This window comes from Poecilia mexicana, unplaced genomic scaffold (assembly GCF_051168715.1).
Source record: "Poecilia mexicana isolate PSO_F unplaced genomic scaffold, ASM5116871v1 scaffold_8, whole genome shotgun sequence".
Lineage (NCBI taxonomy): Eukaryota > Metazoa > Chordata > Actinopteri > Cyprinodontiformes > Poeciliidae > Poecilia > Poecilia mexicana.
Window position 1 is genome coordinate 4,199,027 of NW_028263377.1, and position 142,946 is coordinate 4,341,972.

The 142,946-nt window shown below is 38.9% G+C and overlaps 10 protein-coding genes and 1 pseudogene across 10 annotated transcripts; 3 read left to right on the forward strand and 8 right to left on the reverse strand.

Moving 5' to 3' along the window:
* The first annotated feature begins 23,712 nt into the window (after positions 1-23,712).
* LOC106903224 (syntaxin-binding protein 4) lies at positions 23,713-62,756 on the forward strand. Its single transcript, XM_088008046.1, has 21 exons — positions 23,713-23,752; positions 25,642-25,715; positions 32,844-32,939; positions 35,253-35,322; positions 35,419-35,493; positions 38,824-38,903; positions 40,120-40,240; positions 41,750-41,891; positions 47,767-47,873; positions 48,092-48,233; positions 48,587-48,659; positions 52,720-52,808; positions 54,925-55,021; positions 56,656-56,783; positions 57,679-57,771; positions 59,127-59,192; positions 59,347-59,541; positions 60,779-60,895; positions 61,304-61,353; positions 61,451-61,578; positions 61,902-62,756. The coding sequence occupies exons 2-21, from the start codon at positions 25,649-25,651 to the stop codon at positions 61,940-61,942; spliced, it is 1,977 nt and encodes a 658-aa protein (XP_087864172.1). The 5' UTR covers positions 23,713-23,752; positions 25,642-25,648; the 3' UTR covers positions 61,943-62,756.
* A 3,627-nt stretch (positions 62,757-66,383) lies between these two features.
* On the reverse strand, positions 66,384-70,497 carry LOC106903226 (lymphocyte antigen 75-like). The gene is made up of 4 exons (XM_014966869.2): positions 70,331-70,497; positions 69,118-69,429; positions 67,520-67,776; positions 66,384-67,443 (listed from the first exon to the last, which is right to left on the reverse strand). Exons 2-4 carry the CDS (start codon positions 69,410-69,412, stop codon positions 67,237-67,239), a joined length of 759 nt encoding a protein of 252 aa, XP_014822355.2. The 5' UTR covers positions 69,413-69,429; positions 70,331-70,497; the 3' UTR covers positions 66,384-67,236.
* Positions 70,498-70,839: 342 nt separating this feature from the next.
* On the reverse strand, positions 70,840-77,446 carry LOC106903227 (secretory phospholipase A2 receptor-like). Its single transcript, XM_088008047.1, has 4 exons — positions 76,901-77,446; positions 72,929-73,254; positions 71,675-71,931; positions 70,840-71,595 (listed from the first exon to the last, which is right to left on the reverse strand). Exons 1-3 carry the CDS (start codon positions 76,957-76,959, stop codon positions 71,705-71,707), a joined length of 612 nt encoding a protein of 203 aa, XP_087864173.1. The 5' UTR covers positions 76,960-77,446; the 3' UTR covers positions 70,840-71,595; positions 71,675-71,704.
* Positions 73,324-75,022, forward strand: LOC148157897 (uncharacterized; annotated as a pseudogene).
* An 862-nt stretch (positions 77,447-78,308) lies between the features above and the next one.
* On the forward strand, positions 78,309-80,770 carry LOC106913346 (complement C1q-like protein 2). Its single transcript, XM_088007912.1, is given in 5 exon segments — positions 78,309-78,420; positions 78,516-78,557; positions 79,336-79,419; positions 80,253-80,384; positions 80,490-80,770. Coding segments are annotated over 5 exon segments (615 nt in total). The 5' UTR covers positions 78,309-78,344.
* Positions 80,771-82,284: 1,514 nt separating this feature from the next.
* LOC106909726 (secretory phospholipase A2 receptor-like) lies at positions 82,285-86,557 on the reverse strand. The gene is made up of 4 exons (XM_014976164.2): positions 86,474-86,557; positions 85,383-85,724; positions 83,457-83,713; positions 82,285-83,375 (listed from the first exon to the last, which is right to left on the reverse strand). Exons 2-4 carry the CDS (start codon positions 85,714-85,716, stop codon positions 83,190-83,192), a joined length of 777 nt encoding a protein of 258 aa, XP_014831650.2. The 5' UTR covers positions 85,717-85,724; positions 86,474-86,557; the 3' UTR covers positions 82,285-83,189.
* A 2,799-nt stretch (positions 86,558-89,356) lies between these two features.
* Positions 89,357-93,396, reverse strand: LOC148157898 (uncharacterized). The gene is made up of 4 exons (XM_088008048.1): positions 93,380-93,396; positions 92,195-92,500; positions 91,334-91,575; positions 89,357-91,249 (listed from the first exon to the last, which is right to left on the reverse strand). Exons 2-4 carry the CDS (start codon positions 92,469-92,471, stop codon positions 91,010-91,012), a joined length of 759 nt encoding a protein of 252 aa, XP_087864174.1. The 5' UTR covers positions 92,472-92,500; positions 93,380-93,396; the 3' UTR covers positions 89,357-91,009.
* A 5,975-nt stretch (positions 93,397-99,371) lies between these two features.
* On the reverse strand, positions 99,372-104,004 carry LOC148157899 (C-type mannose receptor 2-like). Its single transcript, XM_088008049.1, has 3 exons — positions 102,869-104,004; positions 101,696-101,946; positions 99,372-99,684 (listed from the first exon to the last, which is right to left on the reverse strand). The coding sequence occupies exons 1-3, from the start codon at positions 103,185-103,187 to the stop codon at positions 99,490-99,492; spliced, it is 765 nt and encodes a 254-aa protein (XP_087864175.1). The 5' UTR covers positions 103,188-104,004; the 3' UTR covers positions 99,372-99,489.
* Positions 104,005-107,297: 3,293 nt separating this feature from the next.
* Positions 107,298-110,389, reverse strand: LOC106909724 (secretory phospholipase A2 receptor-like). The gene is made up of 3 exons (XM_088008050.1): positions 109,050-110,389; positions 108,146-108,402; positions 107,298-108,061 (listed from the first exon to the last, which is right to left on the reverse strand). The coding sequence occupies exons 1-3, from the start codon at positions 109,345-109,347 to the stop codon at positions 107,867-107,869; spliced, it is 750 nt and encodes a 249-aa protein (XP_087864176.1). The 5' UTR covers positions 109,348-110,389; the 3' UTR covers positions 107,298-107,866.
* Positions 110,390-111,072: 683 nt separating this feature from the next.
* coa3b (cytochrome C oxidase assembly factor 3b) lies at positions 111,073-112,811 on the reverse strand. The gene is made up of 2 exons (XM_014976165.2): positions 112,602-112,811; positions 111,073-111,332 (listed from the first exon to the last, which is right to left on the reverse strand). Exons 1-2 carry the CDS (start codon positions 112,768-112,770, stop codon positions 111,226-111,228), a joined length of 276 nt encoding a protein of 91 aa, XP_014831651.1. The 5' UTR covers positions 112,771-112,811; the 3' UTR covers positions 111,073-111,225.
* A 675-nt stretch (positions 112,812-113,486) lies between these two features.
* On the reverse strand, positions 113,487-120,239 carry nags (N-acetylglutamate synthase). Its single transcript, XM_088008052.1, has 8 exons — positions 119,764-120,239; positions 118,067-118,347; positions 116,711-116,924; positions 116,446-116,626; positions 115,855-115,896; positions 115,555-115,684; positions 114,593-114,775; positions 113,487-114,266 (listed from the first exon to the last, which is right to left on the reverse strand). Exons 1-8 carry the CDS (start codon positions 120,142-120,144, stop codon positions 114,083-114,085), a joined length of 1,596 nt encoding a protein of 531 aa, XP_087864178.1. The 5' UTR covers positions 120,145-120,239; the 3' UTR covers positions 113,487-114,082.
* Positions 120,240-142,946: the final 22,707 nt, after the last annotated feature.

Genomic DNA, 142,946 nt, shown 5'->3' on the forward strand with positions numbered 1-142,946 from the left:
TCAGAAAATGAATTGTAATCTTTGCAATATTCTTTTAGTCACTATTTTCACGGGGGATGTGAAGGGGTTTAGGAGCATGTTGCTGTCACAATTCCACTGATAAGCTGGAAATATGTCAAAAAGATTTGCACAGGACATACAATCCCCCATGCTTTCAAAAAGAAAATGCCTTTTAGATAAGTTCTATCAACCTGAGCTGTTCTTAATGTTGTGAAATAGTGTAGACCTTTGAGCTAACGCTGTCTGTCCAAATTTCACTTTACACATGTGGGCTGATTAGTCTGTGCCCTTGAAAACCTGTCCAGATGCTTCCAGATGGCATCTCTGTAATGCTACAGGCGGCTCTGGAACACAGACGATTTGGCAGCACTTCCAGGGTGTGTCCGAACAGAATTGGTGCATTACTGTGGAAGAGTTTCTGGTTATTTTAGGATTTGCAGAAACTCATCCATCCCAGCCATCATCCCAAGACAAAAAAAAAAATTCGTGTTTTCGAACTCTGTTGTCATTTTTAGTTAAGTAAGACAAAATGAACTGCCACAACAATACTGGGCTAAAATACATAAATATACATAGTAGAGCCTGCTGAGTGAAAACGTTTTGAAATGATGCAGATTCATGAACCATGATCATGTAACAGGCAGACTATAGCATAAGTTAAATACTAACAATACTTTATGTACATTAAAACAAACATTTACAGTGAATTTCTGTCATCAGTATTAATCATACAGACAATTTTAAATCCATGTAGTTAGTAGCACCAAGAAATATAATGAACACACTATTACCAGAGGTGGGGCCAGGTGTTGATTTTAAACACACCTTATCCAACATGAGAGTCATCATACCTGACCTGTTTCTGATCCGACCATGTTTTCTTTTTCAATGAGAATGAGTAATAAAACATGGTATATAATTTAGATGTATTTCATGCAGTTCGGCTCACAGACAAGTTACATCAATGACATCAAAAATGGATAAAATGCGACACGGTCGTTCAGGCTGAAGACGTTCTAAAGAATCGGATTCATATCCAATCTAGTCTGGGGAGAAAAGATCATAATTGGGCTGCTCAGACTGTTGTGAAGAAAAAAATTGGTTATATGAGCAAAAAACAAGAAAAAAAGAAACGGATTTGGGTCACATTTGGTTGAAGTGTGAATGTAGCCTAAGAATATGTGACAAGACTTGAAAAGTAATATTTGCAGACAATGATCCAACCTGACTGAGCATGAGTTGTTCTGCAAAGAAAATCAAGTAAAATCTTTGTCTGTAGATTAATAGAGCTGGTGGAGTTTATGGTTGCAATGTCAACTGATAAGATAGTTTTTTGTTCTGATGAAAAAGTGTCATTTTACCTACAGCTACAACCTATCTGTTTAGTGTGGTACCTATGTGGTACAATCTGTATCTTTGACCCCAAAGAAAGGAATAAATACAGAAAAAATTACAAAAAGTGTAATAGAAGTTTTTTTTTTGTCGTTCTTTTCGTCGTGAGGGTTCCAGCCACTCAGAGAAGGCAGCATTTGGTCTCCTTTTTGTAGGAAGAACGGGCTGTTTCTGTTTTCCCAGACTGGACAGTGATTTCAGCACGATGCGCGTGTCTCTACAGACCGAGCTGGGCTCCGCTGGCTGCGTGCACATTACTGAGAGCTGTCAGAACTGTCGAGCTGAGGTCAGTCAGCAGGAAGAAGCCACACGTGTGGGCCCTGTCCCCGTTACCAAACAGAGCAGTGGTCGTCGCATTGATTTGAAGGGGAATGAGTGCTGACACATCCTGTCCGCGCGGAGAGACACGCGGCTCCCGCTCTGCCTCACAGCGCGAGGCCAGCTGAGAAGCGCGCGGACTGATGCGTCTCTGGGGCCGGGGCGCTTCATTTCCGCTCTGAGACCTGCCCTGTAGCAGCCGCCGCAGCATCTGGACCACAGCTGGACATGTCTCTGCTGAAACAGCGGGGGAGAGAGCTCGAGCGCTTCGACGGACTGTCGCTCATCTACTGGTACGTGAGAACAAGTAGCCGCGTTCGCTCTGAGAGATAAATTCATTCTGAAATGATTTCATCAAATAAAAAGCAGCACACATTCAGAGTTATGTGGCTTTGCTAGAAAACGACCTAATCATGTCAGAAAAAAGTTGTCACGACTTATCTTGCCTCATTAGCTTTGTGTGTTTTTTTATTTTTTATTTTTTATTGGAGTACACGTCTTCATAGTCAAATTTAACTTTAACAATAGTTTTTAACGATGCGTCACAGTACGCAAAAGAGGGACGCACGTGCTGGTTCAGCGACCAAGCAGGGGCCTCCAAAGCGATTTCAAATGGTGGCCATTTGGGGGCTACTGACCTTTTTGGTAATGCACAACAGAAAAGTGAGGTTATAGCTGAATTTTGTGAGTTGGATTTTTCAGTGCAGAAGGGGAGAATTTATCTGTCAAAAATGACAGTTAAATAACTTCAATACCCTCTTTGGTGGTGCCAAACACCAAAGAGAATTGAATTGATTTTTTCCCCCTAATGTGGACAAATACGATAGCCTAAGCAAATTTGTGGTGTCTGTCCCTTCCAAAACAAATATCACAAAATCCATAAAAGCCAGAACAATAATGACTTTGATAACAAAGAGAATCCTCAGTGTACAGTACATTCTGCCTGTCTGGCTACATGGCCAGCCCAGAATTGTATTTTGGGGCTCATTTCCAGCTAAGCCCATTGCAATGAGTTTAACGTATTTGTAGCGGCTAAAATCCTGTATTTTAGGCTACTGGTTGCTGTTGTTCCTGGTAGGCGTTGGTTTTACGTGTGCTCAATGAAGATTCATTTTGCCGATCTTGAATTTGACTTATAATCATAAAGTCATTTATTTTACGTACAGTTCCATTGTCTTGCCATTTCCATTTAGAACCACATAAATCCGACATAAATTAAAACCAAGTACAGTAGAAAACCGTTTGCCCTTTCTCATTAGCAACACCTGAACAGAATCACACTTCAGAATCAGAACTCAAAATGAAATACGCCCCCTGGTGGCGATAAACACAGGAAAAAATAAATAGCTTTTACAGTATTAACAAGCAATCAGGGACAAAATAAAAACAGACATGTGATGCCACCACAGTTACATACATGACTCAGTTAGTATTAAAATCTGACAATATTGATAGATTTTTATTGATGTATTTAACAGTTGGTTGTGTGAACTCAGGGGCGTGGTGACCCCCAAACCAGCAGGTGGCCCTAAGCAGTCGAAGTTCTTTCTCATGTGAAACATGAAAAAATTGTGTAGCATAAGAGTGTATGTTGTGTTTGTTATGATGTAAAGCACTTTGAAATGCCTTGCTGCTGAAATATACTATACAAATAAAATTTGATTGACTGATTGATGTTCCACAAATCCTAGAGTCAGTTTTAAATTTGTATAGAGTAATTCATTCAGGGTTTGATAATTGTAAGTGTTAGATTTGTATCTAGATCTCCTTAAAAACTGTAACCCCCCCTCCCCCTCCCAAAAAAACAAAAACAAAATAAAAACCCCCCAGCTCATTTATGAAGCGTTCACAAGCTGTGAATCAGATGCAAACTTCAGATTCAGCCGAGGATGTAATTCTGAATTCGAGAGCTTTGTGCTCAAAATAATCTGCCAGATTATGTTTAAAGAAGAAAACAAAGATAAAAACATGCATTTCAGCTTCAGTCTTACTATAACTTTGAAGGTAAAAGTAGCACTATTACGACTTTTATTTACTGATACTGAATTTCCAGCTTCTTGGTAAACATATCTACCATTTTTTTATATTTACTTATTCTATTGTCTTTTTATAATTACTCTGAGATTTAAAAACTATATGTGATGCAGTAGTTTAAAATCTGAAAGGAAATGGATTAGGATATTTTGGTTTATTCATGCATCCAAACGAATACAATTTGTAGACATCAAGTTTTATAGAGCAAAAATGGTTCATTTTGGTGTGTTTAATAGAAACTTTTCCAGGGTTTGACCTGTCAAATATGATCTATGGCTGCTTAATAGATGGACCATTAGCTAAAAATAGATTTAAAATTAGGATCAACAACAGACCTTGCATGTCAGTAGAGGTAAACAAACAAAAATGAAACTCTAAATTTTAGATTCAGCAGCATTTCCAATTTACAATTGAAAATGGGACCAGTGGATACGTTAGACTAATGAAAACCAACTTGAGGCTTGTTACATCTGAAGGCCACATCACATTTCATGCAATCAGATGAGAGACATTTCCAAATAAAGTCAGTTAAATCAAATCAAATGTGATTGATGGTGGAGGTAGGGCAGATCGGAGAGCTCGGTTTGTGCTTGTGTTTTGTCCCGCGGGGCGTCCGTCAGCTGAATGTAGGTGCTGAGTGGACAGTTGAAGCTGGGTCAGCCAGGGGTGCTTAAAGGCGAGCTGGAGGGACGGGACAACATTGCTGAGCGACCCCCATCCCCATGCGACTCCCCCGTCATCTTCCAGCGTTCTCTCCGCCCTGCTAACAGAAGCCGACGCTAACGCCACACTCATGATTCTCTCCTCCAAGAAGTTACCTGAGCTCTGGGACTACTTTCTGATTTATGTCACAGGCGCCCTAGAGTTTAATCCTGATTGCAAAGACATAGACCTGGGACTGTTTCCTCTAAGGATGAATCCCACCATAAAACCATGGTAGGTGTGATCAGAGAAAAAGTAATCTTCAAGCTGTTGTTGTGATGGGTGTTCCTGCTTGTGTCTATGTTAAGTCTGACCTTAGATGATTTATAGCATGGTATAATAATGTTAGCTATCAGCAATGATGTCATGAAGAGGAGTTGTGTATGTAAGGTGAGTGTGCATGGTTTTCAAAACTGAAACGTGACTTGCTTTGTGAGGAAGGTCATGGAAGAGACTAGTCAGATAATTGGTAGAAGGGAAATTATGCCATATGTTGTTCACATGCAACATTCAATATGTTGTATTTCTGTGTACAATATTTCAGACTCGTTTCATCCCATTTCAGTAGATCCTTACAGTCATTAAGGCCCTGATTTCACATGGTGAAAATGTTTTGTTGTGTTTGTACTGTACATTTACACAAAAATAGTGAATGTTTTCTCTGACAACAGCACAATTTGAGAACAGATTCCAAGACGTATGTGTACATAGTAAGCACCTTTTCTGATCTGTTTCCTATAAGCAATATTATTTCACATAGCTTTTTAGCTTAAATATGTTAAGAAAAGCAATAAAATGTAGTTGTGATTGAAATTGGTTTTGCAAAAACCTACCGCAAGGTTTTTGTGATGTGCAAATTTGTTCTTGTCAATGTAAATTGAGCCTTTCCACTGATCATCCTGAAGACTTTTTTTTTCTTTCAGCTTAAATAGTGTTCACAGTGTTAAGTTCAGTTGATTGGACTTGATTTGGAAAGGCACACACCTGTCTATATTAGGTCTTACAACTGACAGTGTAGGTCAGAGGTCAAACACTAAGCATGAAATCTAAGGAATTATTTGTAGAGCTCAGAAACAGGATTGTCTTGAGGTACTAATCTGTTGAAAGGTCCAACATGATTGTTGGGCCTTTCAACAATCATTCATGCAGATTGTGAACCAAATCTGCATGAATGGTTTTGTTTTAGAGAGGGAAAAATCTCTATAAGACTCAAAACTGTCTCCATGTTTATGTTGGAATCAGGTGAATAGCATTTTTATATTTAAAAAAAGAACGGCAATAATTGTGTGAGTCAGAACCCCACACACAGATTTATGCTTGAATAATGCAATAAAAAAGAGGACTTGTTCATCGTGACAAATTCATCTTTAATTTTTTACAACATTGTTCAAATCACATTAAGATTACATAAGTTAATTATTTGGACTGTTGAAAATAGTTTTTCAGTTCTGTCCTTGGGTTCATCTTGACTATGAATTTAACCGTAGGCTGTGACAGTGGTGGCAGGTGGGACTTAATGCATGTTGACACATTATTTACTTGAATCCTGTCCTGTGTAATTTAGGCCTCTGGTGGCAACTAACATCACTTTAGTCCTGCTGTGACAGAGGAAAGCAACATGCTCTCATTAAGTCACCTGGCCTTAGCATCTTACACCTCTTTGACTGGGACCCACTATTTATTTGTGTTTTATTTAAGCAGGAACATGTTCCAAATGCAGGAGATGCACATCACCCTCAGTCTGCAGAGGGAAAATTAGTTAATCAGAGAAACAGGCAACAATCCTGGTTGCCACTACAGCAGCTTGGTATGCAGCCCAGCTAAATGCTTTGCCTGGGACTGGAGTATGCCCCCTTCCAAAGCATTCTGTAATCAGTATTTACCATGACAAGGGTCTGAAATTTACATTGTATAAATGGTGAGAATCTCAGAAATCTGAGATAAAGCTCAAAACTTCAGTCTTTTTTTATCTTGCAAATTTTCAGTTTTGTCAGAAATGTTTATTCTAAAATTTTTTTGGTAGAAATTTACTCCTTATTTTGCTATCTACAATGACCCTAATACGCCATCGTAAAAATTCACTGTGGGTATTGTGCATCGAAGGTGGGGCCAAGTCAGTATTTCAAAATTGCACCTCTGTACTGCACAGTTCAGTTAAACTTAGCTGCAAGACTAGTCATACTTTAAACTATAATTTTCCAGAAATTCCAGAAAGTCTCTTTCCTGAGTTCTGGTACAGAACCCACTTTCTGATACAGACCCCTGCTCACTACCAGCCTGGGAAAGCAGTTGAGGAAGTCAGGCTTTTCCTCTGCCTGGCTTTTCTGGGCAGAGGAAAGCCATAACAAGAAGGTGGCTCAACCCTGAACTTCCCACCCATACCCCAGTGGATGGATGTATTGCAGAAAATATTTTTGATGGAAAGAATGATGTTTATTCTAATACTGAAAAACTATGAATTTAAAGAAAAATCAAGCAAGTGGATAACATATAGCATTTGTAAAGATTTGGTATCCATGTTTTCGAGACCAATACATGAACATGTACAAGATTCTTATGGATTGGTCTCTACTGCCACCTAGCTTGGCAGTCCCCAAAAATATGAAAATGTTTGGCACCATCTACCCCACATCTCCAGCAAGTATCCCCAGTTCCCTGATATCTACCGCTAACGCCAGGTACCTTACTTCAGAAAAATAAATTAACAAATACTTAGCACATAGATAACAACTGTAGCAAATGAATTCCTAAAAAAACAACAACAAAAAAAACCTTAAGAAGAATAATTCTGGTTAAAATGCACCACAATTCATTCTCACCAGGCATTCAAAAATTAACATTAAAAATTACAGTTCCAGGGCTTCTCCATAACATCCACTCACATTTTCTAAGTCCAAGTATCCCTGGAGCAGTCAGGCCTTCACAAAACTCAAGGAACTCAAGAAACTGTTCACCTCTGCACCTGTCCTCCATTCACCAGATCCTTCTTGTTGCTTCATCGTGGAAGTTGACACATCTGACTCTGGTGTCTATGCCATCCTAAATCTAAAGGTAATAATAAGATTCACCCATGTGAGCTGAAAGCTTGTTTATGGCTGAACAGAACTTTGACATGGAGAATTGGGAACTCTTGTTGGTCAAACTGGCTAAGGAACCTTTAATTGTATGGACTAACCACAACAAAAGCAAGCCAAGTTTACTTGTATAACAAACTCCAACAGTGAGGCAGTTCAAATTACTTAGTGCAAAGAACATCTAATATATTCATTCTGTCAAGAGATTAAATCCCAGGTAGGTCAGGTTGGCATGATTTTCTCTCTTCTACAGACCCAGGACTAAAAATACTAGATATGACACCCACTTCAGAATTCACAATAGACCTGAAGAGGGCCAGGCCCAGGCCAAAGAGGATTTCATCCTATATCAGTCAGTTTGACTGGCAGTTACCAATCTCAAATTGGAAAGTTGGATTAAGGAGGCCTACTGACAGCACCTGATTCCAGGACTGTGCCAACAATCTCCTCTGTCTTGAAGCACCTAGTAACAGAGATACTCACATTTTACCATAGTTCATGTCATTCAGGAGTGATCAATACTCTATCAGTTGTCCAGGCCCATTTCTGGTGGAAGATCCTTCACTGAGACGCCAAGGAATTCATCTCACCATGATGCATATGCTGTCAAGCTAAATCCTCCGATCGACCACAGACTTACTCCTGTGACCATCCCATGCTGCCCTTAGTCCTACTTATCCATGGATTTCCTCTCTGATCTACCCTCTTCCAGTAGCTAGACTCTGTTATTCAACATTGTTAACTGTTTCTAAAAGATGACTCATTTGGTCCGACACATCAAATTTCTCTGCTCTAAAGAACTGGGAGAGATCCTTTTTCAAGAGATTTCTTCCCATTGTATCTGGCAGGAGCTCACAGTTCATTTCCCATTTCTGGAGGGAGTTCTGCAAACTTCTTGGATCCAAGTGAGTCTCTCTGGATTTCATCCACAAGCTTATGGACCGACCAAATGACTCAACAAGGAGGTCGAGACCAATCTGATTTGTAAACAGGACCCCACTAAATAGTTGCAGAACTTACTCTGGGTATAGCTTGTCCTCAGTTCTCTTCCCACCAGTGCCACAAGTCAGTCGCTAATTCTTCATAATTTATCAGAATCATTCCCCAGTTTTCTCCTTTCAAGAAAGATCAGCTAAAGTACCATTTATCCACGCAGCTGCACTAAGATGCCAAAGGGTATGGCAATGAACCCATAGGGCTTTTGTTAAGACTTCTGCTGTCTGTTCTGGAGTTTCCACCATCAAACCAGGAAGGGCAGAGAGTATGGTTGTCTAGAAAGGATCTTCCTCATCATGTTAACTCCCGCAAGCTGGCCCCCTCTCTTCATTGGTCCTTTTCCCATCTCTAAGGCAGTTAATCTTGGATCAGTTTGCCTATGTCTTCCTAGGACTCTGGAGGTATGTCCCACCTTCTATTTGTCTCTGATCAAACCTGTTTCCACGACATGTCTTATGCAGTTCTCCAGATACCCTCCACCTGCCTGGTACATCACCAGTAGCGTTTTCTACTCTTATCAGGCGCCTCCTCCAGTCCAGAAAATGCAGCATTCTTGGGTTCCTGCCCAGCACATCATGGATAAATCTCTGATTTTTCAGTTTCATCATGACCATCCTCAGCAACTGGGCAGATACAGGAAGAGTCAGAGCAAACTCTATTTGCTGAGGAGGCTGAGGCCTTTTGAAGTGCAGGGGCGCTGCTGAAGAACTTCTTTGACTCTTCCATAGACCCCAGATTGTTTGAATGATGGAAGACCTCTTTCTATTTTATTTGGGTACCCCTTCTCTAGCTTGTTACCCAGATCTCCCACTGACTCTGCAGGCTGCTTTCATCATGTCTTCTTTACAGGGGCATGGTATTTAAATAAAGAATTAAGAGCATTTCTTTATTTTTGTCTCTCCTACATTCACTGTACTGTGTAGGCATCAAAACTTCAAACCTAAAAACGTCCCTGCTTTTCTCAACCCTTAATGGTTCACATGCTTTTATTTTAATTTGAGCTCTTCCCGTTGTCAGTGTTTTCTCCCCCTGCACTTGTGTTCATTTATTTATTTATTTATTTGCAGACACTTGACAAGACAATCGGAATGTGGCCCATCCTTCCTTGTCAGAAAAAGTCAATATGCAGTAATGAAATTCCAGTTGCCCCATTATCGCCCACTCTCTTCTCCATTCCCTCTGGTGACTATCGATTTGTGAAGGACTTCACAAATCGATAATCTGAATCTCTACCGATTTTCTCTTCACAGAAGATGTGGATTGTGAGGCATGTTGCTGACTGATTTTCTCTCAAGGGAAGTATTCTTGTTGCTGATGTTTTGTTTGTCCTCCTTAGTAGCCTTGATATTTCCTTACAAAGCTGACTGCTGTGTTAGGTCTGTGTAGGATTCAGAGTTATCCTACTCTTATTCGTTTATTAATCTTAAATCAGCACTTGTAGTTCAGGTTCAAAATTATTCTGCTTTTTGGACACAAAAAAAGAATGTAATCTTGTTTGAGTTGCATATTAAAAAAGAAACTTGACAGCAAAGTGATGATGAACAAAACGCTTGATAGTGAGCAAAACGTTTTCCTCTAGAGGTCAGCCTTGCAGCAGAAAAAACTCAGACAAGGATCAGTTTTTTTTTTCTTACTCTTTGTATTGTGCTGGATTCTGAAAAACACGCATGAACGAACCAGATTTAAAACTTTGTGTGTGCAGTTGCACGCGCCCATGTGTGTCACTTTATGATTGGGTCTGAGCCTGTTTGATTTCTCCGTGTGGATTGGGTAATCCCGTAATCTGATAATGACACACTGTGCAGATTTAGTGATTAAAGTTGGGAGGCAAATGGTTGTTGCTATGGCTTCCAAATAAAGGAAGATGTGAGTAAATCTGTGTGTGTATGAGGACAATGTGTTTGCAGTTTTAGGGAAATGAGGGAAGTGAAATGTGAAATGTGTGTGATTTATCAGACTGATTTTTTTAACCACTAAGACATAGTTAGAAAATGTTTACATCTTGTATTGTAGATTATAGCACACAGTGCATTAGCAGTCAGACTGCTTCTTTGCAGGGTTTGATGCAATGCTTTTATTGTAATAATGATGCAATTATTTATTTCAAGCAATTATTTATTTCTTCAGGCTAACTGTTGCTGATGTAAGTGTTGGAAATAAATCAATCTGTCATATTTTTACATGTTGCAATGGAACAGGTCACTTTGGTATAAGTAGGGGTCAGCTGCATCAGCTGCCCCACTGCTATCTGGAAACTTATACACATTGTGAATTTAAGAGTCTTTCTAAAATTAAAAAAAAAAAAAAAATTGCCACATCGTTTAAAAAAATTATCGTACATACATACACACGGGATTAGTTTCAGGTTTCATCCAAATGAACTCACTTATCTGCCCCTTAATGTTGTTTTAAACATGCCAAACCATTAGAGGGCAGTGTGGCGCAAAGCTAAGGCCTATGTCTGCCAATCAACCACAACTTCCTGTTAGGAATTAAACATGGTGCCAGTAGGTTAATTTGTGTCGACATATATACTTTTAAGTAATGTGTCAGATTATAAAGTTATTAAAACACAAGACTGTTGATTGAGAATCATGTCAGTGACAGTAGGTAGATATATTAGCACATTATTTGTCGCAGACCCTAATCTGTTTTCTCATGTAGACACACAAACATAAACACTGAGTTTTCTCAAATATCCATTTTGGCCAGTTTTTATGATTTATTTATTTATTATTTATTTTTTTTTGTAATATTATATTTGATATTTGTGTGGATGAAAGGTTAAAACCCATAAACATATTTTTTTTCCCTGAGATATCTGGCCATGTATGAATTAGGCATAGGACATTCCTTATCTTACACATTGTAAAATGAGCATTATCTAATCCTCATATAATTTGCTTTCATTAGTTATTATCGAGCAAAATTGGTTTCATAACTACCTAATTAAAATTTTCATTTGTAAAATGACATTTAAGCAGTTATTTTGATATATTTTAATTTTCTCTTGTTTTTCGTTTAGGAAAATTATGTCTGTGTGATCTCAAGCTAATATTTTTCAGCTTCATTCATAGAATTTATGAATACATTAATTTGTGAACATGTTTGGCAATCATTCTGTACCCACAGTTCAAACAGAAAGGTATTGGTAATGGTATTCATGGTCTCAAAAATAGCATCGTTCTTGCAGGTTTTTAAAACCAGATTTCAGTCTTTTTTTCTCTCATCCTCTGTATATTTAATTTTAAAGCCAAGGATTTCCACAACTGTATGAATTGAAAACATCCCTTCATATATTACATTACAAGAGGGATATCTTGCTGTCTCAAGATGAGAAGAAGGAAAACTATTAAGGTGCCCTGGAGAAAATTAGCTGAATAAAAAATACAGTCCAATTTAAGCAGTCACGTTGCAAATATATGCCAATAACCTTCAGCCTTCTGCATTTTGATTCAGGTTCAAAGCAGCCTGCGGTTTTTGAAAGCATCCTGCAAATATGCTTTGAAGAGCTGCTAAGCCTCTCTAGGTATTAGATAAAAAAAATGCAGGATTTCATATGTTATGTAATCCTGCAACTGATCAAAGAAAATACAAGTCATCCAAATCAAAATGTTCAATGAATGCCTTTTTAGGTGGATTAGCCCAAACACTGGAAAACATGCAAACAACTGACGCATGAATATGCAAGAGAAGCAAATGAATGTAGCGCTTTAGGTCCAAAGATGGTGAGTCACAAAAACAGACTGCAGCTTTTCTGTAAGACACAAAACTCCAGCTATCTGTACACTGAATAGGACACGTTTCCACTGTGAGAGCAGCAAGCTCAGGTTCAGGTTTCCACGTCAGTGACCAACCACACAGCTCAGCCACTGACACCCATGACAAACAACAACAGATTTCCCATAATACTAAATGCAGATGTGCCAATTCTGCACAAGATGGCAGCATACACCATCGACCTTTCCCAAACCCAGGTCTAATCCGCATTAACCTTCTAATGAACTGTTATCACTAAATTACTGAAAGTTGTGTTCCTCTTTGATTCTTAAACAAACATTTCTTTGTATTTCTGTCTAAAACTCACAGTTGGTGGTTTCCTGTCAGAGGAGGAAGCTGCATGATCAGCATCAGAAGTGAGAGAACAATAAGGGAAATTCTGCTGCAGTCTAGAATCACATGGTGAGGGGCTCTTGTTGTTGTGGGCAGGCGGGTTGAAAGGGAGGACTGGGCAACTTCTACACAGAGCTAATCAGACATGAGATGCTGTCCAAATGGGAGATTTGTTGGTAAGGGAAAATAAATATTCAGATTTATAGTGACAAAAGCACAATTGGAATCAATTGGAGTAATAAAAAAAAAACACAGTGTGTTCCAGCAAAAACAACTGAGGATTACTAGTGCTGCAGATGATCCTCAGCAATAAGTTATTTACTCTGAAAAATTGATTTGATTTGGATGTAATTTGATCCTCATGCAGAGCTGCAGTCGGTGTGTTTGTGGTTCTGTGGTATCCCTAGAACAGAGGTGTCCAAACATTTTGTCATAAGGAACAAACTCGTCAAGTTGAAAGCATTTGGAGGCCACATTTTTTTAACATACAGTATATGTATTTTCATAATATTTTTAAAGAAAACTTTTTGTGCCTTTTTTAAATCAACAAAATAGTCAGACTTTTTTTTTAATAGAAAATGTATCTGTAATTGTAGACGCAAAACATAAAAAAAGTCTTGCATTTTGGGTCGATTGTTTTCTTTTATGAAAAGTGAGATTTGCTTTGTGAGAAAAAGCAGGTTGATGTTTGTGGTTCTAGTTATGCCAGAATTAAGACGGATGCAAAAATATTAAGAAAATGGAATCTACCTAATATTTTTTAAGATTTTATTTATCTGTATTAAAAAAAGAAAGAAAAGAAAAAAATACCACAAAAGATGAAAAGTGTCCGTCTGCATCAACTGAGTCGGATGAGTGCTGCTCATTATTCCCTGGTTAATGTCTTGAGCAGGAACATGTAAAGTGGTAAATCTACCACCCCGTGTAGTATTAGTCTCTGATTCTTTTAGATGAGATTGTTTTTGCACTTTCTTTGTTTGAATTTTCCTCTTTTTAATCACATTTATGTTTTAAATCTTTTATAATCTAGAATATTTATAGACTGCTCTGATTTTGGGTGACCAGATCAACGGTACCGGCGGTATTTCTTTTTTGGACAGCAACTTTCCAGCTGCTTTTGATTAGAATCTGTAGAATCTAAATGACTTTCTGCAGCTGTACTGAGATTTATGGCATCTTCCAGGTTTTATGTGTGTGTCAATGCATGAATGTAGGAGTCAGAGTTCTTCTAGTTATTTAGCTGTGAGGACTTCACAGTTGTTGTGTAAATGTTGCATTTCTGATGATGAAATTGGGCTGTAAAGTCTGTCACTCTGCTGAACTCAAACACACACAGACACTCAGTCAATCAAGTTAAATTACTCTGTACCTTAGGTTTAGTATCCAATCAATGGCAGTGTTGCAGGCTTCCTTGGATTTACTCTCCAACTTTATTGGAGAACTGAACATACAAGAAAGGAAACAAATTGTATTTAGAATTGGCTTTTTTGAGCTTTACATCATGTTATAATATTGTTCCCTCATCAGAAACATACATGGAGTGTTTCTTTGATTCTTTCATGCATGTTTGAGAAATCCTCTAATATCAAGTGGCAACCATTCATGATACAAAATGCCTTGGTGGACCTAGCCCCAAGCTTCCGAGCTCCAGCTTCACAGAGCAGACCTCTCTGCAACTCCCTCACTCAGCTTCTTCAGACTATCCATCCATCCATTTTCTTACACCCTTGTCCCTTGTGAGGGGTGCTGGTGCCTGTCTTCAACGAGGGATTTCAGGTGAGAGGTGGGGTCACCTTGGACAGGACGCCAGTCTGTCGCAGGGCGACACAGAGACAGACAGGACAAACAGCCATGCACACATCCTAACAGTCATGTTTTTGGACTGTGGGAGGAAGCCGGAGTACCCGGAGAGAACCCACACATGCATGGAGTACATACAAACTCCATGCAGAAAGACCTGGGGCCGGGAATCGAACCCAGGACCTTCTTGCTACAGTGCTACCAACTGCTCCACTGTGCTGCGTCCTTCAGACTAGCCAGCAGCAAATAGCAAACACCTGGTAGAACTTTGTTCCCAGTGCAGCGCTGTTAAAAACACTGTTAAAGGGTTAACAGAGGAGCCATGTTGTAACGACTTTCTGAGTTTCAGAAAGAGCTGGAGAAATGTTTACAACCCAAAAACAACTGAAGGTAACATAGTTACTTGATTGTGCTACAAAATAACAGTATACGCCTGGAAAATACAGAACACTGCTTCTGTAAAAATGTGAATGGCAAAAAGGATCAACGGCGCCCCCTGCGGTGCAGCCTCTGAACCAGTTTCACATACTAGTTAGAAAACTGGAGAGAGACACTTGAAGTCTGCTGTTCTGGCTGGTTCCTGTTAAAGTCTAAGTCTTTCAACCCAGAATCTGTTACTGGAGCCAGTGAAAGGCCTCTTGGTTAAGCAGCAGCTGGGTTTCCTCCAACGCTGTGTAATCCCAACAACTGGGCAACTTTAAGAAACTCTGGCTCTACATTGGGAGATCTTTAAAATTTTCCCCTATTTACACATCAGGCACAACCTTAACATCCCCACCTAATATTAAATAGGACAGTTTTTCATCTTCATAAAGCCACAAATTAAAACCACGGTTATAGTTGAGAGAAAACAGTGTTTTTTTTTTTTACTTAGTCTGGGAATAGTCAAAGTTTGAATGACCTGAGCTAAGAGTTCTGTTTACAGAGTACCTTTTTAGGATGTATGATTGATTGTAAAAAAAACACAGTAAAAAATCTGCTGACCAGCTAATGTATTTAAATAAATATAATAACAAATGCAGGTTTAGCAATAAAAAAAAGAAATAGTTCTATGAAATTTCCATAAAAGAATGACTCCAAAACAACCAGTAACTTTTATTTAGCTGGATTGAGGGCAAAATGGCTTTTGCCAATCAATCAATCAATCAATCAATCAATCAATCAATCAATCAATCAATCAATCAATCAATCAATCAATCAATCAATCAATCAATCAATCAATCAATCATATTTGTATAGTACACTTCAGCAACAAGACATTTCAAAATGCTTTATATCATAAAAACACAATAATAAAAAGTCATAAAAGCATCATACAGTCACCAATTGAGAAACCAGAAACAAACATTATATTTTATCAAATGGCATAATTCACGATTAATATTCCATTTATTATTGTTCAAAGCAACTCTAAATAGCTGGGTTTTAGTCTAGATTTAAAGGAACTCAGTGTTCAGCGTCTTTGCACTTTAAGTACATAAAGTTGATCCGTATGGTTCACATTAATACATTATGAAAAAGCTGTTCATCTCTGATACCTCCAGGCTCTCATTCTACTAAACTCCGCAGAACTTTCTAGAACCTTTCATTTATTTCTTTGCTTTACCTTCCAACTTTAACATTTGTTGAGTCTTAAAGCCAGAAATGTGAGAAATGTTGCGCTCTATTTCTCCTGCATGTGTTCCTCAGTTTTAGGAACACAATGTTTTAATTTGAGATTTGAGTTTAATGGTTCTCCAGCAACAATAAAGGCAGCTCTAAAAGCATGCGTTAAGTAGATTTTACTGTGTGCAGTGGTGGGGGGCAGACCAGAGGGATGGAGGGGGGGGGGCTGTAACAGATGTATGTTCCTGAAGCCAAGGCACTTTACAGAACTACATCTGCCTCTGGAAACCAAAAATAACCCAAAGAACAGAATTAAAATAGATGGTAAAACGTGCGTGGTAGCATAATCTGTTCCCGCTGTTTGGAGCATTTGAGTGGCCCTCTTACGGTGGCCTATATTTAGCATGTCTGCATGTCTTATGGATTTAGGTGCATTATCCTTTTGCCATAAGCTCATCTTCTCTTCATCAATTGGCAGTCTTCGTGTCTGCTTGGCAGCTGTGGCGCAGCGTTTACGGGGGGAATGCACAGGGACAATGACAGCAGCCAGTGTGTGATGACCGGGCGTTCTCGCAGACAGCAGCGACATGTTCCAAAGGCTCAAAGTGCCTCTCGGCTTCGCCAGGTACGCTTTGAACGGCTTTACCATCAGTTGGGTTGAGCAGAATCTGCAGGGACTTCTTAAGCTTAAAATGAACTACAGTCATAAATCCAGTATTTGTGTCAAGTGTTTGGGTTATCTACATGTTGGTACAATGAATATACAACATTTGAGCCTTGATATAGAATTTTGAACCATTGTGAGTTTCAGAAAATCTGCAGTAAATTCAAGCTAGAGTACCTACATTTTTGTTTTTAGAATCTGCTGTAGTTGTTTTTTTGTATTGTTTTACTGCTATGAAAAAAAAAAGTTTAAATGTTGAAAGGCCTTTGATATAATGTGAAAAAAATGCCCATGATTAGTGGATGTGAATCTCTGGTCAGGACTTGCTCAACATTAAGTGTGTTTCTCAGCATGTGATTGGTTGGGTATGCTACAGTCTTTATGTAAGAACATTTGATCCATTTTTGGTACAGTAAAAACATCTACATTAAAGAAACATTACGTTTCCATCTGCAGCTTAAATTATTTTTATTTTTTTCATGAGGGGTAATCTGTTGCTTTTCTTTGGGTTCATATCTTATGACTTATGGCTTGCTGTATTTTCTTTTCTCAAGATCCGAAACAGTCGTATGGAATTATTGTATAGGATTATAATGAATTAAAGGGATTGAAGTGAAAAACAGATACATGTTGACTCAGCAGGCCTGAATAAAAAATGACATTTAGCTGGAGTTTAGCAACGCGGCGCAGATGTTTGCTGAATAGCAAATGGGAATTCTCTTTAATGGATATATGTTGTGGATTAGTTTGCAGTTTCTAAATGGAGATCGGGGCACTTATGCATTCATGCGTTTAAAGGCATCTAAGCACATCTTTCTGTGGTCTGCTTCAACAGGCAGCCAGAGCCTGCTGGAGGAATAAGCTAACTTTCTGCCAGCAGGTGGTCCCCAAGATAATTTGACTTCTCACACAGAAAATAAGATCCCAATTCCCCGACAAGTTTATAAAAACATGGGCAGAATATAAAGAATTTCTTGGACATTTTAGTGTAACTACCTCTCCCGACCCCACCCCAAGAGACAAGGGTGTAAAGAAAATGGATGGATGGATGGATTTTAGTGTAACTAATTATTTTAGGTTAAAACAAAACCTATTTAGCATTTGACAGATTTCCTATTTGTAATCCTTCTTGTTTTCGTTCTACCTGTTCATGTTTCACTGGCCTCATAGTTCTTGAACATCAATAGTTAAAATCTATCTTTTAGTCTGAATGTAGCAGTAAATAACAAAACATAGAATTTTGTTCACTAATACCCTGTTTCTTTACACTTCAACTCCCATCTTAAAAACGTAAAGAGATTTGTCAAGTAGATTTAGCAACCTCACGTTCAATCATGAAAAGGTGTTGATCTATGTACCAGCATAAATTTTAACTTCTAGAATAAAATTAGCACAAACACCCTTAAAATGAATCAAAAATATGAATCCTCCACAGAACGAACTGTACAGGACAAAAGATGTTTCAAATGGCTTTGACAGTTAACTGCACTAACCAACACAATGTTGTCTGACTGACAAATCAAATTAAAATGACTATTGGGAAAGTCAACCTGAACATTATTTTTTCAGTCAAAGGGATTTAAAAATTCAGTGTTGTTGAACCAGTTAACAATGAAACATGTGCATTATGTGCATTAGGTGCATTAGGTGCATTAGGCTATGTGTCGTATTGTATGATCAAGCCTGTACAGAGTGGAGCTGCAGTATCTTTTATAAACTATATGTTTTTACATATTGTCAAAACTGTCACTATGTCATGACAGTATGACATATGAGACAAATAAGAAAAATTGGAGCTCTTCTGCCTCCTCCTTGTGGTCCTACAGCTATCTGCAGAAATGCACCGTTCAAGGTCAGAAACAACCAATCAGAGCCAGGAGGAGGGTCTTAGCGCTGTCAGTCAACCTCCTGTATGCTCTGTTCAATGTGCTAAATGCAGAGAAACAACTTACCATTACAACTTTTTATCCACCATCCTCAGTGGAAATGCTAACTTTAGCATTCATGACAGGCTAGGCAATTAACAAACACCTGGTGAAACTGAGCTGAGCTCATTATAGGAGTGAATTCTCAGTGCAACACTGGTAAACATGGATAAAAGGGTAAACAGAGGAGTGATGTGATAACTTACTGAATGCAGAGCTTCAGAAAGAGCAGCAGCTTCTTAAAGAGACCAATTTCAAGGTGTTAACTTACTAAGTCAAATTTCTTTTAAATCATGTGTGATACAGGATTTTATAACATCTGAAGATAAGATGTTATCTTCACACTATGTTATCTTAGTAAGTGCCTGGAAAAAAGTGAGTTTAGAAGAAGTGAGAGCCTGCTGAAATCCTGCTTAGAATCCCCCAAAACAACCTCATTCCAGCTCTACAGTTTCTTTTCTGCCAGATGTTTTGCTAACATGAAATTCTGAATGACTCCAGAAAGATTTTCTGTTTGTCAGCTTAAGTTTTATAATCATATTTAGCTTGATGTTTCCGTTGGACTTATTTTATACCGCAGTTCCAAACAAGGACTAAAATGTGAGGAATTTTGCCCGGTAGTGGAAAATGTGACAGATAATCCACCCGCACAATCACTTCAAGCCTCAATGCCCCGCTTTGTTGGAATTTTTTTTTTTCGGTGACTTTAGTTATGTAAGAGATTAAACGTGTGGGAGAAGGTGGAGATGTTTTGAGCGGGCAGTCTGTCTTAGTGGAATTAGAGGCTGGCTGTGCGCAGACAGGGAGCATCATGTGGCTGGAGGCTGAGGGCTGAGGAAGCTGCTGCCGACCCGCGTCCGACTCAAACCACCGGGGCTCCATGTAATGATGCCCACCTTCTCGGTCATGTATAAAGGAGCTGTGATCATTAGCAGGTAAGAACCAGCGGGTTGCCGCTGAAAGCCTCCCGAGCTTCGCGGGGCGGCGGGTTTCACCGAGGAGCGCTCGGCTTTACTGTCGGTGGAGGAGCGAGCGGAGACCGGAGCTGATGGAAGTTGGGCTCTGGATGTGGGAGCAGTCTGGAAAAGTGGGAAAGATGCTTTTTGCCGTTTTAGTGAGAGAGTCCTCCCCTGCTGGGGAACATGCTGATTCACAGGTGTCTGTGTTCTGGTAACCATTAACTTTCTATGCTGAACCTGAAGCTGTGTGGATTTCCTTCACGTGGAATAACAGCCTTTGTAAACTGTGATTGACTAGGAGTCACTCCAACTCTGCTTCTTTTTCCAAATGTGGGGCTGTTCTTCCAATTAGACTAAGTTCAATATCACTTACTGAAAATGTACATTTTTCTTATTTCCGTTTTAAAGTTACTAGCCAGATGTTTTTTAAAATCAATCAAACTAATTTTAGTTTCTGTTTTTCACATTTAGGAAATTATATTGGCTAGTTTTTCCTTTTTTGTTTTATGTTGTGTAATAAATTGTGTTCACAATCTTGTAAATGCTTTCTATATGTCTTTGGTGACATCACATTAGGCACATTTATAGAAACTTTTCCCCACACTTTCTGACACCACAGATTATCTGCCTGCAAATTCCATAAATCTTGATTTTAATTACAACTTTTCCTAAGCTAGTGAAGTAACAAAAAGATGTGAAAAATAATTGTAACATTTTAGTCCCACCCTCTTAAATCTCTGAGCTGGTTCACCCGAACTCAACCTGTGCCACAGGATTTAATAGCCTTTGGATTTAATAGCTATCACTTTCCTGCAATTCTGCTCAATCTTCTTTCAGTCCTTCGTCTGGCCTTTCTCCCATTCAGCTGGATTTCTCTGGTAGATGTTTAAATGCACCAGTCAGTGACCAGAAGGAGAACGATAACATCAATTTTATGAGCTGTATATATTGAATTAACATTAATTGCCGCCTGTTAAGACTTGGCACTTCTATCTTGGCAGTGGGGAATGTTTGTTTGCAATGAGAAATTGTTGATTAGCTAATGTAGCTAACGTATACGGTTAGCTTCATAACATCAGACTGGCACATAACATGCATTAGCGACTGGATAAAATCATATCCAATTCATTTGACCTTCAATAGAGTCCACAACTCCAGGAAGCAATCACATCTCAGCAGCTGAGGGTCCAGATCTTCTGGACGAAGCGAAGCGTAGAGCAACGATCTGGTTAATCTCAATGAGGTCTGTCTCTCATTTGTACAAAAACATTTGTGTTCTATCCTTCACAATGTGTACATATTGTGTTTTGGAGATTTTAAGCATCAGGAAAATGTTCACTTCAAATATTGAATCATTAGCTTAGTTTAGGACATTTTGTTTTCTGATGTAAATATATGAATGTACATGTGTTTATGTCAGTTGATTTGTGTGGATTGTGTCCGGCGGAAACATCTACTGTTGTGATACACCGTCCAACAGTCTAAATATTTTATTGAAATGCTAATTCATAACATTTAGAACATATTAGCCAATATTTATTTGACCCAAGCAGGCCTTTACAAGATGAATATTGCACACTCTGATATTAGGAAGACCATATATTTGTAATATATTGTGCAGCCTTAGTGAACGTATTCTACCTCTGAACAAACCTAAATCCAATTCTTTTTCATCTATATGTTGTCAGATGTGACATTTTTAATGTCTGAAGGACTTTGGACTGATTCAAGACTTTTGTGATGTTGAACTTGTGGCAGTGTTCGTCGCCAAAGAAGTGTTGGACTCACATTACGTAATGTAATCCTTCTACATCATGTAACTGGATGGAAAAGACAAATCCAGTTTTTAAACCCAGCCAAAACAGAAAGTTTAAAAAAGAATTAGGAGAAAATCTTGGCTCTTCCTTGTGTTTACAAATCTGTCGCCAAACCGTCCCGATTAAACCGGGTAAAAATAATCTTCTCAAATCCAGATCCAGAACTTCTCCTGGGGTTAAAGACGACGTCTTTCTTCTTATGGCAACTTGTAAGATAAGTGAATTCATCCACTCTGCCTTTTTCGAACCGTTAGCTCCAGTAAACATGTTGTGCTTACAGCAATTTGCAAGTCTGAACATTTCATATTGTCAAGAAAGTTTTTCTTCAGACAGAGGGATTTTCAGTTTTGACTCTACTGTGGCTGGTTGTAATTGGCCTCAGTCTTTTTGTTATTCTAATGGTATTTATAAAACCAATAAGGATGCAAATAACGAGGGAATGAAAATGAATCCACCAAATAATTCAAGTCAATGAGTTCAGCTGTTTTTCAACTTTCACAAGTTTAACAAAGTGCTGGGATTCTTAAAGACATTGAGTGTTTGGGGCAAAGTACTTCAAAATATTTCCCTTGTAGTTAATGTGTGTGTTTGGGCATTTCTGATATTATATCTGTGATCCTGTATCAAATTAAAATAGGAAATCTAGTACCAATAATTTGCATTATCTCCACCAAACTGGTGTGTGCCTTACACAGAATCAAGCACACCCCATCCCTTTCAGTAGCAGCCAAATCTAAAAATGAACCCTGCTTATCTGTGCTAACATGGTGAGCTGTCTTCATACAAAGACCTAGGCATTGTTTGTAATTTGTTTAAATGTTAAGTTAAATCTAATTAACAGCCTGGTGAAAGAAACTGGTGAAATGGCTAAAACCAGCTCTTGGTTATTCAGGGTGTTTAATGTTTATCTCATCTGTTGTTTATGAACCTCCTCATGCTGCACTGCTGATGAGATTCATATAGAAGGAAAGAAACGTGACTGAGCTGAGTTTTTCCTGCGTCTCTTGAGGAAGCAAACCTTTTCACGTTTTGGTACAAGTTGAAGTGACTTGAGAGAGGAAGAACTCGACACTGTGTGCATCCTGAGTGAACAAGGTCTTGGTTAGGAAGAGCAAACACTTTGCAAGATTTTATAAAGTTACTCTGTCATCGGAAACTTTTGCATCTAGAGGCGGTCGAGTTAAAGATGAGGTAGGAAGTGGGGGTTGTGTTGAAGAGAGTTGCTTAATCAATCAGATATCTACAACTGAATAGTACCATCCTTTCATGTCACATTGAATCAAACCCAATCACATCGCACGGTTTACCTCAAAATAAGTGCGTTTGCCTGAATTATGATAGAGGGGTGAATCCCCTGTAGTGTTATCATCGCAGTCTGTGTGAACGTATTTGCCTTCTTTCTGACTTTTGTATCATTTTGCATGATTGTCACACTTCAGTCAGAACATCCAACCAGTTAAATGTGAGTCAAAAGCAACACAAGTAAACACAAAATGCAGTTTTTAAATTAAGTCTTTATTATTAAGAAGAAGATTCAAACCTGCTTTGCCCTGTGTGGGAAAGTGACCGCCCTCTAATCCTGATAACAGGTTGGGCCTCCATTACAGCAGCAGCTGAAGTAGAGGAATTCTGGTCGACTCAAACACATCGGAAGGTTCCTGAGCGAACATTTTACTGACACATTACAGCATCTCAATGACATGCAGGTCAGGACTTTGACTAAGTCATTCCAAAGTCTTTTTGTTTTTCTTCAGCCAATCAGAGGTGGACTTGTTGGTGTGTTTTGGATCATTTTCCTGCTGCAGAAGCCAAGTTGGTTTCAGTTTGAGAACCACCAACAGACGGCCGGACGGTCTCCTTCAGGATGTTTTGGTTGACAGCAGAATTCATGGCTCCGTTTGTCACAGCCAGTCTTCCAGGTCCTGAAGCAGCTTGTAACAAGGTGGCCTTTAGCAGCTGGATTTACAGTGGAGATGAAAGTCGAGGCAGTCAGGTGGAAACAGCAATGGTTTACTCTTCACACACAGCATCAAGAACAAAACCACAGGTGCAATTGCAGCCTTAAACAGTCCCAGCTGTGAAGGACCAAACCACCTTTAATTCACAGGTTATCTCTAATATACCAATTTCCATCTACTTGAATAAAATCACTTTTACCAAATACAAACATTTCTATTTACTTTTTATAAATATTTTATGTTTTATCCTTACACCATAAGCATCATTATCAAAAATCACAAAAACAATCCCCCCCCCACACTTTTCCATGGCCTCTCCCGGAACCTATAAATGGTGTCTGGATCCCTGGGGAAGTATTTGTCCAAACACCGAGAACAGTACACAGGAAAGACAGGTGAGTAGGTCTTCTTAGCACCTTCAACCTTAACAGATTATGCACAAACATTTGGTCAAGGAGCTACTGGTTTACCACCAGTTACTCCTTACTCTGAGTAACAATTATCCTCCCTTCACAGGTAAACACCTCATTTCCCAATGAGGAGCAGCTGGACCGAGTTTACAACAAACGGCTACAGGCTAAATACTAAAAATACTCAATAAATACAGTTAAAACCTCTTGTGTGCAAATTGTTATTGATGTGCAAATCTATTCTTAAAGTGCAGAACTAAGTACAGTGCTTGTTAAAGTGCAAAAACTGCTCTTTAAGTGTTATACAGTGACTTAAGTAAAAATAAAAAATAGTTTGAGTGATGCATTACTGGAACTACTTTTACTTAAGTAAATGAAGATCTCAATTATACAGCTAAATGATCCCAGACCATCACACTGCCACCGCCATGCTTTACTGTTGATGTGATGTTTTTCTGACATGGGGTGTTTAACGCCAGATGTAACGAGACACACACCTTCCAAAGAGCTAAACTTTTTTATCAAACTATCGACCAATCAGTCAAGTTTATCTCTGTAGCACTTTTCAGCAACAAGGCAGTTTAAAGTGCATTACAACACAAAAAAATACAAATTTGTACAACATACAGTCAACAATTGTCAAGTTCCATCATTACACATCAAAATGTTTAACATGTCATAATATTTCAAAAGCAACTTTAAACAGCTGGGTTTTTCTTCTTGCTTTAAAGGAGTTCAATGTTTCAGCTGTTTTTCAGTTTTCTGGGAGTTTGTTCCAGATTTGTGGTGCATAGAAGCTGAATGCTGCTTCTCCATGTTTGGTTCTTGTCCTGGATGCAGATCAGAACCAGAAGACCTGAGAGGTCTGGAAAGTTGATATAACAGCAGCATGTCTTTAATCTATTGTGGTGCTAAGCCTTTCAGTGATTTATAAACTAACAGTATTTTGAAGCCTATTTCTCCCAGTGGAAGGACTGTAGGACTGGGTGATCTCTACCTTCCTGGTTTTGGTCAGAACACCAGCAGCAGCATTCTGGATCAGCTGCAGCTGGAGGATTGATTTGTTAGGCAGACCTGTGAAGATGCTGTTTAAGTAATCAATGTGACTAAAGATAATCCACAGAATGTTTTTCCCAGAAGTCTTGGGAATCATCAAGAGGTTCTGGAAAAACTGAGATGAGTGTTAATGTTCCTTTTGCTCAGCAGTGGCTTTCCCCTTTGAGCTCTGCCATGAGGGCCACCTGTGCCTCTTTCTTATGGTGGAGGTGTGACCTCTGACCTCAACTGAGGCACACAGTTCTCCAGTTGTTGTTGTTGTGGGGTCTTGTGGTGACCTTTTGGATGAGTTGGGGTCAACTTGGTCAGCTGTCCACTTCTAAAGCTTCTCCATGGTTCCATGTTTTCTCCATTTATCTGATGTCTTGATTGAGACTGTGAACTCTCTAGCTCTGTATGAGTGTTTCATTTTATTCAGGTGTGATAAACCAGTCAAATTTTAACAAGGGGGCAATCGTTTTTTCACACAGGACCATGTAGGTTTTGATTGTTTTCTCAATAATAAAAACCTTCATTTAAAAACTGCATTTTGAGTTTACTTGTGTTTCTCTGATTAATATTTTAAAGGAAATCAGTAAAAGCTCACACTCTGTTTCACACTCTGCATGCACTAAAATGGATCGGACCGCTGGCAGTGTACTGAGATGAGCACAGACAACGAGTTTAACGAGTTGATCTAATTCTCTGTTCAGTTACTTTAAACACCCATTCACCAAGAACTGCTGCTCTGTCTGCAGGTATTCCTGTTTTTGCTTCAATGCGTTTCACTTTATTCACCTGTTCTCTGTTGTTGTTCCCCCGTCCTCCGTCTCTTCCAGGACTCTAATGGGTCCATATGGAGTCGACAGAGCTGTTCATTCCATGGAGTTCACAGACTGTGAAAATGGCCTAGGTAAGTTACCTTTTTTTTCCTGTCTTCAGCAACCAAAAACACATTGCTGTGGCTCTATATCTGTATCCTCTTCTGCTCTGGCTCTTTAGCGTCAGAGTTCTCAAAATAAACCTGCAGCATCACTCAGTGCTTCCCTTCCTCTGTGTGGTTTATGATGGGCTGCATCTCAGCCTGTCACAGACTTCAGTCTGCTCTGGCTTCAGACAGCAGGAGGATGCATCTTTCCAGTCAAATAAATGTCTATGCTGCGAAAGTGACATCACCAACAATACGTATATGTACATTTTCATACAAAGTCCAGAATATATATCATCCTGGTTAAAACTCCTTTCTCTTTATGTCTGGACTGTTTCTGTCATTGTCAGCGATTGGCTGATGCTGCATCCAAATGAATCCTGAAATAAGAAAACAAATCCTACTTTTAAAGAGATTTTCTGTGCAGGGAAGCACCTCTGCTGTTATTGGTGTGTTTGTCTGTTTGGGGGGGGGGAGTGGGTCATGTGGCAAAGCCCTAACCCACTTAACTCAGATGGGTTAAGAATGCAGGAGCCGCTCTTCTTTTTATCCTCACTTTACTTTCTCATCCTCATGTTTGTGCCTTTATACGAACAACAAATCACAGTCATAAGTGCAGAAAAACACAGTGGCAAAGGTTCGCAGTAGAGATTTGTTGAAACGTCACGCTTCAGTGGGTTTGTACTTAGACTTGTAAGTGTGGTTACATTAGAACCGTTAGTGGGAGATGTGGAAATACTGGAAACTAGGATTCACATAACATCATCACTGGTTAATGTGTTAGCATTGTCTTACTCCTGACTGCGTAATGAGTAATAACTACATTATTTAGATGTTTACAGCGCTGTTAGTTTGTCGTGTTGTAGTCAGAACATAATTAAAGATACACCAGTATATGTATTTGTAGAGAATAAACTGGACTTTGTTGAAACTGCACAAGTTTAACTTGCTTTTATTACAAATGCAACAATCGATTTGGTCGTTTTATGATCTGCAGTATTTTTTCTAAAGTTTGATGAATAGAAAGACCAATTTTAACCTGTTTGGATGTGACTCCTACGTTTATCATGACATTTTGTGGTACTATTGTGATAACAATAAGAACTATTTATTAAATCTTTTTTTAGGCTGACACAGCAAACACAAATACTGCTGTTGAAATACATGCCCATGTGCAGGACACCAGTCACATACAGAAGGGTGATTTGTACCAGTTAACGGCAAACAGAAGTAACTGCTTTTTATCATGCTTTTAAATGTATTGATATTTGTTGATACTCTCATTGAACAAACATTGGTGAAAATAGTGAAACTAACAATTCCAGCAAAATGGGCACTTTTTTTTTTTTGGCGGGGGGTATGGGGGGGGTGAGTGTTAAACATCATGAATCAAGATTTATTGTGACGATGAATCAAAACTTATAACAAATATATCACAAAAAAAAAAGATGATTGATGCGATAAATGTCCATCCCTAAACACCATACAGACAACAGTTAGCATGTTGTTAGCGCTTATCCATGCTACCTAGCCTGAGCATTCACAGCAGGCTCTGACGTGGTGAACTAGCTGTTGCGTAGCAGAGAGCAAAGCGGGCTGGGGGAAGTGCAGCGCACACGAATGATTGACAGCACTAACACCCTCCCCCGGCTCTGATTGGTTGTTTGTGATGGAGGGGTGTGTTTCCGTCACAGGATCACAGGGAGAAGGAAGAGGAGCTTGATTTCTTTTCACCGATTATCTGTCCCATGCTATACTGCCAGTTACAGTTTTAACAAACATGTGAAAAACATAATGTTTACAAACATTACATTCAGCAAATTTTAAAGAGTTATTGGGTTTAGCACCAAATATTAACACTCAGTGCTGCCTACATGAATAGCCTCCGAGTGTGTTGGACTGGAATACGTCTGGAGTCGACAACCCATGCAGAAGGTAGATTCTAACTCTAACTCTGATTCCTCCTGGAGGCTGCCAGCTTTTCCAAATCCAGCAGGTTAAATTAGTGTCAGAAGCTCAAAAGAATAAAGCAGAGGAACCTCCCTGTCATCTGCTCAGTCTTCCAGCTATCTGCTGAAACCGGTGCTGCCTCCTCGCTGCCTGATTGAACTGTAGACATGTGGCAGGAGACTCAGCCGCCTTCTAATTTATGTCTCACATCTAGGAGTTTTCCTCTGACTTTTTTCAAGCACCTTACTGATATTACAAGTAGCTGAGTTTGAGACTTCATCACTCTCTTTGCCATCCACCATCCGGAGCTGAATAATGTGAGCATTTTCAGGAATCCGCTGCATCACCAGCTGCATCTGCAGTTTAACTTCAGAAATCGATTTTATTGGATTGTTGAGCCCAACTGATCAGTCATCATCTGGACGAGATATGAGGAAGAAGTAATTTTATTATCTCACACAGGTGTTGGATTTTTTTTCTTTCTTTTTACAGCAATTTAATATTTAAAAAGGAAAGTCTAAAAGCATCTGTCAAACTTGAGTGCAACATATTTGTACACCCAGCGAGCAGCGGGGAACATTTGTGCTCGAGCACTGAAGTCATGTAACAGGAAATCCAGTATCCAATTCAGAAAACATGGAGTTAAACTGTAGGAACAGAAAAACAAGCTCTTGATGAAACTCACCCAGGTTCAATAGACGCAAGTTATTCTTTCCAAGCTCTGAGTGAGGAAATGTTTTGTCCTTGGGTAACAAACATTCCCTTCATCCCTTTTTTTAGCATTTGGAAGATGTGAGCGTAGAGGAGAAGGGAGGCGCTGCTTCACATGTACCAGAATGATGTTTTTCTTATCTTGCGATAGGCGAGTGCAGGGTGGGAGTCAGAGTGGGAGAGAGGCTGTTTTCCTCTGAGAGGAGAACAAAAGGAGGGAGGACAGCGACATGGAAGTGCATCGCCCCCATTTTTTAACTTTTTTTTTTTTCCAACAGGCGGTAATTAACTGGTGCCCCTTCGCTCCAGACCCAATTAGTGTTGCCACTCTGTCGCTGTGGCGACAGAACAGCAGCAGCCTGGAGCTGCAGAAGTTTAATGTATCGCATTCGCTGGAAGTATGGCGATGGGAAATGTAAGTGGAAGAGTTTAGAGTGGGAGATGCAGACGCTTAAAGCCTGCACTGATCAGGGAGCAGAGATACGCCGGCTCCAACTGCTCCCACACTATCACTTCATTTCCTACGTCTTTGTTCTCTTGTATCTCTTAGTTATCTGCATGTTGAACTGTCGGGCCTGTTTCATCTTACATTACATAAAATGAAATGCTATTCGTAGCAGTCCCTCAACCCCCAGCTCTTGATCAACATTCAGCTCAGCCTCGACGGGTGATTTTCAGTTTCCTTTTAGTTTTCTCTTTAATCCGTATGACCATGATCACAATGAAACCTAAAACGTATACAAACATTAACAAGGTTCCCCCAAAAGACTAGCTAGGCCTGGTGGTAGGTGTGATTGGGACATCTACCAGTTGCCCCACTGTGTTTCTGTGTTAAAAAAAGGCTTAAAATTGAGAAATTTGAAAACTAAAACATCAACAACGAAGAAAATATAGCAGTGCACCAATTAAAACTAACATTTATATAAACCTAGCTTATATAAACCCATCCTTGCTATGGGTTAAGCTGTAACTGATGTATTAAAATAAACAACGTTTAGTGTGGTGGGAGGTCAAGTAAAGCCTGGTGGTCCGCCAGGCTTATAATACACTGTGGGAAACTACATATCATTTATGATTGAGCTGAACATTGTCCCTCTTAAAATAGTTACATATATGTATAATTTTGTTTTTCTGATTTAGTTATAAAGAAAAACATCAATAACAAAACACTCAATATTGTGTTTTTACTCATTTTATTTTGAAATGGAAAAACAAAACAATGACCCATATACTGATCTATACGGCCGTATAAGTCTAATGATTGCTGTCGTAAACATTCCTCATTGTCAAGAGTTGTTGGTTCACCCTTTTTTTTTTTTTTTTTAAATGTTGACCATTGTCTGATTGCTTTAGTTTAAATGTTCCACCTCAGTCTTCTGAAGGCGTTGAGTTCTGTCCCTCAGCTCTAATGTGTTCCTCCTGAGTGCGTCGCTCTGCGTTGTGGTAGACGTTGGGCTTGGTGGAGGAATAACTAATTGAACCCTCAGGTTGAACAAGACAAAAGTCCAACAAGGACAGGCTTACACAGGCTGCCTTTGTACTTAACTTACACATGGAAATTCACGTCTTTACCATCAGCTCACAAGGTCAGTCAGTTCCAGGAACAAAACGGAGAAGACTTCCTTAGCAGTGTTGCCTTCAGACGTAATAAGACTCTTTCCTTCAATGAGCTGAGTAGAGGGAGGGAAAAAGACAGAGATTTTTAGTAGAGATTTTATTTTTCCAAAGTACCAGAAAACAAAACATGACCCTTCACTCGTCCCTCACTCTTAGCCCTGAACCCAAATTTATGTTTAAAAAAACCATTAAAAATCAAAGATTCTGAAACATTTGTAAATCCCCTGACAAATAAAAATATAAAAAATAAATGGCTTGTATTTCTGATTAGAATATGTTGTTGCAAGTACACAAAGGGGAAATGCAATGTAAGGGTATTCAGACCTATTTTGTAGTATATAAGTGAATAAAGTTTTTGTTAGGATCCTGTGTTGTTTTGAAGTTTATTATTCTGTGTTTAGTCTTTGTCTTTAATTGGCTCAGTCTTATTTCTGTTTTACTGTAGTTCAGTCTTTCTTCGTGATTCTAATTTATTATGTTTGCTTCTTGTCTCCAGTGATTCCCTTTTACTCTAGTTTTATATTTCTTTGTTATTTTTCAGTGTTAGATTTATTTTTTTTAGTTATTCTTTAGTGTTAGATTTATTTTCTGGTTCTCTGTGTTCTCTCCCTCGCCCCCATGTGCCAATTTCTCTCTCTCTCCCCTCACCTGTAATCAGTCCAGGTTAATTGTTCCACATTCTCTCTCCCAGTACTTATACATCTTTTCTCCTTACACTCCTTGTTGGTTCCTCCTGTTACATCCCGTTATATCCTGTTGTTTCCCCATCAGAAGGCTGCCATCCTTTTTCCTTGGATTTATGATTGTTGTTCTGCTCTGACTCCCCTGGTGATTTTTTAATTTTTTTTAAATTTTTTTATTTTTTTGGGCTCATAGATTTTTCATTAAATCTTCAACACTACTCATCATCTCAGCCTGCTGCATTTGGGTCCACCAACAAACACATCATGACAGTTTTGGTATATTTAACTCGTTACTCTACTCAGAGTACATATGAAGACTAGTATACCAACTAAAGTCTGGAACTTCCTGTTTTCTATGATACTGCTGTAGTATTTTTTTGTTAGTATGTTGAAGATAGTAGATATTGAAAAGCATTCAAATATATAATTTTTCCATACCATTTTTCTTCTTCCTTAATCAATTTGATTAAGAAGATTGTTATTGTAAGGATGCACCGATTGCAGTTTTCTGGCCGATCGCTGATTATCAATCTTTAAAAAGCCTGACCTGCTGTTTCTGATTTTAGCTGATAACTATTTTTTGTCTGAAATGTTGCTAAATATAGCAAGAAAGTCGCTGAATTGGTAACAGTGAGATTAACTGCAGACATGACCCGGTGGGTCAGTCAAGCGTCTAACAGCAGAGCTAAAGAAGACAGTAGCTGATTTTTAGACTTTTGCTGAGGTAGATATCAGTGCATAAGATTGGCTTCACATTGGCCAATCACCAAACTCCCAAAATTAAAGAAATAGGCGTAGATAAATCGGTGCATCCCTAATCTTAATGCAAATATCTGGGGGTGGAAACTGTTCGACTGGGAATCAAAATCGCAACTTTTTAAAAAGTTTTCTTGTTTGGTTCCCTTTCAAACTGTTCTGTGTTAAACAAACCAAACCCTTTGATAAACCCGTTTATTATGGCGGGACTGCACTGAAGGAAATTATAGAAAAATGTTGGTTACATATTGTAACCCCAGATTCTATAAGTATAGGCGCAGCCCTATACAAAATAGAACCTAAAGGATTTGGAAAGAAAACGTCAATGTTGAAGGAAAACTCTTAGCAGTGTCCAGTAATGTTGATCAACTCAGAGTAGAACATGACTTTTGTTTGAATTGTAGATAAAGGTGCTCTGGTCAGAGGAGACCAAAAATGATGAGCAAACTTCTCTGTTGGGTGGAGAATAAAACTGAATATCACCCTGACAACAGCAGGATGAAACATATCAGCATCGTCATTCTTTAGATTTACTTTTATTCAGGTAATGTTAAGCTGAGCAGAGTTCACAGGAAGATAGATGCTGTAGATCAAAATCCAAAAAAAGAAAACCTGCTGGAGGTTTCAAAAAGAACAGACGTTCACCTTCTTACAGGATAATGACTGTAAGCTCACAGCCAGAGCCACAACGGACGGTTTGTATCAGAAGGTTTTCAGGTGTTTCACGTTCTGGAATCTCCGCCGGCTTGAGGTTGCTGCTCTGTGTTGTCAGAAAGTTTTCTATCCAACACAAACAGCATCTGCCAGCCAGAAAATTCCCTGACTCTGCATGGTGACAAGTGTCGTTCGTCCAGTTTACCTTCTCAGCCATGCTACAAAAACTGTGTTTTTTTTGTTCTCATCTAAACACAAGCAGATCTCTTAAGCTATGCAAAAGCATGGGGCTACGCTCCGGTGATGGAAGAGGAATAATGACCTCACAGCTGACTCATGTGACTTTCCCATTGTTTCCTGTCAGCAGGATACCTTAAAACTGTGGCAGCTGCTGACCGGTGACCTTCTGTTTCTTCCCTGGAGCTCACAATATTGCAAATCCCATCTGTACACAATTATTCATCGTTTCATTCATTATTCATTTATGCACCCATATTAACATTGCTCATACTTGGAGTTACCAGTCAAATATTGCGGCGCAGCCAAACAGCAGCCCCTAGCTGTGTTAAATGGAGAGAAATGAATCCTATTGAGTTCTTAGTTACGTAACTAAGGAGCTGCTCGCCTTAACGTTTGAATTTGCGTTACATTTAGCCTGTCTGGATCAGCTTGCAAAAAAAAGAGAAAAAGCTAAAGCCGCAGGAGCTTTTCTTAGAGGAGATTTTTCTACTTCTCTGCCCAGGAATCAAAGTGATTGGCGGAGTGAAGGAGCTAACGGGAGAGGAGTTTGGAGTCTACGTCAAGCGGATTTTACCTGGTGGCCTTGCTGCAGCTGATGGTGAGTGGAGTCACTGCAGCCTGAAGCGCTCTCAGTGGTGATGCAAGGTGACTCCGTATTATAACTGATGAATATGAATTTGAAGTTAAGGAGAGGACACTTTGCAGAGTAAGAAAAGTCAGTGGTGCATTGGTTAAAACGAACATTTACATTCATTTCATGTGTGAAGACATTGACAAGCTGAGCAACAACATGTGAACAAATAGAGAGATTGTGCTAAACTAACAAATGCGACTTATAAAAACAAACTTCCTTGTCAGGCTGAAGTCTTTGTTTATAGGATTCTTCCCCATTCCATCTTTTGGACAGGCCTCATCCAGTCACTATGGCAACCACTGAGCACCCAGATGAACTCAGCACCTGTAACATCACATTTATCAGATTATTAGAACACTATTCAGTTTTCTTACTTCTTGAGTTCCTTTGTGGTTTCTTGACTACTTCCACACACTTCAACATATTTCAACAATTCATATATCAAAAAAATCAGTTTCTTCTCAAGCTTGAATATTTCTGGTAATTTCAGCTATTATAGTTTTTGAAATATTTAACTTTTTTTTGTCTCATTGAAATACATGAAAGACCCTTCCTCCATTGGGCTCCATGTAAAATATTTTCAGCGACTCTTGGTTCAAAGGGTCATTTTAAAATTCCTTCCTCTCCTAAATGGCAGCATGGAGAGGCATGAGCCCAATCAGATTTTTAGGTCAATGAGTCGTGGCTCTCACAGGTCAAGAATTTTTTGGATACCAGTTACCGCTTTTAAATGATAGGAGTCTGTTCAAGATGACATGTTAGTCAGTGGAACTCTGCTCATTTCCCTCAAACATTCTCATGTCTATTTCACATGGAACAACATTTCCCATCTCTAACCCTATCCCACATCCATAAAATATATCCTATAATAAATGTTTCATACTTTTCTAGATTTGATTTCTAGGGGTCTTTCACCTGTTTTAATGTGGCTCAATATGGAGCCTGGAAAAACTGTAAACTGGACAGATGAATGGATTGTTTAAGGAAAATAATTTGACTTTCTGAATAGATTAGTATTGGTAATAGTCATGTTGATACTCTGGGTAAAATTTGAATGCATCAATGAACATCATTCAAACTATGGGTAACAGTAAATAAGTTTCTGTAGCTTCTTTGCATAGGCAATGGGAACATCTCAAAAGCTAAACCATTTAGCTTTTTAAAGCGGTGCCATTTAAAATGAACCGCTTCTCATTTCCTCATACATTAAAACAATTGATTGTTTCTGTTTTTCTCGCGGAATGTTTCCTCATTTTATATCCATGTTGTGAATAAGAAAAAGCACGAGTAACGGGAACGTAGGCAGTGGTCAGAGTTGTCAGGATGAATACCTCCGGAGTGATGGAACCGGTACTTTTGGAGATTCTCTTGTGAGTGCAACATGAATAAAACACAACACAGCATTGTCACGACCTACTTTCTCTGCAATAAATGATAGATACCAGGCCCAGATTTGCAAGTAAAACTGTAGTACCATGTCATGTTTTTGTGAGAATTACCTCATACATATACAATACAATGAAGGTGCTATTTGAGAATAAAGACAAACATCAGTCCCTCTCAAGGTTTTTCCACATGATTATTTCATTAATATTTGAGGCTATAATCCAACACCTGTGTATCTGCAGCCCCTGATGTTTGCTTGTTGCTTGTGTTAGATGGCATGCTGTCGTTATGTTTCTCTTTACAGTTCAAAAAGGTTTCTAGTGTTATGACTCATATTATGTATAGAATCATCTGAAAGGAACAGAGTTTAGATATCATGGAACCATGACTTCAGACTTAAATTTGTTAGTTTATGCGTGACATTATTTTTTGTAATCGATGTAAAATGTTTAAAACTCTGCTGGACAGAGCAGCATAGTTTTATTTCTGAAATATAGCCTGTGTTTCATTTATAAAATCATTGTTTAATTATATTCCACTTAATCTGGGATTGGGTTGTGGGGGCAGCAGCCTCCTCTGTCTGAGACTCGACTGTCAGGCAGACCCTCCTCAGGCAGACGCTCAGGAGGGGTACATCACGGTCGGACTGTGGGGGGTTGTCCCCTCAGACAGTCAGTTCCCGAAATGACACACAAAAATAAACCTCATAAAATCGCACACAGGGTTAGTGCGACTCTGTTGGACTGCACTCAGAGTAAAAACCTCAAATGACCCCATCTCTTAAAACCGCAGTAGGGTTAAAAACAAAAAAATAAATCCCTTGAGTTGAACTGATCATCCACCTGATTAACCCAGTATTAACATCAATGTTGGGCTGTCCACCGTTTACAGGAAACCTGTTGCCGGGAGACCAGATCCTGGAAGTAAACGGGGACAGTCTAGTTGGAGTCACAAGTGAAAGGTAAGGTTTTACACCTCCTGCTGGCTGTAAACTCCTGATACTGAAACAGTGATATTATTCAAACATTGACTTCACGTTTTCATGTCTGCCTCTCAGAGCTGTGGACATCCTGAGAACAGCATCTGCCACAAATCACATGCGCCTTCTTATAGCCAGAGATGAAGAAGCAAAGTAAGCAAATCAAAATGTGTCACTGTTGAGTTAGTCGCCTGCAGGTTTGAACTGAACCCAAATCCATTCCTTGTTTTATTTGTGGCATGAAACCAGGTTAGATTAAATAAAAATATTTAGTAATAATGTACATTTATCACTAAACGGGTTTGGTTTGGGCAAATGTTTTTCACATTAGAATGATAGGACTTTGAAGATGTTAATCAATGTTCACAAACTAGTTTAGAGCTAATTGTTGTCAATAAACCTGTAAAATTAAAGTGTAGACCATTTATCATATTGTTAATCAGTTATTATGGTAAATTTCTTGTCACAATAAAACTTCTGATTTATTGTTGTCATGATAAATTCCAATTAATGTTCAAAACCCTCCAAAGTGTCTTCATTGTTGGGATTTTTAGCTTTATGATTTCCTCCACTGTTTGTTCAATGAGATTTGCAGTAATCAGAAAACACCTGATGGAACTGTGCATCATTATATGAGCTGCTCCTCAGTGCAACGGTAAAAAAAACGTTGTTAAATGGTCAATGGAGGAGCGATGTTATGATGACTTCCTGAAGGCGGAGTTTCTTAAAGAAACAGAGGCCCAATTTTAAGGCATTAAATTACAAAGTCAAATTTCTGTTAAGTCATATTTGATACATATAGCTTTTTTTTTTAACGAAAACTGAATGTAAAATAATTATGTGCTATAAAATGGCACTATCAACCTGGAAAACACTGAATTTTGCCGTTTTAGATCAGTACAAACAGCAATGCAAAAAAAAGAGAAAAAAACGGATTTCAGCAAAAAATCTGAATTGAACATCAAGACGTCGCCCTTTTTGTCTGAATGAAACTGTCTGACAATTTTTGCAGTTTCCTCCCTTCTGTTAGCCACTGCCTGCTAGCTAGAGGGTAAACATACAGAAGCACCTGAACCACATTTATAATGCAGGCGTAACATTAGCGAGTAAGGAGGAGGGTAGTATTAGTGCAGAACCGGCTTTCTAATCTGACTGCAACCAGTTTGGGTAAAAACAAGGTCAGCCCCAGCTGTCAGCATCACAGGCGTTGCCCTTCCTTCAAATCCACCGCACGCAATCTGATCCAGAACTGTGTGCTGAAAAAGCTGTGCTGGAGATCCACGTTTTCTACAAAAGCCATTACCAGCCTTGGTATTTGCTGCTTGTATGTCTTTAATGGAGAAGGGTGGGATGGTTAGAGAGGAGCCATGTAAGCGGAGACCCAGAGGAAATATGGAGTGAAGATGCAGAGAGTTAAAAATCAGATGGTGGCTCCCAAAAATAGTTAATTTCCCCCTCAGTGCAGTGAGGCAGCCTTACACTCCTGCTTTGTCCCCCATGCAGAAGAGTAACAGGGGGAGGGCTTGACCTAAGGCAGTGCTCCTGATGAGATGAGCTTCGTGTGTTAATCTGTGCTCTGTGCTTTAACTATCCTGCCATGCAGAGACAGGATAGACAGTCAGGAGGTGGGATTACGACTGTCTTACTAGCCGTACCTCTGTCCACTTTTCCCCCTTAGACTCAGTTTGCTCTACACTAGACCTCTTCCGACTTTGCGGGGCCGTTACTCTGGTGGGATACGCGGAATGCAGAAGACTATTAGGGGAAACAAAAGGATCAGACACTGTGAGGAAGATCAGGACAATCAGCTTAGAGGAAAAGAAGCACAAATAGATGTCTGGGTTTAAATGACAATAGGTTTAGTGAGGAGACGCAGGTACAGGAACGGAACTGAGGGATTTCTCCCACACTTCAAGTTTTTGAGAAACGATGATGTGTTTTCTGAGAGCTGAGTGTACCTGAGCGTCTGCATCGTCTTCAGAGTTCTAGCATTTCACAGCCGTCATGCACATGAACAGCACTCTGGGGTTTGACCATGTCCTCCATCTGACTGAAAGTTCTGCCCTTCTCTGAAGGTCAAGGTATTATTAGTCCTGCATGGCAGATGAGCTAACCCCCACGGTTACAAACACTAAATATCATTGAAGCTCAGATCCTAAATAATCCTGTCACAATGTTGAGAAGTACAAATGATTCTTTAGGTTAATGAGCCGTAATTCTTGCAGTTAATTCACAGATCATTCATCAATGTGGAGGAAACATACTTACCATATCACTTCTACTACCTAATACTGGCCCTGCTTCAATTCAGTGTTTTATTTTAAACCATTAGCTTGAACTGTTTGGACTTGCAAATTAACTAGCAAATGTAAATTTTATTGCTTGTTTGCTTGTTTGGTGGGAGGTGTGGCACATTGTGACTGAACTCATGGTTTGCTGAAGAAAGTTCTGAACATGCCTGAATTACTTAAACCTGGGAGATAAAAGCTGCGTTTCCATTACGACTGTGCACAAAACTCAAGTATTTGGAAAAAACCCCCCCCACAATTTCACAATTCTGTTTCCATTAAATAAGAAACAAAATTAAAAGCATACTTGAGTATGTTTGTTCACACGATATGTAATTAAAAACCCACTTCCTGTCATCTTCTGCTTCCTGGTTTGCATCAACATCCTGTTGTTCATCATGTGTGATGGGAAAAAAAAGTGTTTCCGTTGAAGTTTTGTAAAGTAAACCAATTTTGAGATGGCAAATGAAACCTCATTCTCTTTCTATCACTAAATCTTTTGATCAAAAAAATATTTGTTTTGTCAAAATTGGTGTGTTTATATTAAGCAATTTCTTTCAAAATGTCAAATTGCTCAATTATACGGTCAATAGAAATGTAGCTACTGTCATTTTCCTGAGCCTGGTTGGAATGGATCAATCCAGGATGAACTGATCGCATTATGGCAAGACTGACTTTATCTCTTATCCTGGATTTGTGAATTGTGCTTCTGTGAAACAGCTCTCTGATCTAATACTCAAACAATAAACCAAGAAGGTAAACGCAGAGAGGATGAAGACGAGATATAAGTAAATAATACAACATGAAACTAAAATTCCATACACTTATGTATCGCTGTACCACGAGATCTCACTGAACCACAGACAGATGGGTGTCCAGCTCCAGTCCTTAAGGGTCAGTGTCCTGACACTTTTTGATGTATCTTTGCTCCACCAGAGCTGATTCAAATTGACCAACTATCAACTCTGCATATAAAGGTGTGCAGACGTTCTGTTTATGAACCATCATTTGATTAGTTCTTTCTGTTGAAACAACTAAAACATTGGTGATGTTGGCCCTGGAGGACTAGCTTTGGACACCACTGTCCTGCCAAATACCTTATCCTGAAAGAAATTCCCTCATTGTTCTTGTAGTTGTCTTACATTCTTCTCCCTCCAATGTTCTTGACTTCATTCTTTTCCTTTTATTTCTCAAGGAGAGAATTTGCTGAGCTGCTGGAGAAATATGGATCCAACGGTAGTACCGGATCAACCCGCAACTCTCCCATTCAGCAAGGTAGGCTGATCACTATATGGCCCTCTGCATCTTCAGCAAACACACAAAAACGTGAGAAACCAAGCAGTGTAAGTTCATTATATATATCTTCTACCACTCTCTTAAAGAGTCCTCTACATTTGGGAAAGGAGTAAAGGTCCCCACATCTTCAGGCATGCTTCATTCAGCAGAGCTCTGATCGTGTTCAATGCCAGATCCATGTGCGCCAAGATCAGTTTTTATGACTGCGAGCGTGTCCTCTGTGTCTCACAGTAAAAAGTATTGCAGAAAACGGTGTTCACATCAGACTGTTTTGGATGCAACATCTAGCTGTTAATGCTGAGAATGAGCGAATCAGTCTCAAGGAAGTGTAATGTGTTAGTCCTTTCAGACTGTGCGAAATGAAGGACTTAGTCACAAGAAAAGTAAGCAATCGGTATGTTGGACTGTGACATCTTAACCATCTGCGGACAGTGTGGATGTGTATTCTGTTTGTGTGAGTGGCTAATTGAATACACACAGTACTCCTGAGTAGGTGGGAGCCTTAAGCCTAAGGCTGGGTGCAGTTAGTTGAACTTAAAATATGGCATAGAAAGAATTTATGTGAAAATGTGAAATAATTTAGTCAGCTGGTAAAGATTTCCTAAACAATTTTGCCATGGTGAACATCTGTCTCCAGGTTTAAACAAAAAGTTTGAATCTGGAGACATTGTGTACCTGAATGGTTCTGGGAGAGTTTGGCACATTATTGATCTGGAGTGAAGCTCAAAGTATCTAGAGCCTGTTGGAGATATTATTGTACTGTAGTGCTTGCACAGGCTGTTGGACCAACTGGAAACAGTGACACTGTACGTAGCTATACAAAAATCTGTTTTTTGTTCAAACCTCTGTGAAAGTCCTGCATGTACAACCTCCACAGAAACATTTCTTTGATTGAAAGTGCATGAAAGAAGCATGGTGGAAAAGTCAACTCTGAAGGATGCTTTGGTTGGTCAGCATGTTGGGTATTATTCTGTGCTTAGCATCAATCAGGCCTAAGAAATCAGAGACAGTGTGGTACATTCACGTGGAGAAGCACTGCAATGATCTGTGGCTGTGGCAAAATGATAAGAGTTTACAGCTTAAGTATCTTGGAAGATCCATTCCTTGCAAAACTCATTAATATACAACTCCTGCCTGAAGTCCCTGTTGTTGTTCCTCTTGGTGTGAAACACACTCGTTTGCTCTTTTTGTAAAGGAGGTCGCCTCTTGGACAGCACATCGTCCGGTTCCTCATCTCGATCTCAGAGCCCGTTGTTGCTGAGCCCTGCAAACTCTCAGAACATATACAATGGTGGGCCCATGATGCGCTCCCTCAGGTGAGACTGATTCTTTTTCTCCATTTCTGGACCAACATCAATCCAAACTACACACTGCTGGCAGTGCTGAGTTCATATGGATGTTCAGATTGAATGTTTTTTTTTTTCTTGCTTTTCTGCTGTTGGTATAAAAGACCTCTTATTTTGAAATAAGCCTCTTAAAATAGGTTTTTCTGAGTTTTGATTATATTTTCAAATTTTTATGTGTGAAATTGTATGAATGTTTATAGATTTCGCTACATCTGGTATATTTACATTGCAATAATATGCAGTTTAGGTTCCTGCAAAGGTTTATTTCAGACCTTTATAAAAACAAAATAAAAATAATGCTTGAGATAGCATGATCCATCCAAAGAAATGGAGAAAGGAGGTGGAAGGAAACTGCATGATTAGTATCTCTGTGTCAAGAATAGCCAAATCTAAAGTCAGACCGGATTGGGAGAGGACTGAGGAGTCTTTGGCAGTGAATGCTCTGTGATACTGATAAAATATAGATCTACTGTATTTAAGGTGAAGATCAGGGATGAGAGCCATGTAAGCATCGAGTTTGATAGATGCAATAAGTCACGTCTCTGAAAAATGCTGAACGCTGCCACAAAATGCCTGATTAAAAGGTCTTTAGAAAAACGAGGCTCAGACAATTTGAGAATGGCAGAAAAGTTGTAAGTTGATGTGATGTGTTGATAGACTTCAGGGGAAGATAAAACAATAGACAGAACGTTAATACACTGCCTCTGAAGGATTTATGAGCACAGCCTCAGTGAAACGTTTGAGTGCATGGCCATGTAAGCTATACCTGATTAGGGAAGGGAGGAAGAAGCAATGGAAAAGCTTGTGAGCAGACTAGAATTATGAAAAAGAGAGGGATGAGTCATGAATGGCTACGTCTTACCTAGAGATATACCCATTCACTCTTGCTAATGCCAGAATGGGCATTAGCCAGTGAGGTGGCTGGGAGCAGAGAGGTGTGGAAGTGAGAGGAGGTGTTGATGTGGCAGTGCCGGCAGTAACACACTCTTACATTGGAACTGAGTCAGTGGTTATAGAGCGCTGGAGAGTGTCCATGGAGGCAACAAGGGTAGAGGAGAGGGGATGAACATGGGTGGAAGGAAGGAAGACCGATGACATGTAGAGGGGACGGCAGCCCTGAAGGTGGAGGTCAGAGTTGCGGCAGATGATGTGGGATGATGGCTTTGAGCTGGAGGCGATGAAGGCCTAGGTGAGGCAGGAGTATGGGTGGAGGAGGGACAGGCTGAAGCGGAGATGATGGAGAAGGAGACGGTGAGGAATTCGCCTCACTGTACGGCAGCAGAGCAGCAAGTGAGGCAACATGTGATGAACCAAGGCTGGATCTCTGAGCTATTCCTTGGATCTAAATTTCATACTCACTTAGGAGCAAATGGGATCATTAAATTTGTTTTACTCCAGGTGCCATAAAAGTTTGGAATTTATGTAACTCAAAGCAGTTTTCATTGTTGTAAAGTGTTGTAATGTGTCTTATGTTCCCAGTCACCCAGGTGAAGGAGTGATCCAGCTCATTACTGTGGCCCGGTCCAGCAGTTTAGGGATTACGATTGGAGGAGGCTCCAACAGGCCCGACGGCCCTGCTGTGTTCATCCAGGAAGTGCTGTCTGGGGGAGACTGTCACAGGGTGAGACATGGAAATGACTGCCGCAAATACATCAACACTGATCTCCACATGAAATAAAAATAAACAGAAAAACGTATATTTTGTTGTGATTTCAGAAAAGTGAAACTTATATTGATTCATTACAAAAAGAGTGAAACATTCAATGTTTTCTGCTAATGGCCATCTCTGCCTTATGGCTTCAGACAATATGTCATCATACATGTTTAGCAGCACATACACAATTCTGAAACTGCAAAGAATACTGTGTTTTAAAATTATTTGTCTTCTCTAAAAAAAAAACAATAGAAACAACATCAAGTGTTTTCTACAGTTATTCTGTTCTTTTCAATAACTGCCTTATCCTTACATTTAAACTTTGATAAGAATTATACCAAGACTAATAACAGAGACAGAGCAGTAGGGGTAGACGTTTATTGTATCGCTTATATTTATTGTGATGAATTTCTTCTCATAATAAGAATTTTAGATTTATCGCTGTCACGATAAATTCCAATTAAAAATATGTGAAAATATTACTATTTTCTTGTTAAATGAGAGCCTTAATAAATATCAAAACATTTGAAAATATGATAAAATCCAATTACTGTGTGCCGCTTAGTGACAAATCACACTTCCTTATGTGACCAGTGTCCTAAAGAAGACAAACTTGTGTGTGTGGAGCTATGATTGTCTTGCCATGCAGTCACAGCTACGGAGTTACCAAAAAAAATTATAAATGGTACTAGATAATATTGTGATAAAAATTTTAGTCCATATCACCCACCCCTATAGAACAGAACTTCTCTCAAATGACATCGCTAGCAGTTAGCTTCCTGTGATAGCTTCTCATGGTTGGAGCTTACTTTACTTTGGTTTAGTTCCCTAGTTTTGGTCACAGTCAAAACTTTGCTTCTACAAACTGACATCTTGCTACTTGAGGAAACTGATACATTGAGCAAGATATGCCAACTCTATGCATTGAGCCTTGACTTTGGAACCATGACAGCAGCTGGGTGAAGCAGGACTGAGATGGATGCGTCGCAGCCATGAGGGACCTTTTTCTGTGCAAAGATTGTTTTTTTTTTCCACCATTGCAGATGGAAGAGACACTCAGGGAGTACAGAAGAGGGAAGATGGAGTGCAGGTGCAGACCTCTGCAGCTATTGTCTCAGATTAGTGTAAACTCTGCTGAGCAACGCCCCGGTCAAAGACTGCTGATTCTGACCCTCCACTCTGGCCAAACCCATCACTCATCTAGCCTGAGATCACAGAGCTTCTTCACTATGAATAGTGATTTGTACTAATAATGTACCAGTAAGTGTTACTGAACCATAGCCACATTCACAAAAGAAAATACTTGAAATGTGTGTAATTTATCCCTAAAGCCCTGGTAGGCTCCGCCCACACAGAAATCAAATCAGGTGTTTTGTCATTTGTCCTTTGAGTTAAGTTTTCAGTAAGATAAAATGATTTTTTTTTCACTCAAGAGTTTCTAAATGTAAACTACAGACTTGAAGTTAGTGGAAGGAAGACTCCAACACCCGACTTTCCTGTCAGGGTTTATTTGTGAAGGAAAGTTTAATCAGCCCCAGAGATTCGACCTCTCAGATAATTCATGCCTCGGTCTCAGGCTTTAATGAGCTCATTATGACTGCGGCTCATTCAAAATTAGGATTAGGGAAAGCCTGCTGATGCAAATTGCTGTGCTTTGTAAACATCAGACTCTTAAATTTTGTTATAACAAAAAGGTGCCAAAGGCTGAAAACGAGTCGACTGAAATGAACTCTGGCAGCAAACTGTACCAGCAGAACCACTAAGCTGTTTCAACCTGCTGTGTCCTCAGCATGGGTTGTATATAAAACACATCAGATATATTTGTAATACAAAAAAAAGTGACAAGAGGGAACATATTGTCTCACTAAATAAAGCTTTTCTAAATGTTGTTTTATTTCTTCTATATATGAGCATTAGTGGCACAGAATGTGAGTTTGGGGCAAAATGCAAACAGGACAAACGGACTTTAAAGAGACACAAGGGAAAAATATAGTTAAAGGAAAAGCAAAGACTCCTAAAAAAAGAACAAATAAACAAGAATAAACTAAACGGAAAACAACAGCGTGAACGGGGTGAAGCATAAATAATACAAAGACAGAAAAATCCCCAAAACCCCATCAGGTTTTAACGATAACATTAAGAGGTGAAACTCAGGATCTCCTCCCACATCCAGGAATCCTCCTTATTTCTTAAACTACAATGGCAAACATGTTTACATTTTCCACATTTTGACATGCTACAACCACAAACTGCAAAATGTTATTCTGACTTTATGTAATAGACCAACAAAGTAGCACATAATGACGGATTTTTAGTTTTGTGGCTCGTAATTGGCTGATTGTGACTCCATGAGTTTTTAATATTTAACTTTTTCACAATGTCCACATTTTCTCTTGTTAGCCATAATCATCTTAATTACAAGTCATAAATATATATTTGAAATATTTCCCTCTTTGCACATTGAATCTGTATAATATTTGCGTTTCAGTTATTTAAAAACCTTTTCTTTTCGAGATGTATCACTATTGCCACTAGTAGTAAAATCGTAACCATGGCAGCGGGGCTCACATTGCAGGAGCCCTTCTGCGTCCTCAAACCTCCTGACCCCTGCAGAGTCGGGTCTTGTTGCTCTGACTCCAAAGAACATGGCAGATCATTAAAGGAAGACTCCACTGTCAAACTTTACTTATCTCTGGATCTCAGAATTGTTCCCCACATTTAAAGCAGACATCCCATAATAAAGAGCAGTGACTGGTCCTACGACTTGAAGCAATCCCAGGCACTCTCAGGATTTGCACATATCACCCCTTTTCTGCAGCCTCCTCTGCTTCTCTCATGTTAATCCCATCCTCCTCGCCTCTCTGTCCACCCACTCTGTCAAATGTGGGCAACATGACAAGCAAGAGGGAGGAGAATAAAGGAGAAGAGAGAGAGAGAGAAAGAGAGAGTGTACAGGGATCTGTGCTTGTGTGTATATGTGCGTTAAAAAAGCTGTTTCTTGTTTAGATGTATGGATATATTATGGGTTATTTTTTGGGGGGCGTGGGGGGGATTCAAGACACAAAGAGGATCAGAATTAGTTTTTAAAGCAGTGTTTACCTCCAAAAACATGTTCCCTTCAGTTAGATGGACATAAGGAGCATTTCTTGAGAATTGTTTCATTGCGTTTTTGTGTCAAACAGTCTTAAGATGAGAACATTCACAGAAAAGCTGAATGGATCAGGGACATCCACAGTCCCTCCATCATGGCCCTGACACACCTTTAGGTTTGGGACCTGGCTTGTATTCAGAATATTTTTAGTTCAAGTGAACAACTCAGAAATGGATCGTTTCCTGAACAGCCTCCTCTGAGGCGGCAGTCTGCCGTCTGCTTGGAGCAAGAGATGCAGAAAAGAACTGAAACGAAGTTATAAAGTGATTTCTCACCACAATATCAATGCAGTTTTTGCATCCTTGACACCACAGAGATAAATTATCCTCACTGATAAAACAGAAGGTCTCTCATAATTTGATTCCTAAAAGAAAAATAAGATTTATTGTTTAGTTTATATTTTTGCTAAGGCTCCACTGATAAATTGGCCCCAATTTCCTTAATTTTGGATGATCGGCCGATACATGTGAAGCCGATCTTATCTTCCTGAGCAAAGATCTAAAAATCCACATCTGTCTTTCTGCTCTCCTCTTAGAGGTTTGACTGACTAACTGACCCACCAGGCCGTGTCTAAATGTTTCCAGTTAACAGTCACCTTCACTGTTGCCAACTCAATTTGCTACAGTTAGTAACATTTCAGACAAAAAAGATCGGTATCGGCCAAAACTGGAATCCAGAAGTCAGGCTTTTTAAAGATGGTAATCGACGATCGGCCAGAAAACTGCAATCGGTGCCGCCCTAATTTTTGCCTTACAATTTTGCATGCTCAGGATGAGCAACACAGTTATTGATAATTCAACACAACTCTGCTGAGGAGGTACTGATCAGTCTGATGCCGATTTAACCAGAAAGCTTTGAAAGCTTTTTTTTCTTCTTTTTTTCCCCCCTTTCACTGAAAGCAGATGTCACGACACATTTTTGAATGGGGAAAATCTCCTAAGCTTCGTTTGTTTTTATCCTCCAGTCATAGTGCTGCAGAGATTTGGATTTCTGGATTTCTTTCACAGCATTTTTTTTTTCCCATCTGACCTACAAATTCAAAATCTTCCATCTCCAGCTGGACAGGCCAAAACAAATCAAAGCTGCACGTCAACAGTCATCTATGAAGTCCCTTAAACTCAAGCAGCACTTTTTCCTGAGAACAAGACAGAGCTACGATTGGGTTTCTTCCCTGATTAGAGCCAGCGTCTCATGACATGAGACTGTCTGTGTGATAAGTCAGCAGAAAGATCATGAAATGATGCATTTATTTAAACTGTAGTCATCCTGTTGTGGTGTGATCATTTTTTTTTACTATGAATGTTTACTGGAGTCTGAACTTTGGAGTGCAGCTGTGTAACTCTAAGTGTGTAACAAGTTACTGTCTAAAACAACTTTAGTTAAAGAAACACTAAACCATTCGGTAAATAAATTCTTCAGATGACATTACTCTGTACCCTCTGACAGGGTTCTAGTTGTTCTGTATTTCTGAACATTCCTCACATCCTTTGGACGTTTTCACATTTTACTGCATTACATACACAAACTTTAATATATTTCCTTTTGTGGCAGATCAACACAAAGTAGCACATAGAGCCATTTTATAGCTCAGTCAAGTAGCTTTGTTACTTTCAGTTGCTATAAAAATGCTGTATATGTCAAATGCAACTTAGAGATTTGACTTTGCGCTGCAGCTGTATCTGTGACCTTGAAATTGGCATCTGCCTCTGTTTCACATCTGCTTACACACAAAAAGTCTGTACTGTAGCTTTCACACAAAAATCTTTAGTTTATTTATCAGATAAGAATGAAAAATACTTCAAGAATTTTAGCTTCACCTTTTTTCATTCCTGAATTATAAATAAATAAATAAATAAATAAATTATTTTCCACAAGGGTTTTCAAGTGGATGATTTTCGCCCTTTTCATAAAACGCTTGGACACCTCTGGTTTACATCACAGTATATTCGTGGGTTAGAGTGGTCTAGTCAAAGTTCAGATCTAAATCCCCTGCATTTAATTTGAACATTTTCCTTCAGGTTCACAATTATACATTCCTTTGTGTTGTTCTGGTACATAAAATTTACTGTACCAGAATTTTATGTACAGTGAAACATAAAATTCACTTCAGATGACCGAGTTCAGACAAGTTCAGTTCAGTTTGGTTTAAATGATTTTTGGGTCTTTTAAAAAGATAAAGAACAAAATGAATTCAAGACTTACTGAAAAATGAGAATGGGTCTCCAATTTAAAAGAAAAAGTTTTGTCAATTTGTCACATATGGTCGATTTACGTTTTCTTAACATGACAACTTAATAAATGTAACACATTTTCTTGGATTTAATTACTTTTGACCAGTTAAGGCAGTGCATTTTAGTCGACTCACTTCTTTTCTTTTCCAGTGAAGTTTAAGTCTAATCAGAAACTGCCGTTTCCCTAAATAGAATAAATCTGAGATAATCTCCACACTCAAGATCTCCCAGATCCAAATGAATTAAAGTACACACATACTCGACAATAAACAGAGGAAGACACAGGAACATCTACATGTTAGCTTTAGCATGTATGCTCTGTAGCATCCTGCAGGGCCAGTGCAGGCACTGCTAAAAGAATGAGAGGAAATCTATTTGAACAGAATCAGCCGTCAAAATAAAAGAGCTTATAAATATCCACCAACCCCACTGGATTTAAAGCGTCTTTCTCTTTGTGCAGGATGGCCGCCTGAGGCCGGGAGATCAGCTCATTGCCATCAACAAGGAGTCTTTGATTGGTGTAACTCATGAGGAGGCAAAAGGCATGCTGAACAAAGTGAAATACAGGTGGGTTTGGACAACATTTTGTCCAAAAATAAGGAAGCCTTGCAGTAACTGCAGCTGGTAATCACATAAATGGAGGTCAAAATATTCTCAAAGTAGACGTGCAGTTATGTATAGATTAAAATGCAGCTGTCTGTGCCTTTATGCTGATGATGTTTGCTTTTATGTTTGCAGTGACCTCCTTTTATAACTTCTTCTAACTTCTTTTTTTCCATCTCCAGCCAAGACAACACGGTGGAAATCGCCTTCATCCCAGGAAAAGGTCTTTTTCCCAGCAGCACATCGCTCCACAACGGAGTCCAGCGAGCCGCCGGCAACAGCTACAACGCTGGACGCCTAAAAGTTCACATCAGGTCACCTGAGGTCAGCTCCACATGTCGCTGTTCTGTCAGGGTGTTGCTACATAACGCTGTGTTTTATTACGTATGTAAAAGAAGAAATGTTTTTCAGTGAAACAAAATAGAAATTCTAGAATCAGATTTTTAGGAATGATCAGACATTTTCGGAAATTATAGAACATAAACGTGGACAACTTGAAAATATTTTCTGATTCTCTTTCCACTGATACAGCAATGAGCTCCTGATGTTCAGGGCTGGTAGAATAGGGCTTTTTAATCATGTCTAAGGCATTGCTCTCAAAGGCACTAATGTCTTTTTACGATTCATCGCTGTAGTGGTTCCATTTCAGTGTTTTTTGTTTGGTTGTTTTGGTGCAGATCTGTGCAGAGGAGCCAGCTCTAGTGTCTTCACCGTCTCCAGACATCTGTCCTCCAGATATTCATATTTCAGGTACAACTGAAGCAACATTTATTTTCAGTTTTTCACTGCTTTACTTATCGTCACCTTCCTAAAATAATGGCATACGTCTTTTGTTTGTTTTTTGTTTTGTTTGTTTTTTTTGCTGAAAGATGATTTTGGCAAAAAGAAAGAAAGCCCTTTTAGGGATTTTAGGAATGTGTTGTTATGGTAACAACTGCAATATCCTTCAAACTGGACAGTTATACATCTTATTTCAACCCTATGAGGCATCCTCTGTCTGTTTGTTTTGGGGCAAGATGGTGGGGATGGTGATGTTACAACTTATATTATCTCATAAATGAAAGCTGCACAAATGACTGTATTAACAGCACAAACAAAGCACTAAAAATGTACCTCACTTTGGTTTGTCTTGGAGAAAGAAGGGGAGATGATGACCTCTGGATGACCCTAAAAAATTCTTTTTAACATCTCAGAAACCAAAGCAGCACAAAAGAAAATTTTGATGGCACAAACGGAGCACTAACCACTCAGTCTATTTGCTGGAATTTTTCTCGTGGGTGGGGTGTCAGCTTCACTTGACACCCCAGCAAAGTTAACACCTACCAAAGCACTGCTTGGGTAAAGAGGCAGTGTTTTGGTCCTCAAACATGCATGAAAGAATCAAAGCAACACTCCAGGTGCATCTGATGGGGGGGGGGGGGCATTATAACATGATATGAAGCTCAAAAAAGTCAATTTTGCTTAATTAATACACTCTTTAACAAAGAAAGTGTGCACCCTTTGCCAAATCTGAGTTATGGTTTCCGAATTTGAATTAATATGATTTACATCGACATTTAATTTCCCATTGGGATCAACAAAGAATTTTTGAATTTGAATTGATTTCTAAGCCCCTGCAAGCAGATGGTTATTAGATTAACTGTCTGATCTGAGCATAAAAACATTTGTTCCCACACACAGATGTTGGATTAGACTGAATGGAGAGATTTGTGTTTAAATTAAACTGCATCACAGTGGGGGGCCTTAAACTAATCAATGATGAGGCAATAAAAAGTGCATAGTAATAGAATGTGATTAAACATTGCTCGTAAAAGTACTTTTTACTAGAGATTTAATAGAGGAAGAATTAAGATGCAAGCTGTGTACATGTTACCATGCTCAGAGGCAACAGTTAATTAATCAGATACAGCAGCATAATTAATATAATTATCTCTTATTAAGGAGAATGAAAGTGGAAGTTAACAGCCATTAATACATGAATGCATATTGAGTATAGTTCAATTGATCAATATGTAAACAAACGAAATGTACCAGGTCAGAGCGGGAAGCATCAGTTCCGGTGAGGGATTTCTAGTCATGTGCTTGTGCTGTAATTGGATTATGTTTCACAAACACAAATATTCAGTAGGATTTATGGTACACTGCCCTAAAAACAGATAGACAGATCCCATGCAGAGTGGGCAATGTTGTGCGCAATCACATTCAAACAATTTCATACATACTGCCATTTTTTTTTCTTTAACTTTATAAATATAGTAATGTCAGGGGTAAAACTACATGTAACTTTAACTTACCCACCAGTCTGTGTTTTTTTCTCCTGACATTTGAACTAAAGGAAAAAAAATCTAAACATTACAGCTCCAACCAATGAAAAGTTTGAAAATGGTTTCTGATAAATGTTTACTTGTTTACCATGTAATTTCCATACCACACTACACCATACATATCATATCATATAGTTTGATATGGTATGATATGGTACTATAACATACCATGCCATGCAATGCCAAGTAATATAATGCCCTGTTCTTTAGATAAGATTTAAACCAGTCAAGTATTGTATCAGAGAGTCTGACCCAAGTCTCCAATCTCTTCAATAATATGTCATGGTTAACAGTGTCAAATGCTGCGCTGAGGTCCAACACAACCAACACTGTGGTTCTCCCTCAGTCTGTATTGATGTAGATGTCATTGAACGCTTTGGTGAGGTTAGTCTCAGTTCTGTGTTGAGCACAGGTGGGCGGATCAATACAAAATATTGAAATGATCGATACAAATTCATTATCAGTATTGGATCAATGCATGCTGAGATTGATACCTTAGTTTCAGATTCCCTCTGAAGGTGGCATGGTTGTTTATATTTCTGGATTTTATTTGCAATACTGTATATAATCTAAGAGCACCACTCAGGCCTGCACAACCTATGTCAAGAACCAGCTGTAAATATGCAGTATGTTGCCATATGATAAACTCTGACTGCAGTAAGGAATATATATTAAACAAGATCTTTTGGGACAGGAGCGAAGAATTTTAATAGGAGAAAATGTGCTTCATAATTAAAAATAATTAAAATATTTGCCACAGAGCAGAAGCTTGAGTGTGAAGTGTGTGGCCTATGGTCTCTGGCTGGAAGCCATCCAACAGCTTGCTCCAATCCTATTGCCTGGGATTACCCCAGCCAAGGTTATATCCTAAGTGCATTGTCCACTTAACACTCTTGCAGCCTCTTATTGGAGGAGCTGAGACAGATGTCACCAGGTGATCCCACATGGCTACTATGGGATTTCCCTGCCCTGTCTTAGCTTTGAGGTTTTCAGACTTATTACTCAGTTCAGTGGAACACACTGATGTGATCTACATTCCTTCTCAGTATGGTCATTTCTGCAAAGCTAAGTAGGAATTCAACAATTCATTTTTTTCACTTTCAGTACCAATGCAGATATCTGAGCTTTAGTATCGGCGAATGCTGATCAAATACAGAAAACAGTGCTGAATTGACAAAACATTTCTTTTGTACCTATATTTTTTCACATATAGGATCATTCATTTACTGAATTACAAATGTATTTGATAATCTGCACCAGTGCAGCATGCTTAAACACACCAATCATTCACAAGCTTGGTCAAACATGTAAAAAACCTTTCAAATGATTTAGAAAGTGCAACTAGAAATTCTACATATAATGTAAAATAATAAAGGATGAAGCTGCTCAAACCACTCAGCACAGAATTACTCTGAATAGATCTGCCCTTATCGATCGGGCACATCATCACTCTCACTTTTTTTTAAATAATGGGCCCTGTAAACATTAAAATCACATACACATTAGTTACACATGCATAAAAATGTAAGTAGTTCATGTTCACCAAGAATATGAAAAATGTAAGTGGAAGCTAATGGGAATTTAAGAACTAAACCTTGAGGTACACCTCAACCAAACTACTCTAATAATTAATGCTCTACTGTTACTAAGAGAACAGCCATTATTTGTTCTGTTCCAAAAGATTTTAGGCCTTTAAATTAATATATTTGTTCCCAAAATGTTTTCAGATATACAAACTTTTGTATTTCTTCACTATTGTGACATTGGATATGTGTTCAGTTAGTCTCTAAACCTTGAGTAACAAACCATAAATATCACCAGACTTTGTTGAGCTTATAGACTCGGGTCAAAACAGGAATCCTCTGAGTAGGGGGTAAAGTTTAAGTTGCCGATACAGCCAGCCTCTCTCTCTCACTCTCTCTCTCTCTCTCTCTCTCTCTCTCTCACAGTGTTATTACTCTCGTATTCAGCTTCACATATCTGGGACAAAGTCATCAAATTAATATTAGGCATTGGCCCTTTGCCCTCCCTACTCATGTTGTTTTGCTCTCTCTCATCTGTATAATCATCCATCTTTCTTCTACTCCCCTCCTTTTAATCATCTGCTTTTATTCCACCCCCCCTTCTCTCTCTCTCTCTCTAACACACACACATGCACGCACACACCCACACACGCACACATGCACACACACACACACACACACACACACACACACACACACACACACACACACACACACACACACACACACAGATGTCTATCACCACAGCCAGCTACCTCCCTGCTGATTTTGCAGATAATCCAATGATATTTTTCCTCCCATTGTTTACAAAGTGTCCCATGTCCTCACATACACTTTATTCTGCCTAAAAGCCACTAGCTCGTATATTTTTGTATGTGAATATTTTCATAACATGGAGACTGCTGTGTTATAGGCTCAGGTCAACTATCTATTTTTAATTGATCTTCGTGTTTCTTTGTGCAGGTTCCACCAGCCAAAGGTCTCCAACAGGGACGAAACCCAGAATAACACTGGACCCATACATTCGCCTCAAATTGGACAAGTTAGACTTGGTGAGTGATGTCATCTGGTTAGAGAATGTATTTGAGTTAAATAGAGATAAAAATCACTCATGAGTTTTACAAAAGTATTCACACCTCAAACTTTCCAACATTTTGTCAGATTATAACAAACCTTTTTGCGTGCTACTGGAACTTGATGTGATATGCCAACACAAAGTGATCCGTCCGTCCGTCCGTCCAATCAGTCCTTCAGTCTTGTGGGTGTGTTTGAGAGTGGGGTTCTAATGAGCCATATAGGTTCAGTCCATTTATTATTAACCAGTGGTCAACAAAGTACTGAGCTCTAGTACTTTAGTAAAAATATTGATACTTATCGTCAAATCTTACTCAACTACAAGTAAAAGTTCCTCGGTCAAATGTTTACTTCAGTTAAATTCCTGAAGTACTTACTTTTGAAAATACTTAAGTATTTAAATTGTATTTGCTAGTATCAGTACATCGTTGTATTGTTTTCTGAGTGCTTTTACAGAACCATGTAACTTGCTGAAACCAGCCGATGATGTACTGACATGAAGTCTAACAAAACCTGTAAAAACTTCAGAATGAAAATGTAATAAAGCAAATGACAGCTGTTTTATTTATGTTTGTATTTAAAATGTTCCAATCTCCCCAAAAATAAGAAAAGAAAAATAGGACAGACCTTTTCCATATATATTCAGACTAAAAATATACTTAAGTACAATACTTAAGTATATAGTATAAATATATTACATTCTGTTGATGCAGAAACATTTCACATAGGCAGCCTTCTTTCAATACATTTTAACTTATTTTGACAGATGTAGTACTTTAGTGTCCCTCCAGCCCCAGAGCTGTCTTTATCTCATAATTGACATCTAATGCACACTGTCTCTCTCTCATTGCTTCCTGGGTTATAGTTGCGCTGTTCTTTTTTCGGCTCTTTTTACCCCCTCAGCACATTCTCTCTCTCTCTCTCTCTCTCTCTCTCTCTCTCTCTCTCTCTCTCTCTCTCTCTCTCTCTCTCTCTCTCTCCTTCCTTTCTGCTGCCCTTCAGCAGCCCAACTCTAACTGATGAGTTCTGTTCTCTGCTTCTGTCTGCAGCTGTCTGCCGTCTGTACAGTTTATTACCAATATTTAGCTTTGATTTTAATGTTGCCCAGATGCTGCTCAGCTGTAGCCTAACCCTAATCTACCAATTCATTAGTGGGATTATAAAGAAAAGGAAGAGATTAAACACAGAATACAGGAAGAATTCTCTCTTGACGTAGTGGATCCTTTGCAAAATAACAAATAGCACATGGGTTATAGATTGCTGTGGTGGAAAGACACCATATTGGTGACAAAATTGACAGATTCATCACTGTTTGCAAGACTTATGTGGAATAATGCTGTTGAGATGAAAATGCAAACCTGAAGTGGTTTTATAAACATACCTACAGAGAAGCACCAAAACGACATCTCTCTATTACATTTCCCTCTGCACCAAATACAATCCAATCTGGAAAAATGTTGATGTGAACTATTCTGAAAGTCTGTCTTAGGGTTGTGCGCAAAAAAACATAAATTCACATAAGAATCCTGATTTTCATTTATTGCAATTTAGAATCGACTTGAAATGTCCCATAATCCACTTTAAACAAATATTAGTTTTTACTTAGCTTTGCTAATGTTAGCCTACTGTTTCCTCTTAAATGTTGCAGTGTCTTGTGTCACTTTAAGTTCAAAGTACTTCCTTTGTGCTTGTGTGTGAAAATGAAGGGATATCATTTAGGAAAATATGAAAGTGATTATGTTAATATTTCTGATTTAAATGTGTTTAATTTATAACAATTAAATTCCTAAAGAGGTTTTTGTTTTGTTTGACTTAAGCTAATTTACTTGAAAGGATTTACTCATTATTATGCTAGTTATTCCAGATGTTTGCATATTTGAACCTGTTTTGAAAATCCCAGCTCTAGAGGTTTATTCAACAGCACATGTCCACCATAAACAGAAACACCTGACAGCCGCCTGCTATCGTTGGAATATCCTTTATTCTTGTAACCAAAGATAAGAAAGCAGATTATTCCCAGATTTACTCAGCATATAAGCCTATGCTGTGTGTGTATTTTTGGTCTGTGTTTACTTTCCTGTCTCTCTGTCTCAGGCTTTGTCCTTTCTTGGATTGGACGTCGGTGAAGAGAAGAGGAAGACGCTGAGGCACAGCCTGACCCCTGACCCCCAAGGCACCGTGGCGTATGGAGGTGAGGCGCATGCACACTCTCACTCACACTGAAGTCAGCCATGCGTGCATCCAGGCTCGTCGATGTGTGTGTTGGGATGCTGTCAGATCACCGTCCCTGTGTGACGTTACCATGCTGCTGATTGGCTGTGACATCGCTGTTCGGTGACACGCTGAGGAAGCATGATGTCTATTTGTGTCCAGGTGGTCAGTCAGAGGGAAATGTTCTTGTAGACTCTTGATGAATTTCCTGTGTTGTATTAAAAAAATCCTAACTGCATTAGATGAACCATTTGAAAGAAGGTTTGATGTTTATTTTACATGTTGTTCAAAGTAGTCAAGCTGTTGTTTTCGTCAGTTTCTTTATCACTTATTTCCCATTTACTGATCTCCTAATTGCACTGACTGAACAAGTGGAAGTTGTGTTTTAACATGTTAGACCATGATTCTGAAGCTATTGGTTTATGTAAGTGAGCCGTACTGGTGCAGAGATATCAAACAGCTTTGTTCAGCACATTCATGTCTATATTTAAAACCAAATCATTTTAATTCAATTCAGCTTGTTTTTCTGCAACACTAAACCTCTTAGGCAGATTTTTTTTCCCCCACTAAGCATCTGAAATATTCCTCTTCCAATCCACTGTCCATGACTCAAGTTTGGCAATGTTGTTTCCAGAGAGTCACTTCTAAGATAATGAAATTAAACCTCTTGTCAACATTTCCCTTGGAGATGTGAGCAGTGGTCTATGAAAGGTTTGGTTTTGTGTTAGAGATGAAGCTTTTTATTTTTGTAAAAATTGTTGTTGATATGATAAATTTCAAAACAATTTATTGAAAAGACACCAAGAACCCTTCACTAATGAGGTCACATATTTTATAAAGCTCTTTTTTTGCTGCTCCAGTCACTCTTGTGAAATTCCTCAATAGGATTTTTTTATCTGGATAAATAAGGGTTTAATAATAAAAATAAAACCACATAAACTCACTTCAGTCTTGCATTTGTTAAAATTAAATAGATATTGGATCATCCATAATTTGGTGTCCCTAGACTCGTCGAGAAGAGTCTGAATAGAAGAATCAGGGGCAAATAGACTAGACAGTCATCAGCATATAAACGGAAAGGAGTCCCATATTTCCTCAAGATAATTCCCAGCTATAAAAGATAAAAGGAAAAAAGAAGAACAGAGCCTTGGGTACCCCTTCTAATTACAGGTACACTACTCTACCACTGAGCTAAAGGATCCTTCAAACCATAAATCATCTTCATTTATTTACAGTATTTACCTATGATTATTGTTTTCATTACGACCCAGTGTTGCGTAGATATGGTGGGTTCTGATCATCCGAAGACGTTCCAGTCTTGAAATCATTGAGCAGGACTGAACAAGCTGAAAACAGACCGATTCGTTTCATCGGCTGATTTTTATCTGTCCATCTTTGATTTGCATGCTCTATGAAAAGAGCACTGCAGTTTGAGACACTGAATATTTCTGATGTTAAGCTATTTAATGTTTCTTCTGAAGCTAAAGTTTGGACACGTGTCAGAACTCAGGAGATGAATGTGTGAAACAGAATGAACATACATGTTCAAACTTCTCCCTGTTCTCTTGGTCTCTGTGTTTTCAGCCCCAATGCTTTCTATCTTTTCGGTTTTAGATTTTGTGGAAGCTTGTCGGAACATCTTCCAGGAGGACCTGGAGGACTTGGGATTAGGATCGGGCCCCTTCACCTTCTCCTACCATGAAGCGGCCAGTTTGATGGACACATCGGCGTTTCATTCACCGGTAAGTCTCTCTGAAGAGTCTTTCAGACCAGCAGCAATCCCAAAGATATGGGTAATAAGCTAGACCATAAGACAGAAGAACACATGGAGACATTAATTCAGGGATCCTGTTCTCTGGTCCAACACGTCTGAATAAAATGACTGAATTGCCTCCTTAGTGATTTCTCAAGTTCTCCAGGGTTCTGCTAATAACCTCATTATTTGGCTCAAGTGTGCAGAAGCAGAAACACATCCAGGTTGCATCAAACCGGCCCTGTTTAGTTCACTTCGATTCGACTCCAGCTTGTTTGCCCTGAAGTCTGGTTTGTTTGTGAGGCGTGAATGAATAATTCAACTCTGATGCAGACCAAATAAGGAAACTCTGATTCAGTTGAAGTGAATTCTGGTGTGGTTTGAATGCATATGTGAACACCAAGCGAATCATGGACCGCTCCGGACTATGGGACAGTGCATCTTGGGTAAATACAACCAAAAAAACGTCACATTATAGCTCTAGTGGGAAATGGCTCAAGATCTTTGCAAAAGACAAAAGAGAAATCCTCCAGCTTCTTAAACCTCACACCACTCCATTTGGTGAAGATGTCTTCTTCAAAGGTTTTCATGTCGTTGTCTTCCATAGTTCTTGGTTCGGCGCCCCCACAGGTGAGGTGGTGAACAGGTTTTCATAAGGGTTTGGTTGGTTTGACGCAGTCCCATGTGAAATGGAACAAATGTTGCAACTTTGGTCCACAATTGAAGCGAGTACCAGACTGTCTGCTGGGACTCCAGCTCTTGAGGCCTGGACTTGGAAGATCCTTGTGTTAAAGTCTGGAGAACACACACTAGGAGTCACTGTTGAACACACACACAATGAACTGTCTCATGCTGTGTATGCTTGACTGTGTGTGCATCTGCAGACTTATGAATCAGAGTGCAGCTACAGCAGTGAGGAGATGGAGCAGTTCCAGACCGAGGTGAAGCAACTGCAGACCCAAATGAAGCAACTCAAGGTGAACTTCAAACCGTTAATGTTCCTTTGATAGAAGCATATGATCTGTCACCAGCTGCGCTGCTTGGTGACAGTAAAGAGTTAATCAGTTAAATACATACACACCACAAGCTTTTGTCTTGTTTTGTCAAATTACAACCACAAACTTTCGTGTATTCTATAGGGATTTTCTACAGCCCACTGTTGGTAGGTAGAGAAGCCACTGTTTTTACCAAAAAGACCAACATAAAAATCAGATTCTTTAGGATCATCCTGAATGTTTTAGGTTTCCCTGCTAACACACACCTGACCTGTGTTTAACTTCACCTGGTAGCGTGCTGAGGAGGTAAGGTGATCGTTGAATCAGGTGGCCCATTAGGAGCGAGCTTTAGAACCACTGCATTACTTTGTGTTGGACTACGACACAAAGCCCCAATGAATCGTGTTGTGAAAGGTTTAGTTTTTCTGTAATTGAGCTCTTTCTGAGAAAAACTGACATTTTGAACTGAGAATTTACTTTCAAGTTCAAGTCTATTTGTGTAGAACACGTCAGCAACAAGGCAGTTCAGCATCATAAAGTCACCAATTGTGAAACAGGCAATAAACATTACATTTTATCAAATGCCATCATCAAAGTCATTATTACACATCAAATATATTGACCAGGGTTCCATGTACTACTAATCATAAGCAGTTCTAAGCTGGTGGGTTTTTTTAGTCTAGATTTAAAGGAGCTCAGTGTTTCAGCTGTTTCGCAGTTTTCTGGAAGTTTGTTCCAGATTTGTGGTGCATAGAAGCTGAATGCTGCTTCTGTAACAACAGCATTTCTTTAATGTATTGTGGTGCTAAGCCGTTCAGTGGGTTATAAACTAACAGTATCTTAAAGTCTGTTCTTTCAGTGAAGGACTAGAACTGGGTGATGTTCTCCGTCTTGCTGGTTTTAGAACTCCAGCAGCAGCGTTCTGGATCAGCTGCAGCTGGAGGATTGATTTTTTTTAGTCAGACCTGTGAAGACGATGTTGGAGGAATTAATGCAACTAAAGATAAACGCCTGGATGAGTTTCTCTAAATCTAGTTAGATTTTAGTCCTCTAATCCTGGAAATGTTCCTCATGTGACAGAAGGCCGACTTTGTAACTGTCTTTATGTGGCTCTGAAGGTTCAGGTCAGAGTTCATCACTACACCCAGGTTGCAGACCTGATCTCTAGTTTCCAGCTGTAATAACTGAAGCTGTGTTGACTGAATCGTTCCTCTTTAGGTCCAAAGATAAAAACTTCAGTTTTGCTTCTGTTCAGCAAAGAAAACCAAACATTTTATATCCTGGTTCATGGAGGAAAGAAGGGCATGATTGGACTGATTTGCTGTTTCTCTTGGCAGGTGATTCTGAAAGACACAGAACAGAGTAAAAAAAGCCTGGAGGAGGAGCTGCAGAAGACATCTGAGGTAAGAAGACACGGCATCTCCTGTGTTTAAATCTGATGGCATGCTCGAGCAGTTATTTATTAAATATGTCACAGAGCGTAATTTCTGACTAGTTACAGCTGATACATCAGAACATGAAAAGTGTAACTGCAACACATTGTGTTAATCTGTGCAGAAAGCCTGCCTGACTGTGGAGGAGAACACCCGCCTGAAGAGCCGCCTGCAGGCTGCCGAGGCCGAGGCGGTGCAGCGGCAGGCCACCAGCGCTGAGCAGGACTACGAGGAAGTCATCCAGCTGCTGGAGGCCGAGATCAGAGACCTGAAGAACCAGCTGGCCGCCAAGAGGCAAGCCTGTGGAGCAGGCGCTAAAGTGAGTCCAAATACTCAATCTACAGTCCTTTACTGTTGGGAGGAAGGAGAAAAACCAGCCGATTCTTACAGCTGTCTGCTAATCAAGGAAAAATGGTGACCCAAAAATATAGAATAGAAAAAATAACACCTTATGACAAAATTAAAAATAAGCACATAGAAATTTTATTTCTATGTGCACATATACAATGTCTAGCCAAAAAAAAAAATAGTTGCCACCAAAAAGACAAAGGTCAAAGTCTAATATTTTGTTGGACCGCCTTTAACTTTGATTATAGCACACATTGTTTTGATCAGCATTTGGGATATGACAAGGTTTATTTACATCCAGTGTTGCATTCATTTTCCACCAAGATCTCTTTCTGATGATGGGAATGTTTTACAGCAAAGGAATCAGAGAAGAAATGGTCCACTGATGGAATACTCTGGTTGTTCAGTATCTTCAGCTGTTCAGCCCCAGTCAGTTGAATTCTCTACATGTTGTAATGTGGAAATGCTCTTACTTTCACCATTTATCGTAGCTCTGAGTTCTACTGATGTTCTTTTCTTCTATTTGATGTCGCCAAACGGTTCAGTGATCACTGGAAATGGTCATTCAGAGGTTATGTTGGATTGGGGAAATCCATCCTAAGTCCAGTATCCACAGGCTGTACATTAAGAGCACAGAACAAGGCAGAGGTTTAGTGTGCATCACATCCACCATCCAAGATAGAATGTTGAAGCTCCAAGAATACATCGGGAAGATGGCCCTGATGATGAAGTGCAGACTAACAATGGAAACTGTCAGTTCCATGGAGGGAAAACCCCTCCAATGTAGATGGCAACAGATAGCAGCTACCATTAGCTACAGAGGTTGAACTGAATGACTGAAATCAGGACTCAGGGTTGTGCTTATATTTTCTTTTTCCATAGAAATTATTATCCTGATGTTCAAGAGTGTTAAAACAATACAGATCTGTCAAAAAATGTGCAAAATATATTTGTAGTGGTGCCAAAGCATCAACAGTGAATGTGTGGGAGGAGAGCTGGTGTTTTAAGCCAGAGGAGTTTTTATTCGGCATGTTAACCTGATTTGGCAACAACTGGTGCAATAAAATCAGCCAGGTGGAATTTCAACATGACATCAACAAATGTGGAAAAACACACGATTTTGCACTAACATCTCATTGTTTTCTGAGTTTCAGTCTCGTTAACCGCTTTTGAAATGCTCCGAGTTGACAGTGTGTTGCGTTTGTCAGGAGGAAGTGGTGGAGCTCAACAGGAAGCTGACCTCCATCGACTCCCAGCTGAGGAAGTCGGAGCTGAGCAGAAAACACCTGGAGATCTCCAACAAGAAGCTGCTGGGCTTCGCTCAGGTAGAGCTGCTGTCAGGCCTGATCGCCATTGCCATGGCAACCATCGAGTATAAACTGATCACATGACTGCTGTCACTGCCAGGTAGTACAGTAAAGAGACGACCAATACACAGAAAAGAGTCTTGGCCATCTTTACTGTAGTGCCTGCTCCTCAAAGAGTAATGGAGCCAGACTGCCCCCAAGTGGACACCAGTGGTATGGGAAGCTGCTGTGGTTTGAAAACTGAACCAAGTCTTACAGACAATGTGTCTGTAGTGAGAATGCTTCAGTTATTGTTCGTGATTCCTAGAGGAGCCGACGTTAAAGATCCAGTTTGTTTAACAAAGCAAGTTATAATTCTGTCTGTTCTGGTGCTGGACCGTTCTGTTGGGCATCCTCAGTCATGAGCTCCATTATCTTTCTCAACAGAACGTGCACAAGGTGCTGACTAAGCCCAGCCTGTTGGGAGGGGATGATGGGTAAGAGACCCAGAATGTTACGTTCAGGTCACCCTACAGTCTCATGTAAATGTCCTACTGTAACCAACCGTCGCCTCTGTTGTTCTGTGTGTTTCAGGAGCAACAGGTCGTCTCCAGCCACAGACAGTCCCGACACCCTGTCACCCCTTCCTGACCCTGCCATCCAGCTGGCTGTGGAGGCCAAAGAGCTGGTGGAGGGAGTGTGTTGCGTTTCTGCTAATAAAGGTACATGAAATAAAACACAATCTGTCCATCTTATTATTAGTCTAAATATTGTAGATCTCATTGTTCATTTACACATGTAAGGTCCGAAACTATGAGAAATACGCGACGTACAGAAGAGAGACGGGTTCGAGTGCTTCTGCTTGGCACTGTGTTTTATTTTTATTTTCCCATTTTCTTTCTCATGTTCCCTCCAACTTTCTGAACCCTCAGGCATTTTGAAAAACCCTGTTGTAGCTATAGAACTATCCCAGCTTGTTCAGGGAAGCACAGTAAGGTCCCATTCAGTAAACCAGCATCTGTTCTGATCTATGTTTGGCCTGCAGGGTCAGATTCCATATCAGATGTCAACTCCCATCATGTGTGAGCGACAGAGAAGTGGAGGACTGAAGGAGGTCCTGCCCCGTCACCAAAGAAGCCCACAGAGCCCAAACCGACGACGACGTTCTTCACCAACCGACAGGACACGGACCCGCTGTTCCCCCGTCCAGCCAGTGCGGACCCCCCCAGTACAGCAAAGGGACAGATGGCATCTCTCATGAGACCCCTGCTTGCACCAGTTAGAGACTGCAGCCCAAGAACTGCCCAGCGTCTCAGCAGCAAACGTTGCTGTTCCTCCTGTGGTGGATGATGTTGGAGGCACTGCATGACCAAGTGCACAACACTGTAAACCTTGTTAATACTCCTCTGATGTATTTTGTAAAGTTATCCACTCACAGGCAGATTGAGCCCTCCTCCTCCCCGTACTGCATGTGAAGGAGAGCTACTTCCTGCTTAGGTGGGACTATCCAGAGCTGAGCAGTCCTCTGTCCATCATCCGCTCCATCCCATTGCCCTGGGCTGCTTGCTCTGCCACAAACATCAACATAGGTACTGTTGAGAAAAAGTGTAGAAATGTGTTACCTCTCCTTGTGCTCTTTCTTGTTAAAAAGCCAGAAGGTGAAGGCTTCAGATTCTGGACCTGAGGGTGGAGTGTCATGTCCAGCTTGGTTTCACTGCAGTGGTTCATGTCGGCTCCAGCTGTGTGCTCTTCAGAGTGAACAGAAACCAGTCATGTCAAATTTTTGTTTTTATTTCTGCCAACAGCTGCAAGCCCATTCATGGAGTGTTTTTGAACTGAACTGCATCTTCAGTGTGGCCTCATACTCTTTATTATATTTTATATTAAAGGGATAACTGAATCTTGGGCTTTGTGTGTGTTGTCTGTTTCCACAACAACAACAGGCTTCTGCCTTTTCCCACAGATTCTTCATTTTCTGTTGATCCAACTTGTGTGTTTTTCTTTTTGTTGTTGTTGCTCTTGCTGGTGGGGACCTGTTGTCTAACGGACTAAAGGATTTACAGGCATGGAAAAATATTAAATAAGTTCTTTATTAAAGGGGAAGTATTGTGTGTTTTCTAACCACATAGTGCCATTTTGTAGCTGAGTTACCTTCTGTTATTCTAAAAATGCTGCATTTATCAAATATGACTTAAGAAATTTTACTTGAAATTGGGCCTCTGTCTCTTTAAAAATCTCCTGCTCTTTCTAAAACTCTGCCTTCAGGAAGCAATCACCTCACGGCTCCCCTATTAACCCTTTAACAATGTTTTTACCAGAGTAAAACACTGAGAAGTCTCTTGTATAATGAGCTCAGCAGATGCACAGTTCCACCAGGTGTTTGCTAATTGCTGCAGGCTAGTCTGAAGGAGCTGAGTGGAGGAAGACTGGTCTGTGAGGTGGAAGCCGGGAAATTTGGAAAATGTAGCTCTGAGGAGGAACTGTGTCTGAACAGCTCAGTGGTTGCTATGGGTGATACATACATGAAAGAATCAAGGCAACACTCCTGGCATGTTTTTGATGAGGGAATAACATCATAGCATGATGGTAAAGCTTTAAAAAGTTGATTTTACATAATACTACCCCTTGAAGAAATGTTCACATGTTGATCCCTTGTACCAACAAATATCTTGCTGATCCCAAGACTTCTAGGAAAATCTTGTGTAGACTAAAGCTAATGGGTAACTTTTTGGAGGTGTGTGTCATGTTACATCTAAGCCAACACTAATACTGCATTTCAGGAGCAGAACGACAAACATGGCAGTGATGTGATGCATGCAGCCCAATGATCCAAAGTAATAAGTAGCAAGCCAAGTTTAAAAAAAAAGTTTCTAAGTAGCCTAGTCAAAGTCTGGACTCAAGTCCAATTCAGATTTGCCTGTGTAGATACCTACACAGGCCAGGGATACATTTCACAACCTGTGACATAGTGAATAACTTTAAAACATGAAGTTTCTGTCTCTTTTCAGTAGCGGCTGAAGGCTGCATTGGGGAAGGTTACGTCCTTCTCAGCTGGTGAAGCAGGAGAACGGCAACTCTGAAGAAACCCTAAATCCAAAGTAGATATTCAGTTTGTATCATCTGGGAATTTAGTGACTGAAAAGGGATCTTAAAATCAATGATAGGTTCCCCAAAAGAGATCAAGATGAACTCCAGGTTGCTTCCTGTAATCCGTGTGCTGGTCCAAGGATGATTCATAACACCAAAGTTCTTCACTATATTATCAAAGGCCAACTTAATGCCATCCAGATCCAGTGATAGACTAAGCAAATTTCTGCTTTGTGTGGCAAAAACTTTCCAAGATGAGTTGCCATTCCAAGGAAACATCTTACCTCAGAAATATCGTCTCCTTCATGGCTGTTACTGCATGTAGTTTATCTGGGTCCAGGCCGACTCCAGATGCCCGATCTGACCAGGGAACTTTGTCTGGTCCTTTGAAAATTCACAAATGGTGACCAGCCTTTCTCCATCAGCATCTTTCTAGTTTCCACCAGTTCACTGACCTGTCCTTTTTCATATTGCTTTGTTGGGACAGCCATCACATCAGCAGCTGTGTCAGTTTTAAACACTGCATTGGAGTTGTCCATATTTATTTCTGTCATCCACAAGTCAGGAATCACAAGAAAGTGAGTCCAATAATGCAAATTCATTTGATGATGAATCCTCTCATTATTTCCACATTGAATTTCTTGCGCAATCTGGTCAAATGTTGCAGTTCTTACATGCAACTTCTTTAGCATGACGTCGCTTAAATGAGTGACCTTTTGTGTCTCCACATCTTGTGCAAGACTCGACAGTCTGCTTGTTTTTCAGGCAGTTTGTTTTGTTTGGGCGTAGCGCCCCCTTGTGGCTTTGTGCAGACATCGTCAAGTTGAGCGTTAACGTCTTCCTAGATGTTAGTTTTCAACATTTCTTGTTACTGAAACCAACAAGAAATGCTTGGTCCAGTTTCCTGCCTTGAATGAAATCACTTCTTAACTTTATTTGATATTTTCATTGTGACACTAAACCACCTTTAACCCTAGCTCTACCCATTACCACAACAAGCCTAACCTTAAACCTCAGTTTAGCTCAATTTACAGCTAGTCATAAACCTAAACCCTAACCCTATAAATAAAAACCTGCTCAATATGGGACTTCAGTGAAATGTCCAGGTCAGTATGATGCCAAGGTTCTTGACACTCTAGACCAATGAGGCACCGGCTTTACATGACCACCACAGGGGAATTTGTTTGTATTTGACTGCCCCAACACACTGTTATTTCTAGTTCTTCCAAGGTTCAAATTACTGAAACTATACCTCCACTTAAAGACTGGACAGGTGGCACACTTACAGGTCAAATTATAGCAGCTTCACTCTGTAGACTACAGGTCCATCCTCTGTTCAGACTCCTTTACATGGGTGTGGTTGTTGCTTTTCTCTAAGAAAAAAAAAGCTCTGTCATTACCAATGCATAACCTGTTTCAAAAATACACTCCCTAGGGCCACTCAGTGACACAATATGTGCATTTTTTACAAGCCAATGACACAAACATCGAACAATCCACAAGCCTGCTCTGTAAGATCCTTGTCAACAACAGAACACAGTGTTTACATTAGACATATTAATTGCTATAAAACTTGCAAAACGTAGCGATTTATACAAAACATTGCAAAGCTTAATAGACTACACTTATATCTAGTGAGTAACTCAATCTAAAAGACTGTACCTTTCACAACAGGCTTCATCTTTGACAACAGGCACTGCTCAAATCTTTTCAAACAGAACCGCATGTCATACTTACAAAAATATGGCAGCAGGTGGAGCAATGCCACCTTCTCCTCAAATGACCAGCCAGTCATGAAATGCCTGTAGTTACTCCCATTTGGTCAACAGCTGTAAGCATGTATGTTGGTCATTTTGTTTGACACTATTCTGGCTTTCATTGACCTCTCTCTTCCATATGCTTTTAACATTTTGTGTCTATATCACTGTGAACCAGGGTGGTCTATTGGGCCTGACATGGTTGGGCAAGCAAACCCTCACTATGTGTTTCTTAAGCTTTCTAGATTGAACCTGGTCTGATCAATGACTTCCACAGTCACAAACTGTTCCTGCTGCATAACAGAGCAGGAAGGATCTACAGATGCTTTATAGCCGGGATGTCCAGACATTCAAGAAAGGTTACTAGCTTTAAACTGTATGTAATGTAGGAAAATGCCTGTGTGTAAAGTTTCCCACTTTGGACAGTATCAAATTAATACATAAATTTAATTGCAAATGTTAAACTAGGACTAAGGGTATATTTATTGTGCATGTGGAGGAAAAGTGGAAAATAGGACTGACTAAAACAAGACACTTTGGGAAATTATTTGTGTATATTTTTAAGTTAATATTAATGTCTCTGTAGAGTATTTTTTGTTCCCTCAGTGCATCTTTTAGGTACGTCAGCATTTCCTGTGTTTTGCTTTTTCTCTCAAAAAGCAGAGACACAAACATCACAAGGATTGACAACACATCTGTTTATCAAATTAAGTTGTTTGGATATCAGTGAGTCATAGTTGTATTTGAATGTTCGCTCGTTTTAGAGCACCACATTCAAAACGGAGAATGAGATCATTTGTCTTTCAAAAGCAGGAAGGGCAGAGAGAAGGCAGGTGAGAAGGCAGGTGAGAAGGCAGGTGAGAAGGCAGGTGAGAAGGCAGGTGAGAAGGCATCTGACAGCATCGACAGGAACCTCAGAGAAACAGGCTTTATGTCTGAAGTCAAACTCATTAATCCTGTAATTTAAAAACATTTTCAGATTCTACAATTAAAAGTGCACAACAGCATTTACATATGAATACATCAGACAAACACAAAAACCAATAATACATAAGACAATTAAATATATTTCTTTAAATTAGATGTTTTCATAAATGAGTGAAGGCCCTTCATTATGACTCAGGAGTTCCTCATATTGACAAAAACTTTAAAAGTATAAGTATACTAGCATACCACAGCTTACTGGTGTTATGCAATAATCCTTAAAATGTCATACAATAGATACTCTCCATAAGTAATGAATTGATAATAGGAAATTTTAAAAGAAGTACAGATCTTTTTTCATTCATTTATTTGGAATTTTTGTTAATTTGTAACTCAAAGTGCTCTTTAAATAAAGGCTGTAAGAGGCCATAATTTAATTCCTAATACGTGAGTATTTTTCATAAAAATAATAAGAGATGATGTCATCAGGCTTTCAGGGGTTTTCAGGATTTTTGTAACAGGAAGCTCCTACAAATATATAGATTATAACCTTCAAACAGCTGCAGATATTCTAATGTTTCTAAGAGATCATATGTTTTGCTAACAGCACGGTTAGTCAGGTGAAGATGAACTAAGGTTTTTCGTGTAACAGAAGAAGTTCCTTCTCTCATTGCAGTCTCTGATGCTAAAGGATGAGTTGCTGTTCTTCTCCAGGACTCCACATCTCACAGCTGGGCAGCTTGGAATGTTCTGGTACTGCACCGGTTCTCCACCCATCCAGAACCACTCATCACCAAGGTAACGCAGGCCGGTCCACACCTACCAACAGGTAGCAGAGAGATCAACACAGGGTGAGTCGCTCAACAGTATCAGTGCAGAGTAAACAGCAGCCCACCTCCTCAGTGGCAGCGCTTTGGGCTCTCTCTCGTGCAAAGTCGTGGTCGTCGGTGGTGATGAGGGTTGCCAGGTTGTAGCTTAGCGCTCTGCTCAGAGACCTGCAGTGCTCTAATGCCTCGTCCCATGTTTTGTTTTCCTTCACCAGAACCAGTTTCTCTTCATAACATATGTAGTAGCGTTCAAACCAACAGAAGTCATCCTCCCACTTCTTGGTCAAAGACTTCATATAGCCACAGGATTGGTTTACATTGTGTTCTAGGAGAAAAAGTTAAATAATTAAAATTCTGCAAAACAAATTGTTTTGTTAATGTGAGTTGTCATATCAAGATGATACATATGTTTGCAAATTAAAATCTCTCGGTGTTTGATCATGATGGGCACCAGGCCCTCTCACGACCCTGCGAGGACAAAAGCATGTTCAGATAATGGATGGATGGGTGTTTGATCATCGGCAGTCAAAGAGGACAACATTGATTAAATTCAAACATCAAAGGAATGTCATAGTCTTTCCTTTTGGTTTTGGGAACAAAAGACAGACTGGTGGACTAAGTAGCTGCTGTGATGGCAGCAAATGTTGCTTGAAAACCTCTATGAACCTTTCCGCACTTTCACAGATGTGCAAGTTACCCATGCTTCCAGGAACAGAAAAATATTCTAGGTTGCTGTCAAATAATTGTCAAATAAAGGAAACTAGTGACAAAAATATTCCTCAAAAAAAAAAAAAAAAAAGATGCAGGGCTTTGCACTACGTGCTGATTGCAATCCAGACAGTCCTTTTCGTCTTTGCTCCAAAGGACACCACACCCATGATTTTCACAAACAATTAGAAATTTGGAGCGCAGGACACTTTTCTACTTTGCATCGGTCTGTCTCAGAGCAGCAGAGAGAGGCCAGTGGCATTTCTGGATGTTTTTGAAATATTGCTTTTGCTTTGCATGGTAGAGTTTTAACTTGTCCTTGTAGATGAAGTGTTGAACTGTCTTGACTGTCAATGGTTTTCTGAAGTCTTCAGAATGATTTTGGATTTTAACGCAGTATTGCCTGAGGGACCATGGTGGCCGGCATTCAGTGTTTGTTTCTGAATGTCGGAAACCAACACTGCTTAATCACAGAGATTTCTCCATATTCTGAGTCCATTGATGATATTATACACTGTAGACAACGAAATCCCCAAATTCCTTCCAATTGTACATAGAGACACATTGTTCATAATTTGTTGGACTATTTGCTCACACAGTTGTTCACAAAGCAGTGAACTTCGCCTAATCGTTACTTGTGAAAGACTGAGCCCTTCGTATATTCTCCCTTTATAACTAATCATGACACACACCTGTTTCCAGATAAGCTGTTCCCCTGTGGAATTCTCCACACAAATGTTCTTTTGAGTGTTTCTCAACTTTCCCGATGTTTTGTTGCCCCTGTCCGGAGTGTTTTTGAAATGTGTTGTTGGCATCAATTTCCAAATTTGTACATTAAACATCAAGTATTTGTAGTGGTAGGTGTAATTAAGAAAAATTGAATCTCCAAAACAAATTTGAAATGAACTGAGGTAAAATGTTTACAAAATGTAGATATTTTCCTCAGTTATTGACTCACCTGTAGACCACCAGTTTGAAAAAGTCGGCCTTTCGTCTCCAAAGGACCATTTCCATGGACTTCCATCCTTGTCTTGGTACAATCCAATCCAGGCATTGCCATTGAATCCAGCCAATGCCAGATTTTCTTCTTCATTTCTGATTGTGACCAGATCAAGGTGCTCCTCCCTGCAGCTGGACTGGGCTTCTCTCCAACTCTTTTCTTGATTGTGGAATATAACTTTCCATTCTCTTAGACCATAGATGTAGTGGAAGATGAGCAGCAGGAAGATGCAGACACATATCTTCCTTGTCATGTTTTTACCAAAGTTACCTGTGACAACATAAGTAAGTTTCGTTGAACATGCATGTGAACAGGGCCATCATAATCTGAATAGCAATTAACACTTCACACAGCTGATGAAATATTCGACAGATTTAGACTTTGGATCAGTCAAGATGAATAGAACCAAGTCAAGCTTCACATTTTGATGCTGCAGCTGCTTCAGGTTAAACCTTCTTGTCAGATGTTTCCATACCCTCAGCATTGACATGAAATTAGTTTTAATTTTGTAAATATGAATTTGAACCAGTTTCCTCAGAGATGGATCGATTAAACAACTTCAAAAACAAGACCGAGATACGTATTATTTTCTAGCCAACAAAATGTCCAGATTAATATTACAGATAATATCAATATGTTATTATCATCATTAGATTTCAAACAGTTAAGTGATAGGAATGGCTGCATTAAATGAAACTGATTATAACTGAGGTTAAACACGATTCCTTAGTTGTAAATTTTATGGATCCCAGTAGTCAGAACAAACATGGAGAATCAGATTCAGTTTTACTCCTCCTGTAATGTATAATAAACTCCCAAACTTCCTTTAAGTCAAGACTAAAAAACAATTTGCTTAGAGTTATCTTTGATTAATAACCAAAACAAATTAATTCTCACTTTTCATTAGCTCTCTTTATCTTGCTACTGTAATCTTTCTTTTTTTTTTCTGTTGTGTTTATTATCTAAGCTCTTTGAACGGCCTTGTTGCTCATGTGTGCTATACAGACAAACTTGATTTAAAAAAAATCCATTCATCAGCACACCCAATCAGGTAAAATACACCAAATAGTTGAAAATACAAGAAAAGAAAAGACAAATAAGCTTTAAAAAGCATTTACAAGCCAGACGGTAAAATGTATTAATCCCAAAAATTAAATCCTTTTGTACTTACTGACTTTGAGGTGTTGAAGCAGGAAGACACTTTGCTCAGCTGGACTTCAAATAATATTAATTTCCTGTCAGACAACACAGAGCTTTTATATTCAGAGTGATCCACCTATCAGGATGAAGTCACCACCCTGTCTGCCATTTTCTCTGAGTTCTTATTTGCATCTTGTTGTTGGAACTTTTCTGCATACAACCTGTAAAAACAAAACAAGGCATGAACAATCGTAGAACTAGAAATAACTTGTTAGCCAGCGACTGCATTACCAAGGTCATGTCAAGACATCAGGTATTAAGGTACTCTACTGATCTAAATCTGAAGACCAGCAAACAGTTAATGTTAGTGTGATGTTAGCTGAGCTTTAAAATGCAAAAAAAGAAAAGAAACAAGAGCAAAACAGTAAACAGTTTGCTACTTACCTACAATGACATCACATTATTTCTTTCCTGATAAAACAAAATTGAAGCTTAATTATAAACATTTTTTGTCAAAGAATTGAATATTTAATAGGGATGTTTTGGTTATTCAGTATTTTATTGATATCACCAGATTTAACATTTTCATAGTAGCAAACAAATTAAAGAAAAACTGAAAGGAACAAGTGCTGTTCTTATTTTACTATGTCCTTTATTATGTGTTCAGTTCAGGTCTAAATCAGACTATCCAATAAACAAAAGTCCTTATAAGATTCAAAGTTGTTGTTTTTTTAGACAGTGGACTGGTGGAGCGGTGGGACAGTCCAGATCAAAACGTTCATGTCAACAGAAGGACGGAGTGAAAAACAAAAGTTAAAAACAGGTAACAAGGAAGAGACTCAATCTACAGATTTTTTTTTTTGTATAAAAGCTTCAGAAGCAAATACATTTAACAACTCCCCTTCCTGCCCCTACCACATCCGAAAACATAAAATCTTCTTTTTCTGCAATAAAACTTCTCAATAAAAACTGCAAAAAATGTTCTGGTAGACAATAATAAAAATTAAAAAAAAATCAAGTGACTTATTAGACGCTTTGTCATAAATTAACTTTGATTAACTTCAAAAAAAATTGAATGATGACTGAGTAACTGGCTCTCTTTCAGAGGATTTGAGTTTTCGTGTAACAGAAGAAGTTCCTTCTCTCATTGCAGTCTCTGATGCCGAAGGATGAGTTGCTGTTCTTCTCCAGGACTCCACATCTCACAGCCGGGCAGCTTGGAATGTCCTGGTACTGCACCGGTTCTCCACCCATCCAGATCCACTCATCACCAAGGTAACGCAGGCCCGTCCACACCTACCGACATTTACCAGAAAAATCTGCTTAGACACAAAGTGGGGTAACAACTCCAACACAAAGCAGAATCCTGTCTCACCTCCTCAGTGGCAGCACTTTGGGCTCTCTCTCATGCAAAGTCGTGGTCGTCGGGGGTGATGAGGGTTGCCAGGTCAAAGCTGTTGATGTTGTGCAGAGACCTGCAGTGCTCCAATGCCTCCTCCCACGTCTTACTCTCCTTCACCAGAACCAGCCTTTCACCGTAACAGATATAGAAACGTCTGAATTCACATATGTCGTCCCTCCCGCTGCTGGTGATCGCTGCCTTATAGGCACATTTTTGGTCTAAATCTGGTTCTATGAGGAAACAGAGAGGGGAGTAAGAATTCTCATGTTACATCTCTGAGGGAATGCTGCGTCACGAGTCAAAACAATGTCCTGAAGACTAGATCGCAATTTCACCTAAACACACAATTGATCAAAGATAATTTACTACTTAATCCTTACAGGGCCTTAGAGGGCCTGGTAGAAATGTACGAAGCTGCATATTTTGGTATCAATACCATAACGAGTCAATACAGGGCCAGTATTGCCGATACCGATACTTATTATTCAGGTGTTATATAATATCAAACGTTTGACCTCTGGGCGTTTTTGTGCTTTTTCCTTTGAATTATTTTGTTAAAATGAGGACAGATTTCAGATAAAGTTTATAGATGATAAAATATGTATTTGTTTTACTGAAGCAATAGAAAAACAAAAACTTTCTAAATAAAGTAAAAAAAATACAATTTGAGAGCAAATAAAAGCAAAATCTTTTTTACAGTAAAGATGAGAAACTGCAATACAAGTAAAAAATTGCAATAAAAAATTTCAAGAAATAATCTGAAAGTAAAGTATCGATTTTATCGATCTAGTTTCAATTCAATATTGATATTGACTTCATATCGATATTATTGATGTTTTGGATATTTCTAGTCATTTCTACTGCATGTTGCCCATTTTCAGTCGTTAATGGGTGAAAAGCGATATACACATTGCTCATGTTAACAGTCCATCACTAGGCTACACACACTCGGTCAGATTCACACCCAAGTTGGAGTGATAACATGCAGGAAGAATATGTGCACAGAGAAAGGACGACCAGTCCTGGGTTTAATTAAACCTGACCTTGGACCGTTCTGCTGCTAGGCAACAGTTCAACCAACTGTGCAACCTTGCAGTCCTTGTTTGAATAAGGAAAATTATTCAAATACTGAAACTTGGATCAAAACCAAAACATTTCAAATCTCAAAAACAAAAGGGAAGTTACTGAACTAAAAGTTGACAACGTGAAAACGTCACTTCGTCTTACCACCAACATCCCAGTTCAAAAAAGTCGCAATTTCATCTCCACTGGACCACTTCCATGGACTCATGTTGTCGTCTTGGTACAGTCCGATCCAGCCTTGACGTCCGTCCAAGGCCTGATTTTCTTCTTCATTTCTGATGATGATCAGATCAGTGTGTTTGTATCTGCAGATGGACTGGGCCTCACTCCAACTCTTTTGTTCATTATACTGTTGAATTATCCTGTGTCTCAGATCTGGCAGCTGCCCACAGGCAGAGGGGAAGAGAAGATGCAGCAGGATAAAGATGCAGCTCTTCTGTGGCATGTTTTCACCCAATACCACCAGAAACCTGGAACCAGATTAGTATTTATCAAACATCAATCTGAATATGCAGCATCAGAGGAAAGTATGATTCTTCATGAAGTTAATATAATGCACTTAGAATATGATTTTACCCAGATGTACCTAATTTTAGCTCCAATTTATTGTAATTACATAATCAGAGGTGAATATGCACTGAAAATGGGTTTTAATGATTTGCCGATTTATTCCACTGACAAACATGACACAGCTTCAATTCTATTTGAAAGATAAATTTGCGTTCACAAGATTGAATGAACTGTAAATCTTCTCTAATCCACACAATGGAACAAAAATTACACACACAGAGTCAAACATATCCAAACCTTACCAGACCTTTTGCCCATGAATAATGATACACAAGAAGAAAAAATATATTGGGACAATTTGACTGAACAGGATCTCAATTTGTTCCGCATCCACTCTGAAATCCTGTTGAATGATATTGTTTTACCAAAAAGTGCAGTTACATGTTTAGACATAAACTGTTAAAATGAACATGGCAAAGAGTTGTGCTCACTGTATGAGAAGGTTGTAAAATTCCTTCTTATTTCAGGCAGGTCTTTGAATAAAACTAAGCAAAGCCAGTGAGGAATGATTATGCTAAAGAGCTTCATACAGAGGCCAGAAGGGCTTTCAGACTGTGGCCTGAATTCGGCAAACCCAGACATGGTCCTGTATTTGACTACAAGAAGAGATCAAATGCTAACTTTAAATATGCCTTACGGTTTATTAAGAGGAATGAAAATGCACTTAAATCAGAGTCACTAGCAAGAAAATTACAACTCAACAGTCCTTCTGAATTTTGGAAAGAAATAAAAAGAGTCGACAATCTAAAAGCATCCTTGCCAACGAAAATTGATGGTGTTACTGGACCAGATAAAATTATTAATTTATGGAAGAAACACTATTATGAACTGTTTAATTGTAGGAAGAGTAATCCCTTTGTGATGGACAACATAAATATGCATGAAGATGTTATTATTTCTTCACAAGAAGTTAGTGACATTGTTAAGAAGTTGAAAAATAATAAGGCATATGGTGTGGACAAGATATCTACTGAGCACTTAAAATTTGCAAGTAGGAACATTTTTCCTTTGCTGGCTATTTGTTTCATCGGGTTTTTAATTCATGGCATTTTACCAAACTCTATGTTGTCTGTGATTTTAGTGCCTGTTGTAAAAGATAAGGCTGGTAAAATAAAATAAATAGTAGACAACTATTGGCCCATAGCTCTGGCCAGTAACTTATCGAAAGTTTTGAAGAAGGCTCTGTTAAGCAGAATTGAGACGTTTATAGCCACATCTGATAATCAGTTTGGTTTTAAACCAAAACTTGGCAGCGATATGTGCATTTTTGCTCTCAAGGAAATTTTAGATTTATACAAGAGACATATTACCACAATTTTTATGTGTTATATAGATGCATCAAAAGCATTTGATCATGTTAATCATGACAAATTGTTTCATAAATTGCATGAGAGAGGAGTTCCGAAATATTTATTAAGAATATCAGTGTATTTATATGTCTGTAAAATGGGGAAACTGTATCATCTTCTTTTTATGTGGGTAATGGTGTGTGACAAGGCAGCATTTTATCTCCTTGCCTTTTTAACCTGTATATGGATGATTTATCTAAGCTGCTGAATCAATGTAGGACTGGCTGTCGGGTTGGTAATGGAACCATCAACCACTTGATGTACGCTGACGATCTTGTGTTATTCTGTCCATATAATGCTGGTCTGCAGCAACTGTTAGGGATTTGCTCTCAGTATGGGTTACAGCATGATATTAAATATAATGCAAAAAAGAGCAACATCATGATTGTCAAAAGCAAATAAGACACTAAATTATCTTTTCCTGACTTCACCCTGTCTGGCAGCATCCTCCAGGTCACTGATGAGGTCAGATATTTGGGACATTACATCACCGCTGACCTGTCTGATGATAGAGACATTTACAGGCAGCGTTGTACTCAATATGTACAAGTTAATATACTTCTTCGGAGGTTCTCCGTGTGATCAGCATCTGTCAAAATTGCACTTTTTAAAGCATACTGTACTCCAATGTATACATCCCACCTGTGGCGGCGTTACAGGAAAAGCAGTATGAATAAACTTCAGGTCGCTTATAATGATGGCATGAGGATGCTGCTTAGGGTACCGCGATGGAGTAGTGCCAGTCAGATGTTTGTGAATGCCAACGTACCAACCTGCGCTGCTGTGCTTCGAAACATTATGCACAGATGTATGTGTAGATTAACTGACTGCAAACAGCATCATCAGACTTTGACCAATCCTGTTCAAAGCTCAGTGAGGTTCTTCTCCAGCTTGTGGAATCACTGGCGGATTAGTTTATATATCAGTGATTGATTATTTTATTATATTATTTTTCTTTTTATTGTTCTTGTTTTGTCTGTTTATGGACCATAATTGTGTCTAAATAAAGAGGATTGATTGATTGAATGAACAGTATGGAGGTTTTATTTAAAGCACTACAATGCATCTGCTTTGAAACCAAGAATTAGTAGTAACACTATTATACTTTCATGAAGTGGCAGCACAGTTTAAATTCAACTTTAGGACAGGGAACACAAACTGACTCCAGGTTGGAGAGGATAGTGTTACTATCCTCTCCAGCTTATTATTTCTACCATGTTCAGAACTGAAGGGAGCATCTGGATAAAAACCGGATAAATCCAGTTTCCCTCTATTAAAAGACTTTTCACAATACAATTGTTTCTAATTTCACAAACAAACCAAAACCTTTACCAACGGTTGTGGAAGTTTTGTATCATAACTAGTTTTGCATTCTTAACCAGGACTGAATTTTGGGAATTATTGCTTAATATTACTTAACATGCACACTGTCTGGTGAAGACTCTACTGCTTCCCACCAGTTTGCCCCAACTGCTGTTCGGTCACAAAAATAGATTTTTTTCCCCAGAAATTTAATCTATATAATTTGAGTTTTGCTCATTAGCAACTCAACAGATGTAAAAACATGTTTGAATTCTAGCTAATAGGATTTTGTAATATGAACAGATTTTACTACCACTGGTGACAGTGGTAGTAAACAGTGACCCTTGTGTTCATGTTTTGGTTAACCAGCCAGTGTTCCTGTGTCTGGTGGATCCAATGCATTTTATTATGTAAAATTCAACATAAACAGACAAAAAAATAACATTAAAGTAATAACTGATTAATTTTAATGCTTATTAAGTCAACACACAGGAAGCTTTTGCCTCTGTCTTTACATTGGTTCGGCGAACTTAGACAATTCAATTATTCAAAAATGATGAACAAGCACAGCTTAATAATTCAGGTAGTTTTAAAGACTGGTGTGATGTGTAAAAGCAGCCTCAGGGTTAAATCTAAAATAGTTGATTAAAACACATGCTGCTCACTTTGTCACATTTTATGAGGATCTTTTTTCCTCCTGGATTCATTTGTCACAGTGATTTTACGTTTAACTATGTAAGCTCACATTGCTTATATGGTTAGATTCAACATGCAAAAAAACATTTTAAAAAACTCCTGCCTCAGATCAACACTTAAAACAATTCCTGAACTTCTGATCTTCACACATAGAAGTGAAATGAGATCATCTCCAGACTGTAAACATGTCGATACTTACTTAGTGCTGGAGCAGCAGGGAGAAGTCACTGTAACTGTCTTCTCTTCGAGTGATGTCATTTTGCAGCCAGTGTGCTCGATAAAGAACTCCCACTGACCAATCACAGTGAAATGGAAATGAAATGAAGCCCGTCTGGATATGCAGAGTAAGTCAACCAGCCTGGGATGTAATTAACTAAGTCACTAATCTGTCCTGGTCTTTGTGCCCTTCTCTGAGTTCTGCTCTGCATTCGCTCTTGATCTCTTCTCAGGAGCTTTTGCATAAAAAACCAATAACAAAGCACGAACCATCAGAGAACTTGGCCTCCTGACCGAAAGTCCCTCTGATTTACCAACAGGAACTTGTTTGCTTTTTACCCAACCATAGCCTCCCAGCTCAGAACTCAGAAGTGGCAGTAAATGTTGCAAACTTCTTTCAGTTGATAATAGGACCAACGTCATACACCTTATAGATCATGAATGTCAAAACATCCAAGTCTGTGCCGTCAAAACCGATTATGGTACATCTGTGTAGAGCAGTGGTGCCAAAAGTCGGTCCTGGAGGCCCGGCATCCTGCATGTTTTAGTTCTCTCCCTGGTTTAACGCACCTGGATCAAATGATGGCTCATTAGAAGACTTAAGGAGAACATTGACATGCTGTGAAGGTTGTTACTACCTCCAGGAAGAGAACTAAAACATTCAGGACATTAAATTATGGGATTATGTAAATATGTTCTTTAAACACTGTAAAAGTGTTTCTGTTCATCAATGTTAATATAAAAATTAAATTATCAGAATAATTTCTATCAAATAAAAAAATTGTGCTCTTTATTCAGAAATGCCCCAAAACAATTAAATAATCACATCAGAAGTTATAAACTATGTGAGTGAATGAGGTTGATTGACAGTGCTAAGACCCTCTTCCTGGTTCTGATTGGTTGTTTTGGTCAGAACGGTGCATTACCGTTCAGGAAGGAGATGGAGGAGTTTCATTGTTTTCACAGATTATCTGTCTCATAACAAATTGTCACGACATTGTGACAACTTTAACAAATATGGAGAAAACATTTTTTTATTAAAGTTACATACTGCAGCTTGAACAAAATGCAACTACATAGCATTTTTAGAAGAAGCTTTATGTGTATTTTGCACATTGCTCTTGACAAGTCAGAATGATGCACTTCATGCTCAGTTCATGTCTCTTCATGCAGAGCAAGAAAACACACAGCTGAAACATGAAGACATGAGAGCTGAAGTGCGTTGCCTGGAAACAGCCCGACTGACTGGTAATAATTTGTCACGAACAATAAAATTCAGTATTTAAGGCTTGAGGAAGTTTAAGTCACAATAATTAAGAGTTGGCCCACATAGACCAACACCGAGGATGGAAATAAGAACGCTGCTTCCATTGCTAGAACCGGACCAGCAGACCTGCACACAGGACATCAACGCCGTCCTGAGGGAGATGAGCGCCTGGTTGGCTGGACTGAAAGTGGAGGTTCAGCACCTACAGAGATAATGAAGGTTTGTTTACAAAGAGAGTTCAAGCATTGGAAAGACTTCTTCTGATTAACTAAACACTCATATTGCACAACCATTTCAATTCTGTGTTTTATGTTTTTTTTTCTATTCAAAGTGAAGACGAAAGAGCTGGAATCACTGAACCAACGGTACCAAGGTACTGACTGATACAAGACGATGTACAGAGGTTTGGTATTAAGCTTACTTTGGACATATCACAAGTATTAACTAATAAAATATTAATGGAATAACTGGGAACAGTAAGATACACACGTGACTGTATAGACAGTAAAAGCTAATCTTTCTCTTGATTCTGTCAATCTGGAGTCGACTGGTGAGAAAATAAACATGATTTATGTTAATGCAATGACCGGACCTGATGTTTAATAAAGTAAAAAAAGTAAAGATACAAATGTATACAACTCTAATGTTTAACTTTTTTTTTTACCTATTTGTGGTTGTAATGTACAGAAATTTGAAAAAGTAGAAGAAGTACTTTTTGTTCAGGTACCTGTATTATTCTATGACAATGCCTATGTATTAAAAACAGATTTAGCTTAACCAAAACAGTTTTGTTTCAAACAAATGCAGATTTTCAATCCACCAAGAAATATCTAAAATAACAGAAGATCTTGTTTCACATATTTTTTGGTATTCCTTCTTTTTCAGCTCAGGCAGCAGAGCTTGCTGCTGTTAAAGCCAAGCCAGACGGCACCGAAAAGCAAGTAGAAGGTTTGTGAACTCTGAAGGAAACACTCAGCCTGTTTGACGTCACGTCCATATCAGTGACATTAATATCTCACTTTGAAATTTAAATTGTTACAGCTGGTCATATTTGTACAATATATTTCAGATGTTGGAAGACATATCATACTCTGAACATATCAACAAATGTTTTACATCACTGAATCTCTTTGTTTATCCTTTCACTGAAGCTCAGGCAGCAGAACTGGCTGCTGCTAAAGCCAAGGCTAACGTCACCGAGAACCGAATGGAGGCTCTGAGGAGAGAAGGAGAAGGTTTGTGAACTCTGAAGGAAACACTCATATCAGCAGTTCACTATCAATGACTTCAGTGTCCAAGTTCAATTAAATAATTATGTGAGCACAAATCGTATCCCAAGACTGGATCAGGAAGTTATGAAATTTGAATGTGAAAATGAATAGGTCTAAATGACCATTTAGAACAAAGCTGACATCGTATAATATTTGCAGGTCTTAACTTTTCAATGTGGAACGTTAAATGGTATACGATTTAAGTAGATTATTTGATTATTACCAAGTAAAATCTATTGTGTAGCAGTCCAAATATAAGATCAAGAAAATAAAACTAGAACTTCCTGTAGTGATAGAGAGCTTCCTTTAACCTCAACCCCCGATGTTGCTTTCAAAAACTTAGAATTCAGAAATAGATTTAATAGATTTCTCCACTTCCTGTCAGTAAATGGGACATTAATCTATCTACCGGTACAGATCTTTACTTTTGGAGTAAAATTTGCACAAACACATTTAAAATGATTTAAAAATCCAACCTTCGATTTATGGGATATAAAATGTGCTCTACAAGAGAAAGAATTTTCCAAATGAGTTTCTCACTATCACATGTCCAAACTGCATGGGACAGTTTCCTCTTTCCCATCTACAGACAGGAGCTCCAGCACTGCTGTAATTCTTTTTGTTAAATACATGAAGACATCAACATGCTTAAGGAAATAAATAAATGTAAAAATGTACAACTTTTTTGGATTTGTGAATTTGTTGTATTTATAAGAAACAACAAATTCACAAATATTGAGAAGTTTAAAACTCTTGCTGTGTGACTGAATTTGGCTGATGTCCCGTTTCTGTCTCAGCCAAGCGACTGGCTTTCTCCGCCGCTCTTTTGGAGTCGGGTTCAGGAAACCACGGGCCGTTCAACACACACACAACCATGGTCTTCAGACATGTTACCACTAATATTGGAAATGCCTACAGTCCAAGTACAGGTGCTTCAATTTATACTTTATATCTTTCATTTGTTTTTACAATATTAACAAAATGTAGTACATTTCTTATGAAATGAGAGTTAATTACAATTCTTGGTAATACAGGGCTGTTTACTGCACCAGTAAGAGGAGTGTATCACTTTGAGTTCCACATCTACGGACATGGAAGTTCTACAGAGCCTACATCTGCGTTGTTGATCAAGAATGGAGTGCAAATTTTTGCAACATATGAAAAACAGACTTCTGGTGGTCAGAAGACTTGTAATGGCGTTACACTGATGCTAAACATCGGAGACGTATTTGTGCGTTTGCCGGCCAACTCATGGGTTCATGACAATCCAGATCATCACACGACCTTCAGTGGCCATCTACTGTTCACCATGTAGGAATATAACAGGGTTCTACTTTTAAATTAAAATCTGTGATAGAAACCAGGCAGCGGAGATCTGCATCAGAGATTATTGTTTCAGAAATAACAGCAAGCTGTTGATTACATTTTGGTTTAAATTTGCATATTCTAAATCACACATAATTGAAATTATTGAAAAGTAGAAGAGATTTGTGTGTGTGTATATAGGTGTGTGTGTGTGTGTGAGAGAGAGGTCCACGCAGCACCAGCGCCCCCTTCTGTCCGGTTTGGCACATTGTTACACATCTGAACATGTTCTAAAATCAAATTGAGCATTCTTATATAGAACAATTTGAATATATCAACTTATTTTTTCATGTCACAGGATTAATAAACATGTGCACATTACAGTCTTCAGTGTTTTTAATTTGTAGTATAAGTTCTACTGTTTCATGGATGCAATGCATGGAGTCAGAATGAATTATTGCCTGAGTCGTTTCATCTGAAACATCCAGTGATTAATTTATAGTGGGATTGTTCATGAACTGCTTTTTAAAAGGCTCGTTCCTATAGGCATATATTTTTGAAGAATCATAATACTGTAATTTACAGTGGGAGACAATAGAATACTTCCACCTACTGGGCAAAATGTGTGGTGCACCTCTGTTCTGGAAGACATTCACAGCGTCTTGGAGATGGATGGTGGTGCAGGATCTGGGTTTGTGTAGATACAACATCCAGAAGGTATGAGAGGCCCATGGGACAAGCCTTCACTGACATAAAGATGACCAAACCCTCTCACAAACAAGAGAGAATAATGGTGTTTGTGAGAGAGTTTGGTCATCGGTATGCAAGTGAATGGCTGCATTGTGCAAGTATGTAGCATGTTTTGTCCCATGAGGCCACTCTTACAGTTCAATTTCTAACACCTACAGTAGGTAAAACCTCGTATCATATAAGCAAATATTACATGGAAGCACCATGCCATGTCGTGGTCAGAGGTATTTCTCACTTTTGTCTGCTTCTGCATATCTGTTGCATTTGCTGAATTAGCGATCTCTGTGTTGTCAAAATGTTTTGTACTTTTTTTCTGAAAGACATTTTGTGTAAAAAAAAAAAAACAAAAAAAAAACAACATAAATGAAGTAAAGTTAGCTACTCTCAGAACAAAGGTTAAAAAAAAAGAGAAGGTAACAGGTCAGCATTTCATTTTATGCTTTCTGGATTGAAATGAAATGACGTCAGACTTGCGTAGCGTTTTTCAGGGTCAGTGCTGGTGAGTAGGGCACCAAAAGAATCAGGCTCAATCAGAAATTAATCACAATCATAATATGTGTGAGAATCTGTTACATGCAACAGAATATTGAGATATTCGCACAGTGAAAGTAAGGAATGGAGAAACTTGGCATGAGCACAAAGCAAACGACTGATGAGGAGCTGTCCATGTCAAAAACAGAAGTGAGTAAAAAGTGAGGAAAGTAGAAAGACAGTCTGAGGTCAGATATGTTGATCAGTGAGACGAAAGCTCAGGTTGAATTGAGAGAAAGGAAATTTATTCAAAAATAATTTTTATTTATAAATGCAACAACAAACTCGCATGAATTGTAAGGCTATGAAATTCAGAAAAAAAAGACAAATTATCAAAAGATGCTCACTAAAAGTGCACAAGTACACATAAGCAATTGTGAACTTTTATAATTATTGGATAGACAAACTGAGGTTATACTAAATTGTAAGTAATTGGAAAAATTTCAAAGTACAATATAAAAAAGTGAAGAGCCATAGTCAGAAGAATATGGAGGATACAATGTTTCTGAAATTCACTTCATGTAAGTATGTGAAAGAGCAAATGTAAAATTTTTGAGAGAGAACAGTTTCACATAATATAAATGTGAAACATAAATAAATCACCATCAGCAGCAGGGAGAAGTTTTCAAAGCTGATTGGTCGACATGCTAACTAGCCTTAACATTCTTGACAGGTTCCATTGTGAGAAACTGGCAGCAAGAATCCAAGCATGATTGACAGCGATAAAACCCTCCTCCTAGCTCAGACTGGTGGTTTCTGACAGGGCTGTGTATTTCTACAGATGGCAGTAAGGAAGCAGAGCAGCTCGACATGTATTTTTTCACACATTATCTGCTGCATAGTGTACTGTCATGACAAAGTGACAAATATGTAAAAAGCAAATATTTTCTGAACGTTACCTACTACAGCTCTAAATAAGTCATTTAGGTGAATTGTGTTGGTTCCTTCCAGCTGGAGATTTGACATATGAAACGAAAACAATGAATAGAAAAGGGTCAAAAAATGATTCTTAATAGCTTATGCTAGTCTTCATATATGTTTGAATAGATTTAACCTTTAAAAGACTGTAGAGCTTGTAAAGTTCATAATTAGAATTGACAACAGGATTAATAAGGCAAAGAATTCAGCCTTATTAACTGTCTATACATTTAAGGTTTTATGTAACAGAAGAAGTTCCTTCTCTCATTGCAGTCTCTGATGCCGAAGGATGAGTTGCTGTTCTTCTCCAGGACTCCACATCTCACAGCCGGGCAGCTTGGAATGTTCTGGTACTGCACCGGTTCTCCGCCCATCCAGATCCACTCATCACCAAGGTAACGCAGGCCGGTCCACACCTACCAACATGTAGCAGGGAGGTCAACACAAACACTGACGATGAGTTGGTAAAGATCACCAGAGATTAAACAGCAGCCCACCTCCTCAGTGGTTGCCAGTTGGATTATCTCTTGTGCAAAGTCATGGTCGTCGTCTGTGGTGAGGGTTGCCAGGTCGTATCTGTTGACTTTGTTCAGAGTCCTGCAGTGCTCCAATGCCTCCTCCCACGTTTTATTCTCCTTCACCAGAGTCAGTGACTCATCATAGCACATGAACGTATGTCTCTGCTCACACTCATCATTCCTCCATTTGCTGGTGAACGACACCTTATAAGCGCAGTGTTCGTTTGAGTCTGGTTCTACAAGAAACAGTGGAGAAATAGATTCTACCGATGAAATCTGGAGATCATTCAGCAAATTATAACACTGATATGAAGACGGCTCAATTTAATGTCAAGATCCAAAGGCACTGGAGAGCTTATTAATCCTGTTCTCTTTAAAGTATGAGAAAATGAAATGAGCAATTTTATTTTAAATCTAAACCTTCCCTCATGCTTTTGCATGTTTAATGATAAGGGAATGTGATTTGTCATGCCTATGTTGAGAAACTCCCCACTAATAGAAACATTTAACTATTTTTGCTGAAGTAGAGATGAACCGATTAGAATGTTGTGGCTAACGTCAAATTGTCTTTCATATCTTATTGGAGATTAGCATTGGTATCTTAATAAAAACAGCAGTCTCCCTGTGTATGCTCTATATGTTATGAGTCTAATGGCCTTTACAATAGAAATCAGACAGCAAATGGGCAAAAAGAGAAGGAAATGATACAGCAGTTGGTTCAAGGTCAGAATCAAGCTTCCACATATGGAGCGCCCGCTACCATCAGGCTGCATGTTCATGGTCAGTTAACTTACAGTTACTATCTTTGATACAGTTACTCTATTCAAGTTCCTTTAAAGGGGCAGTGTTATGTTTTCCAGGCACATGATGATGTTTTATAACACAATCAAGTAACTGTTACCTTTAGTTGCAAGAATGCTTTATATGTCAAATATCACTTAACAGAAATTTGACTTTGTAATTTAACGCCTTGAAATTGGGCCACTGTCTCTTTAAATCTCCCGCTCTTTCTGAAATGCCACCTTTAAGTCATCACAACATGGCTCCTCTATTAACTGTTTAACAATGTTTTTATCAGCGATGCACTGAGAAGTAGCTCATATAATGAGCTGAGAAGATTCGCAGTTCCAACAGGTGTTTGTTAATTGCTGCTGGCTAGTCTTAAGGAGCAGAGTGGGGGAGTTTTACAGAGCACCTTTTACAGAGGTGCTCTGTAAAATGGAAGTTTGGAAACTTGGAAACTGCATCTCCGAGGAGAAGCTTTATCCGCAAAGGGAATAACATTATAACACGATGTAAAGTTCAAAAAAGTTGATTTTACATAACACTGCCCCTTTAAGAACTCGAAACATATTGTCCAAAAATTGCTAACTTTATAGATGGATTATATAAATGCTAGTTCAGGCGAACCTGCTTTGCTACCTTTTGAATCATCCAGTTTAAGTGGAACTGGACAATTCCAACTCCGACAGCACATGAGGCCAAAGTGAAGAGGCGTGGAGGCGCCACTAGTGAGCGCACCCTCGCAACTAGTTAATCACTTCAACTATAAACCTAGTTTAAGTTAAGCTGTGGATCTTTTGTCTGTAATTGTTATTATGTAGAGTTGCAGCTCTTTTCCAATAAAAAGCAGAACAAATATTATCTGGTTTTACTAATGCGCAGAGAAAAGCGAAGCACATTTTTATATCAGAGGGTGCAGCAAAACATTCGATAACGGAAATCAGAGTTTCTGCTTTTAAGCTAAATGCACAAATTCTTGATTTACGAGAGAAAGCTACATCCATATGATGTAATACGATGATTGTTTGGAGAAATGATTTCTCAAGATTTTGTTCAAAATAAATAATTTTCAAGTTTTCTAACTTGTCTCTATCATTACTTGAACTGTCATGTTTTCCTTACCGTTGAAGTCCCAGTTGAAGAAGGTTGCTACTTTGTCTTTCATGGACCATTTCCACGGGCTTGTGTTATTCTCTCGGTACAGTCCAAGCCAGCCTTGGTACCTGTAGAACTCCAAGATTTCTGTTTCATTTCTGATTGTGATCAGACCATCGTGTTTCTCCCTGCAGAAAGACTGGGCTCCTCTCCATGTCTCCATGTAGTAATAGTAGTAAGAAAATTTTCTCTGTCTGAGGCCCGATAGCTGCACACTGGCAAGATGGGAGGAGAGTAGCAGGAAGAAAAAGATGCAGATGTTCCTCATCTTGAATCTGCGGCGCTGGTCTCCAAGCCACATAACCAGTTCTATTAAATAATTTCAGTGAAATATTCAGCATCTTCCACAGAAAGACAGAAATACTGAATTGCTTCAAACAGCTGAATTTAAAAACAGAAGCTGCTTTCCTACCACACAAAACATTTATCAGCTGTCAACTGACTCTTTTTAATTGCTGTGTTGAATTAAAAATAGGTGGAATTGGACAGTGTGTAAAAAGACTGAATTATATTTATTTGAACTGAATTGAGTTAATGCTATTTGGGCATAATTTAGACCAATTTGTCTAAATCGGTCTAATAAACCTTGTAATATAAACCTCAGTGTGCCATAAATTAGCTGTGTTTCCGTTACAAATCTGCACAAAACTTTGTAGCTATTCAGCTAATGTCAAAAAACACAATTTTTCACAGTTGTGGTGTTTCCTAAATAAGAAACGCAATTAAAAATCACGCATGATTCCTTGACTTATTAATGCAATAAGTAATTCAAAAACATGCTGCAGAGCATTATTCTCCAGTCACTTCCTGTCGTCTTTTTTTTTTCTTCTGAATTTTTGATTCCACAACATCACCCTATAACACTATAAAGAGGAAACGTTTCTATCCAGAAACGTTTCTGGATAGGACGTATTAATATATGTCCTCAACACATGGAAGCATTAAAATAAAGTAGAAATTATTAAGGGGGAAAAAAATAGCAAATGCAAACATATTTGCGGCTAATTTAAACAGGATTTAACTTTGAACAGTTTTTATCTAAAAACATCCTAACTCACCTCAGTGTGCAACAGAAAAGCAGCTTTGAAGCTCAGCTTCAGGTAATAGTGATTCTTGATTTGTTCCCTCAGTTAAGAAGCTCCACCAACCAATCAAAGCAAAGCATTAAACTTACCAGTCATTAGGATGAGGTCACCACCCTGTTCCCTCGCTCCTCATGGTTCTACTTTGCATCTTGTCCTGAATCTTCTCACAGTGACAGATGTAGAAAAAGAAGATAAATTGTTCTGTCATCACGTTAGCTAGTGGCTAATGCTCTGCTACGGGATAATTGGCTGGGTTTCTTGTTTTCTAGCCATCTTTTGTTTTTTATTTGGTGGGGTACGTACACTAATGGATCTACTACTTTTTATTTTACTTTTTACTTATTTTTTTCATCTCTAATAATCCTTTGACTAAATGCATTAGGTGTAATTGTATTTTTATACAAATGTTTTTTCAATTGCCTGTGATGTTAAGTTTGAATGGAACGCATTCAAATTCATGTCTGTGACTTCCCTCTCCCTAAGTTGTCATGATTTGGTTTCTTGTTTGACCCAAATGCTGCCACACCCAGAGGCAAAAAGGTGGAGAGTTTTAATAACAATTAAAAAAGTAAACTTACAGAACTTTCAAAAATGGAGGACGTGGAAAACAAAGAAAAGAAACAGAGTAAGAGCAGAATCCAGTGAAAAACTAGAATGTTCCTCTGTTTTACTGCACACATGACAGAAAAAGAAAGTTAGCTATTCTACATTCTGCAATAGAAACAGTCAAAGGACAAATCACAATTTTTTTTGGCACCAAGTAGAGACCAAGCTGTGGACAAGCTAACAAGCAGTTTGCCTGTTTATTAGCCATGCTAAGTTTAGAGTTAGACTTAGCTTGTATGTTAGCTTGTCCACCGAATTGTCTACAGCAGTGGTCCCCAAAGTTGGTCCGCGAGTCGGTCCTGCATGTTTTAGTTCTCTCCCTGGTGGTAGTAACAACCTTTTCAGCATGTCAATGTTCTCCTTACGTCTCTAATGAACCATCATTTGATCCAGGTGTGCTAAACCAGGGAGAGAACTGAAACATGCAGGATGCCGGCCCTTGAGAACCGACTTTGGACACCCCTGGTCTACAGACAAACAAGCTAACAAACAGGTAAGCTGTTTGTTAGCTTGTTTGTTTGTTAGCCAAGCTAAGTTTAGACAAGCTAACAGATAATTCTGGTAAGTCCAAGAGAAAAGTGCAGAGAGGATGAGAAGAGTATTTTGCTATTTTCCCAGACTATCTAAATATTCTTAAACTGAAAGATTAAATTAAACTTTAGCTCAACTTTGAAAAGTATCCAACAAAAGTGACAAGGTATTTCAGCTTCTGCACAAGTCAACACCAAACCAAAGACGACTCTATATTGTCAGGATCTTTTGTGAAGTTGATGGAAGAACTGGTGAAAGCTTTCAAATTAAACATCTTTTAGAACTCAGAAATTAAGGCCAGTTGCATTTTTGAGGACTACCCTGAACTTGGTGACTTGCATAATGGATTGACATTGGCCACTGTCTAAATTTACAGTATTTTCTTAAGTGATAGTCATTTAGCTTCCAGTTTCCTGCTCATTTGCTTAATGGGATCTAAGGAGACACTAAAGAGGTTTGCATTTGGTTAATGAGCTTTTGCTCAAAGAAATCTCCTAGTACGTTTTATTTCATAATCATTCTTGGGTTCACATCCTCACCTGTCCACCCCACACTTAATAAACTGGTTGCTTATACTCAGAGGTAGCTGGAGTACTCAAAAATTTTACTCAAACAAGAGAAGCACTACTTTGACATCTTTTTAGCCATCCAAGAAATTATTCAAGTATGAGAAAAAAGTATTTGGTAAAAAGGCTACTGAAGTAATAAGTAACTGATCAGAACATCATTTAAAATATATAAAAAAATAAATATAAAGTTATGTGGAAAGTTATGTTGGTATTTTAAGGACCAAAATGAAAATAATTAATATAAGCAGCATAATAACAACATTGGGCAAAATAAGAACATTTCGAAATCAATTTCTTTCAACATAAAACTTCATAAACATGAATAAAACTGCAGATGTGTGTCTGTGTCTGGTGAATTTTTGGCTAAAACATGTTTGTTCTTCACTCAGTGGAGTTACCCACAGTGGGTCGAGTATCTGAAATGTTACACAAGTGAGAGAAGCGATACTTCAGAATAAAATGATTCAAAAAGAAGTAAAAAGTACAGTGGAGTAAAAATACTCCTAGAAGTACATTTCCCCCAAAACGTTACTCCAATAAATGACACTGAGTAAATGTAATGTGTAGCTACAACTCAACTCTGCTTATATTGAGTTTTTCCATTCAGAGAAGTGTGTCTCTGTAAACTCATCCAGGAAAATCCTGTCTCACTACATTATGACTTTGTTGAAAAAAAAAGAATTATGTTAAATATATATAAAAATTTAACTTAATTAGATCCATGAAAAAAAAAATCACTGTGTAATTCTGTATGCATGTATGTGATGATTTACATGACCCAAAACTCAGACCTGAGAAAGTTTAAAGAGGATTTATTAACATATGAAGGGATATGTGAAGTATTTGAGTTTTAATAGTTTATTCATCATACTATTCTTTGTCTAAAATAAATCTGTTTGTTATTCTGCACTGGATTTTTCAAGCCTCATCCACTTTAGACAAACATCAAACAATATTTATTTCTGCCAGTAGGTGGCAGTAGTGGTTTAGCTGTGAGAGTGACAGACGCTAAGCTCTTTACTTGGTATCTGATACCAAGAGGATTAGTATCACTAATAACTACTGAAGTATTTCATAGAATATCATCATCATAGAACAATTTGCTGATTTGATTTCCTTTAGTTGATTATAACAAAATACAGAACAAAGATTTTAGGCAAATAACTTTTTTTTTTTTATTAATGAACTACAACATAAAATAATGTAGCAGTATAGAAATAAAAAAAATCCCTTATTACCTTTTACTTCACATAATTGTTTATTAGGATAACTGAGTCTGTAACTACAATCTGCATGCAGCCTAAATAGGAATTCTATTTTTCTTTCAATAGTTAACACACAAAAGTTATTATATTCACGTGTTTTCATATTTCAGTTTCAGGTTCATATGAGTTCCAGTAAGATTTGTTTTTCAACTGCCTGAACTGATGATAATAATTTACTCAGCTTGCTAAAACTGCCTCTCTGATCACAGATTACAATGAGAAAAGCATTCATTGATTTTGGAGACTATGTTGATATTCCAGATTTTGTTTCTCCGTCTCTGTTGGAGGTCAGGTTTGAGTTTAGTGAGCTCACCCTCTCCTCCGTCCTCAACTTTTTCTTTTCCAACTCAGACTTCTCTTAAGGATGAATGCTTTTTACTGCTTGTGTGAATTGATGATGTTACCTCGGCTAAAATTGGAGTAATTTGAGAAATGGAACAAAAGTTTTAATCTCCTCTTACTAACATGAATCTGATACCAGCGCTCACCTTGGTTTTGATAGTATTGATATTTAGATCCATACGCTGACCCCTAATTCGTAGAAAGGTTGGGTTATGTTTGAACAGTCTAAATATTTCATATATTTTGAACACAGGATGTCGTCCAGACCCAGTTATAAAATCTGATATATAAGGTTTTTAACAGCAGACCAACTCAAAAACATTCTAACATAAGATTACAGAGAGAATGTCAAAGCTTAAAGCTCTCCCCTTCACCATATCACTGCCCATAATAATATTAATACAGCAACTAGAGAGTACTTTGAATATAACAAGACAGAATAGAAATCACTTTTAACCTTTATGGTAGCTCAGTGGTTACATGTAGCTGTGCCAGCAGAAAGGTGACAGTCAAGTCAAAACATGCGGATTCAAACAAAGGTAAAGATTTGTGAAGCAGAGTTTACTTTGACTAGAAATATTGCTAAAATAGCACACATTTACACTATTATTCTAGCCCTCCTACATTGACCTCCAACCACTCAGCTAGTTTAAATTATCATCTACGAATGAAGAGTCTTTACTTATTAAACTGCTGAACCAAATTACTATGACTGTTTATCTACAGGTTTATAGCAGCGCTTTCAGTTTGGGCCACATAAAAAATCTGAATGTTCTTAAAGGGCCAGTTGTGCCTGAATATTTTGACAAAACCAATTAAACTGCTACAATATCAATAAATACCTTGTGATTGTTTTAGTGGGGTTTTTTTGCAAATAAAAAATACAGATTTTGTGGTGCCAATTTAGAAATGTTTGTAAGCAATTTTTACAATATTTGCACTATGATAGTGTGTTAAATGTGACTTTTTACTACTCTCCATATCAGTTATGAACTATAAGTAAGGCTGAGGCCTGAAGCAGTCACTTAAACTCAATGTTTCTGATCAATTTTGAGAAAATTTGCAGTAAAAACAGATAAAACAATGTGGAGATTTGTTGATCTTATGTGAATTTTGCAGATTTGTGAAAAACTGGACAGTCTTATTGATGTAATCTGGAGTCTAGAGGGCCACATAAAAAGCTCCAGCTAATTACACTACTCTGGAGGTACACAATTTCTACCCTCCCCTATAGTTTGACACTGATATTTTTTAGGTTTTATGTAACAGAAGAAGTTCCTTCTCTCATTGCAGTCTCTGATGCCAAATAATGAGTTGCTGTTCTTCTCCAGGACTCCACATCTCACAGCTGGGCAGCTTGGAATGTTCTGGTACTGCACCGGTTCTCCACCCACCCAGAACCACTCATCACCAAGGTAACGCAGGCCGGTCCACACCTACCAACATGTAGCAGGGAGAAACTTACACACAGAGGATATGTTGGTTGACAAAACTAAAAATAAAGCAGAAGAGCGGCCCACCTCCTCAGTGGTTGCCAACTGGGCTTTCTCTCTTGCAAAGTCGTGATCGTCTGGGGTGTTCAGAGTGGCCAGGGTGTAGTTTTTCATTTCCTTCATAGCTCTGCAGTGTTCCAAAGCCTCCTCCCATGTCTTATTCTCCTTTACCAGAACCAGCATCTCATCGTAGCAAATGAAAGCTTTTTCGGCTTCACATTTGTCTCTTTCCCATTTGTTTTTGTTTTCAAAGTAGACACAGTTTTGTGCTGATGCCACAAAAGACAGAAAACAGAGTTTTTAGATTAAATCGCATTAAGAAACAAATCATACTGCATTATGTAGCAAGATTCCCTAAATATGCCACCCCTGCCAAAAAAGAGCAAAATGGTCAACAGAACTGGGTTAGAGGTTCCTCTCCTCTCCCTATTAAATATTTGCTGGTCGTATGATGTGGAACAGCTGCTTCCCTCAGTAACAGTTGATTTTCTTTGTTCTTTTCCCTCTTGTATGGGATTTAATAGGTAAGTGACTTGGACATTCAATTTGAGCTACAACTATTTATTTTAAAGGCTGTTTTGATTAATTCATTAGGGTGAGAAATGCATGCTGTTGATATGTAGGTGGAATATCTTCCATCTTTAGTTCTACTCCCATCTATGACGCTAATTGTCATAGAATAGTTGGAACTGATTGGAGTTGGCTCTCTCTCTCTCTCTCTCTCTCTTTCTCTCTCTCTCTCTCTCTCTCTCTCTCTCTATCTATCTCTCTCTCTCTCCCTCTCTCTCTCTTTCTCTCTTCATTGTTTCATTGTTTAGCTGAATACAAATGTTAAAATAACCTAAAATCCAAACAACTTTCACATTTTTAACTTTATGTTTTACTTACAACCATCATTCATCTGGCTGAAGCTTAGTGCCTCATCTCCTCTAGACCATTTCCATTCTCTGTGCAGTCCGATCCAGCCCTTGTAATTTGAAGGTAGATCACCTGTTTTTTCTGTAATAGTGATCAAGTCAGTGTGATGCGTCCTGCAGTAAGTCTGAGCATCAGCCCAGTTTTTATGTTGAGTATGAAATGTGATGTTCTCTTCTCTGAGATTTAACTGCTCTCCACAGATTAAATGAAGGACCGACATCAAAGGGACAAAGACGAAGATGTTCATCCTATTTCCCCTGAAGAAATGCCACACACCTGGAATCAGATGAACAATTCCATTAAATATTTAACACATAATACAGCTCAGTATTTTGGAGGAAACAAATTAGTGTCTACTGTGTGCTAACAAGGTATTTCCCAACAAGGGATGTTTGGAGTATCTCCAGGTTACCTAACAGGGTTTATACCATATGACCATGAGTTGTGTCAGAGGCAGATGGAGCTTCTTTACCTCTAAAGACATCCTACAGGACAGAGTGCTGCTGTTGCTAAAGTTAAGCTCCAATATCACAAAGATACAAAGACACTTGAAACTGAAGCAGAGACCTTGAGAACCTTTCTCCAGAATGAGAGGAGTTCCTTCTCAATGAGGACGGTTTATCCAGTCTGATGGAGTCACCCTTTCTCTTTTTTCTTGCATGCCGCGAGAGTGTTAGTGATGAGTTGGACCTGGAGAGTGAATAAGTTTCCTCTGACACCCTTTTTCTGATCTTTTATTAGATCAGAAAAGATCCGTATGGTGTGTTCACACCAAACACACTGCACGTGTCAATAACGCGTCTGATACCTCAAGTTTGATGCGTGTTCACTTTGAATGCAGATGCTTGACATTTTGCTGTACACTGAGCATTTCGCTCCTCATGCACATCTGGTTTACATTGAAATTATGGAAAGAAAAGTAAAAACATACAACATACAAGTGACAAAGCAAAGGGCTGCATGGACAGACATGAGAGGAAAAAAAAAAAAATATATATATATATATAACTTTTGATCATCTTTGATTAACAGTCTGTCAACAGTAATCTGTCAAAAACAGACATTTTCAATTTGCCATCATAGTTAGGCTCAAAGTAACTCACTTTTTAACAATGAAATGATGTAAAATCTCTTCTGCAAGAAATCTAAACTCACCTCAGGCTGAAGCAGCAGTAGGATGGCTATGAAGACTTCAGGTAGAGCTGGTTTCCTTTAAATACACTCAGCTAAAGGACTCAACCAACCAATCACAGTGCTGTTCAGATATGGAGATTAACCCTGTCACACACATCCTCTGCTTTGCATATCCAGCTGTATATGTTAGAAAAAAAACCTTGAGTCTGATAATGTGTCAGGACTTTCCATAACTGTCTTCATATGTAATCCATACATCCAGCCATTTTCTGTTCTCCCTTGTCCCTATGGGGTGGGAGGGGTGCTGGTGCCCATCTCCAGCGAATGTTTCAGGCGAGAGGCGGGGTACATCCTGGACAGGTCGCCAGTCCATTTCAGGTCTTCATCTTCAATACAGCTGATATTTTGAGTTTTCTTTTTGAATAAAATAGAAATATCCTTTATTGTCCCAAAGTGGGGAAATTCAGAGGACAAAAGTGTTGAGACCTCAGTGCAGATAGCACCTTTAATAAATGACTAAACAAAGAAAACTTACAAAGGTGATCGTTGGGAATAAGGTGGATCAGGCAGTTTAATAGAGATATTAATGAACACAGAGAAATAACCAGTAATGGCCAATGATAACACATGTGCACTGAGGAAGAGATGGATAATGATGAGGTCAACAGGCGAGGCGATCAGGTCATAAGTAGAAGTGGTAGGCTGAAGGGAATGAAAGGAGGGAGGCAACAAGAGCTGAATAAAGGAAAACTAAGCAGAATGAAAAGAGAAGAGGAAACTCTCCAAGCTTCTCAGTGAAGCCTTCCTATGAGTCAAGAGGAAGATGAAAGCCATATTCTGTCCTTAAAGCAGTGGTTCCCAAAGATTTTCTTCTGAGCCCCCCTATGGATTACAGTAAAATCCCCCCAAAAAGAAAAAAAAAATAAACTGGGCACAAACATCGTTCAACCAGACATAAACCTAAACACATATTTTGTTTTCAAACTCCACTGAAGTTTAATTCATACTTCAGATTGTAACAAAACAAACTACAAACCATCTTTACAGTAAAACACTTTTGTGTACGTAACTGTTTGTTTTTTTAGTTCTATGCTGTAAAAGAGTATTCTTTACTGTCAGTGTTATTTCAAACACATTTCCTTTTTTTATTTGTAACAATATTCAACTTTGCTGTCATCAATACATAAAAAAAAGCCTCTGTGCAAAATGTGGTTAAAACATGAACAGCTCCCTGAGAGGTTTTTTGTTTTTTTTGTTTTTTTTCCCATTCATCTTCGACTCCCCCACCACCCCCCACTCCCCTAGCCCTCCAGCACAGGCACTGCACCTCCCCTAGGGGGCGCACCCCATACTTTGGGAATCACTTATTATCTTTTCGTTTCTGATTTGTTTAATATTGCTGAACTCTTTAGAAAACCCTTTAACTGTCACCCTCACAACGTTTCCAAGTTATCCAATGAATCCAAGAGGACACCGGTGTCCTCATTAAAGGGTTACATTAAATCCTTTTACAAACATCACTTGTATCTTGTTTCAGGGGACATGTCATTGAATTTGAATGTCATGTTTTTGAATTTACAAACATTCAAATTCTTCAGTCCTTCAGTGACAGACAAAACATTACATTTGTTAAACAGATTTCTGCTGCTAGCCAAACACTCTTGTGTCTTTTGAAATGTCTGTGTTTCTTTAATAAGACGACGTACAGTGGTGAAGTCAAGTTTATCGGTACAGTACATTTGGTAACCAGGCAGTTTAAAATGTTTATGAAAACAACATAACCATTCATGAAACAAGCAAAAACAAAGAAATATTACATTTTCTCAAAAGTCATCATCAAAATCATCATTACCATGTAAGCTCTCATCTTGTCTATTTGCAGAAAAATGCCATAGGGTTAGCTTTACATGTATTAGATTCTTTAAAATGTCATAAGATTGCTGGTTACAGACAGGTTTGGTCGCTCTATTTTTATGCATGTATGTATATAGTTTGTACAGGAAGTATTCAGGCCCCTTTAAATTTTTCACAGTGTTCATATTATTTCTCATTGCTCATTTCTCAGCAACCCATCTTGACCGAAAAAATCAGAAATGTAGAAATATTTGAAAATGTATTAAAAAAGAAAACTGAAATATCACACGGTCAGAAGTATTCAGACTCTTTGCTGTGACACTTATATTTAACTCACATGCTGTCCATTTCTTCTGATCCTCACTGAGATGGTTCTACTTTAATTAATCTGATTGGACTTGATTAGGAGAAACACACACCTGTCTATATAAGACCTCAAAGCTCACAGTTCATGTCAGAGCAAATGACAATCATGAGGTGGAACGAACTGCCCAATGACTCAGAGACAGAACTGTGGCAAAGATTACAAAAGATCTGGACAAGGCTCCACAAGAAGGTCTGCAGAACTCCAGGTTCTTTAGAGCACAGTGGCCTCCATGGTCCTTACAGGGAAGAAGTTTGTTACGAACAGAACTCTAACTAAACCTGGCCGTCCAGTTAACTGAGAAAGCCAAAGGTCACTGTGGCTGAACTCCAGAGATGCAGCAGAGAGACGGGAGAAAGTTCCATAACTATCACTGCAGCCGTCCACCAGGCGGGGCTTTATGGCAGAGTGGCCTGATGGAGGCCTCTCCTCAGTAACAGACACATGAAAACCTGCATAGTTTTATGAATAACACATGAAAGACTCCCAGACTGAGAAATAAGATTATCTGGTCTGATGAAACCAAGACTGAACTTTTTGGCTTTAATTCTAAGTGGCATGAGAGGAGAAAACCAGTCACTGCTCATCACCTGCCCAATGCATTCCCAATAGTGAAACATGGTAGTGGCAGGATCATGCTATGGGGTTGTTGTCCAGTTGCAGGGACAAGATGACTCATTGCCACTGAAGGAAAGATGAATGCAGCCAAGTACAGAGAGATCCTGGAAGAAAAGCTCTTCCAAAATGCTCAGGACATCAGAACTGAAAGTTCACCTTCCAATCAGACGAAGACCTGAAGCAAACAGCTACAATAACTAAGGAGAGGCTTCAGAACAACTCTGTGACCCGGTCAGAGCCCTGATCTAAACCCAACTGAGCCTCTCTGGTGAGTTCACCATCCGACCTGATGGAACAAGAGAGGATCTGCAGGAAGAAGCAGAGGATTCCCAAATCCAGGTGTGGAAAACTTGCTGCATCATTCCTGACTGTAACAGCTCTAAAGGAGGTTCTACTCAACACTGACCAAAGGCTCTGAGTCCTTGTGACCGTGTGATATTTCAGTTTTTCTTTTTTAATAAATTTGCAAAAGTTTCTACATTTCAGTTTTTTTTTTCTTTCATGATGTGTTGCTGAGTATGCGTTTATGAGAAATAATATAAACTTTTTGATTTTAGCAAATACCTGCAATGAAACAGTGAAAAATGTAAAAGGGTCTGAATACTTTCTGTACCCACTGTGTGTGTATGTTTCAAAGAAAAGCATAGTCCTGCTGTGTAAAATTGTCTTTACTTCATTTACATATGTGACGATTCGATGGACTCCAGCTTCCTGCCGATTTGCTTACTGGGCTCTGAGGTGTGGTTCACTGGGAGTGATGGATGCTCTATGTGTGACACTCTGGGAGATCCCAGATTTCCAGATTATTTGGTGGCTTCAACTTTCTTTTCGATGTACTTCGTTGAGGGAGAAAACAGTTGGGTGGGTGTTGGAGGATCTTTGTCTGAAATTAAAATGTGTCTGATGTTCCAAAAGGTTTGACTGTGAAAAAAAAAAAACTCATAAGGTGACTATTAAACCTGTACTTTTCGACTTCAAAACCAGAGCCTGAGAGGAAAAGAAGCTCATTCTTTCAGACTCTTTCAACAAATATGTTAAAAATATTCATATATTATTAGCGAAAGGCAGAAAGAGCAAGGGTAAAGGTGTGATTGTTAGGTTGGTTTGGACAGCTGTTTAAAATCATTATTAAATAAATGGTCTAACTCTGGTTGTCTTTGAATTTCAAAGATTTAAGTGTGACAAAAAAGCCAAAAGCAGAAGCAATGTTTATGGAGGCAAGTATATAGTTCATTGGTTTCTGTTATGGTGTTGGTAGGGATTGTTCTCAATGCTGCATTCACATCTTCAATGAGACTTTCTGATGGTACTTCACTCAGCCGTTGTAATTGGCGTCGGGGTTGTTTGGTGTTCATTCGGGCCACGATTCTCTCTCTCAGGTCAGTTGCTGTCTCGTTCAGCTCAGATGGTTCGTTCATTACTGGGGCTATATACCCAGTCTGTGGGCGGGTAGTTGTAGTCAACTCCCTTCTGACCTGGCGTCCTGGCTCCTCCCCTTTGTGTTGTACCTCGTCAATCTCAAGTTGTGATAGCAGTTGCCGTTTGCGGATGTTGGAGCACTGAGCTACTAGTTGTTTGGCAGTCAGTGTCGACTGGGGATGTCAAAGTAACCATTCCTCCCACAGTCTTTGCTTGTAGCCCCTCTGACTAGGGTTACTTGAGTAGCAGCATTCCAACAGAATAACATGTCCTTATTCTGACTTAAATTTCCATATGTTGTGTCTCCATACAGGTTCACTTAGTTTACAATTTGGACTTTAAAAGTAAGTTTAAATAAACTTCCAACTGCTTGTACCAATAAAACAGATCAGAATAAAATCTCCAAAATAAGTTAGAATATTTCTGGATGCAGTATTTGTATTGTTTAACTTACACTGTTTACATTTGACTGTGTAGCTGGTTGACTTGATACCCAGAAAGCTTTAACCCAACAGTGTGTGTGCATGTGCATATGTGTGTGTGAGGCGTTGCTGAAACATCACAATATGCAGACTTTTACAAGAAAATATATTTTTGTCACAGGAAGTTGTTTGTGATGACGAGAATGACCCAGATGGAAACGACAAGGGCTTAGAGACATTAAACTGACATAAGATTAATGAAAAGAAACAAAAATAAATTATTTGTAGGTAATCAGAGGTAATTCACTAACATGAAATGTAAAATGAAGCCGAAAACGGCAAGAAATTCAATTTGACGTCAACATAAAAGTAAATGTGTGGGATCTGACAACAGACATCTAAAAACAGGACAGAACATATGATGACTAAAAGAACTGCATCAGAACACATTTTTCTAAAAACATGTCTGTATTCACCAGTCAGATGTATCTGTTAAAAGCTGTTTGCATCAAACTTCACCTTGTTTGCCTGGCTTTAAATGTCACCATGCAAATAAATGAACACATCTAATTCGTAAAAACAGAACATCCTTATTAGCATTATTATTACCATGTTTCTTTATGGCTGTATTGTTCTGTATTTCTGCACAAAACTTCCACTAACATTAATTTGATGGATTAGTTGAAGAGGCATTTACTTCATTTTCCGGTGCGTTGTGAAGGTACTTATGTACAATGTTGCAACCACAAAGCAAACAGACTCGTGCATAGACAACAGTTAAAAGAACAACACACTCAGTCAGAGCAGTCATTTAGTCAAAACTTTACTAATATTTCCATGTAGCATGATGAAAATCCCCTCTTTGCCTGTAGATATGTTCTACCCAGAACTCCTCAAGTGGCAGTTTTAGCTTCATCAGGTTCACATCAGTAAAAATCTGCTACATTTAGCAAATTTTGCGATCCAGTTATTAATTGATTAATCCAAAAAAAAAAAAACCCAGATCAGTCTAGATGTTAAAGTCAAGCAGAAAGAACTGAGCTTTTCACATGTTGTTAGAAGTTTTTTTTTTTTTTTTTTTTTTTTTTTAACTTCAGATGCTTCCTTTGCTACAAATAATCAAACACTCACTTAAGGAATGTTGTTATTGCATTTTAGGCAATAAGATGTTCATTTTCACATTTAAAAAACAAATTAAATTATTTGTTTATCTGCATGTTTTATATAATTAATATTTTATAAAAGAAGCTTCAGTGCTTAAATGAAAAATCTGCAGAATGTGGCACTTTGTGATTTGATTGATTAATTGTCTCAATAATTGATAGGACAATAATAATTAATGGCAGCTCTTCTTTATTGTATATACATATTTTACTAAACCTGTATATAATGTTAGTGTACGTATTAAACACAGTGTTTCTAAATGTTCTGTGTGTGAAGAATCTCGGAGGCTTTCAGCCGCCATCAGGTTCCTTATAGCAGAAGAAGTTCTTCCTCTGGCTGCAGTCTCTGACCCCAAACAGGGAGTCACTATTTTTCTCCAGGACGCCACACCTGCTACCTGGGCAGCCTGGCATGTTCGGGTACTGCACCGGTTCTCCAGCAATCCAGACCCACTCATCGCCCAGGTAACGAAGACCCGTCCACACCTGCCGACATGTAGCACAGAGAGCCACATGAATACAGTGGTAAAATGCTAATGTGGCAAAAAACACTCCGTTCGCACTGCAGCCTGAAGTCACCCAAGTCCAAATGTTTTGTGAAATTTTTTTTTGTTTGTTTGTTTTTTTGTTTGTTTGTTTGTTTGTTTTAGCGTGGAAGTCGTTTAAACTTCCAATGCGTCTTGTATGTGATCTCCAGTGTGAACTGCAAACATGGGCGTAGGTTTGGGTAGGGACGGTAGGGACATGTCCCGACCAATATTCACGGGATATGAAAAAGTCCCGACCAATTTTTGCCATATTGGCTCAAAGAACGTGGATCTACGATCTTTGATTAGCAGCAACAGGCGGTGCGCGGAACGGAAGCTTCTTAGTTTGACATTAATTATGAGCCTCCGAGACCGTGTCGGAACGGTGCTGTCGGGGGGGTGGGGGGAGGGGGAGTCAGTTGAATCGTCGGACGTTCTTTGATTAGCTGCAAAAGGCGGCGGCTAGCTGGGCACACGCGTCTCCTTCTGAGTCTCTGAGACCATGTCGCCACCAAAAAAGAAAAGGACAGACATTAGAAGTTATTTCGCTACGTCGGCTGTAAGTACAGTGAGTGGACCCATAAGTTAGATATCTATCACGCAACGCATTTGTTGTAAAGTCCGGTGTTTAGTAAGGTCAGCACTGAATGTGAGGTAGAATAGGTCTGTTAATTATGTAATATTTTTTCTTTTTTATTTTATTATTGATTTCTTCTTATCTGCAATTGTGTTTGCTGTATCCAGAGGATATTTCTTTTGATCTTACTTGTAACGTTTGCTGAATTTTGTAAAGGAAAAAGTAAAGTGTTCTTGAACTGATCTGCTGAGTATGACTGTATCTGGTTGTATACACAAGATGTATGATATGGTTATGGTTGGGGGGAGGGGGTTATTAAGCCAATGTGGTTTCCCCCACCTTCTCAAAAATGTTCGGTGCTCTTGGGCATTTCACTGTCCTGCGGGGGGGGGGGGGGTGTCAAGGTCCCCACCAAAACTTAGACCGAACCTACGCCCTTGACTGCAAACAACACAAAAGTGTCCCGCATGCACGGCACAATGACGTCACACATAGAGAGAGCGCTCAGTGTTTTGCCAACCGCCATAAAAAATAAGTGGTCAATGTTTGTGGAAGGAAACATGGATGCTAATGGCGGAGGGCATCTAATAACTTTGAAGTTGTCCAGTTGTTAACTTAATCCTCATTTTAGTCCCCAATGGTTGTTTTTTTCTTCCAGCTTGTGCGTATCAGGACGCTGAATGGTGACGTTTGTCGAGTATCAGTGACGTTCAGGCCGGATGAATGATTAAAAAATCCGACCTCTACTATTCAGACTGTAGTTAGTAATCACTCTTTATTACTAAACCTTGTTAAATAGATGTTGGTAGCGATGCTATGTGGGATTGAAGCTGTGTAATAGTGGTGTAATAGTGTATATTAATCATATCCTTTCATTTCAGTGACCTGCGCAGTTCGGTGGACTCATTGTGGCGGTGCTGCATTTAATAAAGTCTGTCATACAACGGATTAATACGGAAAAAAGACTTGCGGTGATCTGTACTTGTCAATTTAATTTCAATAAAAACTTGTTTCCTCTGTCTGTTACTATTTTATTCTTACAAACACCTATTTAAAATATTTTTAACAGGTAGGATATTCTAGTAAAAGGATTAGTGCATTGAGCTATAGCTTTTCATTTTAAATGGGTAGGATATTCAGATGAAGGAAGTGATCTTGTGGTTTCTTACGTATAAATTGTTCCAATGCTAAGCTAAGCATAACTCCTAAGTTTCCATTTCAATCCCGTCACTCAAATAATGTTATCCAATATATTTAACATTAACACAACCCGATACAGTTTTCTGTTTGTAAACATGACGGTAGCAGTTTTGGATGCGTATCACCGACAGATAGACGCTCTATGGTAGGAAAATCTGACAAGGTAGCAGTGATAGTCAGAACTGAGGCCCACCTCCTCAGTGGTGGCGTGCTGGGCTCTCTCTCGTGCGTAGCTGTGGTCATCGGGGGTGATCAGGGTTGCCAGGTCGTATCTGTTCCCTTCCTTCAGAGTCCTGCAGTGCTCCAACGCCTCCTCCCACGTCTTATTCTCCTTCACCAGAACCAGGTCCTCATCATAACACATGTAAGTATGTGAAATGTCACATCTTTCACTTTTCCATTTGCTTAGGTACTGATAGACACAGTGCTGGCCGTGTTTTGGTTCTGCAAACAAAGCAGCACACAGGATGACGATTCTATTAAATCAGTTATTTAGATCAGAGAGTATCTGATGTAATCATCAGCGCTTATGGAAGGTGGCTGTGCAATGAAAGGCAAATTAATTACTTTTAAAAAATCATAGTGTGTTTTTATGGACTATATTGTTTTAGATTCTGTCACTCAGTTGAAGAATGCTTATGATTAAAATGAAAGATTTCTACATGTGCTGCATGTGGGAAAAGCAAACTGGTATTGGTTCAAATATACATAGATGTCTCTATTAGATATCTAACTAAGAGACATCTATAGATATCCATTAGCAAGTTTGATCTAAATAGTTCTTTCTCTCTTGCATGGGAACATTTTATAAAGGTTTTGTTGGCTCTAGTGGTCTTTATTTGAAAGTAGTTTGACAGGAAAGAGATGTGTCAAATGTCACCAGGCCAGGAATTGAACCTGTAACCACCGGCATGAGGACTAAGACCTCAATACATGAGTTGTGCTTTGCCCCTGCACCACCACAGCACCCTTGCATAGGATTTTGAAGCAGAGTCTCCAGTGGTTGGGGCTTTGAACGTCCGCCTCCTTGTTCTGTTCTAAAAACAGTTTTATTATTAAGTGTGTTTTGAATTATTGCTCTGTTGGAACATCCAATTATGTAACTGTCTCATGTTTGATCTGACTCAACAGGTCAGGAGTTCTGCAGTAACACTGACCTCTGCAGGAGGCACTGCAGTGTTGCATCTACAATAACTTTTTAGGAAGCTAGTCGTATCAAGTACATTTAACTTTCCGCTGTGGATTAAAGTTTTTTTATTATTATTATTGAATTGTGTTGAATTGAATAACACAAGAAAAAGATTTGCAAAAGCAAAAAAAAAAACAAACAAAAAAACTGATGATAAAACCTAGTTGCTCTGCTTACCATTAAGTTCCCACTTGAAGAAGGTTCCAATCTCATCTCCACTGGACCATTTCCACGGACCGTCATCACTCTCACGGTACAATCCGATCCAGCCTTGGCCGCTGGAATAAGCTTTCATTTCTCTTTCATTTCTGATGGTGGTCAGGTCGCTGTGTTGCTCTCGACAGGCAGACTGAGCCTGTGGCCACGTAGCCCAAACATAATAATATTTAAACGTCAGAGTGTTGAGTCTGGTCTGTTGGCCCCTGACAGGATGAACGGTCAGCACCAAGGGGACAAAGATGAAGACGAACCGAATCATGTTTCCACTGAAGGCCATCAAAACACCTGGGATCAGATATGCATGTTATTAAAGCTGCAGTATGTAACTTTTATAAAAAAAATAATAATAATTGTTTTTTTTTGTTTTGTTAAAACTGTCACCATATTGACAGTTTATTTTGAGACAGATAATCTGAGAAAAGGTCGGCCTCCTCCACCTCCTCCTTGAACTATTGATGTCTGAAGGAACAATCAGAGCCAGGAGGAGGGGCTTAGCGCTGTCTATTACCGTGTGTACTCGCTGCTAAATTTGCTAAATAACAACTTACTGTTACAGGAAAACCGTTAATTCATCCGTCATTGGTGGCTATGCTAACTACACTTAGGGACATTTATGCTTTGATGTCGTGCATGTGTGTGAACGGGTTCTTGCTGCCATCTGGTGGAATTTTTGTGCCAGTTGCACATTTAGAAACAAATTCAGTTAGAGAAATGGTGATGTGTAGACATATAAGTGTAGATATAAACATGAAATGTGTTTGCTCCCCCCACAATTTTCACATTTTACAAAAAAAAAAAAAAATCTATGGAACAACAATCAGCAATACACACAAATGTGTTTAATCTTCATTAAAACTCATATTATACTAAACACCATCTCAGTACGACAGTTGATTCCACCGCATGACACGGGGCGGAGAGAGGAAAATAACATGATAATATCACAAAACATTTATCTTCCTTTTGGTTCTTATTTTGTTTTATTCTGTTTCCACCCAAAACATCTCTGTGATTCCAGATTAACTCACACAAATATCACAAAAATATAATAATAATAATTATAATAATCTGGAAATAATTTCCAAAAATGACCATTTATACCATTTGTCCTCCTTTTTGTGCCTCAGTATTTTGTTGTTTCTGCAGAATTGTAATTGTTTATTCTGTGACTCTTCCTTTTGGTTCTTAAGGAACCAAAAGGTTAAGTGTGTTCTGTGTTTGTTTGTTTGTACTGTTTGATTTAAAACCTTCATGAAGTTTGACTTTCATTTGTAAAAGAAAAATTGAACTCTGGTTTTTCCTGTGTGCTAAAGCTATCCTAAAACCTCTACGCACACACAGGATCAGAACCAATCTGAAACCAATATGGATTATATCCACTAATAAATGTCAAAAAAATATTTCACTGGTGGTCATATGTTTAAGAAAGTTTTAAAGCGTTCTGTCGTTCTGCCTGCTCCAGTGACACTTTATCCATTATCCTAAATATCACCTCTGTACTCACCTCAGGCTGTAGAGGTTTTTTGTAGCTCTGCTTCATGTAATGATGATTCTCCGTGTTTACACCCAGTATAAAGTCTCCACCGACCAATCACAGAGCTACACAAAAAAATGAATATGCAGATTACCGCGGTTACCACAGCACTCACTAAGCTGCCTCTCTGGCCTCCAACTTCTGCTTCACACCTTTAAACCAAACTTCTCAAACTGTTCACATACAGTGGTGATTGTAACGAGATCCCTTACAGATTTATTTTAATTGAACTTTTTTTTAATGTCCAGAATAAATACAAAATGAAGTGACCTCCTGCAGCATTTGGAGAAGCTGGTGGCCTGCTTCTCCAAATGCTGCAGGCCACCAGCTTGCAGCATTTGGAAGCTGGTGGCCTGCACCAGCTTCCAAAGATTGTGAAGACAATTTTGTCTTCACAATCTTGATGAAGACAAGATTGTGTCTTCATCAACCCGGAAAATATAGTTTTCAGGGTTTAATTCTTGGTATTTTCTGATTCTTTCTATATATCAAACAAAATTGGTTTTCCTTTTTTTTTCTTTTTTTGTAAATCAACATTGTGTCTCTAAGGTAGCATGAAGCTGCCCTGCAGGTATTAGGGCAGCTTCATGCTACAAAAAGACATCTGTAGATGATGTCATAATTGTTTAACTGACTTTATTAAATCAGGGATGCTTGTGGCATCAAAGTAGACAGGTTGGACTGATAAAATAGTAGCATGTGTTTGTATGACCATAAACCTCTCAGATTATTTGCATAGGGAAATGTATTTTTCAAATGTGCTGCTGCCTTGAGGCAACAACATCCTTGGTTTCCTGCTTTACCAAATCCGTCCTGGGTGTGAGGTTTAAGTCATGCAAAAAGAGTTCCAAACCATGTTCCATTTCAAAACATGCTTTTTAAAACATTTACTCATATGCTATATCTGTAGGACTTTTAGTTGAACACATTCTGTTTTTCTTCATATTTCACACAAGGTTTTCCTCCAGAAAACCTGCTAGGTCCGGTGGTAGGGGGCGCTACTGTGTTTTTGAGCTAAAAAATGTCTAAAGTTGACAGGAAATTTGGAAAATATCAGAAGGTAATTGTTATTCAAAGACATTATTAACAAAACCTAAACACCAACTATAAAGACTTAAAAAAAAGGCAAACATAAAAAAACTCAAACAAAATAAATTTATTTGTTTTGCACTTCAGTTGTTTCATCCTAGTTATAGTTTCCAAAATGTTTCGATCCTTTATATGTGACTTGTCATTTTATTTGCTGAAGTTATTAGCATGTAGACAAGTAAAGACAGGAAGTGGTTATGAAGCTCCAGAGGATAAAGGAAAGACTCCTGACCTCTGACTGCTTCTAACCATGTCACCTAAGAGACTCTTTAACCCGTCTTTGTCATCTGTTACTGGTGTATAGAAAAACTCTAATTACAAAAAACAGACAATGCTCAGCCTGGTGGCCCTCCAGGCTTATAATGCACCGAGGGAAACCTTGTCACTTATCAGTAAATGTGCTGTAAAATAAACACATTTTTGATCAACCTCTGATTTTTTTCTTTAGCCAACAGAGGATTTCTTATAAACCTTCAAGATTGTGTCTTCATCAACCCTGAAAATAAAGTTTTCAGGGTTCAATTCTTGGTATTTTCTGATTCTTTCTATATATCAAGCAAAAATGGTTTTCCTTCTTTTTCTTCTTCTTTTGTAAATCAACATTGTATGTCTCTAAGATAAAATTCTCTGTCAGTTTTGAATGTTGTGTTCAAAATGCAAAGAAAATTCAAATTTTTTATTCCTTTTTCCTGTACAAGACACAGCATTTGTTAAGCAGATAAGTTCTCATCTCATTATCTTACTCACATGTGAGTTTTTTCTGTGGCCAAATGCCACAAGTTTGCTTTAGGCACTGTTTCTTCCTTTCGCATCTTTGAGTTTAACTTTCAGTAAAACTTAAATCTTGTAAGATTGCAGCTGTTCAACAGTGTCAGGTGCACATAAAAAACACAAAGTTTCTTTGTGTGTCAAGTTGTAAGTTACAGTGGAGCATATTATCTGTTTTATCAGTGGAGTTGATTCAATGGGACAGAAGCTAAGAGTTCTGAAAAAACACACTCTGTGACCTGTTAATCTTTTTCTAGTTTTCTTTTGTAAAAGTTCGTCTTTCAGTATATCATGGCACTATATTATACAAAGTTCCACATCATTATTTTCTGCTCAAAAAAATAAAGGGAACATTTCACTTTAATTTTGTGTGTGGCTCCAAATCCAGGCCTCCATTGGTTAATAAATTTGATTTCCATTGATGATTTTTGTGTGATTTTGTTGTCAGCACATTCAACTTTGTACAGAACAAAGTATTCAATGAGAATATTTCATTCATTCAGATCTAGGATGTGTTATTTGAGTGTTCCCTTTATGTTTTTGAGCAGTGTATATATAAGTTGGACTTTTTTCCCCATCGGATGCCGATGTCGGCATTTGGCCGTATGTACACTTTTGTTTTGGTTGGGTCCAGTGTTTCATAAAAGCAGCCACAGGTCAATTTGTCCTTTCTCCTTTGTGACAGTATGTTTTCAAGTACAAATGAATATCTTGAGCCAAACAACTTTTCACACCCCAAAAAGTCAAAAACGATTGACCAAAACAGTAAAAGTAGAAAATGGCGAGGGATTGGCACAACCAGCAACTGTCTAGAACAGACGACATGCCTCTATAGCAAACTGTTTCTTTTTGAACAGCTGCTATGGTTCTTTAGATGTTTTCATCTCACCGAATCTGAAAATGGTAAACCTTCAGTCTTCCACCCTGAAGAATGTTATTAGAACAACCTGATGGGTGTAAAGTACGGGGCATTCAGGGACAGAAAAAAACATAACATTTTTAAGTTTCCAACCACAACTTATTTATTGTTTACAAATAATTCAGAGGATTCTACTAACAACATAACACTTAACACAATTTTATATATTAAAACATGTGATCCATTTAAATATGTCGGTAGCCACATATGACAGAACCAGTGGGGGGAAGTCTGCTCTCATCCAAGCTTAAAAGATTTTACATAAAACTGCCCCTTTAAGTATGAGCAAAAAATCATCATAATTAACATAAATAACAGTTTTCAGATATCCATTGGTGTAGTTAATCTATATAATGTGTTTCACTTCATGACATTCTGTAGTTGTTGGAAAAAAAACTTTCCAATAATGTTCTAATTCATTGAATGGGTTTGGAGCTGTAAACATGGCAACTGAACTCAATAGTCATGATTCAACAAAACCCTCAACTTCATATCCAGAATTCATAATATATGATAACTTACATTCATACAGCAACTAGTTCTTTGAATAGAAAGCTTCTAACATGGCTTATTCTTGCCATCCATCCATTCAGCTAGTTTAAGTTATCACCTTAAGAGAAGAGCCTCTTTCCATCAAATAGTTTTTCTACATGATTCTAGATTTTAAATAACAGAAGAAGTTCCTTCTCTCATTGCAGTCTCTGATCCCAAATAATGAGTTGCTGTTCTTCTCCAGGACTCCACATCTCACAGCCGGGCAGCTTGGAATGTTCTGGTACTGCACCGGTTCTCCGCCCACCCAGAACCACTCATCACCAAGGTAACGCAGGCCGGTCCACACCTACCGACATGTAGCAGGGAGATCAACATAACAACAGAGGGTGAGTTGGTTAACAAAGGCAACACAGAGTAAACAGCAGCCCACCTCCTCAGTGGTTGCCAGTTGGATTGTCTGTCGTGCAAAATTGTGGTCGTCGTCTGTGGTGAGGGTTGCCAGGTCGTATCTGTTGACTTTGTTCAGAGTCCTGCAGTGCTCCAACGCCTCGTCCCACGTCTTATTCTCCTTCACCAGAATCAGCCCGTCATCGTGGCAAATGAAGACACGTGTTGCGCTACAAGGAACACTTGACCACTTCTTAGTGAGCGGCCGCTGGAAGACACAGTGCTCATTTTGTGACGGTTCTATGAGAAACAGAAAACAAACGTAAGTTTTTATTATACCTCTACTTTGAAGAATAAATCATCCTGCACTCTCGAACAAGATTCTGACAGAGTAGAATTTCAAAACAGTAGACAAAAAACCCCATTCTTATCTTATTAAGACTAATAAGCCACTACCTATTAAACCTACAGTATATTCACACATATTTTGTATGTAAACCTTCTAAAATGTCTACCTGGAAATACATTTCTTAGTTTATCACGATAGAAGTTAAGTTAGACACTTTTACTGATAAAAAATAAATTCCTGTGGACATAAACAGATATATTTACTATGTAGGTAAACAAACCTTGACATATAATTTGATTTCAACTCCCTTGTCTCACTGAGTATATGGACAAAGAAAATAAGGGTTTGGAAAATTATATATATTTTCTTCTCCATCATTTTTGTCCCTCCTTCGTTTTTTCCTTCCTTCCTTGTGTTGTTCCCTTTTCCTTCCCTCCATACTTACTTATTCCCAGTTTCTGAAACTCAACAAATACGAGCCACTCTGTATGTTTTTCTGAAGCGAACCTGGAAAAAAAGCTCCACCCCAACATGAAAAAGGTTTAGCTAATTGCAGACATCACTGCAACATTTACTGCACAGAATTCATCTCGCTCACCGTTTTCATCCCAGTTGAGGAAGGTTGCTGTCTCGTTTCTTCTGGACCATTTCCAGTCGCTCCTGTTGTTGTCTCGGTGAAGTCCAATCCAGCCCCTGGTACCGTTCAGCACCTGAATGTCTGTTTCTGTCCTGATAGTGATCAGGTCAGTGTGATGCTCCCTGCAGGAGGCCTGGGCTTCGCTCCAGGGTTTCTGTATTTCATAAAATGTAAACTTCCCTTCTCTGAGGCCCAAATGCTGCCCACAGGCAAAGTACAGGACAGACATCAATGATACAACGACCAAGATGGTCCTCATAATGTCTCCGCTGGAATCAGATTAGAATTTTGATTATCAGTCAATCAAGCTTATTTGTATAACACATTTCAGCAACTAGGCAGTTCAAAGTTCTTTACATCATAAAAACAGTAAAATCCAGAGTCATAGAACACAGTTTCAACACTGTTGAAAAGTTGCATTTTGTCAAATACCATCGTAATTGACAAAATGTACAATGACTGTACAAATGAAACACTGAAATGAAACCTTTCAGTGTTTCATTTCAAATGGTTCAAAAGCAACTCTAAACAGCTGAGTTTTTAGTCTAGCTTGAAAGGAACTCAGTGTTTTGGCTGTTTTGCAGTTTTCTGGAAGTTTGTTCCAGATTTGAGGTGCATAGAAGCTGAATGCTGCTTCTCCTCGTTTGGTTCTGGGGATGCAGAGCAGAACCAGAACCAGAACCAGGACCAGACCTCGGTGGTCTTCTGGTACTAACAGAAGACTTTGTTGGTAACAATTGGGTATCTACAGAATGCTTACATGGAATTTCACACAGGATTACATATGGGACCTTTGGAGTACCTCTTGGCTACTGACTTGGACTTGACCACATCTTTGCTCCACCTGCACCTGTTTTTGCAATCCTTTAAAAAAATATGTTTCTAGCTAAGCTAATCATACAATAACCAAGCAATAACTAAACAATTTATCCCATACACTGCAAGTAATCCATAGATGGTACAGACATCAGTAAAAGTTCAAACTGCACAGAAAAGTCAGTCTTTGTCTTCACCTTCTAGCTTTTTCTCGACAAACCTGCCTGACTTTTTAAGACTACATTTATGTAAAAGCTTCACTGGATGATATCTGAACTCACCTCAGGCTGCAGCAGCAGTTGTAGAGCTTTGAATCATTGAGGTGATGTTTGTTTTCTGTGAGTATACCAACCAATCACAGCACTGCTCTAACTCTTACTTGATATGCAGATTAACCTGGCCATCAAATCCTCTGCTTTGCCTGCAGCAGAGTAAATGCCGTGAGTGGCTTTAGGAAGCCCTGCTAACAGAGCCCAGAAAAAAATATTCACACCCATTAAACCTTTTCACGTGTCACATGCTCAAGACACGAGCAAACTAGGCCACTGAACCATCAGGGGCCTCCCATAAATGACATTTTACACAGACCGTAGATCTAATGTTTAATGTATTTAATTTATGTATACACACTTTCTCTGAGTTCACATAAACTTGTCTTGTACCTGTTACAACTTGTTCCAATGCAAACATCACTAAGATTTGTTTCTCACGACTCATTTCCTTCGGTGATGGTTCCCTGGACTCTGGTTTATTTGTTTACTGGGATCTGAGGCACGACTTACTGGAGTGATGGATGGCTTTATATGTGACTGCTCCAGATTGCTTGTTTTGTTTGAACCTTTTCAAGATTTCTTGTTGAAGTACTTCTAAGAAAACATTTTCCTTTACTGCACATATTTCGTTTTGTTTGTTGAAGCGGCCCTCTCTTTGTTTTCCTGGGTTCTGTTTGTTTCTGGTAGAATTTTCTGAATATCAATGCTATACTTGTGGTCATTGACTAAATATCTGAAGACACTTTCAGTGTGTGTGTGTGTGCATATATATATATATATATATATATATATATATATATATATATATATATATATATATATATATATATATATATATATATATATATATATATATATATATATATATATACACACCTTCAAATTACCTTCACAGATTTTACAACTGTTATGACTTTATTTTATTATAACATTCTTATTTGTCAGAATGTCCACATGTATCACTCGTGTTAACAGTTTGTGGAATAAAATGCGTAAAACGAGAAATGGATGTGTGATGGGTCCGCATGTTTGCCCAGCTGAGCTCCTGATCAGGAGTTGGCCCCAGTCCGCGGGCCCCTGATGATGTGGATCCTGGCCTCTTCATCCAGCTCCTCCACGATCCTCTCCTGTTTGACCGACAGGATGGTGTAGCTGACTGATGGACGGCTGGTTAAAGCAAATCACATCAGTCTGAAGTCATCAGCAGTGATCATCTCTGCTATAACAGCCTGTCTGAACGCTGAAGCTTTCTGTCAAAGCAAACAGGGCTGAATACAAACACAGGCCACATTTCAGAATTTTACTAAAATGTCATGCGATTGTTCAACACTGTTTTGCACATAAAAATGAAATCCATTAAGATTTATGGCAGATGTGTTAAACTGAAGACTCGAGGGCCATGTACAGCACGCCGCAGCTTCTACTTTGGCCCGTGTAAAACCAGAGGGGCAGCTAAAGAGAACCTTCAAGACCTTCAAGTGTGATTAAATATTATTTTATCAATCAAATCAAAGCAGTTTCTATCTGCTTTCTGCCAAATTGCATCAATCAGTTCCTCCACAATTTAGCAATTCCACAATCATGGAAATTCATGCAAAATTCAACAGGCCACTGCACCGTTTCTGCACTGCTGTGTAATTGTGAGTTTATTGCAAAATTTCTGCAAAAAAAAAAAATATCCAGGATTTTTTCATACAGAAAAAACAAAACGGAAACAAAACCAGGCAGAACATTCAGTCTGTTCATTGCCCAGATGTGAGCAGGGCAGGAGTACAAAATGTAACTGATAATAGTGATTAAGGATATCGATTAATGAGTTAATTTGAAGTTGATTGATTGATTAACAATTAATTGGTAAGGGGAAAATATTAGACATAGCGTGAAGGACGGAATTTGCTGCATTTTCTACATCCCTTTTTTTATATTTTAGTGAACTTGGTCAAATCGCGTAAAATTGATGTTTTAAAAGAGTAAATAATAGCTTGAAAATAGATGATGTAAATAGATGATGCTTAGTTGTACCTGTGATCAACAAGTTAGGATTCAAGTCTTCATTTCTGGGCCCATTACAAGCGCCTGTTTGACAAACGACTTTATGTTGCAGTGCAGGAAGTTCCCTGTCAACGTTTTCAACATAACGTACAGTGCAACTTTTCACGACTATATCAAAAATAAAATAAATATTTTAGGTTACAACTATTCACAATGTTCGAAGTAAATTGAGGAATATTCCTGAACTTCCTGCTTTTCAAAATCAGCTGTCTGATTTTTTTTACCTACATACATGACCTTGGTATAATTTTAAAGTTTTTATTTCTTTATGTCAACTCTTTCGCTGACAAATTTAAGTTTTGACTTCCAGCTCTTCTAGACATCTTGCTCCTTCAGTCAACCTCTTGTTGTGTAAGTGAACTGTGAAGGATACAGATGCCGACCACGAACGCTCCGATGCCCAGGCCGGTCAGCAGGTTCCTGCTCCGGATCCGCGCTGCGTTCTTCTGGAAGTAGTCCAGCTCCTGTCTGCGGCGGAGAAGCTGCATCTCTGCGGCTGTTCGGGTCGCTTTGGCTTCTCTACCCGGTCCTTCCTCCGCCATTGCTTGTTATTGCACTGACCGGAAGTTCACGTCTTCTTCCTGTACGTTAGAGTTCACTGGCATGGTTTGGGTTGCATTACCGCCATCTTCTGGCTCCAACCGTCTAGGACAGCTTTGTTGTTTTTCCTCTCGGGAATGGCTCGAGCATGATTTGTCTCCATGGGATACCGTCAAATTTTTCGAAAAATTATTACAAATGATTTTATTTTCAGAAAGTGGAAAATGCAATCATGTCACTGTTTAAAAGCCGCCATTGGCTTTATTTATATGTACTGAAATAGTGTACTTCTATCCTAATAATGTGTATTTTATGTTTAATTCGCCTCGGAAGTCAGTGTTTCACAGACGGGTGTTACAGACATGACAGCCAAATTGGATTTTAGATTTGGAGTGAAAGCAAATCCAAAATATTTTTTTTTCTCCTAATACTTCAGAGATTCTGTCTGAATTTGAATTAAGCCAAATAAAACATTTTATTTATACATTTATTTTAGAACTAATATATTCAGAATTCTGAGTACAAAAAGATTGTGCCACATCTTTAACTAAACATACTGCTGTGTAAGTTAGTAGTTATGTGGCAAATTCCAGCTGTATGCTTTTTGTATTTTTTCTTTCAGTTACAAACATCAAATCTAAATTGTGGAATTTGTTGCTGTCTAGAAGGGACCACAGACAGATGAACAGACGAACTCCTTGCAAGAAATAATTAGACATTTCCATGTGCAAAAAACCCACTTTAATGACACCCAAGTGCTTTAAGATGAGATATTTTTTTGTTTTCAGTTCTGGAGACTGCATTGCAAAGTAGCTGGGTGATATTTTTCTTTTAGTAATCAAAACCTTTGGAGCTTTCATGTAAATCCATATTTTAAATCTGTTCCCAGTTTTACTTTAGGATAAGTTGTACAAAAATAAAGTTGAAATAATATGAGAATAAATTTATAATATTACCACATTATTTTCAATATATTGTGACTTTGATATTATATTATCACAACTTCATTTTCCTATTATATCAACTTTATTCCCGTAATATTATGACTTTCTTTTCCTAATACTATGACTTTATTCTCAGATTATTTTGACTTTATTTTTGTAATTTTATTACAATTTTTTTTCTTTTTATGATCCAAATATTTTGTAAGTCCAAAATGCTAAAGAATTTTGCAGCAAGTGTTTTTTTTTGTTTTTTTTTTTGAGAAAAGTCCAGGAAAGAAGAAAACTTCCAAAATCAGAATCTAGTCATTGATTATGTAAATGGTCTCCAAAGCTGAACTGCCACAAAAACCATCGACTAAGAAGCAGGAGTTCAGGAAGCAGCAGCTGGAGGAGCAGGAGGCAGCTGGGTGGAGGTGAGGCGGCAGCTTTGGAATGAGTCGGGGAGGCTCTTGGCGTGCTCTAATAGCGCGTACGAGTCTCTGATGTCCGTCAGGCCAAACCAGAAGACGGTCCACACTCCGTTTACAAAGCTGCCGTCACAGTGCTTAAAGTACCTGGACAGAGGAGGAGAAATGAAGTGGAGGCTGTGATCTGGTGCTTCCTGCTGAGCCCAGCTGATTGTTTTCAGGTTAGAACCCAACAACGTAATAGAACTGAATAGAACATCCAACGACTAAACAGCTTGTAGAACCGCAGCTGTTGGCTTCTGTTAGACTTTATCATCTTTTCACAACATAACAGAGACTTTGGAGCTCTTAGTTGTTTTTAACTTTACTGAAGCTTAGGACTCTTTACTGATACACTGTGCTTGGGATCATTCCTTACCATAGCAAGAGTATGTCTACTTGATACCACGTTAATATTTTTGTGTGGGACTAACCATGGGTTGATCCTGTTGGTGGCCTTTGACCTCCAGAACAGCTTGCCCAAATCCTGTCGGATGCACTCCCACAGGATGTGGCTGGTGCCCTGCCCCTGCTTACTGCTGCTCACCACAAACTTGTCCAGGTATGGGGTCCCACCGTTGACGGGCTCCATGGTGATGATGGCTGCTGCACTGTAGCTGGTGGAGGACATTAATGCAAAAATATGTGGTACTTTCTCACACACAAGCAGTGTTGTGAGATGGAAGCAAAAAGGCATGTTTTCCTATCTGAAAAGTGCGGTGTGCATTTTATTTACTTCGCTGTGTTTCCGTCAAAGATTTTTTTTTATGTGTATTTTTAAGTATCACATTAGAAAAGTTTGACAGAAACTGTAACATTCGGAAGAATTTTCTCAATCTCGTATGAAAAGATTTTACGCTCGCTTCAGCTGGTTTTTGGTTTCTTTGTTAAAGAGTTAATGAGTAAAAGGGGAGAAGGAAACACATTTGCTGAATAAGTGCTGACGCAGTGAATGCTTCCATCTGATGGTGGGTCTGTGCCTTAGCAGAGGCACGTAAGTTGGAAAAGTTCAAACTTGGATGGGCGGACACTCGGCATCTCCAGAAATGTCCGGTTGATGCTAGTTAGCAACCTCTACTTCCTGTTTATGACAGCCACGCGAAACGTCAACATGTGGCAATATTGAGGGGGTTGTCAACTTCACTCATGCTCTATAAAGTGTTGGCTGAAGGGACCTCAAAACAAATCCATGCAACACTTTTTGGATTTTAATTGGTGAATGGTTGAAAACCACGAGTCATTTCCAGACTATGTCACATTAAATCCCACATTAGGGTTTATAGTTGTAGCCCAGCAAAATATAAAAAAGTTCAAACAGTATGAATACTGGAGAAATGAAATGTACATTAAAAGCTTAACTTTGTCATATTTTTTCCCCTCCACTACTTGAACGCACCCTTCAGAGAGGTAGACGCAGTGCAGCCGTCCCTTCAAAGACTCCACATAATCCTGCCTCAGAGTTTTATCGAATGACTTGTTGATGAGAGTCAGCAGACGCTCCACGTCGATCTCGTCCAGAGAGGTGTAGTACCTGCACGAACAGAGCAACAGGAACGCCGAGTGTGTCTTTGTGTGTAAGTCTGAAGCAGTGTGTCAGGGGATTTCCGTGCTTTTAGAAAGCGTATCCTTGTGACAGGGGTTAATTTTGGATTATGACACACGGATCAGGTTACGTGGGCTTGTGTAATATTTACTGACCTGTGTATGGGGTCGCCGTTTTTGAAAAGTGTGCCGGAACCTGACATGAAACACAAGACAGAAAACAAATTACTAAATTAATTAAGAAGATATTCTGCAGGTCAAAAACAGATGCAATCAAGCTAGCAGTAGCTCAACTCAGACTGTCCTGTGTGTTGCACACAGAGCTCTGAAATACTTCTGATACATTATTTTTGTTTTTGCTTCTTCGTGACTCTTGCATGTTTCAGACTATGACATCTGAGGAAAATAATCTGAGTGAATGCAAAAAATGTTCTTACACTGCTTTGTAAAAAATGTCAATTTATCAGCTCCTATACACCATAAGAAAGACTTTCGGTATTTAATTATGCCGCATGAAGTGATCAGTACATTACTGCGAGAAAATGCAAAGGAAAAAAAAAAATCCTCCATGTCCACTAGGGGGCTCTGTAAAATGCGACATGACCGTTCAGACTGCTGCTGCTTTGAAAACAATCGGATACGCCTCCCATTTTGATCGGATTTATTTGTTTTTGTGGTGAAAAGATGGGAATGCTGTGAAAAAGTGGGACATGGGTGGCCTTTGCCTTGTGCTCGCAGGGCTCACCCCGGTGGCTGAAGAGCTCAGTCAGCAGAGTGTCTGCAGAGGTGATCACAGCTGAGGACTCTGTTGGTAGCTGATTTAGCAGTCTGGCGATGGTGGTCAGCCTGCGGCGCTCCACTTGGCTCAGCCACTCCGCTGCAGACAGACCAGGCAGGTCAGTGGGCAGTGACACCGTGTCCAGTACCTGTCACTCAAACGGAGAGCGGCATACGTGAGTAAGCAGTGTGTATTCATATTTGATGTGCGTGCATGAGGGCTGGTTCTGTGCCTTGTGCTTTTCGCCCCGCAGGCCTCCCGAGTTGTTCAGAAACATGACTTTGAGGGGCTGCAGGGCTCGGGAAATGGCTGCCGTGACCTCCGTTGGGTCCAGCACCAACGAGCATCCATGTCCGTCCCTCCCAACTGGACAAACCAGTGGGATGGTCCCACAGTCCAGACTCCACTGGAGGAGGCTGATGTCCACAGAAATGGAGTGTGGAGCACTGCAAAGAAAAGGATAGAACTCTACTAACATAACAGAAGGAGAATTAAACCATCGACGCCAGGAAACCTGGACATTTGTCATGACATTTTGGAATCACAGTAAAAGTATTTCACACCCCTTGAATGTCGTTACATTTTCTTCCCTTCTACCTATTAGCTTTGATGTGTTTTACTAGGATTTTATGTGATGAACAAGAAGTGAAAAAGAAGTACTAATAAAAATCTGAGCGTAGCACAGACTAATATTCAGGCACATTACATTCTGACACCCCTAAATATAAAACTAAACAGTTTGTGTAGGTCTACAGCGATGCTAAGCTTCCTCTTTCCTGACCCTTGACCTGTACAAGATCAAGGGACGGTAAGCCCTGTCGGTCCACTCTGCAGGCAGGTACAGAAATATTTGCTGTCTTTCTTTAACTCTTCATCTTAACCGGAAACAGAACAGTTTGATTCAGGCCTGGTCCACATGTAGTCGGGATATCTGGGAAAACCAGTACATTTTTATGAACTTTGGCCTTTCATCTACACAGCATCACTAAAAACAATTACTTAAACTCAGATTTGAGAAAACTCTGTCTGTGTGTGCATGTGCAGATGGGAAAACAGAGATATAGAATTCCACGGATTACTGTCTGTCACTAATCCACCATTACATCCATGTGATTCCCAGTCAACACCATCTTGTGTTTTAATAACTTTATATTCTAATACGCTATTTAAAAGTAGCTCAATTTATGTCTGTCCACACAAATGAACCTCTTGCAGCCATGTTTAAATCCTAACAGGAAGTTGTGGATGTTTTGAAGCAATCTGATTGGTCGACAAAGTTTTAGCTTTAGGCTACACTGCCCCCTATATGGGTTTGGCATGTTTAAAGCAACACTGAGGCGTGTGTTTGTGTTCATGTGGATGGAAACTTTTCTGCAGCCGATCCCATGTGAACAATATATTTTTCTTAAGCAACAGAGCAATAGTTACTTTTTTTAATAAGAGAGAGTGGAACATCTTAAAGAGAAAACGATTGCATTATCATTGTTGCATCATGCATAATCATCCGTGTTGTCTATTGTTGAAGTCACAGGTCCTATAACCTTCAGAGACTCCTCTTTAGTGGCTATAAAATAAGTTTTGTCCTAACCTGCTGCCTTGTGGTGCCTCATGCAGCTGCAGGAAGGACTCTGCTGAGAAGAATGGTAGAACAGTTGCTGAGTGTAGCTGTAGAGCTTCAGTGAGCTGCTGGCACCGCTTCACCAGCCCTTTGGTGCTCCAAGACCCAGCGGCTGCTTCTACAGACTCTGATTCCTGGTTATAGGAGCAGCCCATCACCACCACGGACTTCATGTCCATCCGCTGCAGGAACGACAGGCCAAAGGCCAGGCTTTGTACCGCCTCCCTGCTTTGGAATACCGAGTCGTCCACCTCGAAGAGACACAAAAATATTTAGAGTTTAAAAGTAGGAAGCACTCTGTACTTTGGTCACTGCAAAAGGAATAAAATCAGTCAAATCATTTTTTTTTTGTGTGCAGATAAGCGATTTCAAAACAGTCAATTTTAAGCTGCGTGTTTCAGGAAATGTGTTCTGTTGCCACACAGTCCTGACATTTTGGGTTATTTTTTCTACATATGAAGGCATGTCTAGAAATAATATCATAGACATTTTTTAAAAGTAGTAAAAAAATAAAATTTTACTTTGGAATTGTATTTCTTTTTTTTGTGGAACTTAATTTGTTTCCAACTATCAGCAGGAACATTTCCTGCTGGACCGGTCTGACGTTGGGTCAGAAGGGACAGTTCAGTCCCTTTTGTTGGTCCAGGGTGCAGTTATGGTACTAACAGGTTGATCACATAAACTGGTACTGCTGCATGGCAGGCCATTTTGACATAAAACTGGTTTCCTCTGACTATCTGTAATTGACATCTGTAATTACAATGTAAGCGTGGTGAAGCTGATTTTACATTAAATAGCTGTGGAAGTGAACACAGCTAAATGCGAAAAACCTTTTAGAATTAATAGAAAGAGTATGGTGTAAAACTACATTTTATTAAAAGTGGTCTCAGATACTACATAAACCAGCTCACTGCACTGACCTGAATTGATCAGATGACTTTGTAAAAATGGAGGATTTGTTATGAGATTGTGATGTTTTTAAAATGTGCCAGAAACTGGCCATAAGCTGAGAAAGAAATTCTTATTTCTCTGTTGCTATGAGAAACATCTATAAAACTACTCTTGTGTAGAGGAAAAATATGATATCAATCAATCAAATTTTATTTGTATAGCACATTTCAGCAGCAAGGCATTTCAAAGTGCTTTACATAATTAAAATAAAAACAGTATGTGACATTGAATAAACAGTGAGAAGGAGAAAGAGATTTTGAAAAGGGAAAAAAAAATTAAAAAAAAATAAAAACATTAAACCCGCACCCATTTTAGGACTTCAGTTAAACGTGGTTTGATCCTTAGAAAGCTGTGTTATACTTCAAATAACTAATTTTAAATAAATAGTGCAATATTTTAAATATATATATATATATATATATATATATATATATATATATATATATATATATATATATATATATATATATATATATATATATATATATATAGGGAAGAAATATGTATGAAAACTAATTTGCTTATTTTGATATGGTCCAAAATAAAAATAAATTTGACAGCCCTGAGTGAGGCCCGGGCATTTCACACTGACCCTCGTGCCATAAACTGCCTGAAATGACGTTCAGTTTTGAAGACTATGAATTAATTTTAAAAAAACTCGAAAACATAAAAGTCTCCGTTACTTCCCGTTAACAAATAAAAAATGAAAAGTTTACCTCCAGCACAGCAAAAGCAGGCGACTGAGATAAGTTCGCTCTCTGGAACTGGGTCAGCCAGTACCGAGCCTCGCGAGGATCCCCACCGACCTCGCTGAGGAAAGCCTTCACGTCCCGGTAAATTAAGTTCCGGTTTGCCAGCGCGTGTCGGTCAGCAGCGGAGTAATACCCGGGACTTTCCTGCTGACCCGCGGCCGCGGTTCGCCCTCCCATGCGGGCTGCAGTGGAGCTCTCTGTACGGCACTGAGTGGCACACATCTGCCCCCGCTGCCGGCCAGAGGTCCCGGCGAGCACCGCAGAGCATCGGCCGGGACCAGACAGGTACTTCCCAGCCATCACCACGGCCCGACAGCCGGTGGAACCGCTGTTGACTTTGGACATGTGGAGAGCTGGGACCGACCCGGAGGCCTTTGCTGTGCAGCAGGGTGTGCTGTCTGTGTGGACACTGACAGCTGGACCATTCAGCACGCAGCCTGCTGCTGTGTCGGCATTTCTCATATTTCAACTGACCAGCACATGAGTCGTGGGTTGAGGGGGCCATTACAAGGAGGTCTGAATACCAAATGTTGGAAAGAAAAAGAAAATTACCAGATTTGTTACTATGATCAGTTTCTTTTTAAAACAAAATACAATGCTTTGGAAAAGCACATTAATTAACATTAAACAAGACTTTTAATGGCTTTTCCTCTGGCCAGTCTTCCATACAGACCAGGTTTGTGGCCTGTATGGAACAGATCCTTCTGTCTGAGCTCTGGATCTCCACAACTCCTGAACAGATTAAGTCACTGACCCATTTAGCTACTTCTGTCATTAATACTTTCCTTTGCAGTTTTGCTTCTCTTCTCCATTTTCACACAATGGGTTGAGATATTCAGATGTTGGGGATATTGTGTTTGAACTGAATCCTGCTTTAAATTTCTACAGAACTTTCTCCCTGACCTGTCTGCTGTCTGTGTCCTCTGTTTGTTCTCTAATGTTCGCTAACAAACCTCTGACCCCTTCAGGGGACAGCTTGGTTTATACAGAGATTACATGTTGGATACTTATTATGAATATGGTGACTTTTGGTTCTTATTTAATCTGACATCAGCCGTAATTGCATGGTTCAGTTTAGATTTTTTTGCAAATAAATTTAAGAACTAGCATATCATTTTCTTTCCGCTTTGTAAGTATGCACTACCTTGTGTACACTGAAGACTGTAATTGAATCTAGATGGAGAGAATGTAGAAAAAAATAGAGTGAAGAATTTTCTGGCTACTCTTTAACAGTATGCATAAAGAATAGAATTTTGTATTTTTACACTTATTAAGAATTAAACTGTAGAAGTCATTTTAAACCCTGCAATGGACTTCTTGCCCTCCAGTCCATGGTGTACCATGTCTCCATCCCAATGACCCCCACAGCCCTGGATGGATGGATGGATGGATGGATGGATGGATGGATGGATGGATGGATGGATGGATGGATGGATGGATGGATGGATGGATGGATCGTTCTTTGGCTGCAATGATACTTTAGAACGAAGCAAGGTTAGGGACTAAGACGATCTCATTTGACATACAGGCAGGGTTTGACGAGATATTAGAACAAGGAAAGCCTCTGTTCTGTCCAGATGACCAGTCTAGCAGTGGTTAAGAATCTCATTTTTATTTTGATGTTTGGTATTTCAACCTAAATCCTTTTCTCAGGGATGTTTCCATTATAATGACATACAATGCATTTAAACTCAAAATCAGTACTAAGTGAAGAGTCTGATGATGACAATCACGACTTTAGTGATTTTGTCATTGAACCTGGTAATGAACCACATTATGAACAATCTGTGGAGAGAAATTGTCAGCAGACTTTGACAGAGCCACACGGCTCCCTTCCAGAAGTGTTCATTGTTCATGACAAAGGTCTCAGAGATTCTTCAGTAACCAGAGGAAACCCTTCAAGCTCAAGTCATTAGTGACCCCCTGGCTTCCTTTTTGGAAGACATCTGACCCTGAGATCATCTCGGCTGCACAGGACATACCGAATGATGACTCCCTCAGCGACACGCTGATCTATCAGCCTGATCTGGTACCTCTAAGTCCTCTTCACTTTGTGCCTGAAACAATTTTGGCCTTGCAAAACTCATAGAGCTTCAGTGAAATGATAGCAGTTTCTTCTAACCCTGAGTCAGATTCCTACTTCCTGACTACACAGTAGAGAAGGGTACTGGTTCTGATGTAATCAGAGACGTCTACAACAGCTTCATTTCACTTTGTGCAGTTTTATGGATAATAGAGACAGAGCTGCTGGTGTTGGGTCTCCGATCGGTGTTACATCTGCAGTCTTATATAAGTGGCAGCAGCGGGCGTGGTCTCTGTAGACCCAGACAGCGTTTCTATTCAGCACGCTACTGCTGTGTTGGCGTTTGTCACATTTTGACAAACTGAGGTGGGTGGGTGGGGGGGTTTCACTGCAACCACTGATGGGAAAAAAAAGAAGTCTGAATGGAAAACGTGGAAGAAAAATAAATGTTCAACTTTAATAGGAAAACAAAATGTTACAGGAAGAACAGAAGTCTGCATTTCCTAATGAGTCTTAAAGTCTAAAGCTTTAAGACTTTTAATGACTAGAATAATAATTCCACACACTGAAAAAAGAAAATAGTTGAACCAACTTAATTGAATTGCTTCAAATGGTAAGTTGGTTTAAGTTGACAAATTTAAGTGAGTCTTACTCAAATCATTTAGTTTACTTCAAATAAAGAAGTAAACTAATAAAGGACCCTTTTTTAGCTCAGGTGGTCTTTATTTGAGAGTAATTAGACAGGAAAGACATGCAGCAAAGGTAATCAGGCTGAGAATGGACTCTGTGACGGTAGTGTGGAGGACTAAGGTCTCCTTATGTGGGTTGTGCTGAACCCCTGCGCCACCACAGCAGCTGGTTGGTTCAGGGTCTGTCCCTGGGGAAGCTTCGTCATGACGTCAGACTTAGGACACAGACATGGCTTTGAACTTAATTGTTTCAAGAAAAGCCAAAGTAAAACGTTCCTCTACCTTAGAAATGTGAAACTTTTAAGTTACTTCAGCACGAAAAAGTAAGTCGTCATCACTAAGCCAAAAGAATAAGTGAGATTAATGTAAATAAGTGCATAAAATGAACTACACCCCAAATACACTTCTTAGAGTGCCCATAGAGTGTCTTCTTAAGGAGTTGACTTCCAGGGTCCTGGCTTTGGTTGGAGGTGAGACCTGCTACGTCTAACTGGTCTTACGTTACCTCACCAGCTCCATCTCCTTTCCCTCCAGTGCATCTGCGTCTTTTAAGAGCTGACCTGGTGCTGGTAGAGGTCACACCCTGCCTCCTGAAACACCCAGACTCCACATGGGCCCACGTGGAGGCAGCTTTGTGTTCACGGTGCCATTTGGTTTTAACTCACGGTGTCATACGACCCGGTGCATGCTCCCTTAAAGGACGAAGTTGTGTGTAGGTGGCTGTGGTCCTGCCAGGGTCCTGGATGATGATTGGGTTTGCAGAAGCAGAGGGTGTGGTGACCGCTCCAGTGGCGCCTGTGTGTATGCGTGCGAGTGTGTGTGTGTGTGTGTGTGTGTGTGTGTGTGTGCGTTTGTTTGTAATACCTTGTGGGGACGATTTTCCTGACATATGCTACGTTGTGGGGACCAGTCGCTCCTCGTGGGGACCTGAGCCTGGTCCCCACGAGGGGAAACCCTGTTTTTGGGTCAGGGGTCAGAGTTAGGGCTAAGGTATGAATTGAGTTTTGGTTAGGGTTAGGTATGTGATGGTTAGGGTTAGGAAAAGGGTAAAGGTAAGGTTTAGGCTGTAGAAATGAATGGAAGTCAATGGAAAGTCCCCACAAAGATAGCAAAACAAACGTGTGTGTGTGTGTGTGTGGGGGGGGGGGGGGGGTGTTTGTGTTTTTGGCGAGGGGGGGATCTTCTGACGATCTGCATGCAGTCACTCTGTAGTGGGCGTACAGTGGAACCCACCACAGTGTTTGTGTAAACTGGCAGGATGAAAACACACACTCACACACATACACATGATTCACAGGTTCACAATGCATATTTTTGGAAATCCATTGGAGAAGTTGCTTGTTTCTTGTTTTTTTATTTCAGATTTGTAGAATTGTTTTCATTTCTGACCTCCCACTGGAGATGTTCACTCATTTTTTTTAGATCTCAGTATAAAAAAATCACAAACACAGCGGTTTGTTTTGATTTTTTTTATATATGTACATAAAAAGTGAAAACTGAAGACTTTAATTCCCTCAATGCTTCTTTGCACATTTGGCTGCACTCACAAACCATGACCGCTGTATTCGTCGGCCAGGACAGATGAAACAGCTCGAGCTGCACCTCCACTGATTGATTTTTGCAGGCCGTAAATGTGCTGAGTCAGTCGGTCAGTTCATGCGGCTCATTGCTTTCAGCCTGGTGTATTTATAACTCGCTCCGGTTGTCACTCTTTGATGATATCATGCCTCTGTCTCATTTTCTTCCCTATCACTGTCTGCCATCAGACTGGATGACTGCATCTCCCCCTGGCTGCCTTCAAGCCATAACGCATGGTGCACACACACACACACACACACACACACACGCACGCACGCACGCACGCACGCACGCACGCACGCACGCACGCACACACACACGCACACTCTTACAGAGTGGGGGCAGTGCTGGGGTGCATGTATACTGTATAATCTACAGGAAGTGATTAAAGGGTGTGTGATCAAAGGTTTCGTATGAAGGGAAAATGTTTCTCCCCCTGTGGAGCCTCAGGGCAGAAGTCAGCAGGTCCCTCGTGTTTACCACTTCATCACTCAACACATAAAAAAAAAAACACACACACACACATAGTTCCTATTTTCATTCAGGAAAATGTCATTTATAAGACAGAATTTACAAAAAGCTGTAGATGAGTAGAAAAGGATATTAAGCCTCAATAGTTACATATTTTAATATGTTTGTTAATCAATAATCAAAAGGGGGGAAAAAAATAACTGACTTATTTACTCAGTATGTTTGATTAGTAAGGTGCTGGAATTTATAATCTGCTGCTATTTTTTAATCTCATTTTATTCACAAATTTAAGTTGATAAATTCAAATATAATTGACCAGTGATGTGTTTTCTGTTTTGTTTCCCTATATTTTCACACATCACCCTCTTTCTCTTTTGTCATTTTATTCTTCATCTTCTGTCTTCAGTTGTTTTCAGGCCTTCAGTTAAAAAATGCCTGTTACCACAGCAGATTCTGCTGGGCAATAAATTGTCCCTGTAACTATTGCGATAAACAATGATATTGTTTTGAGGCCATTTTCAAGTATTATATTGACAATGGTATAATAATGCAGGTTCAGCCTCTCAGAGAGCAATAAACTTTATTTTTTGAAGAACAGTCACCAGTGGATCTGGAAAATATATTAAATATCCAAAATAAAACACAACTAAAAACAATAAACAAAACGGATGTGAAAATACACACAGTCAAAACCATAAATACAATGGATTGTGATGTCTCTGTAAACCAAACTGGCCTTCGAAAATATTCATCAGGATGGGAATTACCAGGCTCATTTGAACTTATCACGAAAATAATTGATCAATGACTTTTTGTGACAGGATAAGATGATCCAGTTACAACTGGTAACAAGAGTCTGAAGATGAAATGCACTCCTGATGCCATTTTAACTCCAAAGTTGGTCCTTCAACAGTGTAACTGTTGACCTGTTTTCACAAGTCGTCCTGTTCGCTGAGCACTGATGGACAGGAACAAAACAGAAAATGGAAATCGCTATGCATGCAGAAATGATCGGGTTTTATGTTTTCATAATAATTTGTACTGAGTCCCAGAAACACCACAGTTCAGTAAATAGATACATGGACATTTTATTATTCAAATAAAATGAATAAATGCATTCATAGCATGTACTGTACTGTTAAAAACAAAAAGTGTCATAATTAATATTCTTAAAATATTTCAGTCAATATGTCCCTGAGCTCATAATTTAATAATTAAATTTACACATCATGAACAACATTGAACTCTGAAATATAGTAAAGACTATTGCATTTATTTAACCACGTCAAAGTATCTACAATGCAGAACACATGAACCCATTTTGGCTCCTGTAATAAACCTTTAACACCTACCTGACCTGCACAACAAGCCAACTGCTGACCAGTCATCTGGACTGTGGAAAAATATTCATGACCTGCTGCAGCTCAGGAAGAGGAAGTAACTAACTAGAAAAATAATCGGACATTTGTAACTCCATCATGTTAATTTTCTTTATTTTTATTTCTAAGTGATTTAAAATGATGCTGCTGTTCCTCAAACACCAGCAGGCTCAGTGGGGAGGCGGGTTTAGTGGTTCCATGGTTAAAGGTAACTTCCGTCAGATTTCTGCTCAAACAGTCACTTCAGAAATTGTTCTTACTTCAGCATAGGCCATATATAAATTGTAAATAAGTTAAAAAAATATATAAATAATTCTCTGTAACTACAACATATAATGAATTCAACTTTTACTTTGTGATTTTCACACAAATTTGTATTATACTGTTTAATAAGCAACACGTTTAAAGAAGCCAAAATTGAAGCATGTGAAATTCTGTGTGCGCTTGAAGAGAGCTGTAAATTATTTATGCAGTTTCAGAAATTATGTTGATGTGTTAACTGGTGCTTGAAAGACACACAGAATTCATTAATAAATCCTGGTGTGAAATTTTTCAGCTGTATCTTGATCATGAAATGATTTTCTCTGCTGAAGCTGCTGAGAAACCAAAAAAAAATCTGAAAATGTTTGGTATCTACTGCCTGCTTCAACCTGTAGAGGGCAGTGGTCACCACCGACTGCACATGAATGCTATGTGTGTGTAGGTGTGTGTGCGCGTGTGCGCGTGTGCGTGTGTGCGTGTGTGTGTGTGTGTGTGTGTGTGTGTGTGTGTGTGTGTGTGTGTTTTGCTCACATGGTGGAGATCCACACCCCTTTCATAGATAAAAAACCAGAATTCACGACTGAGTCAGAAGGATACATGAGATAAACTGAGCAGCAGTGACTGTAAACGGTTAATGAGAAATATTCACAAAGTTTGTCACACAGCTGACAGATTCAGATTTACAATTATTCCCATTCTACTGAGAAGTTTGTGATCTGAAATGAGACATCCATCTCTACAGGAAGCAAGCTGTAGAAGAAGAATCAGTTTGAAAAGAGAGTTTTTAATTGCATTTTTTAAATTAATGGCATGTGGCATCAACCACCTGCGCTTGTGTTGTGAAACAAATTTGTATAATTCAGGGGCCGCACTAAATCAGTTCAGAGGCCACAAATAGCCCCCAGGCCACACTTTGGACACCTCTCATGTAGTCAAACAAAAATCACTTTTGGCAAAAAATATCTTAGGCCATTATTTTAGAAAGGTGATGACATTCTTTTGTCACCTTCTTCATTCACAAAAATAAATGAAGAAATTTTAAAACAGGATTTGGGTCACTCTCTCTCAAAATGCTTGCTATACGTAGCCATGTTTAAAAAACAAAACAAAAGCACAAAGTCGGCTTTTTAGTAGAAGTCTCTGGATGGATGTGAAAAAGATTATCAATGGTTGTTTGTAGAAAGACAAATACTTTATCTCAAATTTAACATTTTGGTAATAATCTTACCAACATAACGTGGGTAATGTTAACTTACCAAGTGTAGTTTGAAAACATCTTTAATTTAATAAGGGTGATAGACTGTACTCCTGTTTGTCCTTCCTGTGTAATACTCAGTTAGTGAAATGGTTGGGCAGGTAGTGAAACCATTTCCAGGCTCAATATAAGAACAGATACTCAGGTTCAGAAAACAAACAAAAAAAAAGGTACAATAATCACATGCTATCGCTAAATCAATCCAAAGTTGGCTTTTTTTGGCCCTTCGCTCCGATGTATATTTATTTAAAAAGCAGTTTTAAAAACACACATCATTTTGGCATCACTAATAATCATTCCTTTAAGCCAAATGCAACTAAAGGGAGATTAAAAAAATCCAAAGCTCATTTTCACTGAGCTGCCAGGAGGGGAAGCTCGGGGTCACCAAGTCTGCTGGGTGTTATCTCAACCATCAGATGCTACCTACAAACCAGAACCATTTTCCCCTTTCATATAGATGATAGTGAATAAAGATTTCTGTCTTGCCATTACTAAAACACTTTGGTCAGATTAAAGTGAGACTGAAGGTTTTGTAGAGAACCAGCTCACGTTGCCTCTTCAGGTCGGTTGGGCCTGTGTCTCTTCCAAAATGCCTGGATTTTACACCTAGACTTCATTTGTAATGTTTTCTATTTTCTATATGCGTGCTGTTCTGCAGTGCAGCCATCAGAATTGTGGCCTGGAGAAGCCCAACAGATTTACATTAGCAAGAGGAGCATTGCAGTCTTAGCTATAATGCTCCACTTTATGCAGTTTATGCAATGGAAATGGAGACAGAGATGAAAAGTGAAAGAGAGAAAAAAGAAAGGGAGCAGAGGAGAGGTACAAAGAAAAGAGGAAAAGAGGGTGATAAGAGCAGAGAAAGGATAGAGAGAAAACAAAACACAGTAATCTGGTTCTACACCTGCAGAAAGAGAGGAAAAAAACTACATGCATTTATAATAATAAAAAATCCAGAACCTCCAGACTCACTAAGAGTCTGCAATACATCAGATCTGTATTAAACACTCATTAGCTCCTCCCTCCTCACAGCCACCTGGTCGCTCTGCGCTCTGTTTCATGTTGTGTATTTTAGATTCCTTTATGTCTGTGTGTTTTATTTATTGAAATCTTTTTATCACATGTATCATGTGGAGTTACTTTTTGAATTGTGTTGTGTTTTTTCAGTCCAATGACAAGAGGCAATCAGTTCTTTAGAAGTTAATGTCATTAAAAAGCTCACAGTGCTAATTAATTCAACTGCAGCCCAAGATAGACTGTATAAATGCCTGAATCCATACCTGAGTGAACACACGTGTGTGTGTGTGTGTGTGTGTGTGTGTGTGTGTGTGTGTGTGTGGGTGTGTGTGTGTGTGTGTGTTTGTGAGCTCACTTGTGGATATAAGGTTTCTCCAAATGAATGTTCAATAGCAGATGACATGCCGATAGGCTCCACCCAGAGGCTCCGCCCACAGTAGATCCAGCCATGGGGGGATAGGTCCCACATTTGGCACAGATAGTCTGGGAGAAGAATAAGTTAATAAATGCCAATGGGCAAAGGGTCCAGTGGTGACAGGCAAAGTTCAGCCTGTCAAATTGGAGCCTCCATCAAAACTAATTTTTATCACATTATCTTTTGCTCCAGTTTTTTTCCTTTTAAAGAAAGAAGCCAAAACGGCTCGTTTGAAGTTGATCAAATATAATTTAATGAACTGGAAAGATATGAATTCATTGCCCCCATTCCACAAAATTTTTATTTGATGCTTTAATTTGCACATAAAACGATATCATTAAAACTGAGTCAGAGGTGATGTTTTGTTTTTGTCATTTTGGTTTAGAGGCTTTTTATTTTATTTTTTTTAAGAAAAGTTTTAAATGTTTCCATGCGTCCCCTTTAAAAAGAACAATTGCTCTCCTATTATTGCAAAGCCGTTTTTTTTAATATATTTTTTTCTTCATTTATTAAAACTGGAGTTACTTTGTTCCAAACACCATTTTGAAAATTGCTGAATGCTCAGGTCCAAAGCAACATTCCAGCAGAGTACTGAATCAATTTGGCATCACAAGAAAACAATCCCTGCACCAATAAGTTCCAAAAAAGCCCTTGCTGCAGTAAAGTGACAAGTGTGTAAAACGTTATATATTCTACCAAGCAAAATTAACAAGTGCTTTGAAGCCTGGCTAACAGCTTGGATGCACATGCACCCCCCCACTCTGGCTCCACAGACACCCACAACCCGTCAGCAGTGCCACCCTGCCGCTCTGCCACCCTGGTGCCACACAGACTTGAAACGCTAAATTAGAGTCAGTTGTGATGGTGGATTTGGATTTGGAGTCAGGGTGGGCTCATTGGTGTGGTCGGGATTGTTGGCGAAATGTGGTAAGGTGTGGGTGCAAAGTATTTATTTCAATGATAGCAGGCTGCATTGGTGTGTGTGTGTGTGTGTGTGTGTGTGTGTGTGTGTGTGTGTGTGTGTGTGTGTGTGTGCGTGCGTGCGTGCGTGTGTGTGTGTGTGTGGTCAGTGTTTGTGTGTGTTGTAAGCAGGTCTCATGTCTGTCTGACCACGAGATCTGCTGATTAAAGTGTCACCGCGCAGCAGATGAAGACCTAAACATGCTGTCAGGTTCTGTCTCAGTATATCTTACTGAGGAGTAAACAAACACCCAAACCTTCCAGCTCTGTTGTACTTCGGGTCCAAATGCGTCCAGGTTGTTTGAACGGCAGAATTCATTTTTTTTTTTTTTTTTTTTTTTTTTTTTTACAAAGTAACACACATTTTCCAACTTTCAGAGAGGGCCCGGACCCTGGAGAAACAACCTATAGATAGCATCTAAATGTGAACCTGGAGGTGCTCACACTGTAAAAACAATCTGCAGAATTTGCCCCCCAAAAAATGAAGTAAGAATTTGGCATTCAGTTTGGTTGGGTAAATTTAACCAAATACTTTTAGTAAAGAGAATCTATTGTTAACAGCACTGAAACACCAAAAGAAATGAGGTTAGCTCCACCTAACATTTCTGGGTCCATTTCAATAGTAATTACCTTAAAAAAATTGAGTAATAGTAATGCCTATTTGTCCCTTAATAAACAGAGCTCCCATGTGTGTGTTAGAGTGTTTTCACTCAGTTTTTGTTTGGGGTCCAAAATTGCTAAATTTCTTCCATTTTCAGCTGCTGCAGTTGGGTTTCAAACCAAACCCTCAGATCAAACTGTTCCCCTCCTCACCTGTGGTGGCGCTGCACCTAGAACCACTGAAGGAAACGAAACAAAAACATCTGCAGAAGACACCGAGCTCAACTTCCTTCTTCATAAAATGTAAACAAAAACAGAATGGTGTCAGATTTTAGTAGCTGTAATTTCTCTTTTGGTTTTGGTTGAAGACCATGAGCCATTTTTCCTGCTAGTCGTATTTACCCAGAATGCCTTGCTCTATAGTCCACTCCCTTCTTTTGGAGCGGTCTCCAATTTGCTTGGCATCCACATCTGCATTCGAGCTGCGCCAGAATTCACTTGAACCGAACCCAGGCCTGGGTTTGTAGGTGGATTAAAGTTTGCTTTCTGTTCCACATCAGAGTTAAAGTATCCATTCACACTTCACCAAACAAACCGGACTTTCTAGGCAAACAGACTAGAGTTGGATTAAAGCTTTTCTGTAAAGGCTTCAGAGGTGTGTTAGAGAAGATTAGTAGATAGGCTCAATCATGAAGACCAAAGCACACAGCCGACGGGTCAGGGAGAAGGTGGTTTAGGGCAGGGTCAGGTAAGGCCAGTGCTTCTGGTCTTCAGGGTTCACTGCCCTGCATGGTTTAGGTGTTTCCCTTCTGTCACAAACCTGAATTCAATAAGTGGGTGATTAACAGGCTTCTGCAGCACTTGATGGCATGCAGAGGAGGTCGTCAGGTGTCTTGGAACAGAGGCACATCTAACATATGCAGTGTGTCTGCATGTGTGTGTGTGTGTGTGTGTTCAAATAATCCAGTTATTAGCAGGACTCTGTAGAACTGGACTGAACTGAGGAGACGATTCAGTCATTTGATTCGTGTGTTGGACCGGAGACTAAACGTCGCAGGACACCGGGCCCGACTGGGACTGGAGGTGAAGACGGCTGGTTCAGACCAGAGCTTATTCAAGAGTCAAAACGGCCCAGTCAAAGACCAGACAAAAACCTGATTGAGAATCTGAATGGGAAAGTTGTTAGAGACATGCCCCAAATGATTTGCAGGTGTTAATGCATTGAAATGGTGATTCTAGAAAATATTTAAGAATGTACACCACAGTTTTCAGAATATTCTCTTTGTAAAAAAAAAAAAAACAAAAGAAAGAAAGAAAGAAAGAAAATGGTCTATCACATAAAATCCCAATAAAAACATTCAGGTTTGTGGTTGTGACAAAATGGGAAAAAGCATATGGATGATCTTGGACCTGTGAAAACACACTGCTGCTGATTCTAACTCCCCAACGGCTCATAACCAGATTCAGGGAGAACGCCTGAGCTCCTGCTAATAAACACAACAAATTTCCCCATGTGGATAAATTAGTGCCCTGCGACAGACTGGCGACCTGAACAGGGTGACCCCGCCTCTCGCCCAGAACGTTAGCTGGAGATAGGCACCAGCACCTCCTGACCCCACTAAGGGACAAGGGTGTTAGAAAATGGATGGATGGATGGATGGATGGATGGATGGATGGATGGATGGATGGATGGATGGATGGATGGATGGATGGATGGATGGATGGATGGATGGATGGATAAATGAGTTTACTGTACTTTACTCCACTTTCTATAGTTCTTGTTAAAGTTTGTGTTCAACAACACAAATACAAAAGTTTCATTTTTGTGACTATTCTTATGTTTTTCTATTTATGCTTTAAATAGAATATTTAAATGCATCGTCTCTTGATGTTACCAGAGACACTCTATGTATTTGATAAAATTCAATTCAGTTCAAAATATTTTATTGGTCCCAAAAGGGAATTAAATATTGTTGTAACTCATGTTAAATTCAATTTCTTCAAAGAGTTATTGTAGACAGTAACGACTTTTGGCACTTGTAGCAGTCTGTGTTACAGTGAATTTGAAGAAGCCTCTGATTAAACACATTCTGCTTTTCCCAAGACAGTTTCCTGAAGTTGATGTTCATGACTGTTAGATGTGCATCTACACACCTGAATCACATTCTGAAGTCACCTGTAGAACTTGGTGGAATGCTGAGAAGCTGATTCAGGTACACCGGATGACAGATTTGTCTGATAATTGCAATTTGAGCCTTCGACCCTACAGATTATGTTTTCTGTGGAAGGCATTGATCCTGTTGCAGACCTGTTGCTTCATTTGGGATCATTATTCATGCACATTACAATGTTTTCACCAAACAGCTTCACATTTGGATACGTTGAGGTCCAGATGAGTTCAAGGTCAACTTCTAGATTATAAGGTATGTTCTGTGGTCACAAAACCAGGCCCAAAAACTTAACTCTTGGTTTTCTCTCCAAATATTGCCCTCAATATTAAGACCTAATATCTCTATTCTGGTTGCATCTTTCCAATGAACAGTTATCGGTCAGATGCATCTTTGCAACCTAAATCACCTCCCGCTGATACCGTGACTTTTAGTTTGGTGCACTGCTGAATCAAAATGACATCCATTTTTAGGTTTAATTCTAATTTCATCTAGAGAAATCTGATCTAAATTGATGACATTATAAGTTCATTTCTGTTAATATTTCTCATCCATAGAAAGGTTTTAGCAGAAAAAAAGTTGTTTTCTAACAAAGTGTATAAATTAAATGTTACAAACTTGGATTTCTATAAATTGAATAATAAACACTGATAAGTACATGTGAATTGAACATTACCTCCTTTCTGTCCTGATGGAATCTCTCCTCCTGCTCATCACTCACTGATCCAGATTCTCAGGAAACCAACCCAGATGTGAGAACAAGTCATGCATTTTGATGCTCATGTTGCTCCATAGTTCAGAAAGTTGATCTGATTGGGCAAAACCAATGTGATTTCTGGATTCAGCTGATCAACATGACCCTAAAACAGTTGAAAAACCAAAGACATTTTTTGCCTGTTGATCAGTGTAATAACTTTACCATTTAACATTTGAAAATGAAGACTCTGGAGTCTGAGATGTAGTAATGTTATGACTATTTTTTAAATGATAAAATGTTTATCCTCTAATACTCTGTTGTAGGTAAACAATCCAGGTTATCTATAGACACATGAAGAATGATGCATACAATACCACTAATAAGGAAATTGCTTTTGGTTGGAAAAGTATTGCTTTTTAAAGGTAAAACGTTGTTAGTTTTTTTTTTTTTTTAATCTCCAATCCTTGGGGTGTTATCGGTCAACAGTAATAAGGACTGATATTTGAGATTTGCATAAAAGAATTCAAGTGGCAGCTGATAACTACTGACCAGAGTGTGGAAACACCACAGCCTTAATGTTTAGAACTGGCAGCTGAAACAGGGAGAGACAAGGAAGTACCCCACCAGCTGAGCGTAGACTAACTATTCATTAACAATCATGTGTTACTATTTACTGCTCTGTGTCTTTAAGAAGGACTAGTAACTGCTGCCAAAGAAAATGGCACAGACTATAAGCTTCTCACGGCTTAACTCTGGAAAACACCTTTTCTACACACACTGTCTCTGAAAAATACCCTTCTTGTATTTCACTTAAGTTTTTTTTTCTTTTTTTTGAAACTCAGAACACCCCTCTCATTTGTTTTTGCCCAAACGCTGGTAGAATTCCAGCACGGACACGAACGGGGCAGTAGAAGGATGGAGGAAAAACATGTTGGAATTTTCTTCTCCTCTCAGATCTTCTGGGTTTCTCAGCAGCAATTACACTGAAGTGTTACCAGATGCTTTTCACCATTGTTGAACAAAAAAAAAAAAAAAAAAACGAAAGGAACGGGAAAAAAAAGTCTGCCTATCTTTCGAGACGAGAAAAGAGAAATGCAATCTTGTACATTTTATTTATGACAGTAGAGTTTGGAAAATTATAAAATGTATTTTTTGGACAGTGGGAGTGAGCCAATCAGGATCACTTGATGCGTAAATGAACAGTGAGACATTAATTCTGATGAAGAAAAACACTGGAACTGGAGCGATGTGGTTATTCCCAACAGCAGCAACATTTGGTTTTTGCAATCTTATCTTCTCCATGAGCCGTGATTCCCATTACTCAACGTTTACTTTAAGAAAAATGCTCGGTTCTCTGCAGAGCACTGAGTACTTCAGCAATATGGACGCTTGGTCACTAAATCTGGTATTTTCTGGATCCTTATAAAAACAATATGGCCTCACATATGACCGCTGTCTTCATTACTCAGCTTTCCCTGTTTGTAAGGCAGGTGTCCCGATCTGAGATAATGCGGCCCAGTGGAGAGCAGGGATTTTTCTTCCTTGAGAATCTTCTGGAGAAAGCATCAGGCTGGTGAAAATTGGCAAGTTATATTGATTTTCTTTTCCTTTGTAAAATTTTATCACAATTTGATAAGGAAGGCCTCAGAGGCTACAGCACAGTAAATTCCATCACCTCTGCCATATATATCAATACAAAATTATTAGAACATGTGCTGATTTTTTTTTTTTTTCTTTTATCAATCGATAAAAAAATATGCACAAATGATCCGCATTCGTACGGAAGCCCAGAGTGGACGTTTTCTGGCATGGCGTGCATTCGAAGGATGGAATCAGGTGTAACACATTCAGGTCAGGACAACGAGAAAACAAAGTTTGTTTTTTCAAAATTAACTCATTAACTGGAGAAAACTATCGGGAAAATGTACGAGAAGAAAATGTCCGCTCTCAGCTTCCATACATTCAATTGCAACATCTGCAACATATAACCTCCAGAAGCTCTGTATGGAAATGAAACCAAGCTACTCTGAAAATGGGGGTCTCTCAAGGGTTAAACTTGGAACCTCTTAGTTTCTCATGGAAAGAAAAGAACAGGTGTGGACAGTTGGACATGGACAGCTGTGTTGGACATGGACAGGTGTGTTGGACATGGACAGCTGTGTTGGACATGGACAGCTGTGTTGGACAGCAACATGTCTACATGTAAACCAACACCAAGTAGTGCCTGGGATAATGCATACATTGTTTTTTTTTTTTTTTACAAACAAAATATTTGAGAGAAGAAGATGCAGAAGACAGGGTTAGATGGAAACAGATGAGTTGCTGTGGCGACCTATAAAGGGAAAAGCCAACAAAAAAACAAGAAGAGATTCTATTTGTATTTCACACTTTCTGAGGTTACACTATGGGTTAGCATTAGGGTTACAAGGAGGTGCAAGTATTTAGGGTATGTCTGTGCCAACTGTGTAAATCTAGATACTGAAATGTTTGCCCATTCATCTTTCACATCATTTCCACCTCAGTGTGGATGGATATAATCTGTGGATGGCAATTTTCAAGATTCTTGTTTGGATCTACTCACAGTTCTCCCTCCACCATGTTTCACTGTGGGAGGTTAAATTCAGGGCTGGTTTTCTGGCACACAGAACGTTTTGCTTGTTTGTCCAGAGCAACTTTTATTCTTGTTTCATACATGAACCCCTAACATGTGCTAAACTCAGATATGCACATTCTCTCGAACGTCTCTACTAAAGGAATGGAGGTTGTCTGCGCTGCAAGCAACAATCCTCTCCTACAAAGAGAGAAATGTCAAGACAAACCAGATGTCTGCTAATCTGAATTTAATATTTGGAAGTTTGACCAACATGAGCTGTTCACTTCCTCGACTGCCACTGCTAAAACTACAGAGCAGACTACAAATCTAAACCAGCGCAGAAAATCAGCATCATCGTTCACAACTTCTCCTTCTGTTTGCTGATTGACCAAGTTGAAACTCTACTGGAGAAATCTAGTTCAATGAGAGAAAGCAGAGACAGAGCACTGAATGGATTGCTCAGGAAGTTAACATCCAGGTTAGGGACTAACCTGATCTACAGGCACCGGGTCAACCAACCATTAGCTTCCCTCATAAAGACATCACAACCCTCAGTGAGCCAAAGAAAAAAAACAAACAAACAAATCGCTTAACCTCAGAATCTTATCAGCTTACAGTTTTCACACACAGGAAGTTGGGGGTGTTTTGTAAAGCAGAAATTAATTATCTCATGTGGGAACAGGGAGGAATTGTTCTTGTTCTTGTGTCGCTTCAACTTTCTGATGCAGAAATGGTTTCACATCGCAGCAGAACAACTTTCCCCATCTGCACATAAATACAACCTGCAAGGATGCTCACACAAACATCTATAGTTTACACATAGAACACAAACACACACGCATGAACACACACACACACACACACACACACACACACACACACACACACACACACACACACACACACACACACACACACACACACACAAAGTCAAGTTAATCCCTTCTTTCACAGAGAGAAACTATCTGTCTTTAGTTTCTTCTCTTAAACAAAATTTCCAGCCTGGCTCTGATACTCCATTATTCAACAGATGATTGTTGGAATAAAAGTCACTTGTTGAAAATATTTTCTTTTATTTGGAATGTCTTTTGTAGAAAAAAATAATAAAAATAATTGTAAAAAAAAAACTAGAAAAAAAAGGATTTTATGAGCTTTTATTTTTAAGCAATAAATTGAAGTCTGTTTTTAATTTTCAGTGTGAAGTTATGCTTCTGGTACATTAGATGAATTTATTTTCAATATTTCACTTTTTTAAATATATTTTTGAATAATAATTTAAGTTAATATTATAAAAAATAATCCCTATCTACCAATAATCATGTACGCTTTATTTAATACCTGTAAATAGACAAAAAATATCTAACCTTTGAACTTTGCCCTGGATCGTTTCATTGAGTGGATGGAGGGAGAGAATTTCTTAATCGTTCTTGTTGTGCTTCAGTTGATCAGAAGCTGATCGACTGAGCTACAGGTTTACTTGATGGAGATCAACAGCTTCCTTTTTGTTTTGTTTTTTTTTTCTTCTAAAAAAAATCATTTTTATACCTTTATTTGACACTTTAAGGATCACAGTGAAGTCATCCTTGTGTTTATCTTCCCACCTTGATTGGAATGGATGACTTCAAGCTGCTGCAGCTCAACAGGCAGCAGAATTGTGAAAAAAGTATTTGTAACTAAAGATTTCCTTTGTATTCACAGTTTTGACACAACTCCTCTCCAAACTTCTTTTTTTTCATAAGGTACAATTACAGGATATAGTTGTTGTGAATCAATGCCATAAAATTAAACCCATAAAGTAATTGTGAATGATCACACTGTTAGCTTCAGTTTCCTGTTAGACGTGTAGAATGAAGAAAATTAAAAATAACCTCTGACCACATGAAGAGATAAAACGGCTCAAAATGCAGCAGATCAAATGACAAACAAAGCCATTGTTGTCTATTAGCTTGGAAAGAGTGACGAGTCCATTCCCAGAGCTTTAAAGGCCTGTAGTGGGTACAGTGAGAACCGTTATCCTCAGATGGAACCGCGTTACGCCGATGACTCATCTAAGAGGTTCCAACAGAACCCAGAGCATCATGAAAAGTGCTGCGGCGTCGCTGAGCTGAGTCAAAGTGTTCAGGATTCAACAATAACAAAGAGACAGCTTTCACTGGAGGAGAGAAAACTACAGAGACCAAAGAGAACACAAAGGTCGAGCTCACATTTGGTCGAAGAACAGCCTGGTGATCCCCAAGAACTTTGGGAAACATTTCATGGACTGATTGAGGAACTCCCCCGTTACAAGTGGTGGACCGTTACGTTTAACGGAGTTCTGCACTTCAGTACGGTTTTGAGTATCTTTACTTTAATTTAGTATTTAATTTTTGGGGAACTTAGGACTCAGAAATGCAGCGTCATCTCTGCTGTCTAACATGATGGTGGAAGTTTCATTGCATGGAGCTGCTCTGTTTCTTTAAGATCTGGAAAACCTGATGTTATTGGTGGAACTCTGAATTCTCTGATGGACCAGAGAATCCTGAAGGAGAACATGAGGCCATCGGTTCTTGATCTTAGTCCGATGAGTCAGAATAGATGTGCATACAAAAGCAAACAAAATGGAGGTGTTGCAGTGGTGCAGTCAACATGTCAAATGAAATCTGATTAAAAAGTTACCACAAATGCTGTCGCCAAGAATGACACAACCAATGATTAGATTTAGGAGTTGTTGTTGGGTTTTTTTTGTTTTCTTTTGTAGCCCAGATTGGTTTGAATTTCATATTTCTTTTCTTTAATGAATAGAATCATTATTTAAAAACAACATTTTCTGTTCAAGTGTTTCTATTCTGTGTTTGATTTTCCTTTATGTTCCTGTTCCTTCAACAGCCGGTCGATTCTGGTTCCTCTGCTGACTAATAGAATCCAAGACCTTTAGTAAAGTTTTGCCCTTTATTTTTATTTAATACAAGACGATTTTTCATTTTAGCTTAAAGACTAAATTTACATGAATTCCATTGTTTGTTTGTTTTAGATGAGCCAAGATGGCAACAAGATTATTATCACTATTATGAAAATGTGATACACAGTGATGGCATGAAATACTGGCAAAACATCTGAACAGCAAACGATCTCCTTCAAGATGTTCAAGGACTGTCTGCTGTGTTAGAAAGAAAAACTAAAACTAGGGAAAGTAAATTATTCAAAAAACAAGTTAGCAGTTGTTCAGCTTGAACCAAAGTTTCCAACTAGAACTGCTGGTTTATGACACAATGGCAGCACTTCTGAACCGCTGAATTTGAGATCTGAACTTTGTGACACAGAGAAGACGAGGCATCGACAGGATGTCTGTAATTCACAGCGTTTCACTGTTAGGTTTTTCACTTGACAGATTTAGTTGGAAAGTTCGACTGGCTTTAACTTTGTGCTGACCCTGAGTGACCGAACGTGACTTCAGATTCAGATTCATCTAGAACATATCTGCCTTTAGACCTACACTGAATCTATAAAAACCAGATTCAGACGTCTGGAAGAACGTTCACTGTAAGATGTGATGCATCCCAACTTTAGCTGAGACACCTGTTAACAGTTTAGAGTTAGAGTTTTTTTAAACGTATTTTCAGCCGTAAAATACTCACTTGGTCTGACATGTTAAGACATGTTAAGATATTTAAAGCCCAGTAAAAGGTGCAGTGCCAACATTTCTCACGGGGAACACGGTGAATTCCACTTTTAATTTCAACATTTAAGAAGATTTAACAAATTCATTCTTGTTCTTGCTGCTTCAACTTTTGCACATTTTGTCATGTTACAACCACAAAACTCTCTAAATGTAACTGGTGAAGTGATGCAGAGAAGGTCTGCCCTGTTGATGAGACTTATGGCTCTTAGAAAGGAATCAAATCTTCAGGATCTGTTAACCTCAAATGTCCATTTTTTCTGAGAAAGAGCCATTTTATCCATAATATAGTTTTATTTTAATTATTTTTATGAGTAAAAGTTGAATAATCTGCATTAAGTAAATAACTATATTTTCTTACAGAAAAAAGGTAGATATTGTCATAAAATCTAAAATCCCAGCCCTTTCTTCTACTTTATTTATTCACCAATTAAATAAATCTATTTTCAAAAGAAACAGCATAAACAGAGCCACTGCAGCGTGTGCAGAAACCTGCAAGCAAACAAAGCTGTAAAAAACAAAGAAGAGCTCTCAATGACTGAGACTCCAATCCTATCGTTCAGAGCAGAGAGACGTTCAAAACAATCGGATTGTTCTTGAATGTCTCCACCACTAAAACCAGAGCAGGCAGCACTGTGTTGGGGGAATACTTTCCATCAGCAGGAACAGGAAAACTGGTCAGACTCAGAATTTGAAGGAAGATTTACCATGAGAAACTTCTTCAACACATTTATGCCCTACCTCGTCTTGTTCTATCACATCCAACCTGAAGCTACATCAAACGTCATAATGTAAATACTTTTGTGAGGCATGGTAAATAATTAGTTTTCTCTTTGCATCACACACGAGGCACCTCCCTTTCAGTCATGAGTTTATTATCCTGGCAGTGTGACTGTCAGGACAAGTACCTCTCCAACAAGTTTATTAGTGTAAAGTTTGACTGATTAGAAAGGAATCTGACTTTTGACTTCAAGCAATTATAATGCAGCACCTCCTAATTTAATGGCACAACAATCATAGCAGCGTTTAATACTTAAAACCATCAACACAAGCCTTTGTTCATCAGCACCGCTGATCAAGGTGAGGCCCACAAGCACATGACACTTTAACTGCTTTCTGATTCATATGAACAACAGCAGGAGAAATGTAGGAAGACAAGAAAAAAAAAACGATAATTGAATGGAACTAAACAGCTAGAAATACCAGGACACCAACCCAGTACTGTAACAATTGGCTGATATTATATTTTTGTAAAGTGAAACCAGTGACTGAGCTCCATCATGTCATGGGAATTCGCTCATGCAAACGAGTGTAGGATTCTAGGTGGTTTACACATGTGTGTATGCTTTGTGCAGAATGTGTTCAGTAGGTGTTTTCCAGAGTCTGTGATCCATATATGAGTCAAAGTCACTTGTCAGACATTGAGTATTCTTCATAGATTAAAACTGGGTTTGCAATGAACTAGCTAGTTTGGCTTGGTTCAAGTTTACAGTTATGAGAAGATACTTTAATTTAGTTATAAAGAAGCGAGTTCTCAGAACCTCTGACAACCATTCTTCTTCAGAATGGTTGTTCTGAACAAGCATATTTTAGCATATGCTGAAATATGCTAAAATGTTGCCCTTGCCATACAGTGTATTATTCCTTATTCTGTTTTTATATATTTTGTGTTCTTATTTTTATGTGAGTCTACACGCTTCGATTGCCTTTCACTTTGATGCACCGGAATTTCCCCATTATGGGACAACTAGGGGTATCACTATTCTATTCTATTCTATTCTATTCTATTCTAATGCAGGGCATTTAGACCCAGATGAAGTTTGAACTGCAGGTTTTGTCAAAATGGCAAAAACATATTGTGCAAATGGCCTCCACATAAACCTAATAATTAGCCAAATAACGTAATGCTGTATTTCAGTATTTACTTATTTAATCACTTAATTCACTTCTAGACATGTCAAAATCCAGAGTGGAGGCTCATGTCTTTGCATGTGTTTCTTTCAGAAGCAATGCATTCAACACCTCTTGGCATCAGAACAATCCATCACTGGAGTGATCTGATAGTCAAAATACAACTTGAGATCCAGTAGTGAAACTTGCTCTTGTGAGCCGTTGAAAGACGTTGAAGAACTGCTGGAGCTCTGCAACATGCTGTGTTAAAAATCAGTTCCTGAAACCATTTTTTCTCACCAGAACCAAAAAATGATGCTGCTCTGAATCTCTGTAGGTAGTTTGACATTGATGTTGCTATGGTGCAAAGATTGTTTAGCTAAAATGTATACTATGCTAAAGCTTAGCCTGGAAAAACCCAGGTGTGGCTAGATCCTTGTACTACACTTGTCCAGAAGGTCAGGACTCTTGGCTGTTGAGAAACGATTGGTTTCTGGAGGCCTGGACTGTGTTCAGGTTTTAAATTTTACCCATTTGCTAACGTTTGCAAGTGATGTATGTAATGCACCAGCTCAAAAGTAAGAAGCTTACACTAAAACAACCTGCGCTGTAAACAACCATCCTCCACTGTGAAGAGAGAAGAACTGACCTGAATGAGGCAGCTGCTAATGCTAATTCAGTATTTGGAAATGTGGCGAACACAGACCTGAACGGATTCTACAGACTTACTACAATTCTAAAACAGCGCAAAAAATCAATGTCATTATTCATAACTTTTTCTTCTATTCACTGATTGGTCTGGGGAGAAAACACAGACTGGGCAATTCGAGTGGAATTGCACAGGAAGGCCATGGCCAGGCTAGCTAGAGCCACGCTGAAGATATTTAGTCATTTAATTGTGTCTATATGATCTTGATGAGACTGGATTGCTAGATAGATAGCTAGGTTGCTAAAGAGCCAGTTTGTTAGTCAGTTGACCTGCTGTCTACTCAGATAGATAGATAGATAGATAGATAGATAGATAGATAGATAGATAGATAGATAGATAGATAGATAGATAGATAGATAGATAGATAGATAGATAGATAGATAGATAGATAGATAGATAGATAGATAGATAGATAGATAGATAGATAGATAGATAGATAGATAGATAGATAGATAGATAGATAGATCTTTGTCATGTTTTCTTCAGGTTCAAACAAACATGCTGGTATTTCTTCTCGTTCCAGAGGGTTTCGTTATTATGATCAGTAACAAAACATGCTGAAGGTGTTCCCTGTCATTTGGTGCCTTCAGTTTCATCCTGGCTGCGTTTGCTGCTCTGTAAACGCTGAGCTCAGGTCGGAGCCCGGGTGGTTTCGAAGGCCGTAGCACAAACAAACCTTTCTGAAGGATTTGATTCCGTATGTGGGAGGACGGCTGCCCAGCAGTGTTTTGACTTCTAAAGCCAAATTGAAAAGGTTCGAGGCCATACCAGCAACAGAGGAACTGTG

Excerpts from the sequence above, each read along its gene's own strand:
- LOC106903224 (XM_088008046.1), top strand. The coding sequence starts at position 25,649 with ATGGGTCCATATGGAGTCGACAGAGCTGTTCATTCCATGGAGTTCACA. Across the intron at positions 35,494-38,823 it reads GCCAGAGATGAAGAAGCAAA|GAGAGAATTTGCTGAGCTGC; the intron begins GTAAGCAAATCA and ends TTATTTCTCAAG. Across the intron at positions 48,234-48,586 it reads TTCACATCAGGTCACCTGAG|ATCTGTGCAGAGGAGCCAGC; the intron begins GTCAGCTCCACA and ends GTTTTGGTGCAG.
- LOC106903226 (XM_014966869.2), bottom strand. The coding sequence starts at position 69,412 with ATGACAAGGAAGATATGTGTCTGCATCTTCCTGCTGCTCATCTTCCAC. Across the intron at positions 67,777-69,117 it reads TTCAAACTGGTGGTCTACAG|AACACAATGTAAACCAATCC; the intron begins GTGAGTCAATAA and ends TTTTTCTCCTAG. Across the intron at positions 67,444-67,519 it reads AAAGCGCTGCCACTGAGGAG|GTGTGGACCGGCCTGCGTTA; the intron begins GTGGGCTGCTGT and ends ACCTGTTGGTAG.
- LOC106903227 (XM_088008047.1), bottom strand. The coding sequence starts at position 76,959 with ATGACATCACTCGAAGAGAAGACAGTTACAGTGACTTCTCCCTGCTGC. Across the intron at positions 73,255-76,900 it reads CCCTGCTGCTCCAGCACTAA|GTTTCTGGTGGTATTGGGTG; the intron begins GTAAGTATCGAC and ends ATCTGGTTCCAG. Across the intron at positions 71,932-72,928 it reads TTTGAACTGGGATGTTGGTG|AACCAGATTTAGACCAAAAA; the intron begins GTAAGACGAAGT and ends GTTTCCTCATAG.
- LOC106909726 (XM_014976164.2), bottom strand. The coding sequence starts at position 85,716 with ATGTGGCTTGGAGACCAGCGCCGCAGATTCAAGATGAGGAACATCTGC. Across the intron at positions 83,714-85,382 it reads CTTCAACTGGGACTTCAACG|AACCAGACTCAAACGAACAC; the intron begins GTAAGGAAAACA and ends TGTTTCTTGTAG. Across the intron at positions 83,376-83,456 it reads AACTGGCAACCACTGAGGAG|GTGTGGACCGGCCTGCGTTA; the intron begins GTGGGCTGCTGT and ends ACATGTTGGTAG.
- LOC148157898 (XM_088008048.1), bottom strand. The coding sequence starts at position 92,471 with ATGAACATCTTCGTCTTTGTCCCTTTGATGTCGGTCCTTCATTTAATC. Across the intron at positions 91,576-92,194 it reads CAGCCAGATGAATGATGGTT|CACAAAACTGTGTCTACTTT; the intron begins GTAAGTAAAACA and ends TTGTGGCATCAG. Across the intron at positions 91,250-91,333 it reads AGTTGGCAACCACTGAGGAG|GTGTGGACCGGCCTGCGTTA; the intron begins GTGGGCCGCTCT and ends ACATGTTGGTAG.
- LOC148157899 (XM_088008049.1), bottom strand. The coding sequence starts at position 103,187 with ATGGCCTTCAGTGGAAACATGATTCGGTTCGTCTTCATCTTTGTCCCC. Across the intron at positions 101,947-102,868 it reads CTTCAAGTGGGAACTTAATG|AACCAAAACACGGCCAGCAC; the intron begins GTAAGCAGAGCA and ends CTTTGTTTGCAG. Across the intron at positions 99,685-101,695 it reads AGCACGCCACCACTGAGGAG|GTGTGGACGGGTCTTCGTTA; the intron begins GTGGGCCTCAGT and ends ACATGTCGGCAG.
- LOC106909724 (XM_088008050.1), bottom strand. The coding sequence starts at position 109,347 with ATGAGGACCATCTTGGTCGTTGTATCATTGATGTCTGTCCTGTACTTT. Across the intron at positions 108,403-109,049 it reads CCTCAACTGGGATGAAAACG|AACCGTCACAAAATGAGCAC; the intron begins GTGAGCGAGATG and ends TGTTTCTCATAG. Across the intron at positions 108,062-108,145 it reads AACTGGCAACCACTGAGGAG|GTGTGGACCGGCCTGCGTTA; the intron begins GTGGGCTGCTGT and ends ACATGTCGGTAG.
- coa3b (XM_014976165.2), bottom strand. The coding sequence starts at position 112,770 with ATGGCGGAGGAAGGACCGGGTAGAGAAGCCAAAGCGACCCGAACAGCC. Across the intron at positions 111,333-112,601 it reads AGCGTTCGTGGTCGGCATCT|TCAGCTACACCATCCTGTCG; the intron begins GTATCCTTCACA and ends GCCGTCCATCAG.
- nags (XM_088008052.1), bottom strand. The coding sequence starts at position 120,144 with ATGTCCAAAGTCAACAGCGGTTCCACCGGCTGTCGGGCCGTGGTGATG. Across the intron at positions 115,897-116,445 it reads TGAGCTCTTCAGCCACCGGG|GTTCCGGCACACTTTTCAAA; the intron begins GTGAGCCCTGCG and ends GTTTCATGTCAG. Across the intron at positions 114,267-114,592 it reads ACCAACAGGATCAACCCATG|GTACTTTAAGCACTGTGACG; the intron begins GTTAGTCCCACA and ends TCCTCTGTCCAG.